Source organism: Lucilia sericata, unplaced genomic scaffold (genome assembly GCF_015586225.1).
Source record: "Lucilia sericata isolate MDLA Ls3-8-SP2 unplaced genomic scaffold, ASM1558622v1 Contig000116F_arrow, whole genome shotgun sequence".
Lineage (NCBI taxonomy): Eukaryota > Metazoa > Arthropoda > Insecta > Diptera > Calliphoridae > Lucilia > Lucilia sericata.
In genome coordinates, this window is record NW_023994148.1 from 327 (window position 1) to 144505 (window position 144179).

The 144179-nt window shown below is 30.4% G+C and overlaps 3 protein-coding genes across 15 annotated transcripts; 1 reads left to right on the forward strand and 2 right to left on the reverse strand.

Annotated features, from left to right (window-relative positions):
* Positions 1–25284: 25284 nt before the first annotated feature.
* On the reverse strand, positions 25285–35349 carry LOC119600541 (homeobox protein 2). Of its 11 annotated transcripts, none has more exons than XM_037950817.1 (10): positions 34760–35349; positions 32281–32535; positions 31611–32197; positions 29130–30150; positions 28947–29063; positions 28680–28882; positions 26600–26756; positions 26453–26540; positions 26264–26390; positions 25285–26203 (listed from the first exon to the last, which is right to left on the reverse strand). In XM_037950817.1, the coding sequence occupies exons 2-9, from the start codon at positions 32350–32352 to the stop codon at positions 26290–26292; spliced, it is 2346 nt and encodes a 781-aa protein (XP_037806745.1). In that variant the 5' UTR covers positions 32353–32535; positions 34760–35349; the 3' UTR covers positions 25285–26203; positions 26264–26289. The 11 variants fall into 11 exon arrangements, with proteins under 11 accessions (XP_037806745.1, XP_037806737.1, XP_037806736.1 ...); XM_037950809.1 differs by adding an exon at positions 34382–34511 and having other exon boundaries at positions 25285–26390; positions 34636–35349; XM_037950808.1 differs by adding an exon at positions 34382–34511 and having other exon boundaries at positions 25285–26390; positions 32281–32731; positions 34636–35349.
* Positions 35350–38973: 3624 nt separating this feature from the next.
* On the forward strand, positions 38974–70485 carry LOC119600515 (poly [ADP-ribose] polymerase tankyrase). Its single transcript, XM_037950775.1, has 8 exons — positions 38974–39481; positions 66273–67055; positions 67122–67282; positions 67347–69078; positions 69138–69295; positions 69583–69875; positions 69934–70090; positions 70152–70485. The coding sequence occupies exons 1-8, from the start codon at positions 39292–39294 to the stop codon at positions 70227–70229; spliced, it is 3552 nt and encodes a 1183-aa protein (XP_037806703.1). The 5' UTR covers positions 38974–39291; the 3' UTR covers positions 70230–70485.
* Positions 70486–88821: 18336 nt separating this feature from the next.
* Positions 88822–117398, reverse strand: LOC119600559 (myb-like protein P). Of its 3 annotated transcripts, XM_037950867.1 has the most exons (6): positions 117378–117398; positions 104018–104063; positions 93313–93516; positions 91397–91751; positions 91280–91333; positions 88822–89545 (listed from the first exon to the last, which is right to left on the reverse strand). In XM_037950867.1, the coding sequence occupies exons 1-6, from the start codon at positions 117381–117383 to the stop codon at positions 89056–89058; spliced, it is 1155 nt and encodes a 384-aa protein (XP_037806795.1). In that variant the 5' UTR covers positions 117384–117398; the 3' UTR covers positions 88822–89055. The 3 variants fall into 3 exon arrangements, with proteins under 3 accessions (XP_037806795.1, XP_037806796.1, XP_037806797.1); XM_037950868.1 differs by lacking the exons at positions 104018–104063; positions 117378–117398 and adding an exon at positions 94296–94512 and having other exon boundaries at positions 93313–93582; XM_037950869.1 differs by lacking the exons at positions 104018–104063; positions 117378–117398 and adding an exon at positions 94296–94330.
* Positions 117399–144179: the final 26781 nt, after the last annotated feature.

Here is a 144179-nt window from a genome sequence, read left to right on the forward strand (position 1 = left end):
TTAATTATTTCAAGACTTCATTTAATAAACTTTTTAGATTAGTTAATTTAAATCAAGAGAAATAGTACAGTAATCCCTCGAATTTTTTGCTTCCATCGATATGCGAGATGTGATATACAATTTATGTATATTTAAATATCAGGTGATTAATTAACTAAAAAATACATTTCCTCTAACTTCGTTAAAACAGTCTATAATGAAAACAAAGCAAATTTATGATCCCTCATATTTTCCTAAAAATTAATAAAAATCGGATTTAGATTGACTAGACTATGACTAGACTATGACTAGACTATGACTAGACTATGACTAGACTATGACTAGACTATGACTAGACTATGACTAGACTATGACTAGACTATGACTAGACTATGACTAGACTAACTAGACTATGACTAGACTATGACTAGACTATGACTAGACTATGACTAGACTATGACTAGACTATGACTAGACTATGACTAGACTATGACTAGACTATGACTAGACTATGACTAGACTATGACTAGACTATGACTAGACTATGACTAGACTATGACTAGACTATGACTAGACTATGACTAGACTATGACTAGACTATGACTAGACTATGACTAGACTATGACTAGACTATGACTAGACTATGACTAGACTATGACTAGACTATGACTAGACTATGACTAGACTATGACTAGACTATGACTAGACTATGACTAGACTATGACTAGACTATGACTAGACTATGACTAGACTATGACTAGACTGACTAGACTATGACTAGACTATGACTAGACTATGACTAGACTATGACTAGACTATGACTAGACTATGACTAGACTATGACTAGACTATGACTAGACTATGACTAGACTATGACTAGACTATGACTAGACTATGACTAGACTATGACTAGACTATGACTATACTAGACTATGACTAGACTATGACTAGACTATGACTAGACTATGACTAGACTATGACTAGACTATGACTAGACTATGACTAGACTATGACTAGACTATGACTAGACTATGACTAGACTATGACTAGACTATGACTAGACTATGACTAGACTATGACTAACTATGACTAGACTATGACTAGACTATGACTAGACTATACTAGACTATGACGAGACTATGACTAGACTATTACTAGACTATGACTAGACTATGACTAGACTATGACTAGACTATGACTAGACTATGACTAGACTATGACTTAGTTAGTTAGTTAGTTAGTTAGTTTGCTAGTTTGCTAGTTAGCTAGTTAGTTAGTTAGTTTTAGTTAGTAGTTAGTTAGTTAGTTAGTTAGTTAGTTAGTTACTTAGTTAGTTAGTTTAGTTAGTTAGTTTAGTTTAGTTAGTTAGTTAGTTAGTTAGTTAGTTAGTTAGTTAGTTAGTTAGTTAGTTAGTTATTTAGTTAGTTAGTTAGTTAGTTAGTTAGTTAGTTTTTAGTTTAGTTAGTTTTAGTTAGTTAGTTTAGTTAGTTAGTTAGTTAGTTTTAGTTTAGTTTTTAGTTTCTTCGTTAGTTCGTTAGTTCTTTTCGTTCGTTGTCGTTCGTTTTCGTTCGTTAGTTCGTTCTTCGTTCGTTAGTTCTTGTTCGTTCGTTCGTTCGTTGTTCGTTCGTTGTTTGTTCGTTCGTTCGTTCGTTCGTTCTTTGTTCGTTCGTTCGTTCGTTCGTTCGTTCGTTTTTCGTTCGTTCGTTCGTTTTTCGTTCGTTCGTTCGTTCTCGTTCGTTCGTTCGTTCGTTTTCGTTCGTTCGTTCGTTCTTCGTTCGTTCGTTCGTTCGTTCGTTCGTTCGTTCGTTGTTCGTTGTTCGTTCGTTCGTTCGTTCGTTCGTTCGTTCTTTCGTTCGTTTCGTTCGTTCGTTCGTTCGTTCGTTCGTTCGTTCTCGTTCGTTCGTTCGTTGTTCGTTCGTTCGTTCGTTCGTTGTTCGTTCGTTCGTTCGTTCGTTCGTTGTTCGTTCGTTCGTTCGTTCGTTGTTCTTCGTTCGTTCGTTCGTTCGTTCGTTCGTTCGTTCGTTCGTTCGTTCGTTCGTTCGTTCGTTCGTTTCGTTCGTTCGTTCGTTTCGTTCTTCGTTCGTTCGTTCGTTCGTTCGTTCGTTCTTCGTTCGTTCGTTCGTTCTTCGTTCGTTCGTTCGTTCGTTCGTTCGTTCGTTCGTTCGTTCGTTCGTTCGTTTTCGTTCGTTTCGTTCGTTCGTTCGTTCGTTCGTTCGTTTCGTTCGTTCGTTCGTTCGTTCGTTCGTTTGTTGTCGTTTTCGTTTTGTTCGTTCGTTCGTTCGTGTTCGTTCGTTCGTTTTCGTTCGTTCGTTCGTTCGTTCGTTCGTTCGTTCGTTCGTTTCGTTTGTCGTTCGTTCGTTCGTTCGTTCGTTCGTTCGTTCGTTCGTTCGTTTTCGTTCGTTTCGTTCGTTCGTTCGTTCGTTCGTTCTTCGTTCGTTCGTTCGTTCGTTCGTGTTCGTTCGTTCGTTCGTTCGTTCGTTCGTTCGTTCGTTCGTTCGTTCGTTCGTTCGTTCGTTCGTTCGTTCGTTCTTCGTTCGTTTTCGTTCGTTCGTTCGTCGCGTTCGTTCGTTCGTTCGTTCGTTCGTTCGTTTCTTAGTCGTTCGTTCGTTCGTTCGTTCGTTCGTTCGTTCGTTTCGTTTCGTTCGTTCGTTCGTTCGTTCGTTCGTTGTTCGTTCGTTCGTTCGTTAGTTCGTTTCGTTCGTTAGTTAGTTCGCTAGTTCACATCTGCCGTTATTTAAGGGATTACTGCATCCATAAATGAAGCTCTCAAGCCTCGGTTTGTGCTTCATAAAATTTTATTTAATAACACTTATACGCCTCACTAAATAAAAAATTTCCTCTAATTTAAGAATAAAGTAAACAACACAAGAAAGCCCAACAAATTCACAAAAATCTCTCGTATTATTTATAAATTCTAATTAAATTAAACTTAATCTAAAAAAGAAAAAAAAAACTAAAATATGTTCTAAAACATTTACTTACTCACCACAAATAATACGATTTGTATTATTCACATTAATACTTGTTGTTGTGGCCGCTGTAGACGCTGCCGCTTCTGCTGGTGTTGTTATACTCCATGTTGCTATTGACTTAGACTTTGTTACATCTTGTTGTACTTGTTGTTTTAATTTAAAGTCTTGCTCCTGTTCCTCTCCTTTCTGTTGTGTTCCATTATTTTCATTTTGTTGTCCTTCTTGTTTCTTGATGGCATTTCCCACAATTTTATTGGTCATTTCACGACTACCAAAAGTAGGCCACATTCAATGGGATCTTCATCACTGCCATCATTACAATCCTTGCGATTGTCACAGATTTGTCGCTGTAACACACACAATTTACCATTATCACAGGGAAATGTGCCATGGGGACAGGGTCCTGTAACAGTGTGTATGTGTGTGTTTAAGGAGAAAGAAAGGTTAATATTAGTTAAGTTTAAAGTAATATTAATTAAAATAGAAAATAAGTGTTTGTGTTAGCCACATTTTAAGTTATTTTACTTAAAATGTATTAAAGACATTGTGGTCTTTATAAAAACTTTACCAAATTCCTAAAAGGCTTTTCATAAATTTCAAAATATGATGTTATGTTTGTTAATATAATTTGTAATAACTCGCCAACTCACACATGTTTTTATTAACACATTTATATTTGCACAATATTAGCCAATTATATTGAGAATAAAAGCAGAAGCAGAAATAAAATAAAAAAAAAACTATAACAATCTGAATAAATACTTCTAACAGCTTTACATTATACCCTGCTCACACTTACAATCAAAATTCTTGGTCCATTTGTTCCTATTAAAAAACAAAAATACAAATTTCGTATTTATTGTCTTAAATATGAAGAAAAACATATTTTTATTATTCACATATTAAACAGCAAAAGGCCAAAAATATTAGAATTATTTAACAATAAACAGATTCTTTTCTGTATTATTATTTTCTTCGTTTAGTTTGAAAATCTTTAAACATAAAAATTTATGTTAAAAGTTGCTGACATTTGACATGAGCTCATAAAAATCAACAGAAAACACAACTTGCTGTAATACTTCGTCGATTTCAATTTCAAAGTCATTAATATTGGAATTATTTTTAGATATGCTAGATAAAAATACGATTTAAATGAGCGAATTTCTTTTTACAAATGTGGTATTGTTTTTGAAGAAGTTTTGAAATTAAAATTAATTTTCTTAATCATGGTGCACTTACTGTAAACATAAATTATAAGTGTTAATGTTTATTGTTTTAATTGGAAAATATTGTGATGGTACTAAATGAAAATGTCATAAACTTCTTGAACTTTTTAGATTATTTTATGTAACCAATTTAGGAAATGTGGCATATGAGTGTTATTAAATTAATTAAAAGCAAATATTATAAAGTATACGCCAAGCTGGTTTAATAGTTATATTTGTGTATACTGAAATTGATGAAATAACAGCAGATATCTAACTAACTAACTAACTAACTAACTAACTAACTAACTAACTAACTAACTAACTAACTAACTAACTAACTAACTAACTAACTAACTAACTAACTAACTAACTAACTAACTAACTTAACTAACTAACTAACTAACTAACTAACTAACTAACTAACACTAACTAACTAACTAACTACTAACTAACTAACTAACTAACTAACTAACTACTAACTAAATAACTAACTAACTAACTAAGTATAGTCTATAGTTTAGTCTATAGTTTAGTCTATAGTTTAGTTTATGGTTTAGTCTATAGTTTAGTCTATAGTTTAGTCTATAGTTTAGTCTATAGTTTAGTCTATAGTTTAGTCTATAGTTTAGTCTATAGTTTAGTCTATAGGTTAGTCTATAGTTTAGTCTATAGTTTCTCTATAGTTTAGTCTATAGTTTAGTTTATGGTTTAGTCTATAGTTTAGTCTATAGTTTAGTCTATAGTTTAGTCTATAGTTTAGTCTATAGCTTAATCTATAGTTTAGTCTATAGTTTAGTCTATAGTTTAGTCTATAGTTTAGTCTATAGTTTAGTCTATAGTTTAGTCTATAGTCTAGTCTAGTCTATAGTCTAGTCTAGTCTAGTCTATAGTCTAGTCTAGTCTAGTCTAGTCTATAGTCTAGTCTAGTCTAGTCTATAGTCTAGTCTAGTCTATAGTCTAGTCTAGTCTATAGTCTAGTCTAGTCTATAGTCTAGTCTAGTCTAGTCTAGTCTAGTCTAGTCTAGTCTAGTCATAGTCTAGTCTAGTCTATAGTCTAGTCTATAGTCTAGTCTAGTCTATAGTCTAGTCTATAGTCTAGTCTAGTCTATAGTCTAGTCTAGTCTAGTCTATAGTCTAGTCTAGTCTAGTCTAGTCTAGTCTAGTCTAGTCTAGTCTAGTCTAGTCTATAGTCTAGTCTAGTCTATAGTCTATAGTCTATCTAGTCTATAGTCTAGTCTAGTCTATAGTCTAGTCTATAGTCTAGTCTATAGTCTAGTCTATAGTCTAGTCTATAGTCTAGTCTATAGTCTAGTCTATAGTCTAGTCTATAGTCTAGTCTATAGTCTAGTCTAGTCTAGTCTATAGTCTAGTCTAGTCTATAGTCTATAGTCTAGTCTAGTCTATAGTCTAGTCTATAGTCTAGTCTAGTCTATAGTCTAGTCTATAGTCTATAGTCTAGTCTATAGTCTAGTCTAGTCTAGTCTATAGTCTAGTCTAGTCTATAGTCTAGTCTATAGTCTAGTCTATAGTCTAGTCTATAGTCTAGTCTATAGTCTAGTCTATAGTCTAGTCTATAGTCTAGTCTATAGTCTAGTCTATAGTCTAGTCTATAGTCTAGTCTATAGTCTAGTCTATAGTCTAGTCTATAGTCTAGTCTATAGTCTAGTCTATAGTCTAGTCTATAGTCTAGTCAATAGTCTAGTCTATACTCTAGTCTATAGTCTAGTCTATAGTCTAGTCTATAGTCTAGTCTATAGTCTAGTCTATAGTCTAGTCTATAGCCTAGTCTATAGTCTAGTCTATAGTCTAGTCTATAGTCTAGTCTATAGTCTAGTCTATAGTCTAGTCTATAGTTAGTCTATAGTCTAGTCTATAGTCTAGTCTATAGTCTAGTCTATAGTCTAGTCCATAGTCTAGTCTATAGTCTAGTCTATAGTCTAGTCTATAGTCTAGTCTATAGTCTAGTCCATAGTCTAGTCTATAGTCTAGTCTATAGTCTAGTCTATAGTCTAGTCTATAGTCTAGTCTATAGTCTAGTCTATAGTCTAGTCTATAGTCTAGTCCATAGTCTAGTCTATAGTCTAGTCTATAGTCTAGTCTATAGTCTAGTCTATAGTCTAGTCTATAGTCTAATCTATAGTCTAGTCTATAGTCTAGTCTATAGTCTAGTCTATAGTCTAGTCTATAGTCTAGTTTATAGTCTAGTCTATAGTCTAGTCTATAGTCTAGTCTATAGTCTAGTCTATAGTCTAGTCTATAGTCTAGTCTATAGTCTAGTCTATAGTCTAGTCTATAGTCTAGTCTATAGTCTAGTCTATAGTCTAGTCTATAGTCTAGTCTATAGTCTAGTCTATAGTCTAGTCTATAGACTAGTCTATAGTCTAGTCTATAGTCTAGTCTATAGTCTAGTCTATAGTCTAGTCTATAGTCTAGTCTATAGTCTAGTCTATAGTCTAGTCTATAGTGTCTATAGTCTAGTCTATAGTCTATAGTCTAGTCTATAGTCTAGTCTATAGGTCTAGTCTATAGTCTAGTCTATAGTCTAGTCTATAGTCTAGTCTATAGTCTAGTCTATAGTCAGTCTATAGTCTAGTCTATAGTCTAGTCTATAGTCTAGTCTATAGCCTAGTCATAGTAGTCTATAGTCAGTCTATAGTCTAGTCTATAGTCTAGTCTATAGTCTAGTCTATTAGTCTAGTCTATAGTCTAGTCTATAGTCTAGTCTATAGTCTAGTCTATAGTCTAGTCTATAGTCTAGTCTATAGTCTAGTCTATAGTCTAGTCTATAGTCTAGTCTATAGTCTAGTCTATAGTCTAGTCTATAGTCTAGTCTATAGTCTAGTCTATAGTCTAGTCTATAGTCTAGTCTATAGTCTAGTCTATAGTCTAGTCTATAGTCTAGTCTATAGTCTAGTCTATAGTCTAGTCTATAGTCTAGTCTATATCTAGTCTATAGTCTAGTCTATAGTCTAGTCTATAGTCTAGTCTATAGCTAGTCTATAGTCTAGTCTATAGTCTAGTCTATAGTCTAGTCTATAGTCTAGTCTATAGTCTAGTCTATAGTCTAGTCTATAGTCTAGTCTATAGCCTAGTCTATAGTCTAGTCTATAGTCTAGTCTATAGTCTAGTCTATAGTCTAGTCTGTAGTCTAGTCTGTAGTCTAGTCTGTAGTCTATAGTCTAGTCTATAGTCTAGTCTATAGTCTAGTCTATAGTCTAGTCTATAGTCTAGTCTATAGTCTAGTCTATAGCTAGTCTATAGTCTAGTCTATAGTCTAGTCTATAGTCTAGTCTATAGTCTAGTCTATAGTCTAGTCTATAGTCAGTCTATAGTCTAGTCTATAGTCTAGTCTATAGTCTAGTCTATAGTCTAGTCTATAGACTAGTCTATAGTCTCGTCTATAGTCTAGACTATAGTCTAGTCTATAGTCTAGTCTATAGTCTAGTCTATAGTCTAGTCTATAGCCTAGTCTATAGTCTAGTCTATAGTCTAGTCTATAGTCTAGTCTATAGTCTAGTCTATAGCCTTAGTCTATATAGTCTAGTCTAAGTCTAGTTATAGTCTAGTCTTAGTCTAGTCTATAGTCTAGTCTATATTAGTTATAGTATAGTCTATAGTCTAGTCTATAGTCTAGTCTATAGTCTAGTCTATATAGTCTAGTCTATAGTCTCGTCTATAGTCTAGTCTATAGTCTCGTCTATAGTCTAGTCTATAGTCTAGTCTATAGTCTGTCTATAGTCTAGTCTATAGTCTAGTCTATAGTCTAGTCTATAGTCTAGTCTATAGTCTAGTCTATAGTCTAGTCTATAGTCTAGTCTATAGTCTAGTCTATAGTCTAGTCTATAGTCTAGTCTATAGTCTAGTCTATAGTCTAGTCTAGACTATAGATTATATAATCTAGTATTCTGAGAAATTTACGAAATTTTACATCTACAAAATCAGTTATCGGGGTCATGTGGCTTATTATGTTATTGCATTAATTCCACTCAATATGTGTGTAAATACTAACCCAAACTTAGATAAAATATTAAAGCTGACAAAGCACAGACGATGGCCAAAATCAAAACGCCAATTGCTATACTACGTCTATAGACCATACTCGAACTGTCTTATTTGTATTTTTAATTTTGTTTGATGTTCAAATTAAAAAAAAGCGGAAAAAACTGCAGTAATTTAATATGTTCTTGTGTTTGAAGTACTTAATATGTGTGTAAATGATAAAATCTTTGCAATTATAATCGCGTCTTAAACTTTTTCAATTTTTTTTCTTTTATTAATTTGATAGATATTTTTTCACATTTTTTTTGCGGTGGTTCATTTACTATTTGTTTCTTTTTAAACTTTTGCTTACAAAAGCAATTGTTTGCTTTTATTTAATGTGTTTAAGTCAAAAGAAAAAAAAAACAAACTTCCGTTTAGCAGAGAAGAAATTTGTGCACTAAGAATAATTTAACGATTAATCATTTTTTTTTTAAATCCATCAGCGCCATTATTTTTGTTCTATAGACAATTATGATGATTTTATAGCTGATAATGATGTTTATGTTGATGTTGATTCACTCGGTCGTCTGCTTTCATATTCTTGTGGCGGAATGTATTTGAAGAGTGCATTAAAAATGTCATAATTTAATATTTCACGACACTAACTGTAATCTTAAGTTGAAGTGCATTTTTATCATAAAAGTAATGTTTTATAAATTTATTTTTAGTTTTTCTTTAAGGATTATAAACATTTATTTAAATTTTTCGGTGCATTAACATTTTGCTTATTTTAAAGATATTTCATGGTTCTCCAGTTCTTATTTTAACATTTTCCTTGTTTGTCACTTTTATATAATCATTATATTATGCTGAAATAATTCGTATGTGTAGGTGAAAGGCAGACAAAACAAGTAAGAAATTATAGTCGGGGCGAGGCCGACCATATAATACCCTACACCTGTTATAAAAATAAATGTGATTAGTTTTCATATTAAAGCATTTAAGTTGAATTGTACCTTTCCTTGAATTATACTTGAGCCATTCATTGTTAAACAAAATTGTGGACTTTTAAGTCAAATTTTGAATGAGGATTTGTAGTCATCAAGGCTAGTATAGAACTTGGTTTTGTATGGGGGCTAGGTGAAATAATGGACCGATCTTAACCACTTTCAATAGATTTCGTCCCTGGGACAACAGAAGATCATGTGCCAAATTTCATTGAATTATCTTCAAAATTGCGACCTGCAGTTTGATTACAAGGTTTACGTGGACGGTCGGACAGACGGGTGGACACATGTAACTAAATCGACTCAGAAAATGATACTAAGGCGATTGGTATACTTTAAAGTGGGTATAGGACCAATATTATTGTGCGTTACAAACATCAGCACAAACCCAATATACCCTCCCATTAAAGTGGTGTAGGGTATAAAAAGGAGAATTATTGATTTGTCTGACTCCAATCTGTAAATTTTATTATGGGAAATTTTTCAGAATCTAGTCTATAGTCCAATCTATAGTCTATCTATATTCCGATCTTCAGTTTGGTCTAGAGTCTAGTTTATAGTCTAGACTATTGTCAAGTCTTTAGTTTAGTCTATAGTTTAGTCTATAGTCTAGTCTATAGTCTAGTCTATAGTCTAGTCTAGTTAATAGTCTAGTCTAGTCCATAGTCTAGTCTAGTCAGTCAAAGTCTAGTCCAGGTCCATAGTCTAGTCCATAGTCTAGTCCATAGTCTAGTCCATAGTCTAGTCCATAGTCTAGTCCATAGTCTAGTCCATAGTCTAGTCCATAGTCTAGGTCCATAGTCTAGTCCATAGTCTAGTCCATGTCTAGTCCATAGTCTAGTCCATAGTCTAGTCCATAGTCTAGTCCATAGTCTAGTCCATAGTCTAGTCCATAGTCTAGTCCACGTCTAGTCCATAGTCTAGTCCATAGTCTAGTCCATAGTCTAGTCCATAGTCTAGTCCATAGTCTAGTCCATAGTCCTAGTCCATAGTCCTGTAGTCCATAGTCTAGTCCATAGTCTAGTCCATAGTCTAGTCCATAGTCTAGTCCATAGTCTAGTCCATAGTCTAGTCCATAGTCTAGTCCATAGTCTAGTCCATAGTCTAGTCCATAGTCTCGTCCATAGTCTAGTCCATAGTCTAGTCCATAGTCTAGTCCATAGTCTAGTCCATAGTCTAGTCCATAGTCTAGTCCATAGGCTAGTCATAGTCTAGTCCATAGTCCATAGTCTAGTCCATAGTCTAGTCCATAGTCTAGTCCATAGTCTAGTCCATAGTCTAGTCCTATAGTCTAGTCCTATAGTCTAGTCTATAGTCTAGTCTATAGTCTAGTCTATAGTCTAGTCTATAGTCTAGTCTATAGTCTAGTCTATAGTCTAGTCTATAGTCTAGTCTATAGTCTAGTCTATAGTCTAGTCTATAGTCTAGTCTATAGTCTAGTCTATAGTCTAGTCTATAGTCTAGTCTATAGTCTAGTCTATAGTCTAGTCTATAGTCTAGTCTATAGTCTAGTCTATAGTCTAGTCTATAGTCTAGTCTATAGTCTAGTCTATAGTCTAGTCTATAGTCTAGTCTATAGTCTAGTCTATAGTCTAGTCTATAGTCTAGTCTATAGTCTAGTCTATAGTCTAGTCTATAGTCTAGTCTATAGTCTAGTCTATAGTCTAGTCTATAGTCTAGTCTATAGTCTAGTCTATAGTCTAGTCTATAGTCTAGTCTATAGTCTAGTCTATAGTCTAGTCTATAGTCTAGTCTATAGTCTAGTCTATAGTCTAGTCTATAGTCTAGTCTATAGTCTAGTCTATAGTCTAGTCTATAGTTAGTCTATAGTCTAGTCTATAGTCTAGTCTATAGTCTAGTCTATAGTCTAGTCTATAGTCTAGTCTATAGTCTAGTCTATAGTCTAGTCTATAGTCTAGTCTATAGTCTAGTCTATAGTCTAGTCTATAGTCTAGTCTATAGTCTAGTCTATAGTTAGTCTATAGTCTAGTCTATAGTCTAGTCTATAGTCTAGTCTATAGTCTAGTCTATAGTCTAGTCTATAGTCTGTCTATAGTATAGTCTTCTATAGTCTAGGTTATAGTCTAGTCTATAGTCTAGTCTATAGTCTAGTCTATAGTCTAGTCTATAGTCTAGTCTATAGTCTAGTCTATAGTCTAGTCTAGTCTAGTCTATAGTCTAGTCTATAGTCTAGTCTATAGTCTAGTCTATAGTCTAGTCTATAGTCTAGTCTATAGTCTAGTCTATAGTCTAGTCTATAGTCTAGTCTATAGTCTAGTCTATAGTCTAGTCTATAGTCTAGGTTATAGTCTAGGTTATAGTCTAGTCTATAGTCTAGTCTATAGTTTAGTCTATAGTCTAGGTCTATAGTCTAGGTTATAGTCTAGTCTATAGTCTAGTCTATAGTCTAGTCTATAATCTAGTCTATAGTCTAGTCTATAGTCTAGTCTATAGTCTAGTCTATAGTCTAGTCTATAGTCCAGTCTATAGTCTAGTCTATAGTCCAGCCTGTAATCTAGTCTATATTCTAGTCTTCAGTCTATTGACTAGAAATTCGAATAAACTTCATATCAAATTTGAAGAAATTCTTGTTAATTTCAAATTTAAGATTAAATATTAAAATTTTTAAGTTAAAAATCTTTATTCAATAGTTTGTATTCTACATATAAATTATTGTCTATTTTTGGCGCTTATTTCAGTGTTTCTATTCATAAATAATGCCATGTGTCTATTGTGCTGTTTAATGGCACAATTACTCTGTTATAGGAATTTTATTTAAATTAAATGATGTCTTTTACAAAACTTAAAAGGAGAACTTTTTTCGAACCATATTTTTTAAAAATAATTGTGCATTAATAATTTAATGGCAGAACAAAATTCTAAAGTTATTTAAAGAAATTTAACAGTTCTTAGAAAAATTTGTTGTAATATTAACATAATCGTGGCAAGGGTTTTTTTTATTATATACATCATTCTATCTATTTTAGTGCCTCTTACTTTCTCATTAATTTACTATAATTTTATGTCTTTTTGGAATATATAATAATATAATTTATTATGCGGCAAAAAATATACCTAATAAACCAAAACATTTTTCGTTAAGGAATTCAATATCTGTTTTATGGTTTATTAAAACTAACGAATTCTTCAAATTTTAGTTTTTATTAAGTTTTAATGAACATTTTCACCATTAGCAATATTTATTATGAATTACATATAAAAACATAAAACTTGTTAATCGATTGGAATTCGTTAATCATGAAGTAACTGTTAAATCATCGAAAAATAAAAAAGTCCTAAAATTTTAAATACTAAGTCTATAGGATAACATATGGTCTAGGTAATGGTCTAGACTATAGAATTGCCTATATTCTAGTCTATAATCTAATCTAAAGTGTATAGTATAGTAGTATAGTCTAGTTTATAGTCTAATCTATAGTATAGTCTATAGCCTATTTCATAGTTTAGTATAGGCTATAGTCTAGTCTATAGTGTAGTCTATAGTGTAGTCTATAGTGTAGTCTATAGTCTAGTCTATAGTCTAGTCTATAGTCTAGTCTATAGTCTAGTCTATAGTCTAGTAGTAGTCTCTAGTCTATTAGTCTAGTCTAGTCTATAGTCTAGTCTATAGTCTAGTCTATAGTCTAGTCTATAGTCTAGTCTATAGTCTAGTCTATAGTCTAGTCTATAGTCTAGTCTATAGTCTAGTCTATAGTCTAGTCTATAGTCTAGTCTATAGTCTAGTCTATAGTCTAGTCTATAGTCTAGTCTATAGTCTAGTCTATAGTCTAGTCTATAGTCTAGTCTATAGTCTAGTCTATAGTCTAGTCTATAGTCTAGTCTATAGTCTAGTCTATAGTCTAGTCTATTGTCTAGTCTATATTCTAGTCTATAGTCTAGTCTATATTCTAGTCTATAGTCTAGTCTATAGTCTAGTCTATATTCTAGTCTATAGTCTAGTCTATAGTCTAGTCTATAGTCTAGTCTATAGTCTAGTCTATAGTCTAGTCTATAGTCTAGTCTATAGTCTAGTCTATAGTCTAGTCTATAGTCTAGTCTATAGTCTAGTTTATAGTCTAATCTATAGTATAGTCTATAGCCTATTTCATAGGCTATAGTGTAGTCTATAGTGTAGTCTATAGTGTAGTCTATAGTCTAGTCTATAGTCTAGTCTATAGTCTAGTCTATAGTCTAGTCTATAGTCTAGTCTATAGTCTAGTCTAGTCTAGTCTATAGTCTAGTCTAGGTCTATAGTCTAAGTCTAAGTCTATAGTCTAGTCTATAGTCTAGTCTATAGTCTAGTCTATAGTCTAGTCTATAGTCTGGTCTATAGTCTAGTCTATAGTCTAGTCTATAGTCTAGTCTATAGTCTAGTCTATAGTCTAGTCTATAGTCTAGTCCTATAGTCTAGTCTATAGTCTAGTCTATAGTCTAGTCTATAGTCTAGTCTATAGTCTAGTCTATAGTCTAGTCTATTGTCTAATCTATATTCTAGTCTCTAGTCTAGTCTATATTCTAGTCTATAGTCTAGTCTATAGTCTAGTCTATAGTCTAGTCTATAGTCTAGTCTATAGTCTAGTCTATAGTCTAGTCTCTAGTCCTATAGTCTAGTCTATAGTCTAGTCTATAGTCTAGTCTATAGTCTAGTCTATAGTCTAGTCTATAGTCTAGTCTATAGTCTAGTCTATAGTCTAGTCTATAGTCTAGTCTATAGTCTAGTCTATAGTCTAGTCTATAGTCTAGTCTATAGTCTAGTCTATAGTCTAGTCTATAGTCTAGTCTATAGTCTAGTCTATAGTCTAGTCTATAGTCTAGTCTATAGTCTAGTCTATAGTCTAGTCTATAGTCTAGTCTATAGTCTAGTCTATAGTCTAGTCTATAGTCTAGTCTATAGTCTAGTCTATAGTCTAGTCTATAGTCTAGTCTATAGTCCTAGTCTATAGTCTAGTCTATAGTCTAGTCTATAGTCTAGTCTATAGTCTAGTCTATAGTCTAGTCTATAGTCTAGTCTATAGTCTGTCTATAGTCTAGTCTATAGTCTAGTCTATAGTCTAGTCTATAGTCTAGTCTATAGTCTAGTCTATAGTCTAGTCTAGTCTAGTCTAGTCTATAGTCTAGTCTATAGTCTAGTCTATAGTCTAGTCTATAGTCTAGTCTATAGTCTAGTCTATAGTCTAGTCTATAGTCTAGTCTATAGTCTAGTCTATAGTCTAGTCTATAGTCTAGTCTATAGTCTAGTCTATAGTCTAGTCTATAAGTCTAGTCTATAGTCTAGTCTATAGTCTAGTCTATAGTCTAGTCTATAGTCTAGTCTATAGTCTAGTCTATAGTCTAGTCTATAGTCTAGTCTATAGTCTAGTCTATAGTCTAGTCTATAGTCTAGTCTATAGTCTAGTCTATAGTCTAGTCTATAGTCTAGTCTATAGTCTAGTCTATAGTCTAGTCTATAGTCTAGTCTATAGTCTAGTCTATAGTCTAGTCTATAGTCTAGTCTATAGTCTAGTCTATAGTCTAGTCTATAGTCTAGTCTATAGTCTAGTCTATAGTCTAGTCTATAGTCTAGTCTATAGTCTAGTCTATAGTCTAGTCTATAGTCTAGTCTATAGTCTAGTCTATAGTCTAGTCTATAGTCTAGTCTATAGTCTATAGTCTAGTCTATAGTCTAGTCTATAGTCTAGTCTATAGTCTAGTCTGTAGTCTAGTCTATAGTCTAGTCTATAGTCTAGTCTGTAGTCTAGTCTATAGTCTAGTCTGTAGTCTAGTCTATAGTCTAGTCTGTAGTCTAGTCTATAGTCTAGTCTGTAGTCTAGTCTATAGTGTAGTCTATAGTCAAATCTATAGTCTAGTCTATAGTCTAGTCTATAATCTTCTTTTCATTATTTGAAATAAGAAATAAGTCACATAGTTACTATTTATTAAATTGTTTTGTAATACACTCAAATACTCAAGATAAGTAGAAAGAAAGAACATTAAGTAGTAAATGAGCTTCATTGCTTTTAATCATCTGCGTATACGTACAGGAATTTGTTTTCTACTTAATCCTTGTAAAATAGCGTCATTAATTAAATGTTTTGTATTAATGTTTTTCGTTAAATATATTATTATGCTCGACTTGTCTTTAAACCGTAAAATATATTAAGTGTTAATGGTCAGTTATTATTGGTCTTCTTTTTTCAGTTTTTGTTCTTCGATACCTTTTAATAAGGAAGTTTTATGGCGCCTTTTTTTAAATTTTCCATTTTGTTAATAATTTTATATATATTTTCTTTTAACATATTTGTTTTGAAAGAAAACAGCTTGTATTGTTGTTTTTTTTTAGGTTAATGTCTTGAATAGACCTTGAGATTTTAGTTTTAAAAACATGTTTTGTTGTTCATCCAAATCCATTTATCACATATTCAGGATATAATTTGAATTTAAATATCCTTAAAAATGTTTGTTTGCAACAAAAAAAAATGTGAACTATTTGTTTGCAGTTCATAGATTGATGTGTTTTATAGCGATTTAAAATGTGTCTGCTGTTCAGATAATTTGGAACGTTTTTTTCTAAATATTATGTTTTAGTAACATACTTATTCATACGTAGGTTGTGTCTTAAGTAAATGTGAACTTGAAACTGAAGTTTATTTTCTTTGTACTAGTCCATTCAGTATAGAACATATTCTAATAATTATGGACAAGTCTATTGACAATTAGTCAATTAACTAGTCCATGGACTAGTTTATATACTAGTTTATAAATTATTTTATGGACTAGTTTATTAGCTAATGGCTTGACTCGTTTGCGGACTAAACTATATACTGTTCTATGGACTTATCGTTTGACTAGTTTATTGACCAACAAAATGTGTTGAGTAACTAATCTATTGATAGTCTACAGACTGGTCTATTTATATAAATTAGTTTTTTGCCTGATATATGGATTAGGCTCTTGGCTGGTCTATTGTCCAGTGTATAGACTAGTCTATTGCCCAATTATTGAAGAGACTATATATAGTTTTATGGCCAACTTAGCAAACGTTTATGCAATTTTTCTAATCACATTGGTGCGTATGAGTGATATTTTAATATTTCAAAATAAATAATTATTAATCATACGCCACATATGATTTTTAATACAAATTGTTTAAATATCTATATTATTTCAAATATTTCAACTATTCTCACAGCGTTTTTTAATTTAGCATTTGTACTATATTCTATAAAATTGTTATAATTTTTATTGCAAACATAGAGATCTTAAAAAGATTTTGTCTTTAATAAATAAAGAAATATTAAACTAAAATGAACAGGATTTTTTCGCAAAATACTTCGTTTAATTATTTGTATAAAATTTCTTTTAAACCTGCACTTTTTTATATTTACATTTAATATGAAAATTACTTACTGCTTACTTACTTAAGGTCAAAAATTATTTAAATCCTAATTTTTAAAACAAATAAAACTATGAATACCTTGACATTGACATCTTAATGTCAAATTTTAAATGTCAACAACTGTTGTGTATGAGTAATATTTATATGACAATAAGAATTATTAATAATCAAACGTTTTGTAAAATTTATTTAGAATAATTTAGAATTTGTTTTAACTTTCGTTGACCATTTTGTAATTTCTATTGGATTTTTTTTTTTTTGCTTAATAAATTGACAACAATTTTCCTGTCATCCGAAATTATGGTAAATTAAAAAGAAATCATTGGCATAAAAAAGGTCAAAAAATTTTAAAATTGTAATTCTTAACTTCCTCAATGGGTTAAAATAAAGAGCCAATTTGAAAAAAAAAAAACAACGGTTGTGTGCAGAACAGATAGGGATATGAGTAAAATATTGAAAAACCCTAACTTTAATAGTATAGTATACCATTTAATCTGTAGTGTAATCCATAATCTAGTCTATAATCTTGTCTATAGTCTAGTGTATAGTCTGGTCTAATCTAAAGACTAGTGTATAGTCTAATATATAGTCTAGTCTATAGTATAATCTATAGTCTAGTCTATAGTTTAGTCCATGGTCTAGTTTAGTCTTTAGTCTAGTCTATAGTCTAGTTTGTAGTCTAGTTTATAGTCTAGTCTACAGTCTAGTGTATAGTCTAGTCTGTAGTCTCTTGTCTAGTTTATAGTCTAGTCTATAGTCTAGTCTATAGTCCAGTCTATAGTCTAGTGTATAGTCTAGTCTATAGTCTGGTGTATTGTCTAGTGTATTGCTTAGTTCATAGTCTAGTCTAAAGACTAGTCTATAATCCATTCTAAAGTCCAGTCTATAGTCTAGTGTATAGGCTAGTCTATAGTCTACTATATAGTCTACTCTATAATCTGGTCTAAAGTCTAGTCTTTAGTCTAGTCTATAGTCTAGTCTATAGTCTAGTCTATAGTCTAGTCTATAGTCTAGTCTATAGTCTAGTCTATAGTCTAGTCTATAGTCTAGTCTATAGTCTAGTCTATAGTCTAGTCTATAGTCTAGTCTATAGTCTAGTCTATAGTCTAGTCTATAGTCTAGTCTATAGTCTAGTCTATAGTCTAGTCTATAGTCTAGTCTATAGTCTAGTCTATAGTCTAGTCTATAGTCTAGTCTATAGTCTAGTCTATAGTCTAGTCTATAGTCTAGTCTATAGTCTAGTCTATAGTCTAGTCTATAGTCTAGTCTACAGTCTAGTCTATAGTCTAGTCTATAGTCTAGTCTATAGTCTAGTCTATAGTCTAGTCTATAGTCTAGTCTATAGTCTAGTCTATAGTCTAGTCTATAGTCTAGTCTATAGTCTAGTCTATAGTCTAGTCTATAGTCTAGTCTATAGTCTAGTCTATAGTCTAGTCTATAGTCTAGTCTATAGTCTAGTCTATAGTCTAGTCTATAGTCTAGTCTATAGTCTAGTCTATAGTCTAGTCTATAGTCTAGTCTATAGTCTAGTCTATAGTCTAGTCTATAGTCTAGTCTATAGTCTAGTCTATAGTCGAGTCTATAGTCTAGTCTATAGTCTAGACTAGACTATAGTCTAGCCTATAGTCTAGTCAAAAAGTCTAGTCTATAGTCTAGTATATAGTCTAGTCAAAAAGTCTAGTCTATAGTCTAATCTATAGTCTAGTCTATAGTCTAGTCTATAGTCTAGTCTATAGTCTAGTCTAGTCTAGTCTAGTCTAGTCTATAGTCTAGTCTATAGTCTAGTCTATAGTCTAGTCTATAGTCTAGTCTATAGTCTAGTCTATAGTCTAGTCTATAGTCTAGTCTATAGTCTAGTCTATAGTCTAGTCTATAGTCTAGTCTATAGTCTAGTCTATAGTCTAGTCTATAGTCTAGTCTATAGTCTAGTCTATAGTCTAGTCTATAGTCTAGTCTATAGTCTAGTCTATAGTCTAGTCTATAGTCTAGTCTATAGTCTAGTCTATAGTCCAGTATAGTCTAGCCTATAGTCTACTCTATTGTCTAGCCTATAGTCTACTCTATTGTCTAGCCTATAGTCTAGTCTATTGTCTAGCCTATAGTCTAGTCTATTGTCTAGCCTATAGTCTAGTCTATTGTCTAGCCTAAAGTCTAGTCTATTGTCTAGCCTAAAGTGCAGGTTATAGTCTAGCCTTTAGTCTAGTCTATAGTCTAGTCTATAGTATAGCCTATAGTTAGTGTATAGTCTAGCCTATAGTCTAGTCTATAGTCTAGACTAGACTATAGTCTAGTATATAGTCTTGTCTATAGTCTAATCTATAGTCTAGTCTATAGTCTAGCCCATAGTCTAGTCTATAGTCTAGTCTATAGTCTAGTCTATAGTCTAGTCTATAGTCTAGTCTCTAGTCTAGTCTATAGTCTAGTCTACAATCTAGTATATAGTCTAGTCTAAAGTCTAGTCTATAGTCTAGTCTAAAGTCTAGTCTATAGTCATGAGTCTAGTCTACAGTCTATTATAAGTCTGTAATCCAGTCCTTAGTCTACTCGATAATCTTGACTTTTGTCTGGTCTTTAGTTTGGAATCTGGTTTATCCTTTGTAGCATCGCATAATTAAACCGTATACCCTCGGAAAGGTAATCGTAAAATTTTGTTAAAATTTAAATGTGTATAATACTTGAAGACCCAGAAACAGAAATATACCACCGTTTACCAAATCATAACACAAGCTTCCAGGCAGAAGTACGAGCAATAACGGAATGCGTAAATTGGATTAGAATAAATATGGCGCCCAAAGCGCTTAATAAATTTACCGATAACCAGAAGGCAATTAGGGCGATATTAGGCGATAGAACTAAATCTAACACCGTATTGGATTGTAAGAAAGCTTTAACTGAATACTCTCCCAAAGGTAAGGTTCACATCATATGGGTACCAGCCCACTCGGGAGTAGTCGGTAACGAAAGGGCGAATGTAATAGCTTTAAAGGGTAGGGAGCTCGAGGCAGTATGGGTGAGAGAATCCCATAAGACCTCTTGGAATAATGAAACAGTGGGTAGAACCACGAAGATCCTATGGGGTGACCCTGATGAGAGCAAGACGAAAAATCTCCTCAAAATGAGCAAGTCTGAAGTTAGTATGGTGGTACGTATTCTGAGTGGTCACACAGGATTACGAGCACATCTATGCAAAATTGGACGTGCGGATTCAGACGAATGTAGGGCATGTGGAGAGGACAGTGAAACTCTGGAGCACTTTCTTTGCCACTGCCAGGCATTCGTCGAAGTTAGATCCAAGTATCTTAGAAGTGATGTTATTCCGGAAATAACATTCCTGACTAACACTGATTGGAAGATTCTTAGGAATTGCGTTCAGGAAACTGAGTTTATGAACACTGAAAAATAATTCATTCAGTTCCCTTTTTTTCATGAGCGCACAACAGGCCCGATAGTGGCCTAGGTGTATTTCTTCGGATTTGTAGTATACATTCTCTTATCAACCTACCTACCTACCTACCTACCTAATACTTGGTGTACAGTGCATTTCAAATGTATCTTTAAATTACAATTTTTTTTTCTAATGTTTAAACATAAAATATTTATTCCAAAAATAAACTGATGAGTGATTTTCGCAAAAATTAATTATTGTTCATATTAGAATATAAAATTAATAAGAGATTTTTTGTTAATATTAAAATTTCACACATTTTATATAAATAAATTTAATTAATGGTTGAATTTATAATAAAATAATCAAATATTTTATCAGCCTTTTAACAGACACACACGTTTTATTAAACTCTTTTATATATATTTTTATTACTTTTTATAACACTTTCACTTTTTTTATTAATTCTTTAAATATTTTGTAAATTTTCGATTTATTCCTTTTTATATTATTTTATTTATTTCAACTTAAGCAGCCGTTAAATATATAGTTTTCCGTTAGAAATGTTTTACATTGTGTCATTTATTTGTTTCTTCTTTTTCAATTCAATGTTTTTTTTCAAACATATAACGTTATCCATTTAACCGTCAGGACATCCTTTTGTCAGCACGTATCGTTTACAACTGATTGTTTTGAGGGTTTTGTTTTTGTTCAAAAAGGGAAAAAATAAAACAAAACATACAGTCAAACACTCAAGCACGCACACACAAGACAATAACAAAAAAAAAAAACGAAAACAAAACAAAAAAACTAAATATCAACAGACATCTAACAGTCAAAATGGTATCAGTTCGCACAGCTTCCCTATAAAAATAAAAAACAACAACAGCAACAACCATTTGTTTTATTTGCCGCATATAAAACTCTACACGAACAGTTACTCGTAAAATCATAAATAGTTTGTGTGAATGATTTAACTCACACAAACAGATAAACTTTCTCTCCTCATACACATTTCCTAACAACAATGTTGTTGTTTTTCTTTACTCAATGATCATTTTCATTTTTCAATTGGCCACTTTACTGCACACACACACACACACATGCTGTTACTGTTAACAGTTTCATAGACATACTTGACGTATGATTAATATTTTAATTTCGTTGGAAACTGTTATTAACATTATGTTCATTAATTGAATAAGAATATGTTAATTACACAGTAAATGTAATAAAAAATCTTGTTATTGTTTATCACAATACGTTTTAATGTTTTATGAATAAATACTTAGGAAATACGTAGCATTTTATTATTATTTTCATCATTTAAATTGAGAGAAGCCTATTTTAATAGGTTTTTTTTCGCAGAATTATCTATTAATATTTCATTAATTACTAAAAGTAATATTTATAAGTTCCCAACAAAAACTTGGTAATGAATTCATTAGACAGCTGCTAAGTGAAAATATGTTTTTCCGCGCGATTTTTTAAATTTTAATTTTTCTAATTACTTGTACGCTATTGTGGTAAGTACTTGCTTCCAGTGTTAAAATAATTACTTAAAATGCTATTATGTAAGTAAATTTTACTTGGTAGTAAAAGATTTTGCTGGGTATGTCTTAATTTTATTAATATTTATTTGGAAGTCTTATAGGTGTGCCTTTACTTTAACTCACAGACTTTTTCACATCACAAACGTTTCGAAAAATTTTCGTATTATTACGGATGAGCAATATTTATATCTTGAAAACAATTATTATTAATCATACGCCAAAGTGCTATAAAACGTTTATTATATCCCTTTCAAGAACTACAGCAGAACTGAACTAGAACTGAACTAGATCTGAACTAGAACTGAACTAGAACTGAACTAAAACTGAACTAGAACTGAACTAGAACTGAACTAGAACTGAACTAGAACTGAACTAGAACTGAACTAGAACTGAACTAGAACTGAACTAGAACTGAACTAGAAGTGAACTAGAACTGAACTAGAACTGAACTAGAACTGAACTAGAACTGAACTAGAACTGAACAATAACTGAACTGAAATAGAACTGAACTAGAACTGAACTGAACTGAACTGAACTGAACTAGAACTGAACTAGAACTGAACTAGAACTGAACTAGAACTGAACTAGAACTGAACTAGAACTGAACTAGAACTGAACTATGACTGAACTAGAACTGAACTAGAACTGAACTAGAACTGAACTAGAACTGAACTAGAACTGAACTAGAACTGAACTAGAACTGAACTAGAACTGAACTAGAACTGAACTAGAACTGAACTAGAACTGAACTAGAACTGAACTAGAACTGAACTAGAACTGAACTAGAACTGAACTAGAACTGAACTAGAACTGAACTAGAACTGAACTAGAACTGAACTAGAACTGAACTAGAACTGAACTAGAACTGAACTAGAACTGAACTAGAACTGAACTAGAACTGAACTAGAACTGAACTAGAACTGAACTAGAACTGAACTAGAACTGAACTAGAACTGAACTAGAACTGAACTAGAACTGAACTAGAACTGAACTAGAACTGAACTAGAACTGAACTAGAAAGAACTGAACTAGAACTGAACTAGAACTGAACTAGAACTGAACTAGAACTGATCTAGAACAGAACTAGAACTGAACTAGAACTGAGCTAGAACTGAACTAGAACTGAACTAGAACTGAACTAGAACTGAACTAGAACTAGAACTAGAACTGAACTAGAACTGAACTTGAACTGGCCCTAAACTAGAACAGGATTAGATCTAAACAAGAACTAGAGCTGAAGTAGAAATGAATATAAATGAATTAGAACTAGTCTATGAAGTAATCTATTGACTAGTCTATGTACTAATCTAATCTATTGCCTAAAGGTTTTAATAGAATATTTCTGAAACACAGCATTACCATGCATTTTTTCTTACCTTTGGGTCAATAAATCTTAAATTAAACAATTTATTTTTTTCAGCTATTTAAATATATTTTATTTATTGTTTTATTGTTGCATTTTGTTTAAGAAATTTGTTCTAAATATGAATATTTTTGAGTTTGTTTCAATATTTAAAGTAACTATTTTGATTGAAGAAATACAATATTTTTAATATTAAGTAAAATTCTTGATAAAGTTGTGGCTTAAAAGTTAAACTAATTATGAATTATTTAAATTATAAATAAAGACGTAATGAAAATAGTTTATTTTTTTATAACTAATGAAAAAACTACTTAATTAAAAGCACATATTCGAAGAAGAAACACTAGTTTATTTAAAAACTAAATTACTACAGCTAATTAAGTTTTGAAAAGGAAAAAAGTTAAACTTTTAAAAAAAAACTTTAACTAAAAAATAGAAATTTAAATGTTTTATTTAAGACTTGAAGACTTTTTCTTTAATTTTATTATTTAATTGCTTAGTTTTTTTTTTTTTTTTAAACTTAATAACAATTAACAAAGACTTTAAACAATTTTGATTGTTTAGAAAAGTGGTTTTAATTAAAATATTACTAAGTAGCTACTAAATACTAAAAAGGCATTAATTTTATTAAAAGTGTTTTGTTTTTTAAGAAAGAATATTGCAACTTTTTTAAGTTTACTTTTTTAAAAGATTTTAATAGTTTAATTTAAAGCATAATGGCATAAACGTTAGGTGGCTTAATGTTTTTTTTTTTAATTTAAAAAAAGGGAAGATTTTGAAAATTCCTTTAGATATTTTGGATTTGTTTTTTATATACTTTTTTTATATTGACTTTTTTATAGTTTCAAGTTATAGACTAGACTCTTAAATGTTTAAGTTATAAAAAAATAGCTAAAATTTTAAAATACTAAACAAAAAAAATATAATAAAATATTAAACAAATAAGTACTAAATTGTTTAAAATTAATAAATGAAGCACTTTTATATTGAGTTTTGTATAAAAACATAAATTTTAACAAAATACTAAAAGATACAAGACATTTAGTAAAAATACTTAATAATTGCAGTCCTGCTGATCTTTTCATTTGAATTTCAGTGAAATTTCATAAAATAATTTTTTTTTAGAAAATTTTTAATAATTACTCTTTTTACGGAAATTTTCTATTTTCTGTAGAACTGAACTGAACTAGAACTGAACTAGAACTGAACTAGAACTGAACTAGAACTGAACTAGAACTGATCTAGAACTGAACTAGAACTGAACTAGAACTGAACTAGAACTGAACTAGAACTAGAACTAGAACTAGAACTGAACTAAAACTGAACTAGAACTGAACTAGAACTGAACTAGAACTGAACTAGAACTGAACTAGAACTGAACTAGAACTAAACTAGAACTGAACTAGAACTGAACTAGAACAGCACTAGAACAGAACTAGAACTGAACTAGAACTGAACTAGAACTGAACTACTGAACTAGAACTGAACTAGAACTGAACTAGAACTGAACTAGAACTGAACTAGAACTGAACTAGAACTGAACTAGAACTGAACTAGAACTGAACTAGAACTGAACTAGAACTGAACTAGAACTGAACTAGAACTGAACTAGAACAGAACTAGAACTGAACTAGAACTGAACTAGAACTGAACTAGAACTTAACTAGAACTTAACTAGAACTGAACTAGAACTGAACTAGAACTGAACTAGAACTGAACTAGAACTGAACTAGAACTGAACTAGAACTGAACTAGAACTGAACTAGAACTGAACTAGAACTGAACTAGAACTGAACTAGAACTGAACTAGAACTGAACTAGAACTGAACTAGAACTGAACTAGAACTGAACTAGAACTGAACTAGAACAGAACTAGAACTGAACTAGAACTGAACTAGAACTGAACTAGAACTGAACTAGAACTGAACTAGAACAGAACTAGAACTGAACTAGAACTGAACTAGAACTGAACTAGAACTGAACTAGAACTGAACTGAAATAGAACTGAACTAGAAATGAACTAGAACTGAACTAGAAATGAACTAGAACTGAACTAGAACAGAACTGAAATTTTTGAAAATTTCTCCTTTCTATAGAAACTTTTCGAAAAAATTTTCTTTTTTATAGAATATTTTTGGACAATTTCTCTTTTGTATAGAAAATTTTCTGAAAATTTTTTATACAAAATTTCAAGGAAAATTTCTCTTTGTAAGAAAATTTTCGTTTGATGGAAAACTTGGAGTTGAAATAGTCAGCAAACAGATCAATAACTAGAGAATTCGATAATTTTGTTTGATGTCGACTAATACTTTTTCTTCAACAGAAAACAGAAAATATATTAATAGTTGTGTTTTGTTGCTAACGTTCAAAGGCAATTTCATATAAATTTAAAATTTATACACGTTAGGAGTTAACGTGTAAAATTATACAAGTTAATTTTAACTTCGATAAAAGTGCTACCAATTCAAAAATAAAAATACAAATATGAATGTGTGAATGTCAAATAATAAAAAAATATTTTAAAATAAAATTTATATTACAAAAAATTAACAAATAGAGACTTTTTTTCAAGAAATTGCAAATATTTTCAAGATTTAGCTGATTTTTCCATTGAAGTAATGCCAAGTCAGTTAATGTTCATTTTGTTGCTAACTTTGAGCGTTAACATTCAATAATAGCAACAAAACACAGTAAATATCAAAGTACATTTTTAATAAAATACAAAAACTTTTCTGGAAAATTTCGACACCAAACCCCTAAATAAAAATATAAATTTGATTTAATTCTTTCCTGTAAATTTGTTTGCAAAACGCGCAAAAAAAATTTGAACTTTTGTGTGATAAAAAATTAACGATAAACAAAAAATTTTTTACAAAAAAAGGCAGTAAAATTAGAATAATAAAAAAATACATTTGTTAAATAAGTATAACAAAAATTTGTGTTAGAATAAAATGGAATGTTTGTTAAATTTGTTTTTGATATGATGAAAGTTTTTTGTTCATTAATAATATATTTTAGATATATACGTAAAGAGATCGTCTTTCTGTTTATAGATATGATGAAAAAAACTAACACATCAACTAATTCCTTTACTAGTTTTAGCAATTTCCCAAAAAAATTCTTTTGAATATTTGAATTATTCTTTAAAAATGTTGAATATAAATTTCTTGTTTTTGTTATATTAAATTGTTTATAAGCTGTAGTTTGTTTGTGTTAAATTACTATTTCATTTTTTCCTTTATAATATATCGATATGTTTCGGTTAATACGGGTTGTTTATTCCATTATATTTTGTTCCCTTTTTGTGATTATTTCTATATATAAGTTCGTTATTTTGTTTTTGTGTGTTTGCTGTTGTTTCTTTGTTAATTAAACAAAAACTGAGAGAAAAAATATGTAGTTTAACAAATTGTTAATAAAAATGTGTTTATAATAGTTACTGGAGTTAACTAGGGCTTTTTTCTATTTAAACCCAAACTCCATGAGGATTTTTACTAGTTGGTACAGCATTTTCTAATTGTCTTGGTGAACCTATAATACGTCTACTACTGCCGGGTTTATTAGAACCTGTGAATAGAAAAAGAATATATGTTATTTGACGTATTTATTAACTTTTTTCTTAAACATACCTTCCAATAAATGTTTAATTTCTTCTGATGTTGTTACGGTTAAACTTTGTAGATTTACTTCCTTCATTTCGTTGACCAATTGCTCCACCTTTAAAAGAAGAATAATTAATATTATTTCTAAATGTTGTTTTTCTTTTAAAACTTTACCTGTCGCTTTTTCTCTGCTATAGCAGTTTCTATTAACAAAATTTCCTTTTTCAAGCTTTCGGCTGTTTTATTAGACGAATCCGTATTGTGAATGGCTTGATCAATATCAGTTTGTATGCGTTCCATTTCCATAAGAAAGTCACGTTCGACATTTTGTCTGAAAAGTAAAAAAAAAACGAATTTTTATAGAAAATTTCTCTTTTTTTCATAGAAAAATTTTCGGAAATTTTCTCTTTTTTTAGATATTTTTGGGAAAATTTCTCTTTTTTATAGAAAATTTCAAAAATATTTCTCTTTTTATTCGAAAATTCTCAAAACATTTGTCCTTTTTATAAAAAATTTTCGGAAAATGTCTTCTTTTTATAGAAAATTTTCGTTTTATTATAGAAAATGTTCGAAAATTTCTCTTTTTATAGAAAATTTTCGCAAAATTTCTCTTTTTTATAGAAAATGTTCGCAAAATTTCTCTTTTTTATAGAAAATGTTCGCAAAATTTCTCTTTTTTATAAAAAAATTTCCGAAAATTTCTCTTTTTTATAAAAATTTTTCGGAAAATTTCTCCTTTTTATAAAAAATTTTGGGAAAATTTTTCTTTTTTATAAAATTTTCGGAAAATTTCTCTTTTTTATAAAAAGTTTTCGGAAAATTTCTCTTTTTTTATAGAAAATTTTCGGAAAGTTTCTCTTTTTTTATAGAAAATTTTCGAAAAGTTTCTTTTATAGAAATTTTTCGGAAAGTTTTTTTTATAGAAAATTTTCGGAAAGTTTCTTTTATAGAAAATTTTCGGAAAGTTTCTTTTATAGAAAATTTTCGGAAAGTTTCTTTTATAGAAAATTTTCGGAAAGTTTCTTTTATAGAAAATTTTCGGAAAGTTTCTTTTATAGAAAATTTTCGGAAAGTTTCTTTTATAGAAAATTTTCGGAAAGTTTCTTTTATAGAAAATTTTCGGAAAGTTTCTTTTATAGAAAATTTTCGGAAAGTTTCTTTTATAGAAAATTTTCGGAAAGTTTCTTTTATAGAAAATTTTCGGAAAGTTTCTTTTATAGAAAATTTTCGGAAAGTTTCTTTTATAGAAAATTTTCGGAAAGTTTCTTTTATAGAAAATTTTCGAAAAGTTTCTTTTATAGAAAATTTTTGAAAAGTTTCTTTTATAGAAAATTTTCGAAAAGTTTCTTTTATAGAAAATTTTCGAAAAGTTTCTTTTATAGAAAATTTTCGAAAAGTTTCTTTTATAGAAAATTTTCGAAAAGTTTCTTTTATAGAAAATTTTCGAAAAGTTTCTTTTATAGAAAATTTTCGAAAAGTTTCTTTTATAGAAAATTTTCGAAAAGTTTCTTTTATAGAAAATTTTCGAAAAGTTTCTTTTATAGAAAATTTTCGAAAAGTTTCTTTTATAGAAAATTTTCGGAAAGTTTCTCTTTTTTATAGAAAATTTTCGGAAAGTTTCTCTTTTTTATAGAAAATTTTCGGAAAGTTTCTCTTTTTTATAGAAAATTTTCGGAAAGTTTCTCTTTTTTATAGAAAATTTTCGGAAAGTTTCTCTTTTTTATAGAAAATTTTCGGAAAGTTTCTCTTTTTTATAGAAAATTTTCGGAAAGTTTCTCTTTTTTATAGAAAATTTTCGGAAAGTTTCTCTTTTTTATAGAAAATTTTCGGAAAGTTTCTCTTTTTATAGAAAATTTCTCTTTTTTTATAGAAATTTTTCGGAAAGTTTCTTTTTTTATAGAAAATTTTCGGAAAATTTCTCTTTTTTATAGAAAATTTTCGGAAAATTTCTATTTTTTATAGAAATTTTTCGGAAAATTTCTATTTTTTATAGAAATTTTTCGGAAAATTTCTATTTTTTATAGAAATTTTTCGGAAAATTTCTATTTTTTATAGAAATTTTTCGGAAAATTTCTATTTTTTATAGAAATTTTTCGGAAAATTTCTATTTTTTATAGAAATTTTTCGGAAAATTTCTATTTTTTATAGAAATTTTTCGGAAAATTTCTATTTTTTATAGAAATTTTTCAGAAATTTATCTTTTTTATACAAAAATTTCCGAAAAATTATCTTTTGTTTCAATTTTCTTTCTTACCTTATATTCTGTTTAGAATTTGTTATAGCTCTCTGTTCAATTTCTATATCATCCATTAGAAGACGAATTTTATTTTTACATTGCAACAGTTCCGTTTCACAATTGGCCAATTTTGAACGCAGCAAAGCAATTTCGGATTTCAAAGTTTTCTCTTGTTGTTTAACCAATTCATTTTCCTCTTCAACATATTGCAAAGTTTGTAGCTAAAATAAAAGGAAAAAATTATATAGAAAACTTTTAGTAAAAAATTAACATGCAAATTATTACCTGTTCACTGCCTTGACGAAACAATTGATCAGCCTTGGTGATTTCTCTAGATATAGCTTCTAATTCTTGAGCCTGATCACGTTCCTTAGACTCCAAATAAACAATTTCAGCATCATACTAGAAAGAAAACAAATTAATAGTTTCATTATTATAATCAGATTATTTATTTATTTATTAACTTACTTTACTTAACTCCATTTGTTGTTGATTGATTTTCTCACGCTGAAACTTGATCAATTGCAAGAGATCATTGTATTGTGTGGCCTGGAAAATACTTTCACTTTCATCCATATTTGTAGGCAAAACTAAATCATTTATTTGCTGATAATCCGCATAGTCGGCATAATCTGATTGTTGCTGTTGTGTAGTTGGTGACAATGGTTGATTGGAATATAAAGCATTGGCCGGATGTTGTGGTGAAACCGATTGTGAAGAGAAATTTGAATTAAGCTGCTGCTGCAGAGGACTATTACGTGGCGGTGGTGGATCTCTATAGGGTGGTGGTACTAGAGCACCATTTGCCGATATAGTTGTAGCTTGTTTATATAAATCATTAGGTGAATTAGATGAAAATTTACTATTTGCATTATTATTTGTATTAGAATTATTGCCATTTGTTGTTACAGTTGCTAGTGTATTGCCATTAAATATATCTAAAAGATTTTCGTTGCTTTGATTCGAATTGTTCATATTTAAAGTTGGTTGTGTTGTATTACTAAATATTATTTCAGCACTACCACCCATACTTGAATTTTGGGTTGTGTTTGCAGTAGCAGCATTATTCGTTGTTGTTGTTGCTGTCGTTAGCATATTACGACGATCTAAAGCATTACGTACTTCAGCTAAATTAATTTCATTTATAGATTTACTATTATGAGCACCCAATTGTTGATAAATATTATTTGTTGTATTATTGTGGTTGTTATTGTTATTGTTTTGTTCTTGATAAGCACCATTTCCTTTAAATGAAATATTGCCAGCATCAAAATTTCCAAGGTTATTGTTAGCACTGCTAGCATTTGATGGCATTTCAATGGGATTTGAATGAGATTTTTCATGACGTGGTATTAAAGATGTTGATGATGTAGTGGTTGTTGTTTTTGTTGTTGTAGCAGCTGCCGCCGCCGTTAAATTGTTGTTATTACGCTGTGGTATGCCCTTAACAATTCCAATATTTTCAGAGTATTTTGCATCATGAACGGCACTGAAAATAAAGAAATTAAAAACAATTTATTTAAAAGTTAATCTTGCTCTGGAATATTTTTCAAAAAACAGCTTTTTATAGAAAATTTTTTAAAAAACTTTTCTTGTTTAATAGAAAATGTTCAAAAAATTATCTTTTTTGTAGGAAATTTTCAATATATTTCACTTTTCTAATCTCTTCTTTATAGAAAATTTTCGAAAAGCTTCTTTTTTATAAAAAAATTTATATTTTTTATAGAAAATTTTCCAAAAGTTCTCTTTTTTATAGAAAATTTTTCAAAAATTTTCCTTTTTATAGAAATTTTTCAAAAAATGTATCTTTCTATGGTAACATTTCCCTTTTTATAGAAAATCTCTTTTATAGAAAAATTTTCTCTTTTCTAAAGAAAATTTTCGGAAAATTTCTCTTTTCTATAGAAAATTTTCGGAAAATTTCTCTTTTCTATAGAAAATTTTCGGAAAACTTCTCTTATCTATAGGAAATTTTCGTAAAATTTCTCTTATCTATAGGAAATTTTCGTAAAATTTCTCTTATCTATAGGAAATTTTCGGAAAATTTCTCTTTTCTAAAGAAAATTTTCGGAAAATTTCTCTTTTCTATAGAAAATTTTCGGAAAATTTCCCTTTTCTATAGAAAATTTTCGGAAAATTTCCCTTTTCTATAGAAAATTTTCGGAAATTTTCCCTTTTCTATAGAAAATTTTCGGAAATTTTCCCTTTTCTATAGAAAATTTTCGGAAAATTTCCCTTTTCTATAGAAAATTTTCGGAAAATTTCCCTTTTCTATAGAAAATTTTCGGAAAATTTCCCTTTTCTATAGAAAATTTTCGGAAAATTTCCCTTTTCTATAGAAAATTTTCGGAAAATTTCCCTTTTCTATAGAAAATTTTCGGAAAATTTCCCTTTTCTATAGAAAATTTTCGGAAAATTTCCCTTTTCTATAGAAAATTTTCGGAAAATTTCCCTTTTCTATAGAAAATTTTCGGAAAATTTCTCTTTTCTATAGAAAATTTTCGGAAAATTTCTCTTTTCTATAGAAAATTTTCGGAAAATTTCTCTTTTCTATAGAAAATTTTCGGAAAATTTCTCTTTTCTATAGAAAATTTTCGGAAAATTTCTCTTTTCTATAGAAAATTTTCGGAAAATTTCTCTTTTCTATAGAAAATTTTCGGAAAATTTCTCTTTTCTATAGAAAATTTTCGGAGAATCGCTCTTTTTTATAGAAATTTTTCGGAGAATTGCTCTTTTTTATAGAAAATTTTTCGGAGAATTGCTCTTTTTTATAGAAAATTTTTCGGAGAATTGCTCTTTTTTATAGAAAATTTTTCGGAAAACATCTCTTTTTTATAGAAAATTTTTCGGAAAACATCTCTTTTCTATAGAAATTTTTCGGAAAATTTCTCTTTTCTATAGAAATTTTTCGTAAAATTTCTCTTTATTCTCTTGATTTCCTCAACTTACCCAAAACTTTTCTTCAATTCTTTGGCTCGTTCATGTGCAGCATTTAAGCTCAATTCCATGGTTAAAGGTTTTTGATGCTGTTGTTGCTGTGTAGCTGCTGCTGCAGTTGTTGTTGTATTAGCATTTAATGCATTATCAATTGTATTACTAGAACTATTATTGTTTTGTTTATTTAAATTACTATTATTATTGTTATTATTGTTGTTGTTGTTATTAATATTGCTTAAACCCAAAGGTTTTTTATTTAACATCACAGTTGTGCTTTCATTGTTATTATTATTATTGTTGTTGTTGTTATTATTATTATTAATAATATTATTACTATTATTGTTATTATTAGTTGTATTCTGTTGTTGTTGTTGTTGCGTTTCTTGTTTCATATGTTGCTGTAACTGTTGCTGCTGTTGTTGTTTACTTTCTGAACGTTGCAATATAAATTGTACATCATTAGCATATTCACCCCATTTCAATAATAATTTTAAAGGATTTTCATTTGGTGCCAGCAGCCTTTCATTATTACGCCAACGTTCTATTAAAGTAAAACGTCCCACTTTGCCCGTAGCATGAGCCAAAGCAAAAACGACATCCTGGAAAAGAGATTAATGAAAAAAATTAGTTAATTAAGTATTCTGTAATGTTTTTTAACAAAAAAGTTATATTTTCCACTTACTTGACATGTTGTATTCACCGTAACTCCACAAACAATACGTTGTATACCTTCAACCCATACTTTTAGTTCCATGATGAAGTTTTTTTTTAGATATTTTTAAAACTTTCTCTGCTAAATCAATTGTTGAAACTCCAATTTTGTTGAGACAAAATTTCAATATTTTTTTATTAAAAAACTAGCACCCTTTTCGCAGAGTTGATACCAGAAGACTAATTTGCCATAACAACGTTAAATGTTAAATTAGGTGTTGGCCGGCTAAAATTGAAGGAAAGTGTTCTTTGATATATTTTTGTAGTTTTTTGTTATACAATTTGATTTGTTTGAATTTTGTTTTTTTTTTTTAGTTTAAATACTAATTAAATACATTTAAATGTTTCGTGTTGTATGTTAACAAGTGAAGCTTAACATGTGCAACGTAGCGTAATGACATCAAATAATAAACCAGCACGCTCTGTATTTAAATTATAATAGATAAAATGTTGACAGCAATTACAACAATATCAAATATTGATTTGTTTTAATGCAACTTGTAGCGGAAAACAACTTTATTTGTCAGATTAATGTTATTTTCTAAATTGTTGTGTATTTTGTATAACATACATATTTGTTGAGAGGGACGTTCAGAAAAGAAGAATTTAAAGGTAGGGTTTTTGTCGGTTAATTATTTAAATGACGGGGGTAAATTGTGCTGTGCATACGTCCTTTATACTATGACTAGGCTATAAACAAGACTATAGACTATACTTTAGACAAGTCTAGTCTATAGTCTAGTCTATAGTCTAGTCTATAGTCTAGTCTATAGTCTAGTCTATAGTCTAGTCTATAGTCTAGTCTATAGTCTAGTCTATAGTCTAGTCTATAGTCTAGTCTATAGTCTAGTCTATAGTCTAGTCTATAGTCTAGTCTATAGTCTAGTCTATAGTCTAGTCTATAGTCTAGTCTATAGTCTAGTCTATAGTCTAGTCTATAGTCTAGTCTATAGTCTAGTCTATAGTCTAGTCTATAGTCTAGTCTATAGTCTAGTCTATAGTCTAGTCTATAGTCTAGTCTATAGTCTAGTCTATAGTCTAGTCTATAGTCTAGTCTATAGTCTAGTCTATAGTCTAGTCTATAGTCTAGTCTATAGTCTAGTCTATAGTCTAGTCTATAGTATAGTCTATAGTCTAGTCTATAGTCTAGTCTATAGTCTAGTCTATAGTCTAGTCTATAGTCTAGTCTATAGTCTAGTCTATAGTCTAGTCTATAGTCTAGTCTATAGTCTAGTCTATAGTCTAGTCTATAGTCTAGTCTATAGTCTAGTCTATAGTCTAGTCTATAGTCTAGTCTATAGTCTAGTCTATAGTCTAGTCTATAGTCTAGTCTATAGTCTAGTCTAGTAGTCTAGTCTAGTCTATAGTCTAGTCTATAGTCTAGTCTATAGTCTAGTCTATAGTCTAGTCTATAGTCTAGTCTATAGTCTAGTCTATAGTCTAGTCTATAGTCTAGTCTATAGTCTAGTCTATAGTCTAGTCTATAGTCTAGTCTATAGTTTAGTCTATAGTCTAGTCTATAGTCTAGTCTATAGTCTAGTCTATAGTCTAGTCTATAGTCTAGTCTATAGTCTAGTCTATAGTCTAGTCTATAGTCTAGTCTATAGTCTAGTCTATAGTCTAGTCTATAAGCTAGTCTATAGTCTAGTCTATAGTCTAGTCTATAGTCTAGTCTATAGTCTAGTCTATAGTCTAGTCTATAAGCTAGTCTATAGTCTAGTCTATAGTCTAGTCTATAGTCTAGTCTATAGTCTACTCTATAGATTATTATATTGTCTACTCTATATTCTAGTAGTTAGTTTATAGTCTAGTTCATTGTCAGTCTAAGACTAGACTAAATTCTAGAGTCTAGACTATAGCTACATACCTGTATTTACAACTCTTTCTAGTCTATAGTCTAGTCTATAGTCTAGTCTATAGACTAGTCTATAGTTTAGTCTTTAGTCGAGTCTATAGTCTACTCTATAGATTATTATATTGTCTACTCTATATTCTAGTAGTTAGTTTATAGTCTAGTTCATTGTCAGTCTAAGACTAGACTAAATTCTAGAGTCTAGACTATAGCTACATACCTGTATTTACAACTCTTTCCGTTAGCAGATCTATCGGTAAGTCAAATTTCATTTAGCAATTAAATGGCAATTACTGCCCAAAAATATCATAAATTTTCTCTTTTTTCAAAAGAAATTTTCCTTCTGGCCTCTTTTATAAATTACAGAAACATTGCAAAAAAATAGGAAAACATATTTCAATACCATAAATTTACAAAACAACAAATTATTTGTTATACAAATTAATTCACTTTTTAATGATACACTAAATTTACTTTTCTTTTTCTTCGTTTTTCACTAATTCTCCCTTTTCTTTGTTTTCACTTCGTTGTTGTAATTGCTGTAGTTTTTCTTGTTGCACTTATAAAATCCAGTAGGAAAAAAAAAGAAAAAACTCACTTGCACTTTAATAAAAAAAATTTTCTTTAATTTTTCTTCTTTTTTGCAGTCAATGCACACAACAAACACTTCACACGGCAGCACCTTAATTGGTGACACACAACATTTTTATGTCCATTGGAGTTTGACATACAAAAACAATAAGCACACAAAATTTATTGATTGAGGTCGTTGGTTTGGGGCCACAATGATTTTTAACACATTTTTACCATTTGAAACCATTAACTTTTTTCTTTTTTATATGCTTTAACAAATTTTAGTTAATTATACTGCTTAAAATTTTATTAATTATTCTTTTAAGAACTCTTTTTTCTTGTTTCTTTTTAAAGATGTGTATATTTTACTTTTTCATTTCTGAGTGTGTCTTTCTTGGATTAGATTTACTTCAACAATAATTTAATTCTCTCTCTTTCACATTCTGTAAGATTTTCTGCACTATTTTTCTTATCTTTATTCTGCTTAACTTAATTTTAATTAGTATTTAATGAGATTCTTTCAATGAAAATTATCCAATAGTAAAGAATTTTCCTTATTTTTTTAGTACGAGTGTTTCAGTCACTACCACTTTACAACTACAAAAACGCCATTTTGCCCTTTTTAGTTATTTTCTTTTGTTACTGACATTTTATCAGGTTTTCATTTCGATTTTTGTTTTCTACTTTGATTTCTTGTTTGTTTACTATGTGTATTTTGTTGTTGTTTTGCAGGTGGTTGTCAAGGTTTTTACAGCACGAGTTGCCAGATGTGGGTTTAAGGAAAAATAGTTAACGTTAACGTTTTTATCTTGAATAACCAACGTGTAGTTTTCCAGGCAGGTCTGAAACCGAATTTCTCTTATCACATCTTATTTTCCAGTCCAGCCCACCTTTATTTTCAAGTCGACAGATTGAACATTCAAATGACAAAATAAATAAAGATGTCTTTGAGCTATTATATATTAAATATGACCAAAGACGGGATGCGCAGTAAACTACCACGATATTAAACCATTCATTGATTTAACTTTTCCATTTATGAACAACGTATAACTTTTGTTATTTTTAAATCTTATTTGATAAAACATTTTTTGGCCATTAAAAATAAACTAAAATAATTTTTCTAAGTGTATGAAGTGGCCACATTGTATTATATTGTTTCACAGCAGCGACCTCAAACGGTCTGCAAAGTAACAATTACATTTGTTTATAAGTAGGTTTATGTGTGTGCGCGAAAGCCGCTGATAAAATTTAAAAGACGTCGTTGAAAATGTTTTAACTTAAGATGACTTGAAAAATATTCGCCACATACATATTTCATGATTTTGGTGAAGATATCTCGAAGAAGGAATAGGATATAACAAAGTTTAAATTTGTATTTTAAAATCGACTGATTTTACTTTCAGATGACATAATAATTTTTATAAATAAAGGTGTGTTCGCGCTTTTATAACCTCTTAAACAGGGTTTTTTTTAACCTTGAGGCATGATATCTCAAACAATTAATATTATAGGTGAACACTGAAGTTCGTATTTAGTGCAGCACAATCAATTAGAGAAGTATTCTTCGGTCTAACTAACTAACTAACTAACTAACTACTAACTAACTAACTAACTAACTAACTAACTAACTAACTAACTAACTAACTAACTAACTAACTAACTAACTAACTAACTAACTAACTACTAACTAACTAACTAACTAACTAACTAACTAACTAACTAACTAACTAACTAACTAACTAACTAACTAACTAACTAACTAACTAACTAACTAACTAACTAACTAACTAACTAACTAACTAACTAACTAACTAACTAACTAACTAACTAACTAACTAACTAACTAACTAACTAACTAACTAACTAACTAACTACTAACTAACTAACTAACTAACTAACTAACTAACTACTAACTAACTAACTAACTAACTAACTAACTAACTAACTAACTAACTAACTAACTAACTACTAACTAACTAACTAACTAACTAACTAACTAACTAACTAACTAACTAACTAACTAACTAACTAACTAACTAACTAACTAACTAACTAACTAACTAACTAACTACTAACTAACTAACTAACTAACTAACTAACTAACTAACTAACTAACTAACTAACTAACTAACTAACTAACTAACTAACTAACTAACTAACTAACTAACTAACTAACTAACTAACTAACTAACTAACTAACTAACTAACTAACTAACTAACTAACTAACTAACTAACTAACTACTAACTAACTAACTAACTAACTAACTAACTAACTAACTAACTAACTACTAACTAACTAACTAACTAACTAACTAACTAACTAACTAACTAACTAACTAACTAACTAACTAACTAACTAACTAACTAACTAACTAACTAACTAACTAACTAACTAACTAACTAACTACTAACTAACTAACTAACTAACTAACTAACTAACTAACTAACTAACTAACTACTAACTAACTAACTAACTAACTACTAACTAACTAACTAACTAACTAACTAACTAACTAACTAACTAACTAACTAACTAACTAACTAACTAACTAACTAACTAACTAACTAACTAACTAACTAACTACTAACTAACTAACTAACTAACTAACTAACTAACTAACTAACTAACTAACTAACTAACTAACTAACTAACTAACTAACTAACTAACTAACTAACTAACTAACTAACTAACTAACTAACTAACTAACTACTAACTAACTAACTAACTAACTAACTAACTAACTAACTAACTAACTAACTAACTAACTAACTAACTAACTAACTAACTAACTAACTAACTAACTAACTAACTAACTAACTAACTAACTAACTAACTAACTAACTAACTAACTAACTAACTAACTAACTAACTAACTAACTAACTAACTAACTAACTAACTAACTAACTAACTAACTAACTAACTAACTAACTAACTAACTAACTAACTAACTAACTAACTAACTAACTAACTAACTAACTAACTAACTAACTAACTAACTAACTAACTAACTAACTAACTAACTAACTAACTAACTAACTAACTAACTAACTAACTAACTAACTAACTAACTAACTAACTAACTAACTAACTAACTAACTAACTAACTAACTAACTAACTAACTAACTAACTAACTAACTAACTAACTAACTAACTAACTAACTAACTAACTAACTAACTAACTAACTAACTAACTAACTAACTAACTAACTTAACTAACTACTACTAACTACTACTAACTAACTAACTAACTAACTAACTAACTAACTAACTAACTAACTAACTAACTACTAACAACTAACTAACTAACTAACTAACTAACTAACTAACTAACTAACTAACTAACTACTAACTAACTAACTAACTAACTAACTAACTAACTAACTAACTACTAACTAAACTAACTAACTAACTACTAACTAACTAACTAACTAACTAACTAACTAACTAACTAACTAACTACTAACTAACTAACAACTAACTACTAACTAACTAACTAACTAACTAACTAACTAACTAACTAACTAACTAACTAACTAACTACCTAACTAACTAACTAACTAACTAACTAACTAACTAACTAACTAACTTAACTAACTACTAACTAACTACTAACTAACTAACTAACTAACTAACTAGCTAACTAGCTAACTAACTAACTAACTAACTATTTAACCATTTATTTAACTTATTTTCTACCAAAATCCCGCCTTCATCTGGTCACGTTATTCACAATTCGTAATATCGTAAAAAAATTAAATTTAAAACACACAGCTAAAAGACTTATTCGATTTAAAGCAGCCGCAGTACTCTTTAGGGTCTGCCGCCGTGTAGTTTTTGTTTGTCGACGAAGGTCTTTGGTTGTGCACTTTTGCAGTTTTACGGGACATTTTATTCAAGACGAAACATAAAAATTTCAGCTGTTGAACGAAAAATACAATAAAATAATCAATTTTAAGAAAAATTTGTTGAAAAATAAAATTAAAATACAAATTTATGCAAAATATTTAGTTTTAAGTGCACTAAATAAATTAGGTAAAGCAAATAATGTGTAGTGTTTAATAAAAAAATGTAAAATAAAGAAAAAAACGAAAAAGAAAAAAATGTGTGTGTAGAAGACCAGAAAAAAATAAGGAAGAGAAATTTTTTTGTTGGAAAAAAATAATTTTTTTTCGGCTAAAAGCTAAAAATAAATAGAAAATAAAATAATTAAAGTGTTTTTAAGAAAATAATTCTTAAAATTAAATATAAAAAGTTTAACAAAATATAAAATTCTAATAATAAATTAGAAAAATAAAGAGTTGAAAATTGTGAAAAAAAATTTTCCCCCATTGTCTGCTGCTTTGGTGTTTTTTATTTTTCTTGTTGTTTTTGCTTTTACTTGTTTATGGGGAGTTCTCTGTTTGTTGGAGTGTTTGCATGAATTTACGATAAAAATATAGAAAACGCTAGACATTGGCGTAGAAAAAAGAGTCTTCTTTTATAAAAAAAGCAAAAAAAGAAGAAAAAACTACCTAAAGTTGATGTTGATGTTGTTATTGTTGGTGTCACCATGACCAGCCGCAGTCGAGCTATACTTAATGTTAACCTGGATGCGGTCATGGCCAATGATCCATTACGCGAGCTCTTCGAAGCCTGTAAAACGGGTGATATAGCAAAAGTGAAAAAATTAATCACACCGCAGACAGTAAATGCTCGAGATACCGCTGGACGTAAATCAACACCCTTGCATTTTGCAGCAGGTGAGTTTTGGTTTGCAATAAATTCCTTTAAACAAATCTATTCTTCTTTCATTTTGTCTAGTTTATACTTAAGTAAATATACCTTCCTGTTACACCCATTTTTTCTGCATACACTTCCTATTTTATAGTGTAAAAAAGAAGAAAGTAAGAAAAAAAGTAGAAAACTTTTCAAATGTCCTTGAGCCAGTTTTGTTGTTTTCTGAATTGTTTTGTTTAAATTTTCCAAAATCCAAAAAATTATAGCAGAAATGAAGGAAAACACAAAAAAATCAAAACAAAAATAGAAAAACCTAACGATGCAGTCACAGGTCCCTTTTATAATCTTCTTTGCTTTCTCTCGTATCATTCTGCTGCTCAAGATCATAATATTGCTGCTGATAATGCAAATATGGAAACATGACGATAATGGCACTTTGTTAAATGATTATGGTTGCTGTTTCTTTTATTAGTGAATCAATATTGTTGTTTTTTCTACATTTTTACACCGTGTTGCACTGTGGGGTGTATGTGTTAATTATTTCTTAACTCTAGGGTGTTAAAAATAAAATCTCTATATTTAAATTAATCTGAAGTGTTGGCACACTAGTGAAATATATTTATATATACTTGTGAAATATATTTTTTTATTTCAAAAGATTATGAATTTGTAATGGAAATAGACTATTAGAAAGAGTCAAAGCATAGATACTCTCAGGTAAATGTTACAACTATAGATTGGCCCTCAAGTAATTACATGCCCAAGATTTGTTCTAGTTTAGAACTAGATCAATTCTATTTGAATTAAAATTTCGTTCTAGTTTAATTATATTTCTGTTGTAGTCCAGTTCTAGATCAATTATTGTTCAATTCAGTTCTAGTTCAGTTCTAGCTCAGCTCTAGTTCAATTCTAGTTCAGTTCTAGTTCAGTTCTAGTTCAGTTCTAGTTCAGTTCTAGTTCAGTTCTAGTTCAGTTCTAGTTCAGTTCTAGTTCAGTTCTAGTTCAGTTCTAGTTCAGTTCTAGTTCAGTTCTAGTTCAGTTCTAGTTCAGTTCTAGTTCAGTTCTAGTTCAGTTCTAGTTCAGTTCTAGTTCAGTTCTAGTTCAGTTCTAGTTCAGTTCTAGTTCAGTTCTAGTTCAGTTCTAGTTCAGTTCTAGTTCAGTTCTAGTTCAGTTCTAGTTCAGTTCTAGTTCAGTTCTAGTTCAGTTCTAGTTCAGTTCTAGTTCAGTTCTAGTTCAGTTCTAGTTCAGTTCTAGTTCAGTTCTAGTTCAGTTCTAGTTCAGTTTAGTTCAGTTCTAGTTCATTGTAGTTCGTTCTAGTTCAGTTCGAGTTCAGTTCTAGTTCAGTTCTAGTTCAGTTCTAGTTCAGTTCTAGTTCAGTTTCTAGTTCTAGTTCATTCTAGTTCAGTTCTAGTTTATCGTTCAGTTCTAGTTCAGTTCTAGTTCAGTTCTAGTTCAGTTCTAGTTCAGTTCTAAGTTCAGTTCTAGTTCAGTTCCTAGTTCAGTTCTAGTTCAGTTCTAGTTCAGTTCGTAGTTCAGGTTCTAGTTCAGATTCGAGTTCAGTTCGAGTTCGTTCTAGTCATTCTAGTTTCAGTTCTAGTGCAGTTCTAGTTCAGTTCTAAGTTCAGTACTAGTTCAGTTCTAGTTCAGTTCTAGTACCCTCAGTTCTAGTTCAGTTCTAGTTCAGTTCTAGGTCAAGTGTCTAAGTTCAGTTCTAGTTCAGGTTCTTCAGTTCTAGTTCAGTTCTAGTTCAGTTCTAGTGTCAGTTCTAGTTCAGTTCTAGATTCAGTTCTGTTCAGTTCTAGTTCAGTTCTAGTTCAAGTGCTAGTTCAGTTCTAGTATCAGGTTCTAGTTCAGTTCTAGTTCATCAGTTCAGTTAGGTCAGTTCTAGTTCAGTTCTAGTTCAGTTCTAGTTTCAGTTTCTAGTTCAGTTCTAGTTCAGTTCTAGTTCAGTTCTAGTTCAGGTCTAGTTCAGTTCTAGTTCAGTACTAGTTCAGTTCTAGTTCATTCTAGTTCAGTTCTAGTTCAGTTCTAGTTCAGTTCTAGTTCAGTTCTAAGTTCAGTTCTACGTTCTAGATTCGAGTTCAGTTCTAGTTCAGTTCTAGTTCAGTTCTAGTTCAGTTCTAGTTCAGTTCTAGTTCAATTCTAGTTCAGTTCTAGTTCAGTTCTAGTTCAGTTCTAGTTCAGTTCTAGTTCAGTTCTAGTTCAGTTCTAGTTCAGTTCTAGTTCAGTTCTAGTTCAGTTCTAGTTCAGTTCTAGTTCAGTTCTAGTTCAGTTCTAGTTCAGTTCTAGTTCAGTTCTAGTTCAGTTCTAGTTCAGTTCTAGTTCAGTTCTAGTTCAGTTTAAGTTCAGTTCTAGTTCAGTTCTAGTTCAGTTCTACTTCAGTTCTAGTTCAGTTCTAGTTCAGTTCTAGTTCAGTTCTAGTTCAGTTCTAGTTCAGTTTTAGTTCAGTTTTAGTTCAGTTCTAGTTCAGTTCTAGTTCAGTTTAGTTCGGTTCTAGTTCAGTTCGAGTTCGGTTCTAGTTCAGTTCGAGTTCAGTTCGAGTTCAGTTCTAGTTCAGTTCTAGTTCAGTTCTAGTTCAGTTCTAGTTCAGTTCTAGTTCAGTTCTAGTTCTGTTCTAGTTCTGTTCTAGTTCAGTTCTAGTTCAGTTCTAGTTCAGTTCTAGTTCAGTTCTAGTTCAGTTCTAGTTCAGTTCTAGTTCAATTCTAGTTCAGTTCTAGTTCAGTTCTAGTTCTAGTTCAGTTCTAGTTCAGTTCTGGTTCAGTTCTAGTTCAGTTCTAGTTCAGTTCTAGTTCAGTTCTAGTACAGTCCTAGTTCCGGTTCCGTTCAGTTCTAGTTCAGTCTATTCAGTTCTACTTCAGTTCTAGTTCAGTTCTAGTTCAGTTCTAGTTCAGTTCTACTTCAGTTCTAGTTCAGTTCTAGTTCAGTTCTAGTTCAGTTTTATTCAGTTTTAGTTCAGTTCTAGTTCAGTTCTAGTTCAGTTGTAGTTCGGTTCTAGTTCAGTTCGAGTTCGTTCAGTTCAGTTCTAGTTCAGTCTAGTTCAGTTCTTCTAGTTCAGTTCTAGTTCAGTTCTAGTTCAGTTCTAGTTCAGTTCTAGTTCGATCTAGTTCAGTTCTAGTTCAGTTCTAGTTCAGTTCTAGTTCAGTTCTAGTTCAGTTCTAGTTCAGTTCTAGTTCAGTTCTAGTTCAGTTCTAGTTCAGTTCTAGTACAGTCCTAGTTCCGGTTCCGTTCAGTTCAGTTCTAGTTCAGTTCTAGTTCAGTTCTAGTTAAGTTCTAGTTAAGTTCTTGTTCAGTTCTAGTTCAGTTCTAGTTCAGTTCTAGTACAGTTCTAGTTCAGTTCTAGTTAAGTTCTAGTTAAGTTTTAGTTCAGTCCTTGTTCAGTTCTAGTTAGTTTTTTTTCAGTTCTAGTTTAGAACTAAGCTAATTCTTATAGTTCAGTTCTAATTCAGTTCCAGTATACCTCAATATTAGTTAACCATTTCCCTTACATAGCCACTGTACACACTGTGTCATTGCTGATGATTATGCGATGACCTAGTTTTTTTTTCCTTTACGCTACAACTATTGTTCCTTTTTTTGCTGTTGCATCAACTATTTCTATTGCTGTTGACACTACGTCTCTTCCTTTTGTTAAATATAACCCTGATTCACACCTTTCTCTATGTTAAAAACAAAAAGCTGAAGAGAAAAAAACATTAAAATCCATGTATCTATTTATTGCAATTTGTTATTGGCATTGTTGCAAATGTTGCTGCTTTTATTGTTGTTATAGTTGTTATTGCTTAAGTAAATACAAAAAAAAAAAATCAACAACAAATTGTTGCTACTACGTCAGCATTTATATGTTTGCACTTTGTTATTGTTTGTTGCTGCTCTTACTATTTAGCCTTGAAAGTATTTATCTCCGGCAGTAACTGTAAATATGTAACTAAAGTCCTTCTGACCATTCACTCACTCAGTCAGTCAACCAGTCATATATTTTTTTGCATTTTATTTATATTTCATAAAACTATAAACAATTTTTTGCTTTTAGTTTTTTTAACTACATAGTTTTCTTCTTCCTTCCCAGCAGGATTTGCTTTTTATGATGTTTTTTCTCTATTTTTTTACTTTTTCTATATATTGTTTGTTTTTAGTTGTAGGCTGTTTCCATTTGGTCGTTATTTTTATTTATTTAGTTTTTTTCAGTCATATATTTCACTTTAGGTTTTTCCCATATTTATTTCTGTTTTCATCTTTTTCTATTTACATTTCCTAAATATTGACTTTGACCTAGTTTTTCTTCATTCATTTAACAACAACAATAACAATAGCAACAGCAGTAGTTATAATAGCAACAATTACCATTTGGAAAAAATAAATAAAGGAAAGGAAGAGAATAGAAGGCATTATAGACGAAGGATGAACAGCATCAGTAGCAACAAATGAAAACTGTAACTGTGTAAATAGTAATGAACAAAAAAAATTCATAAAATTAGAATTTAATCTATTACAAATTACTAAAATTTTCGTAATTTAACATAAAACATTTATCTACCATCACTGTATAAAATGTATTGAAATATTATAGGTATTCACGTCATCAATAAACATGGCAACTTGTTTGTTGTTTTGTTTGAGCAAAAGTTTGCAACTTTGCAAGGTTCAAATTGGTGACGTGAATATTTTCAGCAACAAAAATACTGGCTTTTTATGAATGAACTAAATAAAAAATTTCAATCCAATTCAAAAAAATGATGTAAAATCGATTAATTTTTAGAAAAACTTAAGATCACTAATGATTTGTCTTCAGAAAAAGATAAACAAAATTTTAAATTCTGAATAGAACTGAACTAGAACTGAACTAGAACTGAACTAGAACTGAACTAGAACTGAACTAGAACTGAACTAGAACTGAACTAGAACTGAACTAGAACTGAACTAGAACTGAACTAGAACTGAACTAGAACTGAACTAGAAACTGAACTAGAACTGAACTAGAACTGAACTAGAACTGAACTAGAACTGAACTAGAACTGAACTAGAACTGAACTAGAACTAAACTAGAACTGAACTAGAACTGAACTAGAACTGAATTAGAACTGAACTAGAACTGAACTAGATCTGAACTAGAACTGAACTAGAACTGAACTAGAACTGAACTAGAACTGAACTAGAACTGAACTAGAACTGAACTAGAACTGAACTAGAACTGAACTAGAACTGAACTAGAACTGAACTAGAACTGAACTAGAACTGAACTAGAACTGAACTAGAACTGAACTAGAACTGAACTAGAACTAGAACTGAACTAGAACTACGAGAACTGAACTAGAACTGAACTAGAACTGAACTAGAACTGAACTAGAACTGAACTAGAACTGAACTAGAACTGAACTAGAACTGAACTAGAACTGAACTAGAACTGAACTAGAACTGAACTAGAACTGAACTAGAACTGAACTAGAACTGAACTAGAACTGAACTAGAACTGAACTAGAACTGAACTAGAACTGAACTAGAACTGAACTAGAACTGAACTAGAACTAAACTAGAACTGAACTAGAACTGAAACTAGAACTGAACTAGAACTGAACTAGAACTGAACTAGAATCTGAACTAGAACTGAACTAGAACTGAACTAGAACTGAACTAGAACTGTACTAGAACTGAACTAGAACTGAACTAGAACTGAACTAGAACTGAACTAGAACTGAACTAGAACTGAACTAGAACTGAACTAGAACTGAACTAGAACTGAACTAGAAACTGAACTAGAACTGAACTAGAACTGAACTAGAACTGAACTAGAACTGAACTAGAACTGAACTAGAAACTGAACTAGAACTGAACTAGAACTGAACTAGAACTGAACTAGAACTGAACTAGAAACTGAACTAGAACTGAACTAGAACTGAACTAGAACTGAACTAGAACTGAACTAGACTGAACTAGAACTGAACTAGAACTAAACTAGAACTGAACTAGAACTGAACTAGAACTGAACTAGAACTGAACTAGAACTGAACTAGAACTGAACTAGAACTGAACTAGAACTGAACTAGAACTGAACTAGAAACGGAACTGAACTGAATTAGAACTTAAACTACAACTGAAAATATTAACAATTTCCCTTAAAATTCTTGGAATCTTGGTATATTAGATTACAAATTTAAAAAAATGTGTAATATTACAAATATGACTCATATTTTATAAACAATTTATTTAATTAATAACGGTTGCTGTTTAAAATCCCTGACAGAATCTATGTTAAAAACGTTTATTTAGAAGAAAAACAAAAATTTAAAAGTGAAATATTTTGGAATACTTTAATTGTAGTTTAATTATATTTAATTAAAAAATGGCGCAGCATTAGTTGTCATTATATTTAAAGCAATAATAGGCTTTCGAAAATTTATTTTTCATTTTGCTACTGAGTTTTTTCGCTATGCATAATAGTTTAAATTAGCTAATAATTGTAAACATTTTCTTATTTAAATAATATTTTAATTATATTTAACAAAATTTGTTAATGAAAGTTCAAGAAATATATACAAAATTCATTAGATAACATATCTAATAACGTTTACACTTTACAAATAAACTCATGGATAACAATAACACAACTTAAAAACAAAAATAGCGTAAATATTATTAAAGATAATTATCTGTTGGAAACCATTAATCATAAACAATTGTTGCGTTTCTTAACGCAATCGTATTACAGCAACAAGAAAACAAAATAAAAATACCACTAAATGGCCAATCATACAGTGAGTTTATAATGAAATATAAATAAATTAATTTCAGTAAATGTGCGGATTACTGGAGGGGAAACTAGAGTGTTTATATCTTTTAACAACTCTCAAATGTTTTTATTTTAATGATTTTTTATATAAATTGTTAATTTTTAATAAAAAATATCTATTTAAATATTTATTATTAAGTCTTAATTAACAAAATCAAGAATCTGCTAATTTTTTTCCGAAATTTTTCAGAATTACAGTAGATAAAATTATAATTTAAATTTTTTTTTTTATTTTAAAAACTACATTTGAAAATCAAAATCTTATCTTAACTTGCAGGCATTTCAATTCATGTAACTGTGTCTTACATATTGTTTAAAAAACACTGTTATATCCGTGTAAAAATATCTACAAGTTACAAATAATCCAAAAACATAATAAAGATTTTCTTGTCACAACTCTTTTCAATTTTATTCGAATTTTTTTTTTATACTTTATTGTAATAAAATACATGGAAACAATTATACATGCTTTTGATAATAGATTAAACACAAAAATATATATAAAAAATAAAATAGACTAAAATTCATACGATTAACAAACAATACAAAAATGTATAAAAAAGACTGAAAACCCAGTGTAACCTTGATGGTGATGTTAAGATAGTTGTGACAATAACTACTAACAAACTTCATACAAAATACAAACACCCTACTGATATCATATTGACTATCTTATGTCTCATGTTGATTACTACAGCAGAAAATATTTCTTTGAATAGTTTATTGTAACCTTTAAAATTGTTGCTGTTTATTATTTTATTATGGTTTGCTGAAGATATTTTGTGGGTATTGTTTCCATTAAAGAGAAGAAAAGAAATGCAAAAAAATATTTTAACAATAAAGAAAACCTTTTCATTCATTATGGCTAAAAATTTTGTTACCACAAATAATGAAAACTACTCTCTACATGCTCGAACTATTTAATATAACAAGTCGAAAAAAATTACACCATTTCTGTTGGAATTCCAAAGTATATATACATATAACAGAAAACTAATTCAGTTCTAGTTCTGTTCTAGTACAGTTCTAGTTCAGTTCTATTACAGTTCTAGTTCTGTTCTAGTTCAGTTCTAGTTCAGTTCTAGTTCAGTTCTAGTTCAGTTCTAGTTCAGTTCTAGTTCAGTTCTAGTTCAGTTCTAGTTCAGTTCTAGTTCAGTTCTAGTTCAGTTCTAGTTCAGTTCTAGTTCAGTTCTAGTTCAGTTCTAGTTCAGTTCTAGTTCAGTTCTAGTTCAGTTCTAGTTCAGTTCTAGTTCAGTTCTAGTTCAGTTCTAGTTTAGTTCTAGTTCAGTTTTAGTTCAGTTTTAGTTCAGTTCTAGTTCAGTTCTAGTTCAGTTCTAGTTCAGTTCTAGGTCAGTTCTAGTTCAGTTCTAGTTCAGCTCTAGTTCAGTTCTAGTTCAGTCTAGTTCAGTTCTAGTTCAGTTCTAGTTCAGTTCTAGTTCGTTCTAGTTCAGTTCTAGTTCAGTTCTAGTTCATTCTAGCATTCTAGTTCAGTTCTAGTTCAGTTCTAGTTCAGTTCTAGTTCAGTTCTAGTTCAGTTCTAGTTCAGTTCTAGTTCAGTTTCTAGTTCAGTTCTAGTTCAGTTCTAGTTCAGTTTCTAGTCAGTTCTAGTTCATTCTAGTTCAGTTCTAGTTCAGTTCTAGTTCAGTTCTAGTCAGTTCAGTTCAGTTCTAGTTTCAGTTCTAGTTCAGTTCTAGTTCAGTTCTAGTTCGTTTCGAGTTCTAGGTCAGTTCTAGTCATTCAGTTCAGTTCTAGTTCAGTTCTATTTCAGTTCTAGTTCAGTTTCTAGTCAGTTCTAGTTCAGTTCTAGTTCAGTTCCTAGTTTCAGTCAGTTCTAGTTCAGTTTCTAGTTCAGATTCTAGTTCAGTTCGGTTCAGTTCAGTTCTAGTTCAGTTCTAGTTCAGTTCTAGTTCAGTTCTAGTTCAGTTCTAGTTCAGTTCTAGTTCAGTTCTAGTTCAGTTCTAGTTCAGTTCTAGTTCAGTTCTAGTTCAGTTCTAGTTCAGTTCTAGTTCAGTTCTAGTTCAGTTCTAGTTCAGTTCTAGTTCAGTTCTAGTTCAGTTCTAGTTCAGTTCTAGTTTCAGTTCTAGTTCAGTTCTAGTTCAGTTTAGTTCAGTTCTAGTTCAGTTCTAGTTCAGTTCTAGTTCAGTTCTAGTTCAGTTCTAGTTCAGTTCTAGTTCAGTTCTAGTTCAGTTCTAGCTCAGTTCTAGTTCAGTTCTAGCTCAGTTCTAGTTCAGTTCTAGTTCAGTTCTAGTTCAGTTCTAGTTCAGTTCTAGTTCAGTTCTAGTTCAGTTCTAGTTCAGTTCTAGTTCAGTTCTAGTTCAGTTCTAGTTCTGTTCTAGTTTCAGTTTAGTTCAGTTCTAGTTCAGTTCTAGTTCAGTTCTAGTTCAGTTCTAGTTCAGTTCTAGTTCAGTTCTAGTTCAGTTCTAGTTCAGTTCTAGTTCAGTTCTAGTTCAGTTCTAGTTCAGTTCTAGTTTCAGTTCTAGTTCAGTTCTAGTTCAGTTCTAGTTCAGTTTCTAGTTCAGTTCTAGTTCAGTTCTAGTTCAGTTCTAGTTCAGTTTCTAGTTCAGTTCTAGTTCAGTTCTAGTTCAGTTCTAGTTCAGTTCTAGTTCAGTTCTAGTTCAGTTCTAGTTCAGTTCTAGTTCAGTTCTAGTTCAGTTCTAGTTCAGTTCTAGTTCGTTCTAGTTCAGTTCTAGTTCAGTTCTAGTTCAGTCTAGTTCAGTTCTAGTTCAGTTCTAGTTCAGTTCTAGTTCAGTTCTAGTTCAGTTCTAGTTCAGTTCTAGTTCAGTTCTAGTTCATTCTAGTTCAGTTCTAGTTCAGTTCTAGTTCAGTTCTAGTTCAGTTCTAGTTCAGTTCTAGTTCAGTTCTAGTTCAGTTCTAGTTCAGTTCTAGTTCAGTTTAGTTCAGTTTTAGTTTCAGTTCTAGTTCAGTTCTAGTCAGTTCTGGTATTTCTAGTTCAGTTTAGTTCAGTTCTAGTTCAGTTCTAGTTCAGTTCTAGTTCAGTTTCTAGTTCAGTCTACGGTCAGATCTAGTTCAGTTCTTTTGTTTAGTTTTAGTTCAGTTCTAGTTCAGTTAGTTCAGTTTCTGGTTCAGTTTTAGTTCAGCTTCAAGTTCAATTCTGTTCCCGTTCTAGTTTCAGTTCTAGTTCAGTTCTAGTTCAGTTCTAATTTTTAAAATTAAAAAAATTCTACAATATACCTTCAAATTCTTGAACCCCCCCAAATGGCACTGGTTGTCTAGCTCCAAACGAGATGCTTTGTTTGAGGCATTTATTGTCAAATAAATAACATAAATTCCTGTTTTGTTCATAATTTTAATAAATTGTTTGAAAATATAAACTAATTTCAGACAGTTTGCCTTTGTTATTTAAATAAAGAGGCATTTCGAAAGAAATCTGGGTAAAAATGCAAATAAATTAAGAAAAAGGAAATTAAGTTTAAACTTTTATTTCATTCATAAATTAATAACAAAAGTATGTTAATATATAACTTTAAAACATATTGCAGAAACTACATTTTTTGATATAATGATATAAATATTTGTTATGTTTATTCCCTAGTATAATTTCCTGCTCTCTATTTACATATAAAAAAAATGATCTATTTTTTTATCTTTAATAAATAATAGAAACCAACCTTGAAATTATTTATCAAAATGCATTTCATTTATTTTTTGTTTATTATTATTTTGTTTATTGAAAGTGGTAATTTTGTTAAACCACCGAAACGGCATTAAAATAGAAATAAATGTTGAAACCAGTAAGTTTCAAAAAATAAAAAAAAAATAAAAAAAAAAAAAAACTCTATTCGTAATTAAAGTTCAAAAAATCAAAAAAGAAACCAGTATGAATATCAGTATGATTTTGTTTTTAAGGTGTAAACAGACAATGATGACTCATTTTGATTGTCTTGATTTGCTTTTTTTCTGAATAATTTTTTGATTGTTAAAATATTAATAAAAAATTATTTAAAATAGTTAAAGCAGTGTACACTTTGGTTAAAACAAATGCAATTTATTGAGACTTAATGTGGATAAGTTTTTTAAAAAGTGAAACTTAACCAAAGAATTGCAGTAACAAGATACGATATTAATTTATTATCCGATAACTGCAAATAACATACACTTTGAAATGTTACAACTTCTATGTACACTCTCGTTCAACATTTCAGTTTATCTTAGTTCTATTTAAGACTTAGTTTGTTTCTAGATCAGTTCTGGTTCCGTTATGGTTGAGTTCTAGTTAAGTTACTTGTTCAGTTCCTACTTCAGGTCAGTTCAGTTCTAGTTCACTTAGTTCAGTTCTAGTTCAGTTCTAGGTCAGTTCAGTTCTAGTTCAGTTCTAGTTCAGTTCTAGTTCAGTTCTAGTTCAGTTCTAGTTCAGTTCTAGTTCAGTTCTAGTTCAGTTCTAGTTCAGTTCTAGTTCAGTTCTGTTCAGTTCTAGTTCAGTTCTAGTTCAGTTCTAGATCAGTTCTAGTTCAGTTCTAGTTCAGTTCTAGTTCAGTTCTAGTTCAGTTCTAGTTCAGTTCTAGTTCAGTTCTAGTGTCAGTTCTAGTTCAGTTCTAGTTCAGTTCTAGTTCAGTTCTAGTTCAGTTCTAGTTCAGTTCTAGTTCAGTTCTAGTTCAGTTCTAGTTCAGTTCTAGTTCAGTTCTAGTTCAGTTCTAGTTCAGTTCTAGTTCAGTTCTAGTTCAGTTCTAGTTCAGTTCTAGTTCAGTTCTAGTTCAGTTCTAGTTCAGTCTAGTTCATGTTCTAGTTCAGTTCTAGTTCAGTTCTAGTTCATTCTAGTTCAGTTCTAGTTCAGCTCTAGTTCAGCTCTAAGTTCATTCTAGTTCAGTTCTGTTCAGTTCAGTTCTAGTTCAGTTCTAGTTCAGTTCTAGTTCAGTTCTAGTTCAGTTCTAGTTCAGTTCTAGTTCAGTTCTAGTTCAGTTCTAGTTCAGTTCTAGTTCAGTTCTAGTTCAGTTCTAGTTCAGTTCTAGTTCATTTCTAGTTCAGTTCTAGTTCAGTTCTAGTTCAGTTCTAGTTCAGTTCTAGTTCAGTTTTAGTTCAGTTCTAGTTCAGTTCTAGTTCAGTTCTAGTTCAGTTCTAGTTCAGTTCAGTTCTAGTTCAGTTCTAGTTCAGTTCTAGTTCAGTTCTAGTTCAGTTCTAGTTCAATTCTAGTTCAGTTCTAGTTCAGTTCTAGTTCAGTTCTGATTCAGTTCTAGTTCAGTTCTAGTTCAGTTCTAGTGCAGATCTAGTTCAGTTCTAGTTCAGTTCTAGTTCAGTTCTAGTTCAGTTCTAGTTCAGTTCTAGTTCAGATCTAGTTCAGTTCTAGTTCAGTTCTAGTGCAGATCTAGTTCAGATCTAGTTCAGATCTAGTTCAGTTCTAGTTCAGATCTAGTGCAGATCTAGTTCAGTTCTAGTTCATTAATAGTTCAGTACTAGTCAATTGTAGTTCAGTTCTTTGTATTAATTCATATGGGAGGTTCCACACCCCCTGTTTCTAGTCCTCCCATTTTTCCTTCAAATTGTTTATATGGATTTCAATGTTACCCATTTAAATGTTACAAATTTATTATTTTTAAATGTTACAAATTTATTATTTTGTTCATATGGGATGTGCCACGCCCCTATTTATAATCCGCAATTTATTACCCATATATTCATATGAATGCGTTTCCTAGATGTATTTAATTCATATGGGGGGTGCCACGCCCCCTATTGCATGACCTCCAATTTTTCCATCAAATAATCATACGGATATCAATATTGCCCATATAAAAATTCATTAATCTAATTTTACCATGTTCCAAGATATTCGACTTTAAAAGAAGTGGGCGTGGCACCCCTCCCACTTGCCTATATTTCCTTCCAGATATAGGGGAACATACACTGAAAATTTCAAGAAGATCGCTTCAGTGGTTTAGCCTCCTATAAAGTACAAACAAACATACATTGATTTTTATATATATAGATAAAAAACAACAAATATTTTCTAGAAAACTCGAAGAAGAAACTCCCTTCTTTTAATTTAAAACTATAATTCACTTAACATTTGAGTCACCAAACAAATAGACATCAAGTGCAGCTAGCCGTTCATTTAACAACAAATTATTACTCAAAAGGAAACCTTACTGTTTTGTTGGCCTGCAATAATAATGTTGGTGACATTCAAAATCTGACCTACAAAATAACAACTACAACAGGGAACACAAAGTTTTGGAGAAAATGTTTTTTTTTCTATAAACAAAGAAATAACAATAAAAATTAGACAGACAGACAGACAGACTGGGTGAGAACTACCTTCATATGTAGGAATATTTGTTAGTTTATTTTACATATTTACACTCGCTACTATTTACTAACTCAAGTGACAAAATGACAGTCTTTTAGCTAGTTATGCATTCACCTGATGTTTCGTTGTATTTCAAATAAAATAGAAACACATACAGATTTACAGTAATGAACAAAACAAAAGAAATAGTACAGTTTATAAAATTTCAATAGAAGATTTTGAAAAAATATAATGACAATTTTTGCTCTTCACTGTTGTCACGCAGAACTAACCAACAATTGCATTTAAACTGCGGTTTTAGGTTAATTTTTCTCTTTAATTTTTATCACTCATTCATACTCACTTTCAAAATTTAAAGAAAATACACAGAAACGTTCGTTTTTTGTTAATAAATTTAATAAAATAACACAACACAAACAAATGTTTATATACTGTTAGTTATAAATAATTTTTATTTTTATTATCATTATTGTTATTATTTTGTGTGTTTCTTTTTCTTCAGCAGTTTTTACTGGAGGTACGTTTGTATTAAAAACAATTATTATTCATTTCAACAACTTGTTGTTTTGTTGTCGTTTTATTATTGTTGTTGTTTATAAAATAAGAAATAATTTAAATCCAAAAATTAAAAAGTTTCACTTTTTTTTTAAATGGCCAATTTTGTTTATTCGTACTTTGTCTTGTAGCATTCAAAAGATATTATTCAAATGGTTTCTTATGGAAAAAATCATTTAAAATCTTATTAATTTTTATTAAATAAGGAAGTAAAATATTCCATTAACTGTAGAAATAAGCTTATTTAAATTTGTATTAGAGAAAATGTCTTGAAAAGCTTATATTAGGTATATATGTATATATAAATAAAGAAAGAGGATGTAGACAAAACTAAGTTCTAAGGAACCCAATCTAGTTCCTGAATCATTATATGATCTTGAAAAATATGCAAATATGTAGATCAGTCTCTTCTCTATTCTAGTTCAGTTTTAGTTCAGTTCTAGTTAAATTCTAGTTCAGTTCTAATTCAGTTCTAGTTCAGTTCTAGTTCAGTTCTAGTTTAGTTCTAGTTCAGTTATAGTTCAGTTCCAATTCAGTTCTAGTTCAGTTATAGTTCAGTTCTAGTTCACTTCTAGTTCAGTTCTAGTTCAGTTCTAGTTCAGTTCTAGTTCAGTTCTAGTTCAGTTCTCGTTCAGTTCTAGTTCAGTTCTAGTTCAGTTCTAGTTCAGTTCTAGTTCAGTTCTAGTTCAGTTCTAGTTCAGTTCTAGTTCAGTTCTAGTTCAGTTCTAGTTCAGTTCTAGTTCAGTTCTAGTTCAGTTCTAGTTCAGTTCTAGTTCAGTTCTAGTTCAGTTCTAGTTCGTTCTAGTTCAGTTCTAGTTCAGTTCTAGTTCAGTTCTAGTTCAGTTCTAGTTCAGTTCTAGTTCAGTTCTAGTTCAGTTCTAGTTCAGTTCTAGTTCAGTTCTAGTTCAGTTCTAGTTCAGTTCTAGTTCAGTTCTAGTTCAGTTCTAGTTCAGTTCTAGTTCAGTTTCTAGTTCAGTTCTAGTTCAGTTCTAGTTCAGTTCTAGTCAGTTCTAGTTCAGTTCTAGTTCAGTTCTAGTTCAGTTCTAGTTCAGTTCTAGTTCAGTTTCTAGTTCAGTTCTAGTTCAGTTCTAGTTCAGTTCTAGTTCAGTTCTAGTTCAGTTCTAGTTCAGGTTCTAGTTCAGTTCTAGTTCAGTTCTAGTTCATTCTAGTTCAGTTCTAGTTCATTTCTAGTTCAGGTTCTATTTCAGTTCTAGTTCAGTTCTCTGTTCAGTTCTAGTTCAGTTCTAGTTCAGTTCTAGTTCAGTTCTATTCAGTCTAGTCAGTTCTAGTTCAGTTCTAGTTCAGTTCTAGTTAATTTCTAGTTCAGTTCTAATTCAGTTTTCTAGTTCAGTTCTAGTTCAGTTCTAGTTTAGTTCTAGTTCAGTTTAGAGTTCAGTTCCAATGCAGTTCTAGTTCAGTTATAGTTCAGTTCTAGTTTCACTTCTATTCAGTTCTAGTTCAGTTCTAGTTCAGTTCTAGTTCAGTTCTAGTTCAGTTCTAGTTCAGTTCTAGTTCAGTTCTAGGTTCAGTTCTAGTTCAGTTCTAGTTCAGTTCTCGTTCAGTTCTAGTTCAGTTCTAGTCCAGTTCTAGTTCAGTTCTAGTTCAGTTCTAGTTCAGTTCTAGTTCAGTTCTAGTTCAGTTCTAGTTCAGTTCTAGTCAGTTCTAGTTCAGTTCTAGTTCAGTTCTAGTTCTAGTTCAGTTCTAGTTCAGTTCTAGTTCAGTTCTAGTTCAGTTCTAGTTCAGTTCTAGTTCAGTTCTAGTTCAGTTCTAGTTCAGTTCTAGTTCAGTTCTAGTTCAGTTCTAGTTCAGTTCTAGTTCAGTTCTAGTTCAGTTCTAGTTCAGTTCTAGTTCAGTTCTAGTTCAGTCTAGTTCAGTTCTAGTTCAGTTCTAGTTCAGTTCTAGTTCAGTTCTAGTTCAGTTCTAGTTCAGTTCTAGTTCAGTTCTAGTTCAGTTCTAGTTCAGTTCTAGTTCAGTTCTAGTTCAGTTCTAGTTCAGTTCTAGTTCAGTTCTAGTTCAGTTCTAGTTCAGTTCTCGTTCAGTTCTAGTTCAGTCTAGTTCAGTTCTAGTTCAGTTCTAGTTCAGTTCTAGTTCAGTTCTCGTTCAGTTCTAGTTCAGTTCTAGTTCAGTTCTAGTTCAGTTCTAGTTCAGTTCTAGTTCAGTTCTAGTTCAGTTCTAGTTCAGTTCTAGTTCAGTTCTAGTTCAGTTCTAGTTCAGTTCTAGTTCAGTTCTAGTTCAGTTCTAGTTCAGTTCTAGTTCAGTTCTAGTTCAGTTCTAGTTCAGTTCTAGTTCAGTTCTAGTTCAGTTCTAGTTCAGTTCTAGTTCAGTTCTAGTTCAGTTCTAGTTCAGTTCTAGTTCAGTTCTAGTTCAGTTCTAGTTCAGTTCTAGTTCAGTTCTAGTTCAGTTCTAGTTCAGTTCTAGTTCAGTTCTAGTTCAGTTCTAGTTCAGTTCTAGTTCTTCTAGTTCAGTTCTAGTTCAGTTCTAGTTCAGTTCGTTCAGTTCTAGTCAGTTCTAGTTCAGTTCTAGTTCAGTTCTAGTTCAGTTCTAGTTCAGTTCTAGTTCAGTTCTAGTTCAGTTCTAGTTCAGTTCTAGTTCAGTCTAGTTCAGTTCTAGTTCAGTTCTAGTTCAGTTCTAGTTCAGTTCTAGTTCAGTTCTAGTTCAGTTCTAGTTCAGTTCTAGTTCAGTTCTCGTTCAGTTCTAGTTCAGTTCTAGTTCAGTTCTAGTTCAGTTCTAGTTCAGTTCTAGTTCAGTTCTAGTTCAGTTCTAGTTCAGTTCTAGTTCAGTTCTAGTTAAATTCTAGTTCAGTTCTAATTCAGTTCTAGTTCAGTTCTAGTTCAGTTCTAGTTTAGTTCTAGTTCAGTTTAGTTCAGTTCCAATTCAGTTCTAGTTCAGTTAGTTCAGTTCTAGTTCACTTCTAGTTCAGTTCTAGTTCAGTTCTAGTTCAGTTCTAGTTCAGTTCTAGTTCAGTTCTAGTTCAGTTCTAGTTCAGTTCTAGTTCAGTTCTAGTTCAGTTCTCGTTCAGTTCTAGTTCAGTTCTAGTTCAGTTCTAGTTCAGTTTCTAGTTCAGTTCTAGTTCAGTTCTAGTTCAGTTCTAGTTCAGTTCTAGTTCAGTTCTAGTTCAGTTCTAGTTCAGTTCTAGTTCAGTTCTAGTTCAGTTCTAGTTCAGTTCTAGTTCAGTTCTAGTTCTAGTTCAGTTCTAGTTCAGTTTCTAGTTCAGTTCTAGTTCAGTTCTAGTTCAGTTCTAGTTCAGTTCTAGTTCAGTTCTAGTTCTGTTCTAGTTCAGTTCTAGTTCAGTTCTAGTTCAGTTCTAGTTCAGTTCTAGTTCAGTTCTAGTTCAGTTCTAGTTCAGTTCTAGTTCAGTTCTAGTTCAGTTCTAGTTCAGTTCTAGTTCAGTTCTAGTTCAGTTCTAGTTCAGTTCTAGTTCAGTTCTAGTTCAGTTCTAGTTCAGTTCTAGTTCAGTTCTAGTTCAGTTCTAGTTCAGTTCTAGTTCAGTTCTAGTTCAGTTCTAGTTCAGTTCTAGTTCAGTTCTAGTTCAGTTCTAGTTCAGTTCTAGTTCAGTTATAGTTCAGTTCTAGTTCAGTTCTAGTTCACTTCAAGTCCAGTTCTAGTTCAGTTCCAGATCAATACAAGTTCATTTCTAGTGTGGTACGTACTTACCTCCAGTGACATCACCGTGTTAGAATAATAATTTACAATGATTCAAAATTTAAGAATTATGATATTTTAATCAAAAATGGTAAACTTTACATATTCTAATTGAATAATAATAACAACTGTCAGAATTATTTCAGCAGCCAGTAGGAAAAATGATTTCAAATTTAGTTTAAATAGACCACAGATATTAATACTGGGTACATATACTAAACGTCCCAGGAAAACTTTTTCAAACTGCAAAATTAATATTTCAAATATTTTAATAATATTTTTTGGAATTTAAACATTATTTAAAAGAAAACTCACCTCATGGTCTTCAAATTTGGATTTCTTTTCTAAAACGATGCTATCAATCTTCTTGGTGTTTTCGCATAACAGATCACATACTAAATAATATAAAAACAAATCGAAGCAGATAAGAAAATAAACTATTGATTCACTGATGTAATAAACGAATAATCGCGAAAAGTCCATTTCTGTATAAATATAAATGATGCTATAACAAAACATTGAATTTAGCACGAATATACACAGCAATGTGCAAAAGATGGTTGGACTAAATATCTTATTCACCTGCTTCAGTAACACAAAAAGTTCATAGTAAATTTTACCAAATGGTTCTGTCACTTGTTGTTGTTGTTGCAACAGTTTATTTAGTTTTGTTAAACATAAATCAATATAATGCAATGTCAGGCTATGATGCAGTATTATAAAATGAGGCATAATAGTTACATATCTAACCAAAAAGTTACGACAAAAACGGCCCCAATCTCTGCTTATTATATGTGGCACCACTCTATATAGACTATATCCAATGTTTAAGTTAAGAATAAACATTTTCAATATTAAAATCTTTTTCGTTTTAGTATTCACTGAAATATGCTGCAATTTATCAAAATATTTTGTCTGCAACTCGAGATAAGTTTCCATACATTTCCTCAAAGCCCTGTCGCCTTTAAAGTGCCACAATACTAGCGCAATGCACACAACTACATGTGAAAACTTTTCTCCTATGGACATAAACCCGGCCACGGGATTAATCATAGTTATGTATATTTCATGACTTACAATATAAAATCTGATTTGATTTATTACGAGACCAACATAAATCAGATTTTGAAAATACACTACAATTTTTACAAAAATATACGTTTTAAACAGTTCGTCCTTTAAAATCAATATAGAGGGAGATGAAACCCTCAAATAGACCGTGACAGAATGTTAAATATAATAACCAATTAGACCAACTTGACATGATGACCGACTGTTCGATACAAATGAAGTTTCAGTGTTTCGATAACTCTTAAAATTAATTGAAAAAAGAAATTCACTTTATTTTTAGTAATATTAAAAATTTTAGTATATTTTTTTTAATAAAAAAACGAAAATTGTTTTAATAACATTTAAGATATTTATCGCTTTATTGAAATGTATTTTAACGATTTATAACGATTGCATTTTTAACGTGGGTGGTTTTTAAAATTTGTAGAATAAATTAGTTTACAAATATCCGGAAAATAGACAGTTCTATAGACCAGACTAGAGACATTTATGTAGCCCAGAATATGGACTGGTTTATAGTAAATGTCCAGAACCATAGTCAAGTCTATATTCCTGAATATAGGCAGGTCTATAGCACAGAGTATAAATAGATATATCTAGTTGTCGATCCTATACTTCTTATAGGATATGTTATGACAAGAGAGACACATAATTAAACCACCTAAACTGTAGATACAAAATCTACAAACCCAATTTTTTTAAAATAACCCTCTTAATATCACTTTTTCCTATTGTTATAGCGCTACTTTACAACAGCTCCAGTATTTATTTTTTCATTCCATTGTCTTCCTGAGATTTACCTACATTTTCTTTAAATCACTAGTATTGTTTTGTTTTCCTGACTGTCTTTCTCAAAACAAATGTTCATAACATTATGTTAATTGTTAATTTTTTTGTTTGTAAATATAAATAAAATTCACATGTAACACAAAAATATTTCTTTTTTTTTTCATCATCATCATCAACACTCTGAAAATTGTGGCAAAATCATTAAAATTTTACTATTTTACACAATGCCTTCATATATGTTGCAATAAAAAGAGTCTAACAGAAAGAGGATAATTAATTATGTAATTATGCAGGGGAAATGACAATTATTATGACAGTTTTTTTTTTTATAAGTTTTTTTTTTCGCACTTTTAATTACATATGAAGTATTTCTGCAAATTTTAAAATAATTATTGTGAAATAATCTTTAAACAAATCTTAATGTCATCTTAACTAAAACTGAACTAGAACTAAACTAGAACAGAACTCGAACTGAACTAGATCTCTTTTTAAGAGTAGATACAGATGTAGAACTGAACTAGAACTGACCTTGAAATTGTTCTAGCACTAAAAAGATCCACTTTCTGGGAAAACACCCTTGTCTTTCAAAGTCTTTCAATTCTCTAGATCTCTTTTTAAGAGTAGATACAGATGTAGAACTGAACTAAAACTGAACTAGAACTGATCTAAAACTAAACTAGAACTGAACTAGAACTGAACTAGAACTGAACTAGAACTGAACTAGAACTGAACCAGAACTGAACTAGAACTGAACTAGAACTGAACTAGAACTGAACTAGAACTGAACTAGAACTGAACTAGAACTGAACTAGAACTGAACTAGAACTGAACTAGAACTGAACTAGAACTGAACTAGAACTGAACTAGAACTGAACTAGAACTGAACTAGAACTGAACTAGAACTGAACTAGAACTGAACTAGAACTGAACTAGAACTGAACTAGAACTGAACTAGAACTGAACTAGAACTGAACTAGAACTGAACTAGAACTGAACTAGAACTGAACTAGAACTGAACTAGAACTGAACTAGAACTGAACTAGAACTGAACTAGAACTGAACTAGAACTGAACTAGAACTGAACTAGAACTGAACTAGAACTGAACTAGAACTGAACTAGAACTGAACTAGAACTGAACTAGAACTGAACTAGAACTGAACTAGAACTGAACTAGAACTGAACTAGAACTGAACTAGAACTGAACTAGAACTAGAACTAGAACTGAACTAGAACTGAACTAGAACTGAACTAGAACTGAACTAGAACTGAACTAGAACTGAACTAGAACTGAACTAGAACTGAACTAGAACTGATCTAAAACTAAACTAGAGTTGAACTAGAACTGAACTAGAATTGAACTAGAACTGCACTAAACTAGAACTGAACTAGAACTGAACTAGAATTGAACTAGAACTGCACTAAACTAGAACTGAACTAGAACTGAACTTGAAATAGAACTGAACTAGAACTGAACTAGAACTGAACTAGAACTGAACTAGAACTGAACTAGAACTGAACTAGAACTGAACTAGAACTGAACTAGAACTGAACTGAACTAGAACTGAACTAGAACTGAACTAGAACTGAACTAGAACTGAACTAGAACTGAACTAGAACTGAACTAGAACTGAACTAGAACTTGAACTAGAAACTGAACTAGAACTGAACTAGACTGAACTAGAACTGAACTAGAACTGAACTAGAAACTGAACTAGAACTGAACTAGAACTGAACTAGAACTGAACTAGAACTGAACTAGAACTGAACTAGAACTGAACTAGAACTGAACTAGAACTGAACTAGACTGAACTAGAACTGAACTAGAACTGAACTAGAACTGAAACTAGAACTGAACTAGAAACTGAACTAGAACTGAACTAGAACTGAACTAGAACTGAACTGAACTAGAAACTGAACTAGAACTGAACTAGAACTGAACTAGAACTGAACTAGAACTGAACTAGAACTAGAACTGAACTAGACTTACTAGAACTGACCTGACTGAACTAGAACTGAACTAGAACTGAACTAGACTGAACTAGAACTGAACTAGAACTGAACTAGAACTGAACTGAACTGACTGAACTAGAACTGAACTAGAACTGAACTAGAACTGAACTAGAACTGAACTAGAACTGAACTAGAACTGAACTAGAACTGAACTAGAACTGAACTAGAACTGAACTAGAACTGAACTAGAACTGAACTAGAAACTGAACTAGAACTGAACTAGAACTGAACTAGAACTGAACTTGAACTGAACTAGAACTGAACTAGAACTGAACTAGAACTGAACTAGAACTGAACTAGAACTGAACTAGAACTGAACTAGAACTGAACTAGAACTGAACTAGAACTGAACTAGAACTGAACTAGAACTGAACTAGAACTGAACTAGAACTGAACTAGAACTGAACTAGAACTGAACTAGAACTGAACTAGAACTAGAACTAGAACTGAACTAGAACTGAACTAGAACTGAACTAGAACTGAACTAGAACTGAACTAGAACTGAACTAGAACTGAACTAGAACTGAACTAGAACTGAACTAGAACTGGACTAGAACTGAACTAGAACTGAACAAGAACTGAACTAGAACTGAACTAGAACTGAACTAGAACTGAACTAGAACTGAACTAGAACTAAACTAGGACTGAACTAGAACTGAACTACAACTGAACTACAATTGAACTAGAAGTTAACTAGAACTGAACTAAACCACCTTTATAAGTGTAACAAAAGCCTTGTGATTGTTCTAGCACTAAAAAGTTCCACTTTCTGGGAAAACACCCTTGTAAACCTTGCATATGTATATAGCAAAAGTCTTTCAATTCTACCAACCATTTTTTTGCAATCTTTTTAAAAATAAAGTTCACTCTTTTAAAGCTCTTACTTTACATACAATAAAGTGGTTATTGCCAAATTAATACATACTTGTAACATTTTTTGTTTGGTTTTTTTTTTTCAAAGAAAATATTAAAAAAATAAAAAACTTTGAAAAAAAAAACCTTTCAAAAAATTAAGTCACGGTATTGTTTATAGTTAATTATTATTGTTGTTTTTATTTTGTTACTTATTAAATTGTTTATAACGGATAGATTATTGTTACTAACAAAAAAATATTTACAATTTTTCATTTTAAAAATTTCATTGGTTTTTATTTTTTGTATAACTTTTATTCATTGAATTTTTTATTATTAATTAAAATTATAACAAAATACGATTTAGTAATAAATACCATCAAACAAAAACAATTAAGGTTAGAGTTTTGTAAAGTGATAGTTAACTAAACGTTAGTTAAGTTTAACGATGGTTGAGGCTTAAGCTATGATCAAGCATCTAAAATAGAAAATTTCTCATATTATTCATATGATATTTGAAATGTTATCCTGTTTATCTACTTATTCGAAACTATTCCCTTAATATATGTCTGTAGTTTAAAGTTTATATATTTCTTAGATATTTTGGCGCCTTCGTCTAAGGTCTTCTTTGTAGTTCTTTCTTTGTAGTATTTTTTTTTTCCTCTATACTTTTCATAAATTAAAACTATAGAAAAGTTTATTTAAAAATTTTTGTTTTTTCAAAACCTTGATTTATGGTTAAAACGTGCAACGTTTTCTACCCTTTATATTGTTCTTATTGTTGCTATATATAGTTATTGCCATTATATTATGCATACTAGTATTTTTAAAAGCTCTTATTGTTTTTAGCCAGAAAAAGAAAATCAATGGGTCTTTGCACAAATAAATTTGTCTATTATTCAATTCATAAGTAGGTGGGTTAGGAGAATAATTAGCGACCTCAAATATGTTTTAATTTCTTGATTTTAAATTATTAACGTACGTTTTGATTCACACTGTTAGTTGGAAAAATTTAATAAACTAAGTTGTTACTAAAAGTGTCACCCATCTCTTTCCACTCTTTATAGCATGAACATTTATAATAACTTTTCGCACAACCCTCGTCTTTAGGGAAATTTTACATGCAGTTAATGCGCTTATTAGATAAACTTTTCAAATTTATATTTTCAATAATATTTGTCTAAATTTTGAAAAACAAATTCCTAAGTATGTAAGTATCTAGATAAATAACTACAAATCAATATAGACTTAAAACATTGTAGACAAATTGTCTAATAGTTTAGAAAACTAAAAATATTCAGTTTCGAAAAAAAAAAACATTTGCTAATGTTTTTCAGAACTAAAATCGAACTTGAACAGAACTAGAAACAACAAGAAAAACAAAATAGAACAAAACTGAATTAAAACCAGCCCAGAACTAGAACAGATCTAGAACAGAACTAGAACAGAATTAGAACATAATTAGAACAGAACTAGAACAGAACTATAACATAACTAGAACAGAACTAGAACAGATCTAAAACAGAACTAGAACAGAACTAGAACAGAACTAGAACAGAACTAGAACAGAACTAGAACAGAACTAAAACAGAACTAGAACAGAACTAGAACAGAACTAGAACAGAACTAGACCAGAACTAGAACAGAACTAGAACAGAACTAGAACAGAACTAGAACAGAACTAGAACAGAACTAGAACAGAACTAGAACTAGAACAGAACTAGAACAGAACTAGAACAGAACTAGAACAGAACTAGAACAGAACTAGAACAGAATTAGAACATAACTAGAACAGAACCAGAACAGATCTAGAACAGAACTAGAACAGAATTAGAACATAATTAGAACAGAACTAGAACAGAACTATAACATAACTAGAACAGAACTAGAACAGATCTAAAACAGAACTAGAACAGAACTAGAACAGAACTAGAACAGAACTAGAACAGAACTAAAACAGAACTAGAACAGAACTAGAACAGAACTAGAACAGAACTAGAACAGAACTAGAACAGAACTAGAACAGAACTAGAACAGAACTAGAACAGAACTAGAACAGAACTAGAACAGAACTAGAACAGAACTAGAACAGAACTAGAACAGATCTAGAACAGAATTAGAACATAATTAAAACAGAACTAGAACAGAACTAGAAAATAACTGTAACAGAACTAGAACAGAACTAGAACAGAACTAGAACAGAACTAGAACAGAACTAGAACTGAACTAGAACTGAAATAGAACTAAACTAAAACAGAACTAGAACAGAACTAGAATAGAACTAGAATAGAACTAGAACAGAACTAGAACAGAACTAGAACACAACTAGAACAGAACTAGTAGAGAACTAGAACAGAACTAGAACAGAACTAGAACAAAACTAGTAGAGAACTAGAACAGAACTAGAACAGAAGTAGAACAGAACTAGAACAGAACTAGAACAGAACTAGAACAGAACTAGAACAGAATTAGAACAGAACTAGAACAGAACTAGAACAGAACTAGAACAGAACTAGAACAGAACTAGAACACAACTAGAACACAACTAGACTAGAACAGAACTAGTAGAGAACTAGAACAGAACTAGAACAGAACTAGAACAGAACTAGAACAGAACTAGAACAGAACTAGAACAGAACTAGAACAGAATTAGAACAGAACTAGAATAGAACAAGAAGAGAACTAGAGCAGAACTAGAACAAAACTAGAACAGAACTAGAACAGAACTGGAACAGAAGTAGAACGGAACTAAAACAGAACAGAACTAGAACAGAACTAGAACATAACTAGAACAGAACTAGAACAGAACTAGAACAGAACAGAACAAAACTAGAACAGAACAAAACTAGAACAGAACAAAACTAGAACAGAACAGAACTATATCAGAAATAGATCTGAACTAGATCTTAGCTGAAATATATTTAAACAATTTTGTTTCTCACTGTTCTTGTTTTGAATACTTTATAAATTTTCACTTTTAAAAGGTTAATGAATTGTGGGTTAATTAAATTCGTTTACTTACACTCTAGGCCACGTATAAAATAAATAAACACAAGAAAGAAACAATTATTTTTATTATTATTAATTTTCTTATAAAATATTTGCCATATATATTCAGATTTTATGAAACATATAAAATAAAAACATATGGCATTTACATAAACAATTGATAATACAAATAATGTAATACAATATTTATAAAATTTATTATTTATTTTAAAAAGAGTTTATACCGAAAAGGCGTCATATCTTATCTTGGAACTTTTATTTATACATATACAATAAATATTTACTTAATTTACAAAAAAAAAAATATAAATAAATACAATATAAAAAGGTAATTTTTAGTCATCGAAAGAATTTAAAATTGTAAGACCTTTTAGACAAAAATGTTTAATTTGAAATTCGAGATTGAATTCGTATGTGTTTGATTTTCATTAAAAATATTTTAATACAAATTTCCTAATTGTATGAAATCCGATTTCTGCTTCAATTTTTGAAAATAATATAGCAAACTCTTCGCACAAAATTTCCAAACTTTGGTTTAGTTTTATGTGAGAAAAAAATCTTAAAACATATTCAATTGAAATCTTCAAATTACACAGATCATTACTCATATTATTTCTTTCGAGCAATAGTTACAAATTTTAAATTAGAAGAAAAAAAAGAAACACTAAAGCTAACAAGCATCTAATTTATTTTCAATGGAAAAAATTACCTCAATGTTATATGAAACTACAAACCACAATATATACTAACAATATAATAATGACAGCTACGTATCATCTAGTTATAACCCACTTTAATTCGGAAAATCTTTAAAAAAAAATTCTTCTAACAACCAACAAACACATTATATTAACAAAGAACTGCAAGAAAATAATACATTAAGATAACCTTGGTCACCTTTTTTTTCTTCTTTCATAATTAAGAGAAAAAATTTATATATTTTAAATCACTAAAATATACAATAAGAAAATTGTATTTTTGGTGAAGTGGTTTTCGTAGTAAAGAAATTGGAATAAAGGGCATTGGAAGAACACAAGACCTTTAATAGAGATTTTCAATAGTCACATCATCATTATCATCTTTGTAATAGACATTATTTCTTACACTTGCCCTACATACATCACACGAAATGGAAGAAATTTACAGTCAATGACAAATCATGATGACGTTGTCATGATAATGGAACTAGAACTGAACTAGAACTGAACTAGAACTGAACTAGAACTGAACTAAAACTGAACTAGAACTGAACTAAAACTGAACTAGAACTGAACTAAAACTGAACTAGAACTGAACTAGAACTGAACTAGAACTGAACTACAACTGAACTAGAACTGAACTAGAACTGAACTAGAACTGAACTAGAACTGAACTACAACTGAACTAGAACTGAACTAGAACTGAACTAGAACTGAACTACAACTGAACTAGAACTGAACTAGAACTGAACTACAACTGAACTAGAACTGAACTAGAACTGAACTAGAACTGAACTAGAACTGAACTAGAACTGAACTAGAACTGAACTACAACTGAACTAGAACTGAACTACAACTGAACTAGAACTGAACTACAACTGAACTAGAACTGAACTAGAATTGAACTAGAACTGAAGAAAAACTATTGTATTAAATAAATACATTCTTTCCTGAAAACTCTTTTTTTATCACCCACTGTACACGAATGAACGTGTGTCTACATAAAACAATTTGTTAAACAATTGACACTTTAGCTGCTGTCGCTGCAAACTCAGCAGCTAAGTTAATTCTAATTCTAGTTATGTTTTTTATGATTTTGTTTTTTTTTCCTAATACAATTCTTTTCTCTTACAATTTCCAGGTTACGGCCGTCGAGAGGTTGTTGAGTTTCTCCTAAATAATGGTGCTTCCATACAAGCGTGTGATGAAGGTGGTCTCCATCCACTACACAATGCCTGTTCATTTGGTCATGCCGAAGTCGTACGCCTCCTCTTGAAGGCTGGCGCGTGTCCGAATACCACAGACAATTGGAATTATACACCACTGCATGAGGCGGCTAGCAAAGGTAAAGTTGATGTTTGTATAGCGCTCTTACAACATGGTGCCAATCCGAATATAAGAAATTCGGAAAATAAAACACCATTGGAATTGGCCGATGAAAATACGCGACCTGTATTGACAGGAGAATATCGTAAAGATGAGCTATTGGAGGCAGCACGTTCAGGAGCTAAAGATCGACTTTTAGCTCTGCTAACGCCTTTAAATGTCAATTGCCATGCAAGTGATGGTCGACGATCAACGCCTTTACATTTGGCGGCTGGTTATAATCGTATTGCCATAGTGGAAATATTGTTGGGCCATGGAGCAGATGTACATGCTAAGGATAAGGGTGGCCTGGTGCCGCTGCACAATGCCTGTTCGTATGGTCATTTTGAGGTGACTAAGCTATTGATAAAGGCTGGCGCTGATGTAAATGCCAATGATTTGTGGGCTTTTACTCCGCTGCATGAGGCAGCCTCCAAAAGTCGTGTAGAAGTTTGTAGTCTATTATTGAGTAAAGGAGCCAATCCTACTTTATTAAATTGTCATAATAAATCAGCTATAGATTCGGCACCCACACGAGAACTAAGGGAACGAATACATTGTAAGTTTAGGAAATTTCTTTAAAATGTCTCAAGAAGTTTAAAATTAAAATGATTTTTTCTTTTAGATGAATATAAGGGACACTGTGTATTGGATGCTTGCAAAACTGGCAATATACCTCGTTTAAAAAAGTTTTTATCTTCGGAAACTGTCAATTTTATACATCCCTATTCGGGTGATGCTCCTCTGCATGCATCAGCCATATCTATTGATCCCAAACGCAAACAGGTGAGTTTTAGAAAACTTTTTTAAAAATAAATCCTTTAATAAATCATGAAATCTCTTTCTTTAGATTGCCGAACTGCTCATACGCAAAGGCTCTTTGTTGAATGAGAAAAATAAAGCCTTCCTAACACCACTTCATCTGGCTGCCGAACATTTACATTACGATATTATGGATACTTTGCTTAAAAATGGTGCCAAGGTAAATGCTTTGGATGGCTTGGGCCAGACAGCTTTACACAAATGTGCCAGAGACGAGCAGGCTGTTAGGATATTATTGTCCTATAACATTGACACCACCATCATTTCACTGGAAGGTTATACAGCCGCTCAATTAGCCTCCGATAGTGTATTGAAAATACTAAAGGATCCTCCAGATACAGAAACACACTTGTTAGAGGCTGCCAAGGCAGGTGATTTGGATACAGTGCGTCGCATTGTCTTGGCCAATCCGCATTCGGTGAATTGTCGTGACTTGGATGGTCGGCATTCGACGCCTTTACATTTTGCTGCCGGTTTTAATCGTGTCCAAGTGGTAGAATTTCTTTTAGAACATGGAGCTGAGGTGCATGCAGCCGATAAGGGTGGTTTAGTGCCTCTGCACAATGCCTGCTCCTATGGTCATTTTGAGGTAACCAAATTGTTAATTAAAGCGGGAGCCAATGTTAATGTTTCCGATTTGTGGAAATTTACCCCACTACATGAGGCTGCCGCTAAGGGTAAATATGATATTGTCAAATTGCTTTTAAAACATGGCGCTGATCCTAGCAAAAAGAATAGAGATGGTGCCACACCTGCAGATTTGGTTAAAGAATCAGATCATGATGTGGCCGAACTATTAAGGGGAAATTCGGCTTTGTTAGATGCCGCCAAAAAGGGTAATCTAGCTAGGGTTCAACGTTTGGTAACACCCGAAACCATTAATTGTCGTGATGCTCAGGGACGCAATTCTACTCCTCTACACTTGGCGGCGGGCTATAATAACTACGAGGTGGCTGAGTATTTACTGGAAAATGGAGCTGATGTTAATGCTCAAGACAAGGGCGGTTTGATACCCCTACACAATGCCTCCTCGTATGGCCATTTAGAAATTGCTGCTCTACTCATTAAACACAAGACTGTCGTAAATGCTACCGATAAATGGGGCTTTACCCCCTTACACGAAGCAGCCCAAAAGGGACGCACTCAATTATGTTCCCTACTCCTGGCCCATGGGGCCGATCCCTATATGAAAAATCAAGAGGGTCAAACACCCATAGAACTGGCCACAGCCGATGATGTTAAGTGTCTGTTGCAAGATGCCATGGCCACCTCCCTAAGCAGCTCGGCCTTAAGTGCTTCCCAACAATCATTACTCAGTAATAATTCCACACCCTTGGCGCCTGTTACCACAGCTTCCACTAGCAATTTAACAGCCAACAACAGCACCAGCCCAAATGTAGCAGCCTGTACTGTTTTATCGCCCAGTACCGAGACTGTAACACTGCCTTCGGGCGCCTCCATGACATTAAGTGTTCCTGTACCACTACCCCTATCCACACGTATCAGTCCGGCTCAGGGAGCCGAAGCCAATTCCACAGATTTAGGTGAAGATGTAGCAGATCCTGAATCTATAACCAATATAGCTAGTTTCTTGGCCAGCTTACAGCTGGAACATTTAATAGATCTCTTTGAGAGAGAACAAATAACATTGGAGATTTTAGCCGAAATGGGTCATGAGGATTTGAAACAGGTGGGCGTGTCGGCGTATGGTTTTCGTCATAAGATATTAAAGGGTATAGCACAATTGAGAGCAACAACAGGTGGGTTTTCAATGGAGGAAAATAAGTACATTTTTCTTAATTTAAATCTATTTTCGCAGGTATTGGCAATAATGTTAATCCCGGCACACTGCTAGTTGATCTTTTGCCAGATGATAAAGAATTCTTAGCAGTTGAAGAGGAAATGCAGGCCACCATTAGGGAACATCGTGATAATGGTCAAGCTGGTGGTTATTTTACACGTTATAACATAATCAGGGTAAGTTGAAAGAAAATTGGACCATTATTTTTAATTTCACACATAATTTTCACAAAAACTATTCAAAATTCACTTAAAATTTGAATTTCACCCAAAGATTTCACAAAAAATTGAGTTTCAAAGAAAAATTTCACAATTTTTTACAAAAATTTTAATTTTACAACAGCAACTAAAAATTTCACTAAAAATTTTCACCAAAAATTTTCACAAAAACTATTTCACTAAAAAATGTCACCAAAAGTTTTGTTGAATTTAAATTGAATATTAATTTTCTCCCCCTTTTTCAGGTTCAAAAGGTACAAAATCGTAAACTTTGGGAACGTTACGCACATCGGCGACAGGAAGTCTCCGAAGAGAATACCATGCAAGCCAACGAACGCATGCTGTTCCATGGCAGTCCATTCATTAATGCCATTGTACAGAAGGGTTTTGATGAACGACATGCCTATATAGGCGGCATGTTTGGCGCTGGTATTTACTTTGCCGAGCATAGTTCAAAAAGTAATCAATATGTGTATGGTATTGGTGGTGGCATTGGATGTCCATCGCACAAGGATAAATCCTGTTATATGTGTCCAAGGTAAATTTCTTTAAAAAAAATCTTTAAAAAATTGTTATTAATACATTTTCTTTTGCAGACAATTGCTTTTATGTCGTGTAGCTTTGGGTAAATCATTTCTACAATATAGTGCCATGAAAATGGCCCATGCGCCACCAGGTCATCATTCAGTTATAGGACGACCTTCGGCGGGTGGTTTACATTTTGCTGAATATGTGGTTTATAGAGGAGAGCAGGTATTTATAAAGAAAACTTAAAATATTTTTAAAATGTATGAAAGATTTTGTTTTTCTTTAGGCTTATCCCGAATATTTAATCACCTATAAGATTGTCAAACCCGAGGACAGTAGTAGTGGTAATGAGGAAACAAGATGATGGATGCCTTCTGTAGGTTCAACACCCACTACTACGTCTCCAGCTCCACAGCAGCAGCAACAATCGTTGACACAATCAATGGCTCCACAACATTTACCAACTTCACAACTACAACAACAACAGCAGCAGCAACAACATTCCTCTACGATTGCTGTCGTTCAACAGCAACATGCCAAAATACAACAACAATATTCACTGCCATTGCAGTTGCAATATCAGGTAACCACTACCCAGCCCTCACCGGCTGGTATGTTTATTAGTCAAACTGCTGGTATTATTAGTAGTACAGCAGCCCTTGGCAATACAGCCTCATTTTTTAATGCCGCCTCTAGTGGTGCCGACATTTCACCCACTTCATCGACAGCTTCTTTTTCTTCGGTCGATACCAATCAGACCCTTTTAAATTCCATAGCCAATCAGCAACAAATTCAGCCACCACTACCATCATCACAATCCCAACAGCAGCAGTCTCATTCTGTTTCCAATTCGAATAAAACAAAATATTCTTCACACAGTTCGACTTCCAAGGCCTCCACCTCATCGTCCACCAATCGTTCTTATCGTACAAAATATAGTCAATTTATGATAATAACACCAGCTGTTTCTATAGATAGAGATTTCGATCGTGATACTCGTTCCGATAATGCATCCGCCATTACTGCTGCCGATAATCATGGCTTTCATAGTACCGAAGATGATCCCTATTTTCCACAAAACGGCAACGTTTTTCGTTCCACCGTTTTACAGCATAGCAGCATAGATAGTGGCAATAGTAGTGATAGCGGTAATTCATTTCGTTCCAATTACAATCCCTACATACACACAAGTCGCCAACATCTATTGCCCAAATCGGCTCCTCCCTTCTATAACTTCTCGCCCTCTTCTTGGCGTTGGTGTACCCTTATCTGTGCGGCCATGCGTTGTTTTGGAGCTGGTGGTAGTGGTGGTGGCGGTGCTGCTGGTGGCCGTCATCGTGGCACTACTTATAGCAGCTCATTTGGTCGTCCCCCTTATCAGAGATCTCGTAGTTCTGGTCCTCAAACTTCATCTTCTAAGACACCACATCGTAGATTACGTTCATATTCCACTTCATCTTTTACACCCGAAACCGCATTTGAACATTTTTCGGCTCCCTTTAAGGCACGTAAAACACGCGATGAACAAAATAATATTGCCTACGAATTGTGACGCTGGTTAATTTTATGCCAAACTAAACAAGAAGACGTAGAAGATGAACAGCAACAGCCACAACTTAATCTTAAACTTCCAAAATATGATCTCTTTTTAATTATTATTCTTAAACTCCAATTATTAATATTAATAATAACAATGATAATAGTTAAAACTATAACTAATCGCAATTTATGCAAAAACCAAACAGCTACATTTTCTAGGTGTGTCCAAATACGATATCATTTATATTTTGCAAATTATTTAAAAATTTAAACTATATGAATTTTTTTAAATACACAAATGGTAAAACATTTTTATGTTAAATTAATTTACTATTTTTCATTATCAAATGTCTATTGGCTAGTCTATAGAATAGATAATAGTTTATAGACTGGACTATTAATTAGTCTATAGGCTGAAAAATTACTTAAGTCTATTTACTAGCCTGTGGACAGGTGTATAGACTAGACTATTGACTAGTCTATATACTAGACTATTACTTAGTCTATTAACTAGTCTGTGGACTAGGTTACTGACTAGATTATAGACTCGGCTATTCACTAATCTGTAGACTATAGAGTTTTGAGTAGACTATTGACTAGTTTATTGACTATTTTATTGACTAGACTATTGACTACTAGCCTAGCCAATAGTCTAGTTTATCGACTGAACAATTGACCCTTCTGCAGACAAGACTATCGACAAGTGTATAAACAAGACTATTTACTAGTCTATCGACTAGACTAATAACTAGTCTATAGATTAGACTACAGACTTCGCTATTGAAGAAGCTATGGACTAGGCTGTAGACAAGACTATTTACTAGTGTATAAACTAGACTGTTGACTAGTCTATAGATTAGACAGTTGACTAGTGTATAGACTTGACTTCTGGCTAATCTAAAGATTAGACTATTGACTAGAGTATAAACTAGTCTACTGACTTGACTATTGACTAGTCTACAGACTAGGCTATTGAATATTCTATAGACTAGGATTGACTGTTGACTAGTCTATCGGTAAGACTATTGACTAGTCTATAGACTAGACTTCTGACTAGACTATTGAATATTCTGTAGACTAGACTATTGAATAGTCTATAGACTAGACTATTGAATAGTCTATAGACTAGACTATTGAATAGTCTATAGAGTAGACTATTGGATATTGAATAGTCTATAGACTAGACTATTGAATAGTCTATAGACTAGACTATTGAATAGTCTATAGACTAGACTATTGAATAGTCTATAGACTAGACTATTGAATAGTCTATAGACTATACTATTGAATAGTCTATAGACTAGACTATTGAATAGTCTATAGACTAGACTATTGAATAGTCCATAGACTAGACTATTGAATAGTTTATAGACTAGACTATTGAATAGTCTATAGACTAGACTATTGACTTCTCTATAGTCTGGACTATTGACTAGTGTATAGACTAGACTATTGAGTAGTCTATAGACTAAACTATTGACTAGTCTATAGACTACACTATTGACTAGACTATAGACTAGACTATTTATTGACTAGTTTATCGACAAGACTGCTGACTAGTCTATAGACTAGACTATTTACTAGTGTATAAACTAACTATTGACTAGTCTATAGAATAGGCTATAGACTAGACCATCGACTAGTCTATAGACTAGACTATTGAATAGTCTATAGACTAGACTATTGAATAGTCTATAGACTAGACTATTGAATAGTCTATAGACTAGACTATTGAATAGTCTATAGACTAGACTATTGAATAGTCTATAGACTAGACTATTGAATAGTCTATAGACTAGACTATTGAATAGTCTATAGACTAGACTATTGAATAGTCTATAGACTATACTATTTATTAGTATATAGGCTACACACTAGACTATTGACTAGTCTATAGACTAGACTATAGACTAGACTATAGACTAGACTATAGACTATACTATAGACTAGACTATTGACTAGACTATAGACTATACTATTGACTAGTCTATAGACTAGACTATTGACTAGTCTATAGACTAGACTATAGACTATACTATTGACTAGTCTATAGACTAGACTATTGACTAGTCTATAGACTAGACTATTAACTAGGTTATAGACTAGACTATTGACTAGTCTATAGACTAGGCTATTGATCAGTCTTGTATATAAACTAGGCTATTGACTAGTCTATCGACAAGACTACCGACTAGTCTATAGACTAGACTACTGACTTTTCTATAGATTAGACTACTGACTAGTCTAAAGACTATACTATTGACTAGTGTATAGACTATTGAATAGACTAGACTATTGAACAGTCTATAGACTAGGCTATTGAATAGTCTATAGACTAGACTATTAAATAATCTATAGACTAGACTATTGAATAATCTATAGACTAGACTATTGACTACTCTATAGTCTTGACTATTGACTAGTGTATAGACTAGACTATTGAGTAGTCTATAGACTAAACTATTGACTAGTCTATTGACTATACTATTGACTAGATTATAGACTAGACTATTGACTAGTTTATCGACAAGACTGCTGACTAGTCTATAGACTAGACTACTGAATATTCTATAGACTAGACTATTGAATAGTCTATAGACTATACTATTTATTAGTCTATAGACTAAACTATTGAATAGGCTACACACTAGTTTGTTGAATAGTCCATAGACTAGACTATTGAATAGTCTATAGACTAGACTATTGAATAGTCTATAGACTAGACTATTGACTAGTCTATAGACTAGACTATTAACTAGTTTATAGACTAGACTATTGACTAGTCTATAGACTAGGCTATTGGTCAGTCTTGTGTATAAACTAGGCTATTGACAATCTATCGACAAGACTACCGACTAGTCTATAGACTAGACTACTGACTTTTCTATAGATTAGACTACTGACTAGTCTATAGACTAGACTATTGACTAGTGTATAGACTAGACTATTGATTAGTCTATAGACTAGACTATTCACTAGTCTATAGACTAGACTATTGTCTAGTCTAGTGTATAACTAGGCTATTGACTAGTCTATGGACTAAACTACTGACTAGTCTATAGACTAGACTATTGACTAGTGTATAAACTAGACTATTGATTAGTTTATAGACAAGATTATTGACTAATCTATTGGCAAGATTGTCTAGATTATAGACAAGACTTTTGTCTAGGCTATAGAAACGACTATTTTCTAGACTATAGATTTAGACACTACAACTATTCTTGTAATTACAAAAAAAATTCTGTATAATTCAGCAACTCTAAACGATTATTAGCGAGAAAGAAACTCAATAAACTTTATAGATAGAAAAGTTAAAAATAGAGTTTTTAACTAGAGTTGTTATTTAGAATCTATAAAGATTCATAAGATATTAATTTATTTAAGTGTATGGATTAGCCTATTCACATGTCTATGGACTAGTTTATTGACCAATCTATGGACTTGTCGGTTGTCTAATCTTTGAGCTGGTCTATTGACTAGTCTATTACAAAGTCTATGGAGTAGTCTATTGTATAAAACCTTTTTAAAATTTTTCCAAATACTTTTTTAATATGAAAAAGGTTCTTATATAATTTTAGCACAGATATTTTTCTTATAAAAAATATACATATATAAAATTTTATTAAAAAATACTTAAAAATTTATATTTTATAAATATTTTTAAATAATTTGCAAAATATTTGAAAACAAAAACCAAGTCAACTGAAGAACAAAACAAAAAAAAAAACATTTTATTATCTAGAACATCACATAAAACATATTTTTTTACCTTACTTCCTCTCCTACTACTTTTTAAACAAAAAATTATTTATAAAAATTAAAACTAAATAATTTTTTTTAATAAATATTATTATAAAAAATATTAGTCTTTACAAAAAGAAAAAAACTTAATTATAATTATAAAAAATATACATATTTTATTAAAATAAGTACATAATTAAATTGTATTTAAAAAAAAAATTAATTAAAACTTTGTACTTTCCCTCCCTTCCTCTCTCTTTCTCTCTCTCTGTCACACTAAAAATCTCTATATTTATAAATAAATGTATATGTAAAACTTATTTAAACTTTTCATGAATAAACAATATATGAATAATACATTAACAAAACACACACACAGCATTACAAACAAATATTAATTAATTATACAATTAAAACTTAAAAAAAACACAAATATTTATATTACAATAAAAAACAAATATTTCAATATCTCTATTTTGTCGTCGTTTATATATGTAATTATTGTATAATAAAACAAAATAAATACTAATTCAGTAATATTATATAAAAAACAATTTATTAAAAAAAATATTTAAAACAAAATACTTGCAAACAACATATTTTACTTATTGTCTTAAAAAAAAATAAATTTAAAAGTAAAAAAAACAAATATTAATTAAACTAAAATATTCTGTTTACAGTGTTTACAATCTACATTCTCTTCTACATTATAAACAAAAAACAAAACAAACATAAATTTAACAAAATATTCGCTGAAAAAAAGTGTAATTAAAATTAATTTTTAAAAAAAGCGAACAAAAAAACTTAATTAATTATAAAACCAAGTACTTGATAACAACAACAACAACAAAAAAGGGAGTAAGAATAACAATTATACGATATATAATCAAATGCGCGATAACAAAAAAAGATTTAAATTTAAACAATTTAAAAATTATACACATTTAAATGCAATAAAAGAAATCGATAAAAAAAATATTAAAGAAAAAAAGTTGTTTTGATTAAAGGAAGTAAAAAAGTAAGTAAAACTACTACTTAATTAAAATACTTTTAAATTAATCTCAAGGCTTAACCTTCCCCTTTTAAATAACATAAATTTTCCTATAAAATATTCCTTTTCCCTTGAATTTATCATTAAATTCATTAAAATCTGTTAAAACCTTCACGGCGTATACTTGTTGCCGCCGCTGCACTGCTTGTTTTGTTTTTCATTTCATTTTTGCTAAAGTGTAAAATTTTTGTCAAATACCAGGCCAACAGAAATGCAGAAAAAGCAGCAGGCTGCTTTTTTAGCTAAAAAAAATTTCTACAGCATACTTTCAGGCCTTGAAAAGTATTTGACTCGCCCTGTTGCTGAAAATGCAAACAGGCTGATTCATGTATTTTCGAATAAAAGCCGCCTTAAAGTATGTTGTAAAATTCGAGGTAAAAGTAAGGATAAACAGTGTTGCCAAAACAAATTTGATTGTTTTGAGGAAAAAAATGCTTAATTTAATAAAAAAGGACGGTAAATGTTAGTTTTAATAAAAATTTGTTTGTTTTAAGAAACAGCGTCTTAAAGTGGCTATTAGTTAGTTATTTGGTTAGGAAGTTAGTTAAGTAGTTATTCAGTTAGTTAGTTAGTAAGTTAGTTAGTTAGTTAGTTAGTTAGTTAGTAAGTTAGTTAGTTAGTTAGTTAGTTAGTTAGTTAGTTAGTTAGTTAGTTAGTTAGTTAGTTAGTTAGTTAGTTAGTTAGTTAGTTAGTTAGTTAGTTAGTTAGTTAGTTAGTTAGTTAGTTAGTTAGTTAGTTAGTTAGTTAGTTAGTTAGTTAGTTAGTTAGTTAGTTAGTTAGTTAGTTAGTTAGTTAGTTAGTTAGTTAGTTAGTTAGTTAGTTAGTTAGTTAGTTAGTTAGTTAGTTAGTTAGTTAGTTAGTTAGTTAGTTAGTTAGTTAGTTAGTTAGTTAGTTAGTTAGTTAGTTAGTTAGTTAGTTAGTTAGTTAGTTAATTAGTTAGTTAGTTAGTTAGTTAGTTAGTTAGTTGGTTAGCTAGATAGTTATTCAACCTAACCTAGTTAGTTAGTAATTCTATAGATTAGACTATTGAATAGTCTATAGACTAGACTATTGAATACTCTATAGACTAGACTATTGAATAGTCTATAGACTAGACTATTGAATAGTCTATAGACTAGACTATTGAATAGTCTATAGACTAGACTATTGAATAGTCTATAGACTAGACTATTGAATAGTCTATAGTTAGTTAGTTAGTAAGTTAGGGAGTTAGTTAGTTAGTTAGTTAGTTAGTTAGTTAGTTAGTTACTTAGTTAGTTAGTTAGTTAGTTAGTTAGTAAGTTAGTGAGTTAGTGAGTTAGTTAGTTAGTTAGTTAGTTAGTTAGTTAGTTAGTTAGTTAGTTAGTTAGTTAGTTAGTTAGTTAGTTAGTTAGTTAGTTAGTTAGTTAGTTAGTTAGTTAGTTAGTTAGTTAGTTAGTTAGTTAGTTAGTTAGTTAGTTAGTTAGTTAGTTAGTTAGTTAGTTAGTTAGTTAGTTAGTTAGTTAGTTAGTTAGTTAGTTAGTTAGTTAGTTAGTTAGTTAGTTAGTTAGTTAGTTAGTTAGTTAGTTAGTTAGTTAGTTAGTTAGTTAGTTAGTTAGTTAGTTAGTTAGTTAGTTAGTTAGTTAGTTAGTTAGGTAGTTGGTTAGCTAGATAGATAGTTATTCAACCTAACCTAGTTAGTTAGTAATTCTATAGATTAGACTATTGAATAGTCTATAGACTAGAATATTGAATAGTCTATAGACTAGACTATTGAATAGTCTATAGACTTGACTATTGAATAGTCTATAGTTAGTTAGTTACTTAGTTAGTTAGTTAGTTAGTTAGTTAGTTAGTTAGTAATGACGATGTTGTGCACTGCTTAAGGTAGACATCGAACCCACAATAGTATACTTGTCTAAACTATTGTGCTGCGCTGCTACATCCGAATCTGGCCTCATTGTTTGTCCATCACATCAAGTTTTCGAGATATCGTAAACTTAAATTCATTAATTTTTGGAAATTTTAGTTCCCTAATGTTCCTTATGGTTTTTTACTATCACATGATAAATAACATCACAGTGGGCACTTTTAGCGAAAGAACTCCGTTTTTCGAACAGTTTATCCAGTATATAACATATTTTTGAAAAAAAAAATCATAATAAATGAAAAAAAAAATTGTTCGTCTTTGTCGACTGCAAATCAACATTAACATTTTTAAAATACATAAACACGCCTCTGCGTGTAAACGAACGACGACTCTTTTTGCCAAAACAAAAGTGATTTACCACAATTTTTATGTCAGCTGTCAAGTTGAGGTTATTTTTTCTTTCTCCTGCTGCTGCTTTATTTCTTTTTTGTCTTTCTACTCTATAAAAAAAAGTAATTTTAATGATGATAAAGAAGCTGCAATAATTTCGCCCCTTGACACCCTAAAGGAATTATGCCAAACTTTCTTCGTTTGCTGCTCTCATGCATATTTCGGTTGCTGGCATGATCGGAAAGTGTATAGTATAGAAAAAAAATTAACAAATTATTTTATATGTATTTGCCCTTAAAAAAAGAGAGATACCTAAGTAATAAAAGGGAGGCTTAATGATCGCATCAACTAAATAATAAAAATATTTGAATTAATGAACAAATAATGTTAAAAATATTTGAGTAATAATGATAATTTTGAGTTTTAGGAACAAGTGACTCTTTGAACGTACGTCTGTCTGTCTGTTTGGCAGTTTGGTTAAGTAATCAGCGCATATGTTTCTTAAGTTGAGAAATTTGGAAAACTGTTTGTCTTTAAAAACTTAAAAGAACGAATTTGTGGAATATTTACAGTAGAGAGTAAAAAAATAGCCAACCAGACATGGAGAATTCAATACGTTTTAATACCGCGGTACAGTCTAGTCTATAGTCTAGTCTATAGTCCAGAGTCTAGTCTATAGTCTAGTCTATAGTCTACTCTATAGTCTAGACTAGTCTATAGTCTAGTCTAGTCTATAGTCTGGTCTATAGTCTAGTCTATAGTCTGGTCTATAGTCTAGTCTATAGTCTAGTCTATAGTCTGGTCTATAGTCTAGTCTATAGTCTGTGGTCTATAGTCTAGTCTATAGTCTGGGTCTATAGTCTTAGTCTATAGTCCTGGTCTAGTCTAGTCGTAGTCTAGTCTATCGTCTAGGTCTAATGTCTAGTCTATAGGTCTAGTCTCCTAGTAGTCCTAGTCTAGTCTATAGTCTAGTCTATAGTCTAGTCCTATAGTCTAGTCTATAGTCTAGAGTCTAGGCTATAGTCTAGGTCTAGGCTATAGTCTAGTCTAGTCTATAGTCTAGTCTATAGTCTAGTCTATAGTCTAGTCTATAGTCTAGTCTATAGTCTAGTCTATAGTCTAGTCTATAGTCTAGTCTAGTCTATAGTCTAGTCTATAGTCTAGTCTAGTCTATAGTCTAGTCTATAGTCTAGTCTATAGTCTAGTCTATAGTCTAGTCTATAGTCTAGTATATAGTCTAGTATATAGTCTAGTCTATAGTCTAGTTATAGTCTAGCTATAGTCTATATAGTCTATCTATAGTCTAGTCTATAGTCTAGTCTATAGTCTAGTCTATAGTCTAGTCTATAGTCTAGTCTATAGTCTAGTCTATAGTCTAGTCTATAGTCTAGTCTATAGTCTAGTCTATAGTCTAGTCTATAGTCTAGTCTATAGTCTAGTCTATAGTCTAGTCTATAGTCTAGTCTATAGTCTAGTCTATAGTCTAGTCTATAGTCTAGTCTATAGTCTAGTCTAGTCTATAGTCTAGTCTATAGTCTAGTCTATAGTCTAGTCTATAGTCTAGTCTATAGTCTAGTCTATAGTCTAGTCTATAGTCTAGTCTATAGTCTAGTCTATAGTCTAGTCTATAGTCTAGTCTATAGTCTAGTCTATAGTCTAGTCTATAGTCTAGTCTATAGTCTAGTCTATAGTCTAGTCTATAGTCTAGTCTATAGTCTAGTCTATAGTCTAGTCTATAGTCTAGTCTATAGTCTAGTCTATAGTCTAGTCTATAGTCTAGTCTATAGTCTAGTCTAGTCTAGTGAGTCTAGGCTATAGTCTAGTCTATAGTCTAGTCTATAGTCTAGGCTATAGTCTAGTCTAGTCTATAGTCTAGTCTATAGTCTAGGCTATAGTCTAGTCTAGTCTATAGTCTAGTCTATAGTCTAGAGTCTAGGCTATAGTCTAGTCTAGTCTATAGTCTTGTCTAGTCTATAGTCTAATCTATAGTCTAGTCTATAGTCTAGTCTATAGTCTAGTATATAGTCTAGTCTATAGTCTAGTCTATAGTCTAGTCTATAGTCTAGTTCTATAGTCTAGTCTATAGTCTAGTCTATAGTCTAGTCTATAGTCTAGTCTATAGTCTAGTCTATAGTCTAGTCTATAGTCTAGTCTATAGTCTAGTCTATAGTCTAGTCTATAGTCTAGTCTTTAGTCTAGTCTATAGTCTAGGTCTATAGTCTAGTCTATAGTCTAGTCTATAGTCTATAGTCTAGTCATAGTCTAGTTCTATAGTCTAGTTTATAGTCTAGTCTATAGTCTAGTCTATAGTCTATAGTCTAGTCTATAGTCTAGTCTATAGTCTAGTCTAGTCTATAGACTTCAAATTTTCCCTTGTGCTATTTTCTTATCCCTGTCTGTTGTTTTTTTATTCGTATATCCATATATATTCTTAATTTTTGTGGTTTTTGGTTAAACATATGCATACAATTTGATTAAATGATATAATTATAGGGCGCATGCATCATGCAAACTCAACTCAAATTCATTTCAATTCTTTTCCTTTTCATTCATATTTAATGCAGCAGAAGCTGCTTTATGTGCAACATTGTTGAATCGTCATCATCATTATTTATCCTTTCAGAAGTCAAATGCAATTTTTGGGTGTTTCAAATACATAAAAAATTTAATAAGATTCTCTCAAAGCAAGCGAATTATGTATACAAATTTCCTCGTTAAGTAGAAATTGTGAAAAAGTTCTGAGACTTTAAAAATTGGCATTGTTGTAACGTATTTTTATAAGTTCGCAACTTTTCAGAAGGTTTCACAGTGCCTTGGGTGGGTTAATTAATAGTGTTCTATTCTGTCAGTCCAGAGGTAAATATAAGGGAGGAATTTTATTCCGGCGAAGTTTAAAATCTGTCAAAAAGACTCTGGAAACGTTTCCGGACATTTTTGTAACTTATTAATGATACATATGAGTCAACGGTTATAAGACACGATATCAATATATACATTGGAAGCCTTTGCATAAACATCAGACAGAAATGACAAAACTTGTTGGGAACTTTGAGTTATTGATCCTAGATAGAATAGCATGATCTAGCAGAACATTTTAGTAAATATCCGTAGGTATTCGTTACTATACAAATGGCTCTAAGCTGAGAGGTAAAACGAGCAAGGGGTCTACATTGAATATCCAGAAAACAAAATTTACTAACCTCTATCTAATCATAACACTAGCAATGAAGGAAAGTGCAAACTTTATTGTCATAAATATGGCACCAATAGAGTTTAACCAATTTACCGAAAGCCGTAGGGTAATTAGGGCGATATGCTCTGAAATTAAGGCTATAAGAGAGTCTTAACCGAATAATCTTCCGGATGTAAGCTTTCCATATTATGGGTACCAGTCCACTCGGAAATAATCGGCAGTGAAAGAGCCAATGAACTTGCTAAAAGGAAAGGGAACTCGTGGAAGTTAACTGGAACTGTATAAAAAACACGGACGAGAGAATTCCATATGTTTTCTTGGAATACTAAAACGTTGGCTAGAACCACATAGAACCTATGGATTGAACCTAACGATAGGAGAACGAATAGGAAACCTCAGAATGAGCAAGTGACCGAGTTTAGTGTGATGGTAAACACAATGGATAGACATTATTAGGGTCACAACTTTACAAAATCGAAAAAACAGATTCAGACAAATATAGAGCATGCGAAAAGAACAGTTAAATTCATTGCCAGGATTTTATCGATATTAGATCCATATTATATACCTTACAATCAGTATTCCTGATTGAATCCCTTTTGTAGATCGTCGCATAACTGGATGTGGAAATCGTAATGCAAAAAGGGATGATTACATCACTCTGGGACACTGATTGGAGAATTCTGCGTTTGAACATTGTACCGTTATATCTCTATATATAATATCTACAGGTTAAACGATAACCGGAGGTGGACTTAACGGAGCTAAGACGATTTTCTCAACAACATTTTACATGTAAAGGAGCGCAAAAGCGGTCTAGATGTATTTCTTTGGATCCGACTTTCAACCTAAACTTAATATATGGACCAATTTTTGCCTTAGAGACCTATTATTATACTTCGAAATTTTCACCTTCGAAACTGGTTTTTGAGAAAGTGTTATGGAGTCAACACTCGTTCTATGGAACGGTTTTGTTAGAATTTCTCACATTCGCCTCAAGTTCTAGGGAATTTTTAAAACGTTTCAGCGTCCCATTACTGTAGTATAATGATAAAATAACTGGTTTCTGTTGAAAACTCTTTACAAGATCTTTGGAATCATAGCTATGCTGATGCCTAGAACGGATTCAAGAAGTAATGATAGTAAAATTAGTTCCAAGATTGTTGTTTATGAGTCCAAAGTAGTTCTATTTGCATATTTTTCTAAATTAAAAGCATACGTAAGTGGATTTAAGTAAAAGAAACAACAACTGTACAGCCGAGTTTAGATTCGGGAAAGTAGTTGAAGCAAATTTGTAACCAGGGTACATATTAACGCGTTTTGATATCAAATTAATCTAAATTGTATTAGATTTCTCGCTTTCACTTTGTAATTAAAAAACGTTAAGAATTGTTTTCGAGATATCGTGTCCTTTTGCAGACGATATCTTGAAAAACTCATGTAATGGAGTAATTCTGAGTCCAGCTCATTCTTTGGTCTCTGGGTTTCGACCTTTTTAAACATTTATTTTTAATAAAACATTAGTTTTTAGTTTAGTTTTTTTATTTTATTATAACTGTTAGAAATATCAATACTTACAGATGATTAACAATTCTACAGAAATGTTAACGTAACGTTACGAAATTAATATTCCGAACAAATAAAATACGGGTATAAACCGTTATATCAGATTTACCAATATGTATATATTTACTTAATTATCAACTAAAGTTAATCTTAAAATTAAAATTTTATAAAAAGTTCTAATTAAAAATTTGCAATTAAAATGTTAGTTGATCTTGTCAACATCTTGCAGGCCGGGACTAGTGCAATTTGAAGTGAAATATAAATAACAATAAAGCACTAGGCACAACCTACGTAATATGACTTGTATACGCGAAAAGGGAATTAGAAAAATAGTTAATTATTTACACTGAACACAATTAGTACACAAAACACATAATATAAAACAAACACTGACACTGAAAATTATTAAGAAAATATTAACTTACCATTAAAAAAATCGCCAAAAATTGTTCTGAAAATAGAAGAAAATGAAAAATTAATAAAAATATTTTAATTTCACATGTATTTGTAGACTTTATAGTAAAATGAACGCCTTAATAGATCTTGAACATTGTAGAATTTCTAACGATCGATTGAAGAATTTTAAGGTTTGTTAAAATCAAAGCTGCTACTCAATGGGCCACTTCGTGCGGCCAATCAACTAAATTTACCTGTAATTAGTAAAAAATTTGACATTGAAGTACTTAAGCTGAATCCGAAAATGAACTCATAGTGGACCTGAGACCAATATTTCATGAAAATTTTGCTATCCAAGACAAAAACCGTTGAGGTGAAATGAGATTTCGTGGGATAGTTGGTTCAAACTTTTTGTGCTGAATTTTTTATGAAATATTGGACCTAGCTCAATTCTGAAACCATTTTCGGATTCAGCATAGATTAAAGTCTTAACAGATAAACTGCAGCTTTCCTCGTCCTTAAGATCCCGACATAACAGAACAAATTGTTCAAAGTAAAAGAATTTCGGGAATTTTGATGAAACCTAGGTCCATTCAAAATCCCGGCTACTAGAATCTCGACTATCGACTAGATTATACTATAGACTAGACTATAGTCTAGACTATAGACTGGACTATAGACTAGACTTTAGACTAGACTATAGAATATACTATAGACTACAGACTGGACTATAGACTAGACTTTAGACTGGGCTATAGACTATAGACTAGCCTATAAACTAGGATATAAACTAGGGTATAGACTAGGCTATAGACTAGACAGTAGACTAGATTATACACTAGGCTATAGACTAGACTATAGACTAGACTATAGACTAGACTATAGACTAGACTATAGACTAGACAATATACAAGATTATAGACTAGACTATAGAATATACTGTAGACTAGACTATAGGCTGGACTATAGCCTAGTCTATAGACTGGACTATAGACTATGCTTTAGACTAGACTATAGACTGGACTATAGACTAGGCTATAGACTAGACTATATACTAGACTATAGACTAGACTATAGACTAGAATATAGACTAGACTATAGAATAGAATATAGACTAGAATATAGACTAGACTATAGAATAGAATATAGACTAGTCTATAGACTAGTCTATAGACTAGACTATAGACTGGACTATAGACTGTACTATAGTCTAGACTATAGACTAGACTATAGTCTAGACTATATACTAGACTATAGACTAGACTATAGACTAGACTATAGACTAGACTATAGACTAGACTATAGGACTAGACTATAGACTAGACTATAGACAAGACTATAGACTAGACTATAGACTAGACTATAGACTAGACTATAGACTAGACTATAGACTAGACTATAGACTAGACTATAGACTAGACTATAGACTAGACTATAGACTAGACTATAGACTAGACTATAGACTAGACTATAGACTACACTATAGACTACACTATAGACTAGACTATAACTAGACTATAGACTAGACTATAGACTAGACTATAGACTAGACTATAGACTAGACTATAGACTAGACTATAGACTAGATATAGACTAGACTATAGACTAGACTATAGACTAGACTATAGACTAGACTATAGACTAGACTATAGACTAGACTATAGACTAGACTATAGACTAGACTATAGACTAGACTATAGACTAGACTATAGACTAGACTATAGACTAGACTATAGACTAGACTATAGACTAGACTATAGACTAGACTATAGACTAGACTATAGACTAGACTATAGACTAGACTATAGACTAGACTATAGACTAGACTATAGACTAGACTATAGACTAGACTATAGACTAGACTATAGACTAGACTATAGACTAGACTATAGACTAGACTATAGACTAGACTATAGACTAGACTATAGACTAGACTATAGACTAGACTATAGACTAGACTATAGACTAGACTATAGACTAGACTATAGACTAGACTATAGACTAGACTATAGACTAGACTATAGACTAGACTGTAGACTAGACTATAGACCATATTATAGACTAGACTATAGACTTGACTATAGACTAGACTATAGACTGGACTATAGACTAGACTATAGACTAGACTATAGACTAGACTATAGACTAGACTATAGACTAGACTATAGACTAGACTATAGACTAGACTATAGACTTGACTATAGACTAGACTATAGACTAGACTATAGACTAGACTATAGACGTGACTATAGACTAGACTATAGACTAGACTATAGACTAGACTATAGACTAGACTATAGACTAGACTATAGACTAGACTATAGACTAGAATATAGACTAGTCTATAGACCAATCTATAGACTAGACTATAGAATAGACTATAGAATAGACTATAGACTAGACTATAGACTGGACTATAGACTTGACTTTAGACTAGACTATAGACTAGACTATAGACTAGACTGTAGACTAGAATATAGACTAGACTATAGACTAGACTGTAGACTAGACTATAGACTAGAATATAGACTAGACTATAGACTAGACTAGAGACTAGTCTATATACTCTATACTAGACTATAGACTAGTATATAGACTAGAATATAGACTAGTCTATAGACCAATCTATAGACTAGACTATAGAATAGACTATAGACTAGACTGTAGACTAGACTATAGACTGGACTATAGACTAGACTATACACTAGACTATAGGCTAGACTTGACTATGGTCTATGTTATAGACTAGATTATAGACAAGACCACAAGTTTGTCTATTGACTACTAAACGGAGTATAAGCCAAAAGTTTATAAGTTTAAAAAGTACCAAAAATGCCGTGGGTGTTCCCCGGTATCTTTTGATATGAAAAAGTACTAAAATAGTACTAAATTGGCCATGCCTGATTAGTAAATTTTTATATGCGTTTACAAAAAATCTCCCAATAAGTTATTATAAAACTACAGTTAGAATAACTCAAATGGATAGAATTACTCATGTACGAGGTAAGGTGTTACCTGCTTCAACTCCATACTGCTCCTTTAAATTTTACATAAAAAATAATAATTTGCTGTATAAATTACTTTTTCTGCAGTTTCTTACGCCAAAACCTGACTGACATAATGTCGTAAAATGTGTTGGATGATCATTAACAACTTTACAGGAGAATAAAAAATTAACCACAAGAATAAATTCTTGAGCAAAAAGAGAAAAACAACCAAAGTAAAAATAATGAAACATGTCATGCATCATTTAATGGTGCTACTACTTACTTACTGCAGCCAATTCAATACTTAATACTTACTCTGCTGCAAGTGCAACAAGGTAATTAAGGTATTTAACTCGGGTTTTCTTTTTTTTAACTAATATGAACTTTTTCAGGAAATTAATAAACAAATTATGGTCGATAAGGAGTATGAGTTTTTTTTAACCAAGAAAGCAAAGTTTTGATGTTGTTATTCAATTTAATATTTTTCTGAAAAAGTACTATTTCTACTACTATTTTAAAATTGGAAAATAAATTTAGATTTGTAAACTATTTCAAGTTTACAAAATATTTCCACCAAAATTTTTAGGAATTTACTACTTTCTGTAAAAAAATAGTATACATTTCACTACTTTTTTACAAAAATCATATGGAAAATATTTTTCTTTTGTGAGAAATTTGTTTAATAATCACTTTATATGCATAAAAATTATGAATTTTATACTTTTTGGAAAAAGTAGTATTTCTACTACTGTTTTAAAATTGAGAAATAAACACAGATTTGTGACCTATTTCATGTTTATAATATATTCTGACTAAAATTTGTAAAAATTTACAACGTTTTGTTAAAAAGTAGTATAAATTTGACTACCTTTTTACAAAAATATAAAGAACATATTTTCCTTTTGTAGGGAATGTTTTAGATAATCATATTCCAGGCATAAAACTTATAAATTGTATACTTTTTTGAAAAAGTATATTTCAAAAATTCAAAAAATTGCAAAATAAATTTAGATTTTAAATCTATTTCATGTATTTAGTATATTCCAGCTAAAATTTTGTAAAAATATACTACTTTTGGTAAAAAAGGTACTAAATGTTTCACTACCTTTTTATAAAATTTTATGGCAAATATTTTATTTTCGTAGGAAATTTGTTCAATAATCATATTTTATGCATAAAAATTATAAATTTAATACTTTTTTAAAAAAAGTAGTATTTCTGCTACTATTTGAAAATTAGAAAATAAATGCAGATTTGTAAACTATTTCAATTATAAAATATATTCCCTTTAAAATTTTTAAGAATTTACTACTTTTTGTAAAAAAGTAGTATAAAATTTACTACTTTGTTACAAAAATTATATGAAAAATATTTTCTTTTTATGGGAAATTTTTTCAATAATCATATTTAATGCATAAAAATTATGAATTTAATGCTTTTTTGAAATAGTAGTATTTCTACTACTATTTTTAAATTGGAAAATAAAATTTTGTTTTGTTATCTATTTTATGTAAAAAATACATTCTCGGTAAAATTTTTATAAAAATATAGCTTTTTGTAAAAAACTACTAAAGATTTTACTACTTTTTTTCTAAAAATTTATAGAAAATATTTTTCTTTTATAAGAAATATTGTCAATAACCTAGTTTATGGCTATAAATTATAAATTCATTGCTTTTTTTAAAAAGTAGTATTTCTACTACTATTTCCTAATGTCAAAATAAGTCAGTCTTTTAAGGGTTTTATAAATATTTAAGAATATTTAGTAGATTTTAGTGCTTTGCATTTAACTTTCTAAAGCTTTTTTTTTGTTATAAAATCCCTATTAAAAGCTTCTCTCTGTCCCTTTCTTAAGACAAATCCATCTCTTTTCTGAATCTTTTTGACATTTACACAAGAAATATCAAAAAATATACTAAAAACTGTACTCCTGTACTCTTGCTGATCTGATTTGCATTCAAATTTACATTAGATTTTGTAAAGTTTTTTAAAGCTTTAAAAAGCTTATTTTAAAACCTTTTTATTCCCTTTAATAACACCTTTAGATCTTGTGTTTTTTGTTTAAAAATTTTGCTTATTTATTTAAAATTTAATTTTTAATATTTTTTTATTTAACAAAAATGTATTACCAAAAAGCTTTAAAAGCTTTTTTTTGTAAAAAAGTAATTCAAAAAACAAAAGAAAAATCAAAAATTCACATTAAAAAGACATTGTTTTTCTGGACACAAATTTATATAAAAAATACAAAGAACATTTTTAAAGTTTTTTTACATAAATACGTTTATATAATTTGTTATATATGTATAAGTAAGTATATAATGCTTTCAAGTTTGTTTTAATCAATAAATACAACTAAATAGTTAAAAGTACATAGAATATATAGTAGAATGTAATATACATTAAATAGGGTTAAAGGTTAAGTTTCAAGTTATACTTTCTCTTTTTTTACTTTATACCTCCTTTTTTGGAAATTGAATTGAAAAATGTTAAGAGATTTCATTCAAAATCATTGCAGTGTTGTTCTTGTTCGGCATTTGCCATTAATACTTTAACAATATCGGAGGTAAATTTTTCCACCAATTCTAAAGCTGTACTGGGTGGTAGATCTTGCAGTGAAGATGATATAAAATTACCAAAGGCATTATATTTTAATTCTCGGGCATTTAAACGCGCCTGTTTAGGGGGTGAAGGTGCTGTGGATACTGCGGAATCATCATCATTTTGTACGGAGGATTGATTAAAGGATGTTAGATGATTACGTTGTTGTTGTGGGAAATGTTGTTGTTGTTTTTGTTTATGATACATCGATGATGAGGAATCGGCATAATCTGAACGTAATGTATCTAAACGACGTATACTAATAGTGGGATGATGTTGTTGTTGCTGCTGTTGCGTCTGTTGTTGTTGTTGCTGCTGCAGTAGTCTAAGTTGAGAATGTTGCAGTTGTTGTTGTTGCAGCTGTAGTGTTGAGGAATGTGTGTCCGTACTGTGTTTTATTAAAGATTTTAGAAATGTTAGTAAAATTTCTTTTAATTTTAAAAAAGGAGCAAAACAATTTTTCGATTTTTATTTTTTTTTAAACTTTTCCAGAAACAAGTAACAAAATTAAAAAAAAAAATTGTCGCATTTCTTTTTAAAATTGCAAATATTTGAACGCAATATCGTAATAGAGTTATAAATCTAGAAAATTTCACAAAAATAATACCTTTTTCAAAAAATTAGTATTTCTACTACTATTTTATAATTTGAATATAAACTCAAATTTCAAATCTTGTGCACGTATACAAATTATGCCCGTTAAAAATTTTTAAGAAAATACTACTTTTTGTAAAATAGTAGTATAAGTTTCTTTACTATTTTACAAAAATTTATAGAAAATATTTTTCTTTTATAGGAATTTTTTTAATGAATCATATTTCATACATAAAAATTATAAATTCAGTACATTTTTTCAAAAAGTAGTATTTCTACTACTATTTTAAAATTGGAAAATATATACAAATTTCAAATCCTTTTCACAAATAGAATATATTCCTTTTAAAATTTTTATAAAAATACTACTTTTTCTAAAAAAGTACCAAAAATTTCACCACTTTTTTACAAAAATTTTAAGAAAATATTTTTCTTTAATAGGAAACTTTTTAAATAAACATATAACATGCTTAAAAATTCCTAAATCAAGACTTCTTTAAAAAAGTAGTATTTCTACTACTATTTTAAAATTGAAAAATTAAAGCTAAAGATTTGTTAACTATTTCCTATATAAATACATTCCTGTAAAAATTTTTATGAAAATACTACTTTTTAGAAAAAAGTAGTAGATATTTCAGTACTTTTTTACAATAATTTAAAAAAACTATTTCCCTTTTATAGGGAATTTTATAAATAATCATATTTCATGCCTTAATAATTACAAATTCATACTTTTTTAAAAAGTAGTATTTCTACTACTATTTTAAATTTGGAAAATTAAACCAGATTTGTTATGTATTTCTTGTAAAAAATACATTCCTGTTAAAATTTTCATGAAAATACTGCTTTTTAGAAAAAAGTAGTAGATATTTCACTACTTTTTTACAATAATTAAAAAAAAAAACAATTTTGCTTAAATAGGAAATTTTTAAATAATCGTATAACATGCTTAAAAATTCGTAAATCAATACTTTCTTAAAAAGTAGTATTTCTACTACTATTTTAAATTTGGAAAATTAAACCAGATTTGTTATATATTTCTTATAAAAAATACATTTCTCTTAAAATTTTCATGAAAATACTACTTTTTAGAAAAAAGTAGTAGATATTTTACTACTTTTTTACAATAATTAAAAAAAACTAATTTTCTTAAATAGGAAATTTTTTAAGCAAACATATTTCATACCTAAAATATTGGAAATGAATACTTTTTTAAAAAGGTAGTATTTCTACTACTATTTTAAAATTGAAAATTTAAATCAAATTTGTTATCTCTTTCATGTAAAAAGTACATTCCTGTTAAAATTTTTGTAAAAATACTAATTTTTGTAGTATTTTCACTACTTTTTTGTCAAGAAATTCAAACTTATTTAGCAATTTTCCTAAATTTTAATTTTAACCAGAAATCTGTGTTCCAAACTCAATTCTTTGGAAAAATTAATTCATTTAAAAGCTTATTTTCCTTTAAAAGTTTTAAATTTTCAACCAAATTGTTTTGCTTTTTTATAATTTCCAAAAAAATACTTACATTAAACCCGATGTTTCAAATGCATTTATCTCGGAATCATTATTTTGACTTTCCCTAAAAAGCAAAAACAAAACTTTTAATATCATGATTTAAAAATTGTGAAAAAATAAACTTTACGTTTCAGCATCTGTTTCCTCTGAACCATCTTCCATTTTAACGGTTAGCAAACCATTTGGAAATGCTCCTCCCCCGGCTGCCACTGTTCCCGTGCCGACCGCTTGATGTAATGTGCCATTAGATGAATTACTTAAATCGGGACCAGCACCAAATTGACCACTACCATTTAAAGGCATCATTTTCTTATATGATCTTCTTGCTCTTATATGATCCGAAAGAAAATGTAAATGCTCATAAAGAGGCCAAGGTGATTCATGAGATTTAAAGGGATTTTCTTCTCGCAACTGTTCTAGGCGTCGTTTTTCCAAATTATAACGATTTCGTAATTGTAAAATACGATCTTTTAAAATGGAAACTGTAAAAAGAACCCCAAGTGACAGGTGGTTTAAAATACAAGTTCAGCAATGTATAAGAAGGAGTTATTGTCCCCTTAGAGGTGGTAGTTTTTAAATGTTGTTTTTCAAAAACATGTGTTTAGTTTTCATTCAAATGTTGTTGTTGTTTTTTCACTATTTTTTCTTTCTAGTATTTTTTTATTTCATTATTTATAAAGCTTTTACGCATCAAAAACATGTGCATTTTTCTATATATTTTTTTTTATTAGTTTTATTTTATAAACAAAACAATTTTTATAAACCCCTTTGAAAATGCTAAAACTCACCCTTATTACAAAACTACTGTGGTTAGAGGTGAGTTTTATATCAATGTTTATTATTTAATATGGGGAGTTTTGTATGGGGTTTTGAATAGTTTTTCTTTGGGCAAAAAAAAACTGTAATAGTAAAAGCTTATGTGAAATTTATGAATTAATAAAAAATGAGAGTGACAAAAAGTAAATATTGGACTTTTGTTAAAGTGTTTCTTTTAATTAGTCAATGGACAAAACTTTAGACTAGTAAATAGGTAAGTATTTAAACTAGTCAATAGACAAGTCTATAGACTAGTCAATATACAAATCATTAGACTAGTCAATAGACAAGTCTTTGCACTAGTGAAAAGTCAAGTCTTTAGTCTCGTCAATAGACAAGTCTTTAGACTTTTCAATAGACAAGTATTTACACTAGTCAATAGACAAGTCTTTAAACTAGTCAATAGAAAAGTCTTTAGACTAGTCAATAGACAAGTCTTTTGACTCAATAGGCAAGTCTTTATACTAGTCAATAGACAAGTATTTACAGTAATCAATAGACAGGTCTATAGACTAGTCAATAGACAAGTCTCTAATCAATAATCAAGTCTTTAGAATAGTCAATAGACAAGTCTCTAGACTAGTCAATAGACAAGTCTCTAGACTAGTCTCAAGACTAGTTTCTAGACTAGTCTCTAGACTATTCAACAGACAAGTCCTTAGAGTATTAAATGGAAAAATCTTTAGACTAGTCAACAGACAAGTCTTTAGACTAGTCAATAGACAAGACTTTAGACTAGGCAATAAACAAGTCTATAGATTAATCAATAGACAAGTCTTAAGACTAGTCAATAGACAAGTATTTAGACTAGTCAATAGACAAGTCTTTAGACTAGTCAATAGACAAGTCTTTATACTAGAATGCAATTTAGATATAGACAATTCTTAAGAATAGTCAATAGACCCATCTTTGGACTAGTCAATAGACAAGCCTTTAGACTAGTCAATAGACAAGTCTATAGATTAGTCAATAGACAAGTCTGTAGACTAGTCAATAGACCGCATTATAGATTAGTAAAGAGACAAGTCTATAACTAGTCCAAACATTACTCTATATACTAGTCCATAGTAAAGTCAATAGACAATTATAAAGACTAGTCAATAATCAAGTCTAAAGATTAGTCAATAGAAAATTAGTTAAAACTTTTTAAAAAGAACAACATTTTGAATGAAACTTTCCACAAGTTCTAAAGATAAATTGCATTCCACCTGTCTGTTCCAAACTTACCATCAAAACCCAATTTATTGGAGATTTCCTGCCATTCATGAGCATTATAAAGTTTATCCTTAAAACGCGGTGAATTGCGATCATAAAACGAAGGGCGATTGCGAAATTCGCTAATTAAACTTAAATCGAATTCACCCATTTGGGGTAAAGCGCGCGGACGGCCACGTTTGGGTTGAAAATCGTTTATATAGGCCAGGTTGAAGGCTACAAGCAACAACAACAAAGGTGGCAATATTATAGAGAAGTTTTGTAGAGAAAAAAAAAACAAAACTAAAAACAAAAAGAAATTGTTTAATAAATTAAGAAAAAAATGTTAATAAATTAAATAAAATAAATAAATTATCTTTAAATTTAGTGATAACAATTAAATTAAGAAAGCAAGAATGAAAAGAAAAAAGCTTTTAAAGCTAACTACACTTAAAACATTTTTTTATAAACAATAAAAACAAAAAAATTAAAAAGAATTATAAATGTATAATTTTTTTTTGTTTTTTTAAAATAAAGCACATGTTGAGAAAGAGCGCATGTTTGGCGAAGAAAAAAAGCGCTCTTTTATTACTTAAGGGAGAGAGTAAGTTAAAGAGACAGAAAGAGAGAGCAATTAAAATCAAAGGAAAAATTTGCAAAAAATTTTTTAAAAGTGTAGTTGAGGAGACGACCAACAAACAATAACAAGAAAATTTTTTATATAAAAAAATAATAAATATAAAAAAAGCTTTTTTTCACACTGCGGTTAATTTATAATAAATTAAAACGTTAGCAGAAATTATTATTAATATTACAACAACAACTACAAAGAAAAAAGACAGACACAGAAATTATTAAATTAAATATTAAATTAAAAAGAGAGATAAAAAATTCATAAAAAATTATTGTTTTTTTTGGGAACAAAAAAATCAAACAAAGTGAACTTTGTTTTTTAAAGATAATTTATTTTAATTATTTAATTTTTTTAAAATAAAATTTTGTTTTTTAAAACTTACCTTTTTTTCCTATTAAATTTTTGATAATTGAAATATTTTCTTTAAATATTTTAATTAAAATAATATTTTTCTTTTCACACACACACACTTACAACAAACAAATTATGTATTTTTTTTAATTAATTTTTAACTCTTTTTGAGGTAAATTTTTATTTTTATATATAAAAACAAAATTAAAAATCAAACGTCTTTACTGCTCAACATTTAATTTTAAACTAAACTCTTAAAAAAAATTTTATACAAATAATTTTTTTTTTATATTTTATTTTTTATTACGTTTGCTTTTTCTTCTCTAAAATAAACGCGCGCGTTGTTGTAGCTCTGCTGCTATTATTTCTCCTTCCTCTTTCGTCTGTATACACTAACAACAACAAACACAAGCAGTTTTTGTCTGCCTGTGTGCTGCTGCTGCTGCTAAGTTTTGCTTAAATATTAAAACTAATATTGTCTTTGTGTTTAATTTTTCCTACTTTTTTGTTGTAATTTAAAATTAAAAAAAAAAATTCTTTTTCATATGTATAAAGAAAAAAATAAAACAAAAATGTTTATTCTTTAAATATAAAAACAACCACCATCCACAACAACAACAACATCATCAACATCACCATCATACCAAACCAAAAGCATAGCGGTTAATAGCATTTTTTTTGTTTACACATTCTCACACACACTCACACCAACACTCTCTCACTGAAAACGACAGAGCGAATGCTCCCAAAGAAAAACAAAATAAAAACATTAATGTTCGTTAGTTATTTATTTTGTGTTTTTGAGCTGCCAGATGTTTTTCTTATAGAATTATTAATTGTTATTGGAAAATTTATTATTTAAGGGTCGTTTTTGTTTGTAAAAATATAATAACCAGTTATTAAATTATAACAATTATGTTTTAGAAATTTAAATAAAATAAAATTTTTGCTTAATTTATAACTATAAGGGAAGTAAACTTTTTTATTGACAACTTTAACGATTTTAGAAAAAAACTTTCAAAATATGGTGAAATTATAAAGGTTTTAACATCCCAGGAAAAACTTTACATACCAGGTAACCAGGCAAGTAATATTGGAGCAATGTGGAAGTACTTACTTTTAGGGGTTAATAACTATTTATTTCTGTTCAAGGTTCAAGGTTCGAGGTTCAAAAAATAACTGGTTACAAATGTGTTGCCAATATTGACTATAGACTAGACTATAGACTATATTATAGACAAAACTATATACTAGACTATGGACTAAGCTACAGACTAGAATACACTATATACTACACTATATTCTAGACTGTAGAACATACTATAGACTAAATTATAGATTAGACTATAGACTAGACTATAGCCTAGACTATAGACTAGATCATAGACTAGACTATAGACTAGATTATAGACTAGACTATAGACTAGACTACAGACTAGGCAATAGACTATACTATAGATTTAACTACAGACTAGACTTCAACTAAACTGTAGACAATAGACTAGACCATATACTAGAGCATAGACCAGATTATATAATAGACTATAGATAAGATTATAGATTAGACAATAGAAGACTAGGCTATTGACTGGACTACAACTAGACTATAGAAAAGCCTGTAGACTATACTATAGACTAGACTATAGACTAGACTATAGACTAGTCTATAGACTATACTATAGACTAGACTATAGACTAGATCATAGACTAGACTATAGACTAGATCATAGACTATACTATAGATTAGACTACATACTAGACTTTAAACTAAGCTATAGACAAGTATAGACAATAGACTAGACTATAGACTAGACTATAGACTAGACTAAAGACTAGACTAGACAATAGACTGGACTATAAACTGGACTATAGACTAGACTATAGACTAGACTATAGACTAGACTATAGACTAGACTATAGACTAGACTATAGACTAGACTATAGACTAGACTATAGACTAGACTATAGACTAGACTATAGACTAGACTATAGACTAGACTAGACTAAAGACTAAACTAAACAATAGACTAGACTATAGACTGGACTACAAACTGGACTATAGACTAGACTATACTATAGATTAGACTACATACTAGACTTTAAACTAAGCTGTAGACAAGTCTATAGTCTAGTAACTAGACCATAGACTAGACAATAGACTAAAGACTAGACTATTCACTAGACTATAGACTAGACTATAGACTAATCTATAGACTAAACTATAGACTAGACTACAGACTAGACTATAGAATAGATTATAGACTAGACTACAAACTAGACTATAGACTAGACTATAGACTAGACTATAGAATAGATTATAGACTAGACTATAGACTAGACTATAGACTAGACTATAGACTAGACTATAGACTAGACTATAGACTAGACTATAGACTAGACTATAGACTAGACTATAGACTAGACTATAGACTAGACTATAGACTAGACTATAGACTAGACTATAGACTAGACTAAAGACTAAACTAAACAATAGACTAGACTATAGACTGGACTACAAACTGGACTATAGACTAGACTATACTATAGATTAGACTACATACTAGACTTTAAACTAAGCTGTAGACAAGTCTATAGTCTAGTAACTAGACCATAGACTAGACAATAGACTAAAGACTAGACTATTCACTAGACTATAGACTAGACTATAGACTAATCTATAGACTAAACTATAGACTAGACTACATACTAGACTATAGACTAGACTATAGACTAGACTATAGACTAGACTATAGACTAGACTATAGACTAGACTATAGACTAGACTATAGACTAGACTATAGACTAGACTGTAGACTGGACTATAGACTAGACTAAAGATTAGACCATAGACTAGACTATAGACTAGACTATAGCGAAAAAACGCAAGAAATTTCTAAACGCTGGTTACAAATCTCCAAATTTTCCGCTAAACTGCAATTTTTCCCGCAATTGACCTTCCAAAACGTCAGATTCGACGGGAAAAACTTCAAATTGGCAACACTGTTCGTAGCCAATTTCCACGGGTTTAAACCCGGATCTACAGTTGTTTTCTGTGTTTATTTGATCTATCCGCTAAATGATTTTTGCAGCTCTTATGTATTAGTTTCCCAAATACAGGCTTTGTATTTAATTCATATGAGAGGTGTCAAGCCCCCTATTGAAAGTCCGCCCATTTTTCCCCAAATGTTAACATGAATGTCAAAGATATTTCTATAAAATTTGAGGATTCTAGCTCGAATAGTTTCTCAGATATACGAATTTTTGCATTTAATTCATATGGGCGATATCACGCCCCCTATTGCTACTCCGCCAATTGATTAACCGAATGTTTACATGAATGTCAAAGTTGGTCGTGCAAAATTTTAAGATTTTAGCTCTAACAGTTTCTTAGATATACGCATTTTTGGATTGAATACATATGGAAAATGCCACGCCCCCTGTTTCTAAGTCTTAAATATTCATATTCAAATTTTGGACTCTAGCCGTTTGTTATACTTTCTCAGATATAATTTAAGATTTTTTTTATATAGGAGGTTCTCTATAGTCCTATGGTAGACATGGCGCTTAATCGAGTCAGAAAGTAATTTTTAGCCGATTGGTATATTTATAAAAGTAGTGAAGCCTTTTGGTTACATTAATCATCTTTTAATTAGTAATTAATGTAACATCTGGCATCTCTCTTTATTTCATTATATATTTTAATTATTAAAAAGGCGAATATATATTTTTTTCTTCGTCATTTTGGGGTTTTTATATTTAATAATAAGTAAACTCCCTATGTAGTTAGAAATCACAAGAAACCTTATTAATAAAATATTTCTTTTTTTTTTTTGTTTTAATTTCTTATACATTTTACAGCGAAGAGCAAATGTAAAGAAACAAAAGAAAAATTATGCTCTTTAAAAAAACACTTATGCTCTCGAAAAAAGTAGTTTTTAACAAAAATATTTATTAATTTAAATTGTAGCTATTATTTTTATTATTATTTTCTTAAGTAAACAAATTTAATTACATTTAATTAACTTCAAAGACTGAAGTATAGGAGAGGAAAATAAATCAAAGAAATATAATTTGTTTGAAAATAAAAAGAAAATGAGGAAAAAAATTAAAGATAAAAATGTCTATAGCAAAACGAAAAATATATAAAATAAAACAGAATAAAAAATGATAAAAAAAATTAATTGTATCTTGGTGTAGACAAAAAAAAATATGTATAAAAAGTAATAAAATAAATATTTAATTTATAAACAAGTTGGAAACAAAGATGGAGAGTATTCGGGCAAAAGAGAAAGAAGGCTAAAAGGAAATTTTAACAGTTACCCTTGTTTTCTTTGGAAGATTAGAGGCGCCAAGGTGTTAATTAGTTAGGCATTGGTGTGTTCTAGTCTAGTAGACCGGAGGTCCTGAGTTGGATTCCCACGTGAAGCACAGGCAAAGGGGATACCAACAAGGAAGATAGAGCTCTAACTAACTAACTAACTAACTAACTAACTAACTAACTAACTAACTAACTAACTAACTAACTAACTAACTAACTAAGTAACTAAGTAACTAAGTAACTAAGTAACTAACTAGTAACTAAGTAACTAAGTAACTAAGTAACTAACTAACTAACTAACTAACTAACTAACTAACTAACTAACTAACTAACTAACTAACTAACTAACTAACTAACTAACTAACTAACTAACTAACTAACTAACTAACTAACTAACTAACTAACTAACTAACTAACTAACTAACTAACTAACTAACTAACTAACTAACTAACTAACTAACTAACTAACTACTAACTAACTAACTAACTAACTAACTAACTAACTAACTAACTAACTAACTAACTAACTAACTAACTAACTAACTAACTAACTAACTAACTAACTAACTAACTAACTAACTAACTAACTAACTAACTAACTAACTAACTAACTAACTAACTAACTAACTAACTAACTAACTAACTAACTAACTAACTAACTAACTAACTAACTAACTAACTAACTAACTAACTAACTAACTAACTAACTAACTAACTAACTAACTAACTAACTAACTAACTAACTAACTAACTAACTAACTAACTAACTAACTAACTAACTAACTAACTAACTAACTAACTAACTAACTAACTAACTAACTACTAACTAACTAACTAACTAACTAACCAACTAACTAACCAACTAACTAACCAACTAACTAACTAACTTACAAATTTTTGAAATAATTTGCAAATTTTTATAAAATTCTCATATTTTCGAAAAAATTTTAAATTTTAGAAAATTTTTATAAATTTTAACGAATTTTAGAGGATTCATAAAAATGTAGTTTTAGTTTTATTTGTGAAGAATTTCTTATATGTTCGAAATTTCGAATATGAAAATTTTATAAAAATATTAAAAAATTTACAAAAAAAATTTGAAAATTTTTATACATTTTATTGAATTTTCAAGTTAGTTTTAAAATATAAACATTTTAACGTATTTGTGAAAATTCGAAATTAATTTCGAAAATTCGAACTTTTTAATTTTAATTTTTAAAACTATTAAAATAATTTGTAGATCCAGGGGATTCATAAAAATGTAATTTTAGTTCGATTTGTAAACAATTTCTCATATTTTCGAAATTTGGAACTTGAAAATTTAATAAAAAAAAAATTAACAAAAAAATTTGAACATTTTTATAAATTTTATTTTTTAACGTATTTTTGAAAATTCTAAATTAATTTCGAAAATTCGAAGTTAAGTTCGAAATTTTTTTTTTAATTGTGTAAAAAATTTTGAAAATGTTCCAAAAATTGGAAAATTTTTGTAAATTTTATTGGATTTTCAAGTTAGTTTTAAAATATAATCATTTGAAGGCATTTTCGAAACTTCGAATTTTATTCCGAAAATTCGAAGTTAAGTTCGAAAATTTTTTAAAACTGTTAAAATAATCTCTAGATCTAGAGGATTTATAAAAATATAATTTTAGTTCGATTTGTGAAGAATTTCTTATATTTTCGAAATTTCAAACTTGAAAATTTGTCTAAAAAATTTGAAAATGTTTCAAAAATTTTAAAATATTTATAAATTGTAACGTTTTTTATGTTAGTTTTAAAATATAATCATTTTAAGGTATATTCGAAACTTCGAATTAATTTCGAAAATTCGAAGTTAAGTTCGAAAAATTTTTAAAATTGTTAAAATTATCTGTAGTTCCAGGGAATTCATAAAAATATAATTTTAGTTTGAATTGTCAAGAATTTCTTATATTTCCGAAATTTCTAATTAAAAAATTTTGTAAAAAATTAAAAAGTTTTCAGTAATTTTAAGAATTTTTTTATGGAATTTTTTATTTAAACTCAAGTTTTTTTATATTTATATTAAAATAATCAATAGTGTGTTTATTTAATTTTTGTTGTTATTGTTGTTGTTGTTGCTATATATTCGAAAAACCGCACTACCAACAAAATTTGAATATAATTACACACAACAACTAATAATAATAATAATAATAAATTTAATACTAAAGCAAAAAGAGTATAAAAGAGGAAAAGAGAGAGAGAATGAAACTAAATATATACTTAAATACTATAAACAAAATTAATAAATAAATTATTTAAAGTTAAAAAACAAATGAGTCATTTTTTTAGAATAAAAAAATGAATATATTTTTTAATTAAAAATATTAGATAGAAAAAAAATTGTAAACAAAATTTGTTTAAATTAAACAAAAATTCTAAGAAATTAAGAGAAAATAAAACATATAAATTTTTTTTATTTAAAAATTTTTAACAAAAATTTCTTTATTAAAAAAATAAAAAAATCAATGATTATTTTTGTATACCTAAAGAAATTCCCTAAAACAAAACGCTAATTATTCTTAAGTTATTGAAAAGAAAAAGAAAAATAATCAATATTAAGTTGATGATGATAACTGTGTGTGTATTTGTGTTTAACTTAATTATTTTAATATAAACAAATGTTTTTTTTTCAACAAAATATTATAATTATTTTTTCACTACAAATTAAATTTTGTGTTTACTCGCCCCCTAACACAACATCCCTTCTCTTCCAGCAACCATTTTTAAAAGCCACAAAACTCTCCCTCTCTCTCTCGCTCTTTCTTATTAACTTAATAATTTGAGAAAAAACGCCAAGAAAATAGTTTTTTTTTTCACAAACTTACTCACTCACCCTTTTTTTAATTAAATCGCAGAAGAAAAAAAATTTTGCAACAACTACAACAACAATTTGTAAACAAAATTATATTTCCAACAATTACTTACAAATAATTTCTCTTTGTTTTTCAAAGTTTAATGTAAAAAGAGCTTTTTTTTATAAGAAAAATAATAGTTTCTCTCTTAAACAATTTGTTTATGTATTGTTTTCATTGGAATTAGTAAATAAAAAAATAATGGTGTCATTTTTATACACTTGAATGTAAAAGAAAATAGACGTTATTTTTGAAAACAATACAAAAAAACACCTCTTTAAAAACCAAAATATACACAGAGAGAAAAAAGTTTAAATCACAAAAAATAAAACTAAATTTACATTAATTATAAATCCTCTGGATCTTTAAAATTTTCATTTTCAAAACACCTTCAAATTATTACAAACTAAAACTATCTTGAAAATATTTTATATATTTATAAAAAAATTTGAAATTTTATGAAATTTTTAAAAATTGTTCACAATTTAAACTGAAATTATTGACTGTAGATCAGTCTATAGTCTCGACTATACAACAGTATATAGCCTATAGTCTGGACTATAGATCAGTCTATAGTCTGGACTATAGATCAGTCTATAGTCTGGACTATAGATCAGTCTATAGTCTGGACTATAGATCAGTCTATAGTCTGGACTATAGATCAGTCTATAGTCTGGACTATAGATCAGTCTATAGTCTTGACTAAAGATCAGCCTATTGTCTTGACTATAGATCAGCCTATTGTCTTGACTATAGATCAGTCTATAGTCTTGACTATAGATCAGTCTATAGTCTTGACTATAGATCAGTCTATAGTCTTGACTATAGATGAGTCTATAGTCTTGACTATAGATGAGTCTATAGTCTTGACTATAGATGAGTCTATAGTCTTGACTACAGATGAGTCTATAGTCTTGACTATAGATGAATCTATAGTCTTGAATATAGATCAGTCTATAGTCTCGACTATAGATCAGTCCACAGTCTCGACTATACAACAGTCTATAGTCTGGACTATAGATTATTCTATAGTCTGGACTATAGATCAGTCTATAGTCTGGACTATCGATTAGTCTATAGTCTGGACTATAGATCAGTCTATAGTCTTGACTATAGATCATTCTATAGTCTTGACTATAGATCAGTCTATAGTCTTGACTACAGATAAGTCTATAGTATTCACTATAAATCAGTCTATAGTCTTGACTATAAGTCAGTCTGTAGTCTTTATTATAGATCAGTCAATAGTGTTGACTATAGATCAGTCTATAGTCTTGACCATAGATCAGTGTATAGTCTTGACTATAGATCAGTCTATAGTCTTGACTATAGATCAGTCTATAGTCATGATTATAGATCAGTCTATAGTCTTGACCATAGATCAGTCTATAGTCTTGACTATAGATCAGTCTATAGTCTTGACTATAGATCAGTCTCTAGTCTAGACTATAGATCAGTTTCTATTCTAGACTATAGATCAGTTTCTATTCTAGACTATAGATCAGTCTCTAGTCTATACTATAGATCAGTCTCTAGTCTAGACTATAGATCTGTCTCCAGTCTAGACTATAGATCATTCTCTAGTCTAGACTATAGATCAGTCCATAGTCTAGACTATAGATCATTCTCTAGTCTAGACTATAGATCAGTCTCTAGTCTAGACTATAGATCAGTCTCGATTTTAGATCAGTGCATAGTCTTGACTATAGATCAGTCCACAGTATTAACTATAAATCAGTCTTTAGCCATGACTATAGATCAGAGTATAGTCTTGACTATAGATTACAGTATAGTCTTGACTACTAGTCTAGACTACTGATCAGTCTCTAGTCTAGACTTTAGATCAGTCTCTAGTCTAGACTTTAGATCAGTCTCTAGTCTAGACTACAGATCAGTCTCTAGTCTAGACTTTAGATCAGTCCCTAGTCTAGACTATAGATCAGTCCCTAGTCTAGACTATAGATCAGTCTCTAGTCTAGACTATAGATCAGTCTCTAGTCTAGACTATAGATCAGTCTCTAGACTATAGATCAGTCTCTAGTCTAGACTATAGATCAGTCTCTAGTCTAGATCTGTTTCTAGTAAAGACTATATATCAGTCTTTAGACTAATAGATTAGTCAAAAGACTATACATCTAGTCAAGTCTATAGATCATTTTTCAGTCTAGATCAGTCTCTAGTCTAGACTTTACATTTTCTTAATCCAACTCAAATTAAAGCAAAGTAAGAAATTTATAGTCCTTTCAAGCTTAAGGAATCTTCAACAACAAATTTCAGTGTATTGTTACAATTATGTAGTTTTTTTTCTGGTTTAAAGTGAAAAATTTCCTCTGAATAGTATTAACTGTTTGTTACGCAGGTTTTAATAAAAGAATCTGCGGTTTATGCCCTACACTGGACCACATTGCAAATAGCTTTTTGATTTATTTTAGAGCACAGAAATTTTATGTAACGAAATTTTTGGGAGCACAATGTTAAGATTTTTAGTGACGACTTAACAAAAGTTACCCTTAATTGTGCATATAATTAAAATAATTAAAAAACTTTAGCAAAACTTACCCCGTTGGCAAGAGTATAGAGAAAATAACTCCGCAAAGAAGATACACTGAAAGAAAAAAATTAAAAGAAAAAACAAAATGTTAATAAATTGAAAAAAACTAGAAACTTCTTAAAATCTAAATTAAAAAAAAAGATGAAATTAAAGATTTTTATTAAATTTAAAATTAAAAAAAGTTTTAAAACTCACAAATTTTTAAACATATTTAAAACTTTTCATTTTTATTTAACACTTTTTTTTACTATTTGATAACTTTTGTTGTTTCTTTATAAATCGCCTATAGGCCGGGACAAGTGCAATATTATTTTTTGTTTATATATATATGAAAACATTGACACCTTTCCCCACCTAAATGCAATTTACTGTAATAATTAGTAGACATTTTTTTTCAATAAAAAACACACAATATTCTTTTTTTAAAAATTAACACACTCAGTAATTTAACACATAATTTTTTCAAGCAAAAATCCTTGTACAATGAAAAAATAAATATTAAAATTAATTTGATTTGTTATATCAAATTACCTATTTTTAAAATATTATGAAAAAAACCAACAAAAACAATAAATTGTTGATTAAACTTAAGACCATCTTACAAATTAGTAAAAAAAAAACAACAAACTATAGTTAAGATATTAAATTTCCGCCCTTAGGCTATAACAAACAAAAGGAATCTCAGAGAAATCCTTAATAATTATAATAATCTACAGCTGAAGAGGAGTAGAGAGAGTACAGTTACGCTATTTGTCGGTTGAAAAGTTTCGCCAACAGTTGAGGGCGTAATTATCAATAGTCTGTATTGTGTTTGCCCAAATGTGTTGTTGTTAATAGTTTGATCATGAAACCTTTATGTGATGATCCTCTTTCTTCAGCATAAAGACATTCATCATTAACACAATGCCAACAACAACAACAAAATATTGAAAAGAAAAAAGAATTAAGGAGCTACTTTTTACACTGTCAACCAAACAACACAAATACACTCTCATGCATACAGTAAACTTAACCCTCTAAGGCAGTGGTGTTAAAAAGGACCTTTAATATAATCTTGAGTACAAATCAGTGTAAAGATTTCAGTATTGACTAGTCTACTGTCGTTAGTATAGATCAGTCTATATTCTGTCCATTAGTTCATAGTATTGACTATAGATCGGTATATAGACATGACTATAGATCAGTCTATACTCTTGATTATTACATTAGTCTATAATCTTGACTGTAAAACAGTCTATAGTCTTGACTATAGATCAGCCTATAGTCTTGACTATAGATCAGCCTATAGTCTTGACTATAGATCAGCCTACAGTCTTGACTATAGATCAGTCTATAGTCTTGACTATAGATCAGTCTATAGTCTTGACTATAGATCAGTCTATAGTCTTGACTATAGATCAGTCTATAGTCTTGACTATAGATCAGTCTATAGTCTTGACTATAGATCAGTCTATAGTCTTGACTATAGATCAGTCTATAGTCTTGACTATAGATCAGTCTATAGTCTTGACTATAGATCAGTCTATAGTCTTGACTATAGATCAGTCTATAGTCTTGACTATAGATCAGTCTATAGTCTTGACTATAGATCAGTCTATAGTCTTGACTATAGATCAGTCTATAGTCTTGACTATAGATCAGTCTATAGTCTTGACTATAGATCAGTCTATAGTCTTGACTATAGATCAGTCTATAGTCTTGACTATAGATCAGTCTATAGTCTTGACTATAGATCAGTCTGTAGTCTTGACTATAGATCAGTCTGTAGTCTTGACTATAGATCAGTCTATAGTCTTGACTATAGATCAGTCTATAGTCTTGACTATAGATCAGTCTTTAGTCTTGACTATAGATCAGTCTTTAGTCTTGACTATAGATCAGTCTATAGCAGAGAAGCTCAATATGGCCGTGTCATAGCACGCGTGATAGGGTAAGAAAATTCTGCTGACGCTAAGTTGATACACATACACTATAGGTTTAATTCTTCTTCTTTTTATAATGAGCAATATCAGTTGGTTTGCTCTCAACTTGAAAAACAAAATCAAATCAGTTGCTGATCAGCACTTGTCAAAGCAAGGTCTGTGCGCGACGTTTTTAAAATACACACAGAAATACAACAACAAAATTTTGAGAAAGCTGAATTAATGTAGGAGAACATGGGAGAACAGTTGAAAGTTTTTTATATATAGACGTTGCTATACGCTGGCTGTCAAAATCCATAATAAATATTTGACAGTTAGCATATACTTTATAGTTTGTAGTTATTTTATTAGTATACTTTTATTTTGAATTGAATTCTGTTCTCTGCTGCTTTACCAACACAAATAAAACTATGGTAGTCTATGGTAGTATGTGTTTGAGCACCACTGGTCTATAGTCTTGACTATAGACCAGTCTATAGTCTTGACTATAGACCAGTCTATAGTCTTGACTATAGACCAGTCTATAGTCTTGACTATAGACCAGTCTATAGTCTTGACTATAGATCAGCGTTCACACTACAATTGGATCTTCGCTCCGGAGCGACCCGATTCATACTCGGCCAAAGATTGTCAACCAAGCGACAGCTGTATCAACCGAAAGTTTTTTCCCCAGATCAGTCTATAATCTTGACTATAGATTAGTCTGTAGTCTTGACTATAGATCAGTCTTGACTAAAGATCAGTCTATAGTCTTGACTATAAATCAGTCTATAGTATTAACTATAGATCAATCTATAGTCTTGACTATAGATTAGTCTCTAGTCTTGACTATTGATTAGTCTAGTCTATAGTTTAACCTATAGATCTGTTTTGACTACAGAAGAGTCTATAGTCTTGAATAGATCAGTCAATAATCTTGACTATAGATCAGTCTATAGTCTTGATTATAGATCAGTCTATAGTTTTGGCTATAGATCAGTCTGTAGTCTTGATTATAGATCAGTCTGTAGTCTTGACTATAGATCAGTATAAAGTCCGGAGTATAGATCAGTCTAAAGTTTTGACTATAGATCAGTCGAAAGACTAGCGATCAGTCTATAGTCTTGAATATAGAACTGTCTTTACTCTTGACTATTGATCAGTTTAAAATCTTCACTATAGTCAATCTTCACCCAACAAGGGTTAATTTTCTATATAACAGTCTTAATACCCTCACTTAAAGAATATTTATTACTGATGGTGCCAAAACATAAAAAAGAATGGACTTACTGTGAACGAAATGAAAGAAGATATAGGATGACTACTAGAGGATCACAGAAGGACAACAAACAACAACAGCAACAACAAGTTATTGTTCTTTTCCTGTCTTCACATATCGTTTTGCACTGTTTATTTGTCTACCTGTAGACATAACAACAGTTCCATCATCATCATGATCACAGTCTTCAGCATCATTTATGTTTAAACAGCAAGTTTCAGCTTTAATTCAAAATTTATTGCTTTCAAATTTCTTTCAACACAAAACCGAAAACACACGGACACACACACACACACAACAACACACTTGATTCAATAATAAGAATTGAACGAAATGAAAAAAGATTCAAATTCCTTACTGGAAGATGAGTAGACGACAAACTAAACGACATTGAGTTTGGCAACCAAGTTGAAGTTTGCTGAAGATGAGCTGATGATGATGATGGTGTTTTGTGTATTTGGTTCCCTTTTTTCAATATTTTCTCTCTTTGTGCTGATCTTTTTAACCAGAAGAAATCATGCGGAAAATACTTTTATTTTCACATGAAATCACTTTTTTGTTTTTTCGTTTTTTTGCCCAAAACCTAAAGGTTTTTATGTCAATTTCTAGATTATTTTATAATATTATTTTTCATTGTTTTTTTTTTTTTAATATCATAATTTTTAGCATCACACGTTTTTTTGAAAATATTGAAGATCATTTTAACACTAAGAGAAATTGCACAACGTTCAGATCAGTTCATTATTGAATGTAGATCAGTCGACAGTTTTGAATATTGATCAGTCTATAGTCTTGACTTTAGATAAGTCTAGCAGTCTTGACTGTAGATCAGTCTATAGTCATGACTATAAATCAGTCAATGGTCTTGGCAAGAGATCAGTCTATAGTCTTGACAATATGTAAGTCTTTAAACTGTAGATCAGTCCATTGACTTGATTAAAGATCAGTATATAGTCTTGAATAGATCAGTGTATAGTCTCTAATATAGATCAGTCTATGGACCTAACTTTAAACTGTAGATCAGCCTATATTCTTGACTATAGATCATTCAATAGTCTTAACTCTAGATCAGTCTAAAGACTTAATTTTAAACTGTAGATCAGTCTATAGTCGTGACTATATACGAGTCTTGACTATAGATCAGTCTATAGTCTTGACAATAGATCCGTCTAAAGCCTTGACTATAGATCAGTCTTATATAGTCTTGATTAGATCAGTATATAGTCTTGCCTATAGTCTTGTCAATAGATCAGTCTGAAGCCTTGACTATAGATCAGTCTATCGTCTTGACTATGGAAGAGTCTTGACTATAGATCAGTCAATAGTCTTGACTATAGATCAGTTTATAGTCTTGACTAAAGATCAGTCAATAGCAGATCAGTCTATAGTCTTGACAATATGCAAGTCTTAAAACTGTAGATCAGTTCATTGACTTGATTAAAGATCATTATATAGTCTTGAATAGATCAGTGTATAGTCTCTACTATAGATCAGTCTATGGACCTAACTTTAAACTGTAGATCAGTCTATATTCTTGACTATAGATCATTCAATAGTCTTAACTCTAGATCAGTATAAAGACTTAATTTTAAACTGTGGATCAGTCTATAGTCGTGACTATATACGAGTCTTGACTATAGATCAGTCTATAGTCTTGACAATAGATCAGTCTAAAGCCTTGACTATAGATCAGTCTTATATAGTCTTGACTATAGATCAGTATATAGTCTTGACTATAGTCTTGAAAATAGATCAGTCTAAAGCCTTGACTATAGATCAGTCTATCGTCTTGACTATGGAAGAGTCTTGACTATAGATCAGTCAATAGTCTTGACTATAGATCAGTTTATAGTCTTGACTTTAGATCAGTCAATAGCCTTGACTATAGATCAGTTTATAGTGTTGACTATAGATCAGTTTATAGTGTTGACTATAGATCAGTTTATAGTCTTGACTATAGATAAGTCTATAGTTTTGACTATAGATCAGTCTATAGTCTTGACTATAGATCAGTATGTAGTCTTGAAGTCAACACGTTTGACAGCTAATTCTAAACTTTTTTTATAACATCATTCTTTTATCAAATTTCAAACATTAACAAAATACCACCTGGTTAATGATAACTGCTTGTCTGTCTGTCTTGAGGTCTTCTGTAGTCTTCATAATATAAATATAAACTAATAAAAGTAAATAATACATTTATAATTATAATATTTTGCATAAACTTTATTGAAATAAAAAAATTACCCAGCAATTGTTTGATTATGAAATCCTAACCTTTGAAGATTTTAGAAACCTTTGTATAAATTTAAAATCATTGTTTGTTGGGTTATAAAAAAAATCATTCATAAAAAAAACTCTGCTAAGCTTTCAATTCTTTAAGTTTATTTGAACTCTTTTTTTTATTATTAACATTTCCGTTGAGTTTGTTTGTAATATTTATAATCTACAAAAGTAGGGGGCTCCACTATAAGAAGTACGACGACTTTGTTTAGAGGGAGTTGAACAAATAAAAATTAAACTTACACTTCAACAGTATCAAAGACCATCATTCGATATGGTAGAAGAAATTGCTGATATAACTGTCCGTCTGTCGGTTTGTTTGTTTTTTGGCGAGGGGGCGTATTTATTTAACAAATATTAGAAATATTTGTTTATTATTAATGTTTGTTTAAAATATAAAATAATACAATTTAATTTATGATTTTTTTTGCTTCGGCAAAAAACAACAATAATGAAATTGTTAAAAACTTAAAAAAAATTAAGTTCAAGAAATTACTCAAGAAATTCAAGACTTGTCTAAGAATATGTGGATTATAGTCGAAAATATGGAACAGACAATAACTAAGACTATAGATCACAATATTGATCTATTTTCAAGACAATACACAGATGTGTTGTCAAGACTATAGACTAATGTATAATCAAGACTATGAACTGATCTATAGTCACGACTCTGGACTGATATATAGTTAAGAATCTAGACTGAGATCTGGGCAAGACCATAAACTGATCTATAATCAAGCCTATAGACTGATCTATTGTCAAGAATATAGACTAATCTTTAGTTAAGACAATAGACTGATCTATAGTAAAGACTATAGAGTGATCCATAAACAAGACTGTATACTGATTTATAGTCAAGACTGTAAAGTGATCTATAGTCTTGACTATAGACAGATCTATAGTCAAGACTTTAGACTGTTTTATAGTAAAGACTATAGACTCTTTTATAGTAAAGACTATAGACTGTTCTATAGTAAAGAATATAGACTGGTCTATAGTCAAGACTATAGACTAATCTTTATTTAAGACTATAGACTGATATATAGTCAAGACTGTAGACTGATCTATAGTAAAGACTATAGACTGATCTATAGTCAAGAATATAATCTAATCTATAGTCAAGACTATAGACTGATCTTTAGTTAAGACTATAAACTGATATATAGTCAAGACTGTAGAGTGATCTATAGACACTAATCTATAGTATTGACTATAGACTGATATAGTCAAGACTGTAGACTAATCTATAGGAAACACTATAGACTGATATATAGTCAAGACTATAGACTGATCTATAGTCAAGACTATAGACTTATCTATAATATAGACTGTGCTATAGTCAAGACTATAGACTTATCTATAGTCAAGACTATAGATTTATCTATAGTCAAGACTATAGATTTATCTATAGTCAAGACTATTGACTTATCTGTAGTCAAGACTATAGACTTATCTATAGTCAAGACTATAGACTTATCTATAGTCAAGACTATAGACTTATTTATAGTCAAGACTATAGACTTATTTATAGTCAAGACTTTAGACTTATCTATAATATAGACTGTGCTATAGTCAAGACTATAGACTTATCTATAGTCAAGACTATTGACTTATCTGTAGTCAAGACTATAGACTGTGCTATAGTCAATACTATAGACTTATCTATAGTCAAGACTAAAGACTTATCTATAGTCAAGACTATAGACTTATCTATAGTCAAGACTATAGACTTATCTATAGTCAAGACTATAGACTTATTTATAGTCAAGACTATAGACTTATTTATAGTCAAGACTTTAGACTTATTTATAGTCAAGACTATAGACTGTGCTATAGTCAAGACTATATACTGTTCAATAGTGAAGACTATAGACTGTTCTATATTCAAGAGTATAGACTGTTCTATAGTAAAGACTATAGACTGTTCAATAGTCAAGACTATAGACTGTTCTACAGTCAAGACTATAGACTGTTCAACAGTCAAGACTATAGACTGTTCTATAGTCAAGACTATAGACTGTTCAATAGCCAAGACTATAGACTGTTCTATAGTCAAGACTATAGACTGTTCTATAGTCAAGACTATAGACTGTTCTATAGTCAAGACTATAGACTGTTCTATAGTCAAGACTATAGACTGTTCTATAGTCAAGACTATAGACTGTTCTATAGTCAAGACTATAGACTATTCTATAGTCAAGACTATAGACTATTCTATAGTCGAGACTATAGACTGTTCTATAGTCAAGACTATAGACTGTTCTATAGTCAAGACTATACTCAAGACTATGGACTGTTCTATACTCAAGACTATAGGTTCATCTATAATCAAGACTATAGAGTGATCTATAGACAAGACTGTAGATTGAAGAAGACTATAGACTGATCTATAGTCAAGACTACAGACTTATCTATAGTCAAATATATAGACTAATCTATAGTCAAGCCAATAGGCAGATTTATAGTAAAGTCTATCTTTATCAAAATTCTAAAAATATATATTTAAAGTTATTGTCCCCCCAAATGTCACATAGTGCCCCACAGATTCTATATGTATATCAATTTGTAGCAAGTTAAAACTTTGTAATACTTATTTTTCCAAACCCCTTATTTTCTCCTTTTGTTCATACCAGAAAAAAACTTGTTGTAACTGTAACAAATTCTATAACATAAATGACATAAAACGACTATTCTTTTCATTTCTCTTCCTTTTTTTTTTTGAAGCTGTGGCATGTATAGTAAGAAGCTTGCCACAGTACACTTGTGTAAGAAATGAAAAAAAAAAAAAAGAAAATATGAAGAAAAACCAACTGTTGCAGCTGCAGCTATTGCTTAGCATTTACTTAAGTGTTAAGTTGTATAAACAGGCTGGCTGTTGTGCCTTAACTTATTACTCCAGAGCTATTGATACCATTTAAAATACAAGTTTTCCTTAAAAGTTTATGAGTGTAGTATGCCTTTAGGTTACAACAAGAGACTCTACTCTAGCAGCTAAATATAATCTTGTTGAAGTTCCTCTAACTCTTGTTCATTGGGTTTTGGTTTTATCTATTATTGTTTTCTTTTAAGTATAAAGAAATTCTAGTTTAAAACTCAGTCATCCTGTTCTTTTATTTTTTTTTTTCACAATTGACCAGTTGGTCAACCATTCTCTTTTTGTTGTTGTTGTTGTTTTTAGTGTTATAGTTACTGGGCCATCTCCTTGTTGTCTCCTAAATGTTGCATCATTATTTATATAATTTCATTGCTAAGTAATGTTGTTGCTGCTGCTGTGACTGTTATTATGTCTACCATTTAATATAATTTGTGTTTGCTGGCTGCCTTAAGTTGTCTTACATTCTCTTTTCCTGTTATTTCACATTACAACTCCTTTTTTGAGTTTAAAAATCATTTTTATAAATTTAGCTTTTTTTACCCAACATACATAAAGTCAAAATTATAGCTTAGGCTAGACTATAGTCTAGGTTATAGTTCAGACTATAGTTCAGACTATAGTCCAGACTAAAGTTCACACAATAGTTCAGACTATAGCCCAGGCTATAGACCAGACTATAGTCCTGACTATAGATCAAGCTATATGCACCACTATAGCTCAGGCTATTCCAGACTTCAATTCAGACTTAGTCCAGACTATAGTTCAGATTATAGTTCAGAATATTGTCCATGCTATAGTTCAGTCTATAGTCCAGACAATAGCTCAGTCTATAGTTCAGACTACAGTTCAGACAATAGTTCTGACTATGGTCCTAACTATGGTCCAGGTTATATAGTTCAAGATGTAGTCAAGACTATAGTTCAGTCTATTATAGTCCAAACTATAGTTCAGACTATAGTCCAAACTATAGTTCAGACTATAGTCCAGACTATTATAGTCCAAACTGTAGTTCAGACTATAGTCCAGACTAAAGTCCAAACTATAGTTCAGACTATAGTTCAGACTATTGTCCAGACTATAGTTCAGACTATTGTCCAGACTACAGTTCAGACTATAGTCCAGCCTATAGTTCAGACTATAGTCCAGACTATAGTTCAGACAATAGTCCAGACTATAGGCCAGACTATAATTCAGACTATAGTTCAGACTACAGTTCAGACTATAGTTCAGACTATAGTTCAGACTACAGTTCAGACTATAGTCCAGACTATAGTTCAGACTATAATCCACAATATATAATCCAGACTATAGTTCAGACTATAGTCCAGACTATAGTTCAGACTATAGTCCAGACTATAGTTCAGAGTATAGTTCGGACTATAATTCAGACTATAGTCCAGTCCATAGTTTAGACTATAGTTCAGACGATAGTCCAGACTATATTTCAGACTATAGTTCAGACTTAGTCCAGACTATAGTCCAGTCCATAATTTAGACTATAGTTCAGACGATAGTCCAGACTGTATTTCAGACTATAGTCCAGGCTATATTTCAGACTTAGTCCAGACTATTGTTCAGACTATAATTTAGACTATAGTCCAGACTATAGTCCAAACTATAGTTCAGATTATAGTTCAGAATATTGTCCAAGCTATAGTTCAGACAATAGTCCAGACTATAGTTAGGACTATAGTCCATACTGAACTTAAAACTACAGTTCAGACCATAGCCGAGACCTTATTTCAGACTATAGGCGTGACTATAGTCCAAAATATAGTTAAAACTACAGTTCAGACTATTCTACAGATTATTGATTGTAATACCGACTTTATTTCAGACTACAGTTCATACTTAAAACCAGATGTTTAAGTTTAAAACCAGCTTGTTTGCTGGGTTATTTGAAAATTTCTTCTACATAAACTAGATTTGTTTTCCCAGGAAATTTTGTAAAGATTTTCATTTAGGAAAACGTTATTTTTCCAACCATTTACTATAAGATTTTAATAAAGTGATTCTTTTATTAAAAGATTTATTCGCGTGCCTTTTTTATAATAAACAAAAAAAAATATAATTAAGAGATAAGCAAAGTTAATTGGTCACAGTGGAACATTCTAAAGAACTAACCAATGAAGTGTTTGATTCCTAAATCACAGGGAAGTGATAAACCCCATGAAACTAGCCCCGTTGTTAGTTGTGTGTGTGTAAACAGATTCAAATTTTAGCAGTTTATGTAAAATGGAATCGATCCCTTACGTTTTAGGAGGAAAATTACGACTTTTCCACACCCCTAACTAGTTCCATAACTACCGCATTTAATGTGTTTTGAACTATGAAAGCTTAATTTTTATTCAATCCCTTTTCATTATGTAAACTTTACCAAAATTTCCCAAATTCCTAAAGTGTGTTAAAAATTCGTCTAATACCGTTATTCTGTTGAAAAAAAACTATTTTAAGTAGTCTTTGGTTTATATTAACGGTCATGTTTTTGTTGACTGACCAACCAATTCTTTTTAAAGGTTTATAAAGAAAAACAATTTGGTCAAATTACTGGCACATGTTTTCAAGTTGCCCTCACAGTCAATCCATACGTCCATTACGTCCGTCTTGCTGAGATTCTAACATGTACAATTTCTTAGCAATAAAAATTTCTTTAAAACTTCTTTCATAAACAAAGAAAGAAAAAAAGAGGAATTCATCCTGCTTGCATATTACAGCAGCTTCATCATAATGATCTTCATCCTCACTCAATATTACCTATTAGAAAAAAACACAGACGCCTTTTTCTTGATTTGGCAACCAACAGCTTAAAACGAAGAACCTGCCTGCCTCGTGGGTTGCCCCCGACTTGTTCTGGTTTTTAACGCTGCATTTCTTGGTGTTTGCCAACAACAACAAAAAAATTAAATCAAGATCACCGATCACCACGAAAAAAAAAAATAACTAAAGATCGCGCAACTTACAGTAGAGTTTAAAGAATGAAAAACTGGTTCTCTTTATTTGTTTTTAACTTGTTTTTTGCTCTAGCTGTTGATCTTTTTTTCGGTCAGGGAGTTGTTACTGTTTTGTTTTTTTCTTCCAACTTTTAATGTTGTTAGAGAGCCTGTTATGAGGAAATATTTCCTTGTCTTTAGTTTTGTGTTCCTGTCTGAAAACTATTATGCTGTTGGTGTTTTTCTACAACTACAACTTATGCCAGTTTTACTAGCTGTTTTCTATACTCTCCCGTTCTCTTTGGGTTTGGTGTTACAGTTATTTTAACCAGATTTAATGATCCTAATACTGGATTTTGGACACACAAGTTTGTTAGAGGGATTTGTTACAATTTTTAATGGATGATGTGGAATGGCTCATATCATAGTTGACTTTGTTAACTATAGTTTGGATTTTAGTCTAAACTATAGTTTGGACTCTAGTCTGCTCTAGAAATCTGATCTAGAACTGAACTAAAGCTAAACTAGAACTGAACTAGAATGGAACTAGAACTAGCACTGAACTAGAACTGAACTAGAACATAACTAAAACTGAACTAGAACTGAACTAGAACTTTTCTAACTAAAACTGAACTAGAACTGAACTAGAATGGAACTAGAACTAGCACTGAACTAGAACTGAACTAGAACTGAACTAGAACTGAACTAGAACTGAACTAGAACTGAACTAGAACTGAACTAGAACTGAACTAGAACTGAACTAGAACTGAACTAGAACTGAACTAGAACTGAACTAGAACTGAACTAGAACTGAACTAGAACTGAACTAGAACTGAACTAGAACTGAACTAGAACTGAACTAGAACTGAACTAGAACTGAACTAGAACTGAACTAGAACTGAACTAGAACTGAACTAGAACTGAACTAGAACTGAACTAGAACTGAACTAGAACTGAACTAGAACTGAACTAGAACTGAACTAGAACTGAACTAGAACTGAACTAGAACTGTACTAGAACTGAACTAGAACTGAACTAGAACTGAACTAGAACTGAACTAGAACTGAACTAGAAATGAACTAGAACTAGAACTGAACTAGAACTGAACTAGAACTCAACTAGAACTGAACTAGAACTGAACTAGAACTGAACTAGAACTGAACTAGAACTGAACTAGAAACTGAACTAGAACTGAACTAGAACTGAACTAGAACTGAACTAGAACTGAACTAGAACTGAACTAGAACTGAACTAGAACTGAACTAGAACTGAACTAGAACTGAACTAGAACTGAACTAGAACTGAACTGAACTAGAACTGAACTAGAACTGAACTAGAACTTAACTGAACTAGAGCTGAAATAAAACTGAACTAGAACTGAACTAGAATGAACTAGAACTGAACTATAGAACTGAACTAGAACTGAACTAGAACTGAACTAGAACTGAACTAGAACTGAACTAGAACTGAACTAGAACTGAACTAGAACTGAACTAGAACTGAACTAGAACTGAACTAGAACTGAACTAGAACTGAACTAGAACTGAACTAGAATGAACTAGAACTGAACTAGAACTGAACTAGAACTGAAATAAAACTGAACTAGAACTGAACTAGAACTGAACTGAACTAGAACTGAACTAGAACTGAACTGAACTAGAACTGAACTAGAACTGAACTAGAACTGAACTAGAACTGAACTAGAACTGAACTAGAAACTGAACTAGAACTGAACTAGAACTGAACTAGAAACTGAACTAGAACTGAACTAGAACCGAACTAGAACTGAACTAGAACTGAACTAGAACTGAACTACAACTGAACTACAATCTGGACTATAGTTTATTGACTGGACTTTTGTCCGTACTGTAGTTTACCTTTAGTCTGGACTACGACTAAAGTCTCGACTATAATCCAGACTGTTGTCTGGTACCTGAACTATTTACCGCCTAGAAGATTACTACCAAAGCCCCATTCATTCGCGAATAATTTAGAGAACGGCTCCTGATCACATATAGTGCACTCTCGAATTTCATATGACCAAACTTTTTAAGTTCATCATAAAAACAGTTATAGTTAAACAACAACAATAATTACCTTCATATTACGAAGACCCAAAAGCCACTCCAATTAGACAGAAAGTGGGAGAGGAAGCAAGCTAGCGAGTTCATCAGCTGTAAATAGACAAAATGGAGAAAAAAATATTACAGATATATTCGATAACAGAGTGAGTAGAGTAAAAAATTTAAGTAAAAAAATTGATTTCCTATAAAGTCTACATTTTCCATCCATATGAGAAAATGTGTTTTACATTTTTGGGATTTGGAAAACGTGTTTTAGTGCAAAAAGAACAGAGCAACAAGAAAAAAGTAGTGGCTGGATTTGTTACTCGTATTGTAACTGTCAGTCAAAACAAGTAGGCTGACTGTTGCCTATTTTTTGCTGATGATACATATTGGCCACAGTAGAGAGAACTAGCTAGACCAGGCTTAAAACTAGGCAAATCAAAAAAAAAAAAAAAGACGTTTAAAGTAATTCTAACAGTATTTTTTATATAATGATGGCTAAAAGCAGGAGAAATACATAGTTTTGGTTAAAGATGTTTGAAAAGTGTGCGAAGAAAATCTAGTTTGGTTTGAATATTTTCATTTAGAAAAGAAATTGCGTTGGCAAATTATTAAGATCTATTTCTAAAGAAATTTATTTAGATGTTAGATAAATTTTTGACAATTTTCTTTAAAAAAAATCAATAAAACTTCACCCTTATCACTATTTTTACCCAAAAATTCCCACAAGGTTTAGAATATACACAAAAAGGCCGCATTTAAAAAAAAATTTTTTTGTTCTTTTCTATAATAAAATAAATAATTATTAAACATTTAAATCAGAGCATCCAACTAAATCGTTTTATTCACACATGAAAACCAGCAGCAGCCTGCAAAAGATCAACATGATCTACAAGAGTAGAAGTTTGATCTGCAATCCATACATAACAACAACAACAACGAAATATTTCCAAAACTTAAATGATAATGATTACGATTTTGTAGCTTATTTTATTTTTTAACAAATTCGTAGAAAATTTTAAAAACACAATCTACCTGAAAATATATTTTTTCTACACAGTCTTGGGACAATTAAAATGAATTCTTTAAAACCAAAAATATAAAAAAAATTGAAAGAATTCAAAATGTATAGATCTGCTTTTAAACTAAATAAAAGAAATAACCATAAGGAAATCATAAAGAACAAGAAAGTTAGCTTAACAACAAGTCGGACAGACGTCTTAAGAATTGCACAAGCTGTAGGTTATAGGAGTATCGTGTCTCAATATCTCTTGTGTTTTCTTTACTATATAATAAACTCCATATTGAGGCGAAGAAATGTCAGTGTGTCTGACTGTTTTGGCTGCTGTCTAAAATGTGCGTTTATCTTTTTTATGGTTTGGGAAAGCAAACTCAGAGATGAACAAACCAACATAAAATTTAACTAGAACTGAAGTAGAAGTGAACTAGAACCGAACTAGAACTGAACTAGAACTAAACTAGAACTGAACTAGAACTGAACTAGAACTGAACTAGAACTGAACTGAACTAGAATTGAACTAGAACTGAAAGAGAACTGAACTAGAACAGAACTAGAACAGAACTAGAACTGAACGGACTGAACTAGAACTAGAACTGAACTAGAACTGAACTAGAACTGAACTAGAACTGAACTAGAACTGAACTAGAACTGAACTAGAAACTAAACTGAACTAGAACTGAACTAGAACTGAACTAGAACTGAACTAGAACTGAACTAGAACTGAACTAGAACTGAACTAGAACTAAAATAGAACTGAACTAGAACTGAACTAGAACCGAACTAGAACTGAACTAGCACTGAACTATAACTGAAAGAGAACTGAACTAGAACTGAACTAGAACTGAACTAGAACTGAACTAGAACTGAACTAGAACTGAACTAGAACTGAACTAGAACTGAACTAGAACTGAACTAGAACTGAACTAGAACTGAACTAGAACTGAACTAGTACTGAACTAGAACTGAACTAGAACTGAACTAGAACTGAACTAGAACTGAACTAGAACTGAACTAGAACTGAACTAGAACTGAACTAGAACTGAACTAGAACTGAACTAGAACTGAACTAGAACTGAACTAGAACTGAACTAGAACTGAACTAGAACTGAACTAGAACTGAACTAGAACTGAACTAGAACTGAACTAGAAGAACTGAACTAGAACTGAACTAGAACTGAACTAGAACTGAACTAGAACTGAACTAGAGCTGAACTAGAACTGAACTAGAACTGAACTAGAACTGAACTAGAACTGAACTAGAACTGAACTAGAACTGAACTAGAACTGAACTAGAACTGAACTAGAACAGAACTAGAACTGAACTAGAACTGAACTAGAACTGAACTAGAACTGAACTAGAACTGAACTAGAACTGAACTAGAACTGAACTAGAGCCGAACCAGAACTGAACTAGAACTGAACTAGAACTGAACTAGAACTGAACTAGAACTGAACTAGAACTGAACTAGAGCCGAACCAGAACTGAACTAGAACTGAACTAGAACTGAACTAGAACTGAACTAGAACTAAACTAGAACTAAACTAGAACTAAACTAGAACTGAACTAGAACTGAACTAGAACTGAACTAGAACTGAACTAGAACTGAACTAGAACTGAACTAGAACTGAACTAGAACTGAACTAGAACTGAACTAGAACTGAACTAGAACTGAACTAGAATTGAACTTGAACTAAACTAGAACTAAACTAGAATTATACTGGAGTTAGAAATGATCTTAAACTAGGAGATTTAGCAACCAAAAACCGCTTATTGTGAATAATCAGCTCGTGGAACATTCACGATAGAAAATTCGATCTCCATTTATTCCCGATAAAAACAAAAAAATTCAGGTTCTTTGGTCTATAATAATCAAGCACATTTCTGTAATTTTTCCATTATATTAACACACATTAGCCAGAGTAAGTTTCTACTTATTTCTCGGAGTCATTATTGTAAGAGATTTAAAAAATTAAATGAAATTTAATTATCTCCTTTTAATATGCTAATTTAATAAATAAAATAAGGAAGTATTTAAGAAAAACAACATAAAATATATTCCTACATTTACCAAACAAATTAAGTAAATGAGAAAAAGTGATAATGAATGATTTTAAAAAAAAATAAGTTTTGAAAAATTAAAAAAAAAAAAAATAACAATTTAAGATAATAAAGAAATATACACTTAATAAAAATGCTTTTTAATATTTTCAAAAAAATGTTGTTTCTTGTAAAATATAAATTTCATTGACAATAATTAGCACAAAATTATGGGAGAATTTTGGGCAAAAAAAAACTTATTTTGTTTCAAAAACATGTGCTTTTTCTTCAGTTATAAAATGTACTAAATACCACGGCTGTTATGTTTCTTGAAAAAACAAAAAAAGCGGTAAAATGTTATTGATCTTTAAAAAGGAACTTTAAATGATCGTATCTCTTGTATTGGAAAAGGCAAAAAAGAACTCAAAATTCGAGTAGTTGGATAAAAAAGGTTCAAAATGCAAAAATTGTGAAGAAAACAGCAAGAAGAGGACGAAGAGATCAAAACTACAACAATAATACAAAAATATTCACTTAAAAAACAATAATTTTGGGCTGCTGAACTAAATTGTTAAACCACAAAATGTATATATGAAAAAAATACACACCAAAAATTTATCAAATAACCGAGGAAGGTAGGAAAATGAAGTTTAAGAAGTACTTAGGTGTAAGATGAATATATAGAACTGCATTACATCTGGAACGGAACTAGAACAGATCTAGAACTAAACTAGATCCGAACTAGATCCGAACTAGAACTGAACTAGAACTGAACTAGAACTGAACTAGAACTGAACTAGAACTGAACTAGAACTGAACTTGGACAGAACTAGAACTGAACTAGAACCGAACTAGAACTGAACTAGAACTGAACTAGAACTGAACTAGAACTGAACTAGAACTGAACTAGAACTGAACTAGAACTGAACTAGAACCGAACTAGAACTAGAACTGAACTAGAACTGAACTAGAACTGAACTAGAACTGAACTAGAACTGAACTAGAACTGAACTTGGACTGAACTAGAACTGAACTAGAACTGAACTAGAACTGAACTAGAACTGAACTAGAACTGAACTTGGACTGAACTAGAACTGAACTAGAACTGAACTAGAACTGAACTAGAACTAAACTAGAACTGAACTAGAACTGAAGAACAATTGAATAGAACCTAACTAGAACTGATGTGGAACTAAACTAGAACTGATCTGGAACTGAACTAAAACTGAACTAGAACTGAACTAGAATCGAACTAGAACTGAACTAGAACTGAACTAGAACTGAACTAGAACTGAACTAGAACTGAACTAGAACTGAACTAGAACTGAACTAGAACTGAACTAGAACTGAACTAGAACTGAACTAGAACTGAACTAGAACTGAACTAGAACTGAACTAGATCTGAACTAGAACTGAACTAGAACTGAACAGGACTAGAACATGACTAGAACAGAACTAGAACAAGACTAGAACAGAACTAGAACAGAACTAGAACAGAACTAGAACAGAACCAGAACAGAACTAAAACAGAACTAGAACAGAACTAGAACAGAACTAGAACTGAACTAGAACTGAACTAGAACAGAACTAGAACAGAACTAGAACAGAACTAGAACAGAACTAGAACAGAACTAGAACAGAACTAGAACAGAACTAGAACAGAACTAGAACAGAACTAGAACAGAACTAGAACAGAACTAGAACAGAACTAGAACAGAACTAGAACAGAACTAGAACAGAACTAGAACAGAACTAGAACAGAACTAGAACATAACTAGAACAGAACTAGAACAGAACTAGAACAGAACTAGAACAGAACTAGAACAGAACTAGAACAGAACTAGAACAGATCTAGAACAGAACTAGAACAGAACTAGAACAGAACTAGAACAGAACTAGAACAGAACTAGAACAGAACTAGAACAGAACTAGAACAGAACTAGAACAGAACTAGAACAGAACTAGAAAAGAACTAGAACAGAACTAGAACAGGACTAGAACAGAACTAGAATAGAACTAGAACAGAACTAGAACAGATCTAGAACAGAACTAGAACAGAACTAGAACAGAACTAGAACATAACTAAAACAGAACTAGAACAGATCTAGAACAGAACTAGAACAGAACTAGAACAGAACTAGAACAGAACTAGAACAGAACTAGAACAGAACTAGAACAGAACTAGAACAGAACTAGAACAGAACTAGAACAGAACTAGAACAGAACTAGAACTGAACTAGAACTGAACTAGAACTGAACTAGAACTTAACTAGAATTGAACTAGAACTGAACTAGAACTGAACTAGAACTGAACTAGAACTGAACTAGAACTGAACTAGAACTGAACTAGAACTGAACTAGAACTTAACTAGAATTGAACTAGAACTGAACTAGAACTGAACTAGAACTGAACTAGAACTGAACTAGAACTGAACTAGAACCAGAACTGAACTAGATAGGCGTCATAGAAGTCGTTTATAGAAATATTATTTTTCTGTATTTCAAAACCTTTTAAAATTAACCTCGTTTTAAAACACTCGACATACATTTTAAACCACAATAACAGAACAATATTTGAAGAAGATGAAAAAACCTACAGACACAATTCAAGAGGAAACAAAATTTTGTTTAAATGGATTTCATTTTAGGAAGAAAACTAAACACCAAAAATTATACACATACATATAATACATATGTATTGATCTTTTTTGGAAATATATTGGAAATTAAAGAAAAAACATTTTTTACTAAAATGGTCAGTTTTTTACCCAATTCAGCTGCTGCTGCTGCTGCTCTAGGGAAAGAAGCACTAAAGTATTTATCTTGATATTTCTTTTTAAGCATCAATAAGTTTGGTTTTAGTTTTTTTTAAGTTTTAAGATATTTGCTTAAAATTTGAGAAAATTAAGAAGAGGGGAGGAAAACGGATCTTGTTTTATATATTTGGAAAAGTATATGTATATTAAACGCCGCCTGGCTTGATGTTAAACCAAAATGTTTACAGCACACACATAGACATAAAAACCAAATTTGATAGCTGGTTATTGAAAAATTCTTAGAATTAGTTAAACGAATCATGATCGATGTCATTTGTAACTCTTCTGGTTTATTAAATTTAACTAAATAACAAAAAAATTTTAAATTAAATTAAGCCATAATATTCCATTTCAATGCCATTCTTTTTAATGTTTGTCAATGTTCCCCTTACATTTTTTCTTTAATTCCAACAAACAAAAATTCTATCGCGAATATTCGGAGAACTCATTATAATTATTTTGTTCCAGTACAATTTTATCTTTTGTTTCAAGATATAATATTATTACTTCTATACCGAAAAAAAAATCAGTTCCTCTTTCTTATATTTCTTTTACTGGAGCAAAACCATTTTCATTCGCGAATATTCCTTGAACTTTTCCTGCACAATTTTTTATTCTGCTTTGTCACTTGTGAATTGTTTACAAATTTTCATTTAAAAACACTGAATGCCCTATTCCTTTTCCTTGGCTTTATTTTACTCAAGCAAAAGTTTGTTATCGCGAATACTCCAAGAACTTTTTAATAAAAATGTCTTTTCTTTCCGCTTTTTTCACTCATTCGAGAACTTTCCTTCACAATTGTTTATTCTGCTTTAACACATGTGAATTATTTACAAAATTTCACTTAAAACCCCTGAAAACTCTATTAATTTTCCTTTACTTTGTTTAACTCAAACAAAAATTTTTTATCGCGAATGTTCCGAGATCTTTTTATTGAAATACTCTTTCATTTTATTCGTTCTTACGAGAACATTTTATTCAAAAAGTCTTTTCCCCTCTTTTTCTTTCATTCAAGCAAGAAAACTTTCATATCGCGAATATTCTGAGAACTTTTAATTGTTATTTTGAGATTGTAATTTTTTTTCTTTTGTTTTAAATTAAATTTAATTACTTCTATTGACTTTATTTTGTTTTTAAAAATTGTTAAAGACTGTATTTTATTCTAAATAAACTCTATTCCTTTAGCTTTTTTATTTAACTTGAGCAAAAATTTACTTTCGCGAAAGTTCCGGAACTTTTCATTCACAAAGTTCGAAAGTCACTACTTTTGCCTTTAGGACTTCTATTGTTATAAATATTTCTTCGACAAACAATAATTAAATTTTGCTTCATTTTTCAATTACAAATTTATGACAAGACCACCCATTAAGTTTTTAATAATAAAAAAAAAATTTCAAGATTAGAAAATATAAACCAAATTTATTCAAGCATAATAAAAAAAAAGGAAGCTATACCCAAAGGCCATATTACAATAATAAAGCAGTAATAGAGCATGTTAAAAACTTAAATAAACAACCCCGAAATCTAATAAAAATCGAAAATTCTAAAATCATAACATCGAAAAAAAAACACTTGAAAATATGTCACAAATTTTGTAGTGTCAAATAAAAAATTATTAAAATTAAAATTGAAATGAAATAAAGCAGATTTTTTTTACAAAATACTTAGCAATTTGTAATAAATTTTGTTTATTTTAATAAAATAACTTTAAAAATAATCTGATTACAATAAAAAAATCATAAATTAAATAGATTTTCAAATAACTTTTATGACAAACAAATAAAATTCTCATAATTAATGCTTTAACGTTTTAAAAATTATAAATGCGTCATATAAAATGTAGTTCAAATTAAGTTTTACCACAAATTACAGTGTGGGTAGAAATAATAGGTACCAAAAATGTTATCTCTTAGTAGGAAAAGTTTTTAAATTTTCAACTTTATTACAGTTTTCATTTAAATTTAAATTTAGTTTTACTATAAGAAACAAATCTCGATAGTTCTACAATTGTTGCAGAACTAGTTACTTAACTTGTTCTTTAAAACGAAATTTGCTATCGCGAATATTCCGAGAACTTTTTTCTTGGAAAACTGAAGTAGAACTAGTCCCCCGAAGGGTTTTTAGGGGTTAATAAGCGATACTAGTTATATTGAATATAAAGTTGACATTTCAAACTACACTCCATTCATACTTTTTGTTTCACTCGCGAATATTCCTTGAATTTTTCCTTTAAAATTATTTAATCTCTGAATTATGTAAAAAAATTTCACTTAAAAACCCTGAAAATTGTATTAATTTTCCTTTGTTTTGTTTAACTCGATTAAAAATTTTCTATCGCGAATATTCCGAGAACTTTTTTTCTTGGAAAACTGAAGTGGAACTAGTCCACTGATGGGTTTTTAGGGTTTAATAAGCGATACTAGTTATACAAAGTTTTATCACTTTCACCTGAATATAATGTTGACATTTCAAACTACACTTCTTTCCCTCTGTTTGTTTCACTCGCGAATATTCTTCGAATTTTTCCTTTACAATTGTTTCTTCTCTAAAAACTGAAGTAGAACTAGTCCACTGATGGGTTTTTAGGGGTTAATAAGCGAAACTAGTTATATAAAGTTTTATCACTTTCACCTAAATATAAAGTTGTCATTTGAAACTACACTTCTTTTCCTCTGTTTGTTTCACTCGCGAATATTCTTTGAATTTTTCGTTTACAATTGTTTATTCTTTGAATTATATACAAAATTTCACTTTAAAACCCTAAAAACTCTATTAATTTTCCTTTGCTTAGTTTATATCGAGCAAAAATTGGATATGGCGAATATTCGGAGAACTTTTTTTCTTGGAAAACTTTTTTCTTTTCCCTTTTTTGTTTCATTCCTATAGTAAGAAACTATTAATGAACTAGTCACACGACTGGTACTTTAGGATTACTACAGGGAAATTTTGCTATCGCGAATATTCCGGGAAATTTTTACTAGGAAAAATCTTTTCTTTTCCCATTTTTCTTTTATTCCTTTAGTAAGAAAAGGAAACTACAGCGAAATCTCGAAGAATTTGCTATCGCGAATATTCCGAGAATTTTTTTTTCTTAAATTTTCCTTCACTCGTTAGAAGGAAAAAGAAACTATTAAAGAACTAGACTGGAACTTTACAGTTACTACAGCGAAATCTCGAAAACTATTTGCTATCACGAATATTCCGAGAACTATCTTTCTTGAAAAACTCTTTTCTTTTTCCCGCTTTTGTTTCACTCTTTTAATAAGATAAAGAAACTATTAAGGAACTAGTCACTCGACTGGTACTTTAAAGTTACAACAACGAAACCTTGAAAAATTTCGAAAATTCTTTTTTTTTCCTTTTTTTCTTTCGTTAGTAAGAAAAAGAAACTAGTCAACTGAATGGTATTAGTGAAATCTTGAAAAATTTACTATCGCGAAAATTCCAAAAACTGTTTTCTTGGAAAACTCTTTTCTTTTACCCTTTTTCTTTAATTAATTGAGTAAGAAATAGAAACAATTAAAGAACTGGTACTTTAGGGTTGCTACGGTGAAATCTCGCATCCAGATACGGTCTCTAGGTTTCGATTTTTTGTTCCTAAAAGATTTAATTTGTTTAATGTAATGTGTACCTATTATTTTCCTCCACACTGTTATGTTTTCTACTCGAATTACATTCATCAGAGGGCAAAAAAAAATTTAACAATGTAAATGTTAAGGGGAGAAAATAATTGTGACGCAGTAAATTTTTATTCTAGAAAAAGCCTAAAAAAGACGAAAAAATAGAAAATGAAAACAAAATATGTTAAAGAAGAAAAGGGAGAGAATTTAATAAAACAAATAAATAATCTAACAAAATTTTTATAAAGCTGCAGCATTTACTAAATCAAAGAAAAAGTAATATTTAGAAATTTCTAACTCACTACCTTATAGAATACCAGGTAGTCAGTAGTTAGAAATGGACAAAATAAGTAAAGTTTATAAAATGAAAGTTTTTCTTTGTCAATTTAAAGCTTTTAGAAAGTAGGAACCTTAGGGGAAACCTAACTTTAAGGTCTTTTAAAGTTAAATATTATAAATATTAACCCTTTCACCACCCCTACCTTTCCCATAAGTTCTTTTTTTTTATTGAATTATTATGATTTATTTAAACCTTAATATAACCATAAAATCGTAAACATATGAGTGACTAAAGTGAGTCATTGAAAGCTTATTTCCATTAAAACAAATTCTTCTTTTCTTCATCAGTAGAGAAACAGAGGAGGAGGAGGTTAGCAGGAAAGGGTGTCTTTTTGCCAAAGGTTTATAGTTACTACTAGGGGGGGAAATGCTATGACGTTGTTGTTTTTACATTTCTGTTTATACATATATTGGTTTTAATACGCATCACAATATAAAATTCAAACTATATTAATAAATTTGTAAATTTCAGCTTTAAAAATATCACGTGCTACAAAGAAAAAGACACGCGGTTGTATGGACAGACGGACGGATGGACAGACCAAACATCATTTAGAGCTGTGGACAAGAAAACAAAGCGTAACCGGCGTTAATCCTTTGTTATGGGTCTCTCTTTTCTTTAATTTGTGCAAATCAAAAAAAATGTGTGTGTTTGAAATGAGAAAATTACTTTAAAATTGTATTTTTATGATAATTTATTTAATTTTTTTTTCTGCTTTTTATGATGATGATTTTCTTCTTGGAAAGACAAGGCGTAAGGTTTTTGTTTAACGCGCGCTCCGCCATATAATTAAATAACTAAAATGAGTATTTATTTCTTTGTTAAAATTTTGGAAACAGCAACAGCAATTGGTGGCAAAGTTTATTGAAGTATTTCGTTTTTTTTGCAAATATCTCGAAAACTAATGAAAATAAAAATTTTTCACAAAATTTTCTATAACAACATCAATATAAAAAATCATATAGGGAAACCTTTTTTCAATTATTTTAAGCCGCCGAATTTTTAAATTTTCAAAACTTTTGAAGTTTATTTCATTTTCTCAATTTGAGTTTATTCCATTTTTGGCCAATATCTCTATGATTAATGCAAGCAGAATTTTTTAAACAATTTTTATATATCAACAACATTTTAGGAAATAGTATAGTGGAATATTTTTTCAATTATCTTAAACCCCCGAATTTTAAAAATTTAAAAATTTTTAATTTTTAAATTTTAGGTTTTTAATTTGAGTTTATTCCGTTTTTGGCAAATATCTCCTTGATTAATGAAAGCAGAATTTTTAAACAATTATTATATATCAACAATAATTTAGAATATACTATAGTGAAATATTTTTTCCATTATCATAAACCCCCCAAATTTTTAAAATTCAAAACTTTTGAATTTTTAAATTTAAATTTTTCAATTTGATTTGATTTCGTTTTTTTAAAATATTTTCATGATTAATAAAAGCAAAATTTTTTAAACAATTTTTATAAATTAACAACAATTTAAGAAATAATATAGCGCAACATTTTTTCAATTATCTTAAACCCCCAAATTTTAAAAATTCAAAACTTTTTAATTTTATTATTTTTTTAATTTGAGTTTATTCCGTTTTTGGCCAATATCTCCATTATTGATACAAGCAAAATTTTTTAAACAATTTTTATAGATTAACAACAATTTAGGACATAATATAGCGCCACATTTTTTTCAATTATCTTAAACCCCGAATTTTAAAAATTCAAAACTTTTTAATTTTATTATTTTTTTAATTTGAGTTTATTCCGTTTTTGGTAAATATCTCCATTATTGATACAAGCAAAATTTTTTAAACAATTTTTATAGATTAACAACAATTTAAGAAATAATATAGCGCAACATTTTTTTAATTATCTTAAACCCCCGAATTTTAAAAATTCAAAACTTTTTAATTTTAATATTAAAATTTTAAAAATTCAAAACTTTACAAATTTAAAAAAATTTTCAGTTTTTTGCAAATATCTTTAAAATTAATGAAAGCAAAATTTTTTCAAAAATTTTTATAAATTAACAACAATTTAGGAAATGGTAAAGTGAAATATTTTTTCATTTATCTTAAACTCCCGAATTTTAAAAATTCAAAACGTTGAATTTTTTTCTTTCAATTTGAGTTTATTCCTTTTTTTTTTGCCAATATCTTTATGATTAATGAAAGCACCGAATTTCCCTTAATTTTCTTATTAATCCAACAATTTTTATTACAAAAACATTTTACAAAAACTTTAATTTATTTTTTCACTTCTTTTTCCAATTTATTTTGTATGTTCTAACTTCTTCACTTATTGACTTTTAAGATCTTATTAAGAGATAATTGTCAAAAAAAATATGTATCTTCAAGATTCTTTTTTTGCTTTTAGAATTTAAACTCTTTTTTTGACTTATAACGGTTTCCATTATAATACACTCTATTAATGGACAGGCATACACTCTTCTTAAATCATTAAAGAGAGAAGCAAGAAAAAATAAATGAATACTTAATAATAATGATGTAAAACAGGTCTGGAGAATTTAGTACAAATGTGAATTTTTTCAGAATTACTTGACAACGAAAAGTACTGCAATAAGTAGTAAATAGAATAGTCCATAGACTAATCCATAGTCTAGTCCATAGTCTAGTCAATAGACTAGTCCATAGTCTAGCCAATGACTAGTCCAAAGTCTAGTCGATAGAATAGTCCATAGTCTAGTCAATGGACTAGTTCATAGTCTAGTCAATATGTAGACTAGTCCATAGTCTAGTCTATAGGCTAGTCAATAGACTAGTCCATAGTTTAGTCAATAGACTAGTCCACAAACTTGTCGATAGAATAGTCAATAGACTAGTCCATAGACTATTCCATAGTCTAGTTAATAGACTAGTCAATACACTAGTCAGTAGACTAGTCCATAGTCTAGTCATAGTCCAGTCCATACACTAGTCCATAGACTAATCCATAGTCTAGTCAATAGACTAGTCAATAGACTACTCCATAGTCTAGTCAATAGACTAGTCCATACACTAGTCAATAGCCTAGTCCATAGACTAATCCATAGTCTAGTCAATAGACTAGTCCATACACTAGTCAATAGACTAGTCCATTCACTAGTCCATAGACTAATCCATAGTCTAGTCAATAGACTAATACATAGTCTAGTCAATAGACTAGTCCATACACTAGTTCATAGTCTATAAACTAGTCCATAAAGTAGTTCATAGTCTAGTTTATAGATTAGTTCTTAGACTAGTCCATAAACTAGTTCATAGACTAGTCTTAAGTGTAGTCAGTAGTCCACAGTCTCATCAATAGATTGGTACATTATCTATTCAATATGTTATCCAGTCCATAGACTAATGCATAGTATATTCTGTAGACTAGTTCATAGTCTAGTTAATAGACTAGTCCACAGACTAGTTCATAGACTAGTCCACAGTCCGTAGACTAATGTATAGTCTAGTCAATAGACTATTCTATAGAGTAGTTCATAAACTAGTCCATAAACTAGTCATTAGACTAGTCTATACACTATTTAATAAACTGGCCAATATAAAAAAAACTAATAAGTACTAATTTAGTACCTTTTATCCTCAACAAAGTACTCTTTTTGCCAAAAGTTAGTAGGTACCTACATACCATTTCAAAATTTCAATTTACCAGGCCTGATGTAAAATTATTAGCAAACAACAACAAAATAAACACACACTTTACATAAACAACATAAATAGTTAATAAGAAGAATAAGAAAAACGGAAAAATTGCAATAAAAATTTTTTTCAAAAAAGAAAATAGTTAAATTTTAACATGAATTACCTTTTTTAAAGAAAAGATAAAACGCCAAAGCACGAGTTTTGTGGTTGATTGGTTTTTTTTAAAGATATAATAGCAACAACAACAACATCATTTACACTTTACATATTGCAAGTTACAAGGCAAAAGGTAAGTAAAGACAAACAACAACAAAACATATGTTTGTTATGATTATGAACAGAGGAAACGAGACAAAAACAACCAAAGAATTATGATGACAAGGCAGGATTTGTAATAAAAAAAAAATTATAATAATTATGATGATAATCATCATCATAATAATAAAAATAAGGAGACGAAATGCTAACTCAGCTAAATATTTGCAAATTTACATGCAGACATACATACACAGTTGTATTATAAAGTCAACCTACAAGAACAACAACAAACTGTAAAAATACGAAATTCAAACGAACTGCGATGATTTGCCATCATCACTGAGGAGAGTGGGTATTAAAGAAAATACAAGAAAAAAACTTAAAAAAAAAACTTTTTTAAAATGCAACAATAATAAATAAACAAACAGCAGCAGCAACAACAACAACACACATTGATCGAAAAGTCAAAAATGCTTCTTTGCATTGCAGAAATAAATAAAAAAACGTCAACTATTGTTGATGATGAGAAAACAGTGTTGTCACTTTGAAGTATTTTTTCCTCAACTTTCGATTAGGTCTAATGACTTTTCTATGGTGTAGTCTAGAGACTAGTCTATGAATTAGTCTTAGGACTAGTATACGAACGTTTCTATAGACTAATCTCTTGTGTAGTTTATATTCTACTCTAAGAATTAGTCTTTAGATTGTTCTATTGAGACCAATTTGGGATTCAAAGCAGCTCAATCCTTTAAGAGAGTAAACCAAACCAAACACATTTTATCGAAAAATCGCCAAATTGTCATTACTAATGATAAATTATTAGTTGGAACTGCAAAAAAAAACTAAAATCAAAAAGAAACATTATTGCCAGAAAAAAAAAAACAATAAAAACACTTCCTGGCTGTTTGTTATTTTTTCTTTTTCTACAATTGCAGAAATTTAACACATAAAAAAACGTCAAAAAAGAAACTGTTCTTTTCATACATACCTACACACAAAAGAACGAACAAAAAAAACAACTTACATAGTTCAAGATCATAATGATGACTGTGACGGGAGATGATTAAAATGACGCACCCACTATTTTCAAGTTTAAGTTTTTTTTTTAATTTTCCTTCATTTCGCACAACAACAAAAAGATCTTTATTTTTTCCTCTTGAAGTTTGGATTTTGCAACGGTGCATTTGAAAGTTCTAACAAAATTGTTTTTACATTATTGTTCTTGCACTTATTTACACACCAACAAATACTCATAGAGCAACATGTAACGGTTCTTTTTCTCTGGAAATCAATAGTTTTTTTTATTATTGCAAAGTCAAACACAGCACTTTATGTTCAATTTAAAAACCGTTAAGTTCAAAAACTTTTTGTTTAACAATTACTTTAAAACATCACTTTTTAATAAACGTTTTCAAGTATTTTGCAACTTATAAAATCTTCACTTTGTTACTCCTTTTTTGTTTTTTATTTTTTACCAAGATAAACTCACCCGTTAAACCCAACCATCACCTTTGAAGGCGCGCGCACAAGTGATTCCTTTTTCTTCAAATTTGAGCTGGCCTTCTTGGATTTTCAACAACAAAAAACATTCGTTTCTTTTCCATCTTCTTCGTTTTTACATAACGAACGACGCTAACAACTCCATTGATCCGCTCAAACAAACAAACACAACATAATTACTTTGTTTGGCCAAACATCGAACTCAAACAGAGAAAAAAACAACCACCAACGAACATCATTATTATGTTCGGATGTCTGTGTATTGTTGTTGTCTATGATGAAGTAAAGGAAGGTCTAAGAAAAGGGGGGGGAGGAGAAGACAGAAGCAGCAAAAAGGGGGAAAACGAAACGAACGAACGAACGAACGAAACGAACGAACGAACGAACGAACGAACGAACGAACGAACGAACGAACGAACGAACGAAAACGAACGAACGAACGAACGAACGAACGAACGAACGAACGAACGAACGAACGAACGAACGAACGAACGAACGAACGAACGAACGAAGAACGAACGAACGAAACGAACGAACGGAACGAACGAACGAACGAACGAACGAACACGAACGAAAAACGACAACGAACGAACGAACGAAAAACGAACGAACGAACGAACGAACGAACGAACGAACGAACGAAAAGAAACGAACGAACGAACGAACGAGAACGAAAAAGAACGAACGAACGAACGAACGAACGAACGAACGAACAACGAACGAACGAACGAACGAACGAACGAACGAACGAACGAACAAACGAACGAACGAACGAACGAACGAACGAACGAACGAACGAAACGAACGAACTAAAACGAACGAACGAACGAACGAACGAACGAAACGAACGAACTAACGAACGAACGAAACGTAACGAACTAACGAACGAAACGAACGAAAAACGAAACAAAACGAACTAACGAACGAACGAACTAACGAACTAAAACCGAACGAACTAACTAATAACGAACAACTAACGAAAGAAACTAACTAACTAACTACAAACTAACTAACGGAACAACTAACTAACTAACGAACGAACTAACTAACTAAGAACTAACTAACGAACTAACGAACTACTAACGAACAAATAACTACTAACAAACTAACTAACTAACTAACTAACTAACGAACACAACTAACTAAACTAACAACTAACTAACTACTAACTAACTAACTAACTAACTAACTAACTAACAACTAACTACACTAATAACTAACGTAACTAACTAACTAACTAAACTAACTAACTAACTAACTAACTAACTAACTAACTAACTAACTAACTTAACTAACTACTAACTAACTAACTAACGAACTAACTTAACAACTACTAACTAACTAACTACTAACTAACTAACTAACTAACGAACTACCTAACTAACTAACTAACTAACAACTAACTAACTAACTAACTAACTAACTAGCCTAGCTAACTAGCTAGCTAACTAGCTACTGCTAGCTAACTACTAAACTAACTGAAGTAGAACAGAACTAGAACGGATCTAGAACATAACTAACACAGAAAGAGCTAGAACTTAACTAAAACAGAACTAGAACTAACCCAATAAGCAAAAACCTTTGAAATGATGTAAATATGCATTTGAAAACCTATTCAAATTTCATACATAGCCTTTGAGAACAAATTTGAAAATTTTTGTTTTCAAATGGAAAATTATGGCCTTCTCAAACAAAAAGGCAGTTAGAAATCAACGTATTTTTCAAATGTATTTCAAATTTAAAAAAAGGCTAGAGGTAAGCTTGAAACTAAAAAAATTTTCAAACGTATTTCAAGTATTCTTTATTATTATTTTCATACACATTTCAAACCCTAATTATAATGCTAACTATTGCAAAATTCATATATTTTTTTACATCACCTGAAAATAAAACATTCATACATTTATTCTATCATATTTTTCTTTTATATCTCCGATTATTTCTCCTATATTTAACGTTTTTTCGCTCCCTTGCTGTAGAAAAAATGTTCTGTTTTTATTTTTCTAAAATAATTTATTTTTTGAAAGAAACTTTTCTAAGTTCAATTAAAACAAAACTTTGAAAATTTTATAAATATCACACATTATATTTTTTTAAACGTTTTTTGAAATTATCATGTTTATTTCAAAGGCTAAACTTTCAAATTTGAAAACAATTTGGAAAATACATTATTTAGTTAAGAAAATTTTCAAAAATATTCACAGGTTTGAATCGATGTTTATTGGGAACAAACCAAATAAATCTTTATTCTCTTAATATAAATTCATAACTTTATTTTATTTAAATAGCAATGGCAACTCTAGAAAATTCAAAAATTTCTTTCGTTTATTTTTTTTTTGCTATACGATCAAACATCATGTTGCAAATCAACTAACCATCAAACATGTCCGTGGTATGTTGGAAAGTTGTAACTAATCAAAACTTAAAAAAAGTGGATGAACAAACCACAGAGTTTTAAAGGGCTTAAAATAGAAAATATTTAAAATTGTGATTTCCAAATAATATGAAAAACCTTTAAAAGTTCAGTAAGATTTGCTACAGATGTTAGAGGACTTTTAATCTGAAATCGATGTAGTAACTCTTAAAATGGAAGATGCACATCAAAAACGTAAAATTGTTCAAGATTTGCAAATAATCCTTTGTGGTTATTTACATAGATCCTATTAAAAGTCTTTAAATTTCCATTTCTCTAATAATTTTCCTAACAATCCCGCATGTCAAATTGCTTCACACGAAAATGCAACCCAAATCTTGTTAATCAACTTTATTGTTGTTCTATATAAAAAATTGTCAAACAAAAGAATTCTCAAGTTTCCATAAAGGAATAAAAATCCATAACCTTTAAAAAGCAATCTAGTTTTTCTTCTTCATCTTTCAAATTTAATTAATTGCTGAGAATGAAACTAAAACATGATTCCCTTTTAAATAAATCGACTGTAACAAATTGTACATTTGGAATTATTTATAAACAAAATTCTTGAACTGCGTTTATTGCTTAATTGTGCTTAGATCTTGTTTTGATGTTTTTCCTTTGACTTATCCTTGATTATATCCCTTAAACTAACCATGGAAAATTTGCTAAATGTTCACACCTTTGGAAGATTTTTTAGTTATTCTAAGATCACCAAAAAGTGGTGGTTAGTGTTTTTTTTTTCGTAATTGTTCTTATATTTTGGATGGCACCAAACTAAATCGTAAGCAAAGACATGTTAGTCATCAACCACATTGGTGGTGTGTATTTATATTTTCAGATCATGTTTAATCACGTTTTCCATGAGTGATCCTTATGGTGGTTTCTAGGGATCAAGGATTTCTTGATTTTAAAATCTCATTCATTATCTCTACATTCATTATTTGTAAGTGCATGACAGTTTAACTGCTTTTTTACAGCTTGTTGCTTGTATACAAGTCATAAACCCTAACGTGTCTTATCGATCGTGGAAAATTTTTAACGATCATTTATATTTGAAATTTTACGATTCTTTTAATTGTAATAATTAGACATTAATTTCTAAATGTTTATGTAATTACAATTTCTTTGTATGTTGTACAATAATCGCTAGAATCTCTGGGGGAAATCTTAATTCTTCAGATCTCATAAATTTTTAGTAAAATTCCTGTACAACTTTAGTTCAGTTCTCTGTCAGTTCTAGTTCATTTCTAGTTCAGTTCTCTATCTAGTTCAGTTCTAGTTCAGTTCTATTTCAGTTCTAGTTCAGTTCTAGTTCAGTTCTAGTTCAGTTCTAGTTCTGTTCTAGTTCAGTTCTAGTTCAGTTCTAGTTCAGTTCTAGTTCAGTTCTAGTTCAGTTCTAGTTCAGTTCTAGTTCAGTTCTAGTTCAGTTCTAGTTCAGTTCTAGTTCAGTTCTAGTTCAGTTCTAGTTCAGTTCTAGTTCAGTTCTAGTTCAGTTCTAGTTCAGTTCTAGTTAAGTTCTAGTTCAGTTCTAGTTAAGTTCTAGTTCAGTTCTAGTTCAGTTCAGTTCAGTTCTAGTTCAGTTCTAGTTCAGTTCTAGTTCAGTTCTAGTTCAGTTCAGTTCAGTTCAGTTCTAGTTCAGCTCTAGTTCAGTTCTAGTTCTAGTTCAGTTCTAGTTCAGTTCTAGTTCAGTTCTAGTTCAGTTCTAGTTCAGTTCTAGTTCAGTTCTAGTTCAGTTCTAGTTCAGTTCTAGTTCAGTTCTAGTTCAGTTCTAGTTCAGTTCTAGTTCAGTTCTAGTTCAGTTCTAGTTCTGTTCTAGTTCAGTTCTAGTTCAGTTCTAGTTCAGTTCTAGTTAAGTTCTAGTTCAGTTCTAGTTAAGTCTAGTTCAGTTCTAGTTCAGTTCTAGTCCTCAGTTCTATGTTCAGTTCTAGTTCAGTTCTAGTTCAGTCTAGTTCAGCTTCTAGTTCAGTTCTAGTTCAGTTCTAGTTCAGTTCTAGGTCAGTTCTAGTTCCGTTCTAGTTCAGTTCTAGTTTTCAGTTCTAGTTCAGTTCTAGTTCAGTTCTAGTTCAGTGTCTAGTTCAGTTCTATTTCAGTGTCTAGTTTCAGTTCAGTCAGGTTCTAGTTCGCAGTTCTAGTTCAGTATAGGTTCCAGTCCTTAGTTCAGTTCTAGTTCAGTTCTAGTCAGTTCTAGTTCAGTTTAGTTCAGTTCTAGTTCATTTCTAGTTTCAGTCTGTTCGTTTCTAGTTGCAGTTCTAGTTCAGTTCATAGTCAGTTCTAGTTCAGTTCTAGTTCAGTTCTAGTTGTCAGAAGTCTAGTTCAGTTCTAGTTCATTTTCTAGTTCAGTTCTAGTTCAGTTCTAGTTTCAGTTCTAGTTCAGTTCTAGTCAAGGTTCTAGTTCAGTGTCTATGTTCAGTTTCTAGTTCAGTTCTAGTTCTTCTAGTTCAGTTCTAGTTCAGTTTCTAGTTCAGTTCTAGTTCAGTTCTAGTTCAGTTCTAGTTCAGTTCTAGTTCAGTTCTAGTTTCAGTTCTAGTTCAGTTCTAGTTCAGTTCTAGTTCAGTTCTAGTTCAGTTCTAGTTCAGTTCTAGTTCAGTTCTAGTTCTAGTTCAGTTCTAGTTCAGTTCTAGTTCAGTTCTAGTTCAGTTCTAGTTCAGTTCTAGTTCAGTTCTAGTTCAGTTCTTGTTCAGTTCTAGTTCAGTTCAGATCTGGTTTAGGTTTTTGTAACTTTGTTTAGTTTAACACCCCAGCTGGATTGATACGATAAATTTTTTGCAGTGTAACAATACGGACCTCAATTTTAGGGAAAATGTTAGTCAGATCAGATTTGCGAATTTAACGGTTTGGTTGTCTCTAGAGGAAGTATAGTACGTGAGATAAGGATTTAAAATTTTACATTTAAAAATTTCACCTGGCATAAGAAATTTCCAACTGAAATTATAATTGTAGAAATGTTATAGTGTTTTAACTCTTAGCAATACCCTAATTTATACTTTCCCCAAAAGAAAGTCTTCTATTTTCCCCCAAAAAAACTACACAGGACAATTATTAATTTTTCTTTTAAAACTTTAAGTTGTAAAAATTAAAAAAAAAAAAAACAAATATGCAGCTTGTGGCAAATGTGTTTAAGTGCCACAACTACTACAACATACAGCACGAGTCAACAGCCAGAGCAATTAAAGGCCAAGTTGCCAATTGATCTTAAACAGAGAAACACACGAACAAAATATAGCAGGTCCTTTCGTAATAATAACAACTGTAAGGAATAATAAAAGGGTTATTTAGCATACATATGTTGCAACATTGCAACACATTATTACAAACACATACAGACACACCCTCTTTCCCCTGTGTCGGCATTTATGAAAAATTCACAGCAACACCAACAACAATCATTAACATTAATGATAAAGAAATGAATTTTAAAAAAATTAAGCAGGTGATCTTTAAGTTTAACTTTATATGTTTGTCTGTCTGCACCATGATGGAATAGTCATTCAGTCAACCAGTCATCATCAATGTGATGATGACGCTACATATGTATGAAATTTTAATTGTTTTTTCGACTCGACGATATGATACCTTACCCTGATAATAACAAAACTTCGGAAGTACTTTTGATATCGGAGCTAGTTAGATGAGTTCGAGTTCAGTTATAGTTCTAGTTCAGTTCATGTTCAGTTCTTGTTCAGTTCTAGGTTAGTTCTAGTTCAGTTCTAGTTCAGTTCTAGTTCAGTTCTAGTTCAGTTCTAGTTCAGTTCTAGTTCAGTTTTAGTTCAGTTCTAGTTCAGTTCTAGTTCAGTTCTAGTTCAGTTCTAGTTCAGTTCTAGTTCAGTTCTAGATCAGTTCTAGTTCAGTTCTAGTTCTGTTCTAGTTCTGTTCTAGTTCAGTTCTAGTTTAGTTCTAGTTCAGTTCTAGTTCAGATCTAGTTCAGTTCTAGTTCAGTTCTAGTTCAGTTCTAGTTCAGTTCTAGTTCAGTTCTAGTTCAGTTCTAGTTCAGTTCTAGTTCAGTTCTAGTTCAGTTCTAGTTCAGTTCTAGTTCAGTTCTAGTTCAGTTCTAGTTCAGTTCTAGTTCAGTTCTAGTTCAGTTCTAGTTCAGTTCTAGTTCAGTTCTAGTTCAGTTCTAGTTCAGTTCTAGTTCAGTTCTAGTTCAGTTCTAGTTCAGTTCTAGTTCAGTTCTAGTTCAGTTCTAGTTCAGTTCTAGTTCAGTTCTAGTTCAGTTCTAGTTCAGTTCTAGTTCAGTTCTAGTTCAGTTCTAGTTCAGTTCTAGTTCAGTTCTAGTTCAGGTCTAGTTCAGTTCTAGTTCAGTTCTAGTTCAGTTCTAGTTCAGTTCTAGTTCAGTTCTAGTTCAGTTCTAGTTCAGTTCTAGTTCAGTTCTAGTTCAGTTCTAGTTCAGTTCTAGTTCAGTTCTAGTTCAGTTCTAGTTCAGTTCTAGTTCAGTTCTAGTTTAGTTCTAGTTCAGTTCTAGTTCAGTTCTAGTTCAGTTCTAGTTCAGTTCTAGTTCAGTTCTAGTTCAGTTCTAGTTCAGTTCTAGTTCAGTTCTAGTTCAGTTCTAGTTCAGTTCTAGTTCAGTTCTAGTTCAGTTCTAGTTCAGTTCTAGTTCAGTTCTAGTTCAGTTCTAGTTTAGTTCTAGTTTAGTTCTAGTTTAGTTCTAGTTTAGTTCTAGTTCAGTTCTAGTTCGGTTCTAGTTTAGTTCTTGTTCAGTTCTAGTTCCAGTTAAGTTTTAGTTCCGTTCTCGTTCAATTGTAGTTCCGTTATCAATTTTACAAACATCATAAGAGTCACATTATACCCCTAGTTATGAGGTGTAGGGTTATAAAAACATCTTGCAAATGATTTTTTAACCTGGTGCTTCAACATAGTCGCAGACAGAAATTGGCCTCAGAACATGTTTTCTTCGCTGATAGCGAAGGACCAACAACAGGCTGTTAACACAAACAGAATCTGCTGCATTGTTAGTCACAAAACCAGGATAATGGTGAATGCACGAAACACTCGCCAGGACAACATTAAACAATATGTTGGAGCTGGGAAAACTTCAATGAAGGATTTCTATACATAGGCAATAGGTAAACAGCCTTGTACAAGTAAATAGCACAATTATGTTATTTTTTAAAATTTAAATTCCCTGTAAGCTATTTCCCTCTCCATAGCTGTTTTACTTAATATCCTTTTTCTTCGTTTGAAACATTCATCACTTAGGCGGACATAGAGACACACAAGTATTTAAATATTTTTTTTAACTCGTGCCTTAAAGGTTTTTCGGCAAAGTGCTGGTACTAGGTGCTGTCTTATTCTTATTTCTTATTGTTTTAATACAGTTCGTGAAACATTCATTTCTTTTTTTGTTTCGTCTTCTTCGATACCTGCTGTGCTGTCGTTTCCAAGTCATTTTCTTGTAGAAATTTGCAACATCATCGTTGCAAATATGTTGTGAAACAGTAGAAACCGCACACACAATCAAAAATAAACAATAAAAATAGAGGAACAGAAGGACAGGCGGTGAAAAATTGAAATGAATGGATAGATAGGATACGCAGAGACTCAGTCAGAAAGACAGACAGTTAAACGGGCAGTAAGTTACGATAATTAACACGCACAGTCAGTGAATGATATTTTGTGCAAATATTTGAGAAAACATTAGGTTGGTATATGATTTTAAATTTATTTTAAACCTAAATTTTCCTGCAAGGAAATATCTTTGGTTATGATAACCTTTATTAAACTATTGTCCAGCTACCATTGCATGCCATTTACTAACTCTTTCTACTCAAAACAAAAAATAAAACTGAAATATTTCCAATTCAACAAGTTGCACTTTACATTCAATGGCGGTGGTTGTTTAAATATTGAAATACAATATTAGTCCTTTTTCGGTAAAAAGAGACAACAAGGATTTTATTTAAGTGAAATAAGTGGGTTTGCCCACAATAAATAATATTCATGTCTATGTCAACGTTCGTTTATCTCTTCTAACTTGCCTATCTCTCTATCCCTCTGTCCTTTACCAATTCATTCATCATAGTTTTGTCTGTTCTATGATCCTGTTGCACGTATTTGTTTAAATTGTTTCTATTATGAACAAGTTTTCCTCTCTGTTTCGTTTTATCTTTGGTTTGGTTACAAGCAACAGGTGTTTTATGGTTAACGTTTCTAGGATTTCGTTGTTAAGGGATTTCGTCATCATTGGCGTACAGCTGCTTTTTTATAGAATTATTAAGAGGACTTTGGCTTTTGGTCTTTTGATAGATTTTTTGTTGGTTTGAATGGAAAATTCCTATAGACAAGACTAAAGCGTAGACTATAGACTAAAAACTAGACTATATGCTAGACTATAGTCTAGACCATAGACTAGACTATAGACTTGACTAAAGACTAGACTATAGTTTAGATTATATACTAGACTATAGACTATAGTCTAGACTATAGTCTAGACTATAGACTATAGTCTAGAGATAGACTATAGGCTAGACTATAGACTAGACTATAGACTAGACTATAGACTAGACTATAGGCTAGACTATAGACTAGACTATAGACTAGACTATAGACTAGACTATAGACTAGACTATAGACTAGACTATAGACTAGACTATAGACTAGACTATAGCCTAGACTATAGACTAGACTATAGACTAGACTATAGACTAGACTATAGACTAGACTATAGACTAGACTATAGACTATACTATAGACTAGACTATAGACTAGACTATAGACTAGACTATAGACTAGACTAGACTAGACTATAGACTAGACTATAGACTAGACTATAGACTAGACTATAGACTAGACTATAGACTAGACTATAGACTAGACTATAGACTAGACTATAGACTAGACTATAGACTAGACTATAGACTAGACTATAGACTAGACTATAGACTAGACTATAGACTAGACTATAGACTAGACTATAGACTAGACTATAGACGACTATAGACTAGACTATAGACTAGACTATAGACTAGACTATAGACTAGACTATAGACTAGACTATAGACTAGACTATAGACTAGACTATAGACTAGACTATAGACTAGACTATAGACTAGACTATAGACTAGACTATAGACTAGACTATAGACTAGACTATAGACTAGACTATAGACTAGACTATAGACTAGACTATAGACTAGACTATAGACTAGACTATAGACTAGACTATAGACTAGACTATAGACTAGACTATAGACTAGACTATACTAGACTACTAGACTATAGACTAGACTATAGACTAGACTATAGACTAGACTATAGACTAGACTATAGACTAGACTATAGACTAGACTATAGACTAGACTATAGACTAGACTATAGACTAGACTATAGACTAGACTATAGACTAGACTATAGACTAGACTATAGACTAGACTATAGACTAGACTATAGACTAGACTATAGACTAGACTATAGACTAGACTATAGACTAGACTATAGACTAGACTATACTAGAGACTAGACTATAGACTAGACTATAGACTAGACTATAGACTAGACTATAGACTAGACTATAGACTAGACTATAGACTAGACTATAGACTAGACTATAGACTAGACTATAGACTAGACTAGACTAGACTATAGACTAGACTATAGACTAGACTATAGACTAGACTATAGACTAGACTAGATTATAGACTAGATTATAGACTAGATTATAGACTAGACTTTAGACTGGACTTTAGACTAGACTACAGACTAAACTACAGACTAGACTTTAGACTAGTCTTTAGACTAGACTTTAGACTAGTCTTTAGAGTAGGCTATAGACTTGACTATAGACTAGGCTTTAGACTATACTAGTGATTAGACTATTGACTAGGCTATAAACTAGACTACGGACTAGATTATAGATTAGACTACAGATTACAGAGAAACAATGTGATCACAGTAATCTGTGATCTCTATTTTCTCAGCTGGTCTTTATAAAGACCATACAAACGATTCTTACTAAAAATTCTAAATCCTGCTTAAAATAATCACCCATTCCTCCTTAATCCCAGTTTGCTAGTTAAATTAGCAAACCCAGGACATAGTTTAATCAAAAATAGAAAATTTACATAACAAAACCAGAGATTTGGAAAAACACATATAAAACAGGTACATTTACAAACAATGTCCAAGCAGGATTAAAACTTACAACAAACAAGTTATTGAAAAAACAGATTTTAATCCCTCTGTGGACCTGTGGTGATTTGAAGTAACAAGAAAAGACAAATCTTAATTATCCTTGAGTAAAATAAATTAGTTCAACTAACAGATGTTGGGCATTTGTATTTTTTTTTTATTATGAATTGAACAGAATTTTAAATCGATATTTCGTTTTGTTTTCAGATACAAAATACGAAATGTAAAACAGTTTGTAGAAATCATCATTAAATTTGTACCTTAATTTCCGTTTTAAAACCATGATTGTAATTTCCTGTAAATATTGCAACATATGTTACCTCTACCAACAAAAACAACAATAACATTAATATATTTATTCTTAAAATTCAAAATAAATTTAAAGAAATCTTAAGAATAAATACCCATCACACAACCAACCAACAACATCTTCTTCAATTTTGACAATCTTTTGTTTTACCAACGTTTTCAAAACATCAACAGATAAAAATAAATTCGTGGGAGCTTTGATTTTTTTCTGTTTTTGTGGATTTACTGTGAAAGAAATTTTGTGATTTTAATTTTTTTTTTGTTTTGGAATATAAACTGCAATATTTTTGGGTTGTAGTTTTGGAAAAAAAAAACAACAAAAATTAATGCGTAATGCTGCCCTGTTCTGTTGGAAAACACACCTGTCGCAAAATTTATGTGTTTCATTGTTGAATTTGTTTTTGGATGTTTTTCAGCGCATTAATACGAAATTAGAGAATGTCTTACAGGGATTGAAAAGGAGGTTGGGGGGACCTTTTGTATCGTAGTGATATTTAGACTATAGTCCAGATTATTGTCCAGATCATGGACCTGACTATAGATGAGACCAAGGACAAGAACTTACATTATTAGACTTTAGTCCAGACTGTAGTTCATACTATAGACCAGACTATAAACCATAGACCAAACTATAAACCAAATCAAACTCCAGTATAGAGCAGAATATATATTAGACTAGATTATAGACCAGACTTAATACTAGATTATTGTCCAGACTATAGACCAGGCTACATTCTAGACTATAGTC

What these genes read in the sequence shown, in the direction of transcription:
- LOC119600559 (XM_037950867.1), bottom strand. An exon ending in TCTATACTCTTGCCAACGGG is followed by an intron (nt 93,517 to 104,017) that starts GTAAGTTTTGCT and finishes TGTTGCTTGTAG; the next exon opens with CCTTCAACCTGGCCTATATA. An exon ending in TTTGAAACATCGGGTTTAAT is followed by an intron (nt 89,546 to 91,279) that starts GTAAGTATTTTT and finishes AATAAAACACAG; the next exon opens with TACGGACACACATTCCTCAA.
- LOC119600541 (XM_037950816.1), bottom strand. Translation starts at nt 32,352, where the DNA reads ATGGAACTAAAAGTATGGGTTGAAGGTATACAACGTATTGTTTGTGGA. An exon ending in CGGTGAATACAACATGTCAA is followed by an intron (nt 32,198 to 32,280) that starts GTAAGTGGAAAA and finishes TCTCTTTTCCAG; the next exon opens with GATGTCGTTTTTGCTTTGGC. An exon ending in GAATTGAAGAAAAGTTTTGG is followed by an intron (nt 30,151 to 31,610) that starts GTAAGTTGAGGA and finishes CTTTATTTTCAG; the next exon opens with TGCCGTTCATGATGCAAAAT.
- LOC119600515 (XM_037950775.1), top strand. Translation starts at nt 39,292, where the DNA reads ATGACCAGCCGCAGTCGAGCTATACTTAATGTTAACCTGGATGCGGTC. An exon ending in ACCCTTGCATTTTGCAGCAG is followed by an intron (nt 39,482 to 66,272) that starts GTGAGTTTTGGT and finishes TACAATTTCCAG; the next exon opens with GTTACGGCCGTCGAGAGGTT. An exon ending in TTGATCCCAAACGCAAACAG is followed by an intron (nt 67,283 to 67,346) that starts GTGAGTTTTAGA and finishes CTCTTTCTTTAG; the next exon opens with ATTGCCGAACTGCTCATACG.